The sequence below is a fragment of the Cornus florida genome, unplaced genomic scaffold, assembly GCF_030987335.1.
Source record: "Cornus florida cultivar Cherokee Brave unplaced genomic scaffold, ASM3098733v1 CherokeeBrave_3.0.0_Hap2_Chr10, whole genome shotgun sequence".
Classification (NCBI taxonomy): Eukaryota; Viridiplantae; Streptophyta; class Magnoliopsida; order Cornales; family Cornaceae; genus Cornus; species Cornus florida.
Window position 1 is genome coordinate 90,703,417 of NW_026775580.1, and position 141,254 is coordinate 90,844,670.

Consider the following 141,254-nt stretch of genomic DNA (forward strand, 5'->3'; position numbering starts at 1 on the left):
CATGTAACTTTGCATTGGACTCTATACAATGCATCAAAATGGCACAAGCTGGATTCACTCTACAGCACATAAAGGAGGAATTCGGATTCTTATTTTTAATAAAATTCAAACTCTCAGATTCTACTTTAAAATGTTTTTAGTAGATATCACTGGATTTTATATGGTTTTATTTTTTTTTATATCCCGACAATGGTTAGTATTGTCAAGTGAGTTAAAATATAAATATATATATGTATATACTAAGAGAAATTATTGCATGGTCTTATTATCAACATGCATATATATATATACACCTTCTTACAAGAACAAATTTATGGTTGCCTTGGTAGGTCATTTGTACAATTGGAATATATATTAAAATGTCATTGCACTTATCATTACAACTGTACAATATTTTATCCAGTCCTAGTGGGAGGATATCCTTACCTCCTCACTTGGGCATTATTTACCCAAATTAAATTCGGATGGTTGGTTTGCATGACCTTTGATGCAATATTTTGGATAAAAACACCTGACCCTAAATAACAGGAACGTTTTCGGTAGGTCCAAAATTGTGTTGTCAGTAAGTTTACAGACGTTGTGAAATGTCAATTATATTCCACAATATTTGTATATTCATATCTTTTTTAGTTTTTCAAAGAATAATTATTTTTCAAATTTGTCCAGGCATGACATCAAAGATTTATGAGAAATATATTATTTTTTAAACTATAGGCCAGATCCTTATTATTTTAGGAATTTGTAGTCCAAGGAAGTCGGTCAGGTCAACGTTAGATTAAATATGAGGTATGACCCTAAACAAAGGAAAGGAGGGGAGAATGGTCCACCTCAAGGAAAGTGAGTGAGGGTAGGGAAAAATCAAACTCGGAATTTATATCATTTTTTTATTTAGTATGTAATTTAAAATGGAAATGATCATTCCGTTGGAATGGCAATCCATTCCTAGGAATGAAAATCCATTCCGCCACCTCCTCTACCTTCCACCACCACCATCACCTCCTTCCAACACCGCCACCTCTACTATCTTCCATCACCACCACTGTCACCTCAATTGCTTCCACCACCGTCACCTACACTATAATCTCCTTCCACCACCACCACCACATTACTGCCACCGCTTTCCGCCAACACCACTGCCGCTTTCCACTACCACCACCGACTCCACTTTCCACCATTGCTACCACCACCACCTACACCACTACCACTTTCCACCTCCACCACTGCTACTGCCACCATTTATTTTAAAAAAAATTATAAAAAAAATGTCATTTTGTTAATTTAATTTATTTATTAGTAAGAGAGATATTTTAAAAACTCAATTTGAAATTTATTCAATTCTAAATTTTAAATTGATCCAACTAAACACTAAAAATGATTATTATTATTCTATTTCTACACATTTCATAGTTATAACTAAATAATAGAATAAGAATGGTCATTCTCATTTTATTTCCATTATCAGTTTATTCCCACTTACATCCTATTTTATTCGTACAGACCAAATGTATCATTAGTACAGAGACCAATTTATGAAAAAAAAAAACTTCCAAGTCCTGCTTTCAATGCTTCCCTCCATCCACGTTTTAAAGCCTCTCGTATCAGATTTGTTATCCAATGGTTGAAGACTTAAATGGGTGGTTGGGTAAAAGTTCGTACCTATTCGTAGGGATGACTTATCCTCAGCCTTTGCACACTTTTATGAGGTCATCATAATTTCTTTCACTAGTGTGTCAAGTTTGCCACAGCCAAGTGTGGGTCTCATAAAATGACGTTAAACTTAATTAACAGTGATTGTAAGGGTCTCTATTTTTGTCTTGTATTTTTTCTTACAATCTCCCCTAATTGGATTGGATCGATGTTAGATCAATGTCCTGGTATAGGAGTTGGATCCAGAGTCTGGGTCCATCAATAGACAAAGTGGCCTTGATATGATCGAGGCTCTGGGTCCAAGTATAAAAATCGAATCGAGGCTAGAGGTCCTCCGATTGATTGAGTGATTTTGGAATGATCGAGGTTCTTGGTCGATCAACGTCAAAGTGTGAGAGTTGGATTGAGGCACTAGATCCTTTGATTGACTAAGTGGCCTTGGGACGATCGAGGTTCTAACGTGGGAGTCGGATCAATGCTAAAGGTCCTTCAATCGACTATGCGACCTTAGTACCATCTAGGCTCTGGGTCGCTCGATGTCCAGGTGTGGGGTTGGATTCGGGATTTAGATCCTTCGACCGACTTAGTGGTCTTGGTACGACCGAGGCTTTGGGTCGCTCAATGTCTAGGTGTGGAGTCGGACCGACGTTCTAGGTCCTTCCATCCAATGGATGTCCTTTGATGTGATCAAGGTACTTGGTCTTCAGATCGACTAGGTGATTATTTTTAAGGTAAAGTGAGAAAACCATTCTTAATATTTAAAATTTGGGCAAATAAAACCCCTAACATTTATTTTGGATATATATAAGTTCGTTCAGTTTTAAAAAATGGACAAGGGAGGGATTAATTCATATAATATGTCAGGCAATTATATTGAAGTAGTTATGTGCGTTGCACATGCCTATATTAAGTAAAAAATTACCTAAACTGCCATTTTCATCTTCCCAAAATGCCCTTATACCATTTTGCAAATAAATACCAATACCCTCTCTTTTGGTTCCCTATTTTGGTCATTTTACATCTATTTTATTTTTCATCTCTTTTTTCTTTTCTAAAGGGCACTTTAACCTTTTAATAGCTCCACTAAAAACAAGCCCTTATTGGAGCGAAAGAGAAACCACGAAAACTCCCCGAATCTGATTTGGCAAAGCCACCCTAAAATTAAAAAAAAAAAAAAGCCAACATTTCTCTCACTAACTGGAACTAAAATCAATGCATAACCGAGTATAGATAATACAATACATGTATTTATTAAAATCAATAGCTAAGATTTGATATATTTAAACTGTATAAAATTTAGATTTTTTATGAATTTTTACTTATAAATTTAGATTCACGGAACATGGGAACAAATAATTTCCCTGGTGTGTGAAATATATATATATATATATTTTTTGGTTCTCTCTCCAATTTTGGAGAATTTTTAATTTGTTGTTTGTGGGGGAAAACAAGAAGTACCATATATATATATATTTTCTTCCTCTTTCTTTTTTAACTCTAATGTTACTTAAGCAAATCAGATTCCCTAAGTTTTTACCCTCTTTCACTTAAAGTATACAAATTGCATTCCATACGAGTGTTTATCAATCGCTATGGCACCCTTATTTTTATATGGCGATTTGTTAATTGGAGCTTTGCTAAAATCTGGGCTCTGTCGTGACTTTGACTGCAGAGGTGACGTTCAAACTGCCTTGACTTAGGGTGACGTGGCGTAACCCGATGCCCACGGCATTTCTAGAGAAATTTAATCATTTGGCTAAATAAATAACAACTTCAACGCGAAAGATGTAGCAAACTAACGCGCGAACCAAAATTTTATTTTAACAGATCCGTCTTGCAATTAATAATGAACACCTTGGGTGATTTTGCAGATTTCATGCAATAAGATTACGGCAGGTTGATATTTGGAAGAAAGCATTATAAATTTTATGCTCAAAAGAACATACAATCAGCAAGAAGTGTTTAATTTGGCCAGATTTTCTGTTCGTCGGGTGTCACGAGGAAATGCTAAGGTTTATTATTTAATCAAAGTGACATTCACATATTGACATCCAAACAGTGCTGGTTTTAGTCTATTATAATTATAATGTCCTCAATATTTCGCGAATAAAGAGACACCCGACATATAATAAAACACTACACTACACATGTTCATACATATAATATCCACAATCTCGCAATTAAAGAGATATATTCAACTATATAATAAACCGACACCCGCATTATATAAACCACCGAGATATTCCCATGACATTCATACATGTGACATCCAAACAGAGATATATTCACCTATATAATAAACCACCGAGATATACCATGTTCAAAAGTATGATAACCACATATATTAATAAACCACCTAAAGTATCAATAGTATCAGATGACATTCCATGGAACAGAATTTTCACAACCACCAAAAGTCCTTCCTGCAGCAAACAAGAGGACAAGAATTAAAATAAAACTTGACAAAATTATGATAAGCCTTCAACTACGGTTAAAATTACGATCAGTTCTGCAAAGGAAAAAGTTTAGAACCCAATTGAAAAAGAAAACCAGAAATTGAGAACATAGAAGGTGCTGGGAAGGCAATATGAACTGCCAACAAATGCACCAACAGCCTTCAACCCAAGATCTGCCAAACAAGATTTTAAAATATAAAACTGGTTCACCCCTTATAGATTATAGCTGGCATTATAGTACAATAAGTCACTAGAAGACAACAAAAGTTTATGGATATACTGCAAGGTATTGGGGCTTTTATGAAATGTTTGGACTACCTTTAAATCGACCTATTAGTTGATGCCTCACTGTAGTTGTAAGGTTTAGAGGTAGTCAATGGATTCTGCACATGGAACCGTTCCTTTGAAATGTAAAATCGCTTTAGTAAAACTTGACACACTCCCACATGGGTTATCAAACGTAGAAGCCTTACCGAGCAAACCAGAGGATGTGGGAAGCCCTGCAGTTGCACACTATTGACTTCAAAACCGGTGGCATTGCAGATTCCTTAGCCAGGTTTGGGAAGTCTCCACAAGGAACACTATTTCACTAAACTAAATGAATTATTTGCCCTGTAAATGAGTCCTCCCCATCAGGTTTGTTCCATATTTGTACAAAGAGCCCACGTTCTGCTTTCTTTCGAGGCTTTCGTGGCTACAGAGTCTTTATTATTGGCTTAAACGAAGTACTAGAAAGAAAGTTGAGATAGACGTGACTTCGTTCGTCAGGATGGGGAAACGAGAAAGCCAATTGAAAGACTTTCCTCTATCTATAGACAAAGATGTTGATAGAGATGTTTCGGTTGGTGTTGATGGCAGCAATGATGATGGAAATCAGAAAATGAGAACATTTACACCGCAAAGCTGATGATATGCCACAAGCTGCTTCAAAGGCAAAGTGAAAAAGAGAGCAAAGGCGGTTCAATGAGCTAATTAATGGAAAGCGATTCACTCACTTTATTTAACAAAAAGTATTAGAAAAAAATCTCCATTATTTTGAGTTTTCTTTCTATGACTTGGCCTAATTTGAGATGGATGTTACTGAAATAGATGGATGTCAGTTAAAGGTCAATCCAAAAGGTGCAAGTCTATGAAGCTATTGTTTCATAGAGCGATTGTTCATTAATTAATGAAATGCAATAGGAAGGAGCGAAGGGCAGGCTCGAGATGTGAATTTAAGAATGAAACTCGACAGATCCTACAGGTCTGGATACTATTTCTGGGCAAGTTTATGAAGCAATTGAAGATCTCAGCCGAAATACACTGTGCTGTGGGGAGGCAGATGGAGCAGCGTATGCTGAAACCGAAGAATATGAATTTGAAAGTGACTGACATCATCCTTTACCCACGGTGTTGTAGGGGGGGCATTCGATAGATAGCCTGTCTGTGCTCAAAGGTTTTGCCGTTTTGACGATGCAAGGGAAGGGGCAGGCTTCAACCAATATGGTCAAAACCTAGTACGACCAACTTGAGAAAATGCGCCACGAAAGAAGATTGCTGCGTAAAGGACGGCAAAGCCATAAGAGTCGAACCAAATTTTCTGATTCTTCTACTACACCCTTTCGAAGAGCAGAACACGAGGAAGTCCCATCCGTGGATGTCTACAATCAAAGCAATGCCCTCGAAGCTCACTCAAATCTATCTAATTTGTTAGAGATCAATTTGACAAGTTCAAATGCAGGGTGCTTAAGCTTGACTAACTGCAGCTTTGCAGGGAAGCCAGAGAGATGGCTAAATAAAGTTTATACGATGTCCCCCATTTGATTGAGAAAATAATATATCTATGTCTATATCATTTATGTAGTTTAATAGCTGGTGAAGAACATAATTTCTTTTCCAATCAATTTAGATAAAAAGGAAAAGAGAAGTATATATTAACTAATAGAATCACCTAATTCTAAATTATCTTGGTATGTGTAGTAGCAGCATAACAACAGAATCCCCAAAGAGTAACAACTCTTGCCCAGAGGAATAAAGGTTATCAAGCTCTTTATTGAGTTTATCTCAATCATTCGAGTTCCTAGTAATTTATTTAGTAGAATTTATTTTACTTTATTTTTATATCAAAGATGCTTTTGGTGAGATTCGTGCTAATACTTTTTGTAGTCAAATGTAAGTAAAAAATAGTACCTAAGCCATAGCCCACGGTCAGGTGAAAGGAATAATTAGTACTTTAATGACTTGGCACTTAGGATTGACAAAGGTGACAGATAAGCAAGAAACCAGTAACTACGCTCTTAAGTTCTTAGGATACTCTTATATATGCTCTTTCTACAGGAGTTTTCAATAAAAAATGACAAGTTGGCCACAAGTTCTTAAGAAAACATAGCATGCTTTCTCATTATATATCCTAATAACTTTGGGTCTTGAATCCTTAAGGTTACAAAATGAGGGTACCGCTTTTTTTTAAGTGGAGAACAGTTCTCAGTATGTTCTCCAAAAACTCCAAAAACAACATTGAGTTGTTCTCTAAAAATAGCAGCAACTCCTCAACTCTAGTTTTAAAAAAATTGTTCTCCCAAAAAAAACCAAGCAGAAAACACCCAGAACAGAAAACTGTTTTGGGAGATACAAGACAAGAAAGGCCTAAAATTCACAGAGTTACCTTGTGGGAATCTGGAAGGTCAAGAAACAACCACTCCACCTGCGGTGACCACTTTCTTCCGCCAACCTCTTCTATAGCAAGAACTTTCCGATAAAACCTGAAATTTTTCACAGTGTGATCTTTCAGGACAAGAGTCTCTACATAATCTTTGGGACACCGGAGCTCCCTTAAAGCCGCGTTAGCGCAAAAATCGGCAGCGGTTTTCCTCTCTCGGAATACAAATGATATTCGGAAACACGTGATTTTAGACGCCTCAGCATGCAAATTTCTGATCAAATAAAAAATCAGTATATTAAAAACAAATTATAAAAATAAATAAATAAATAAAATGGACTAAAGAATGATGGAACAAAATGTACTCACGCATAGATATTAGGAAATTTCAGTTGTGCTTCGTAGAATTTATCGCTGGCCGGGTTCAACTTCATCCCTTTAACCATGTCCGAGGAATCAGAATAGACAATGAAGTCACTATAATTTGAATCGTTGGCAATTTTAATGGCTTCCTTTAGTGCGCTTAGTTCAGCTTCTTCGGGATCACTCAAACGACCCACGCGCTTGCTAACATAACTAATATATTTTCCAAATACATTCACAAATACTACACCTATACCCGCTTCGCCGGTGATGGGGTATTTGCATTTTCTCAAAAGGCTTTTTGCATCTTTAATTTTCATGCCCTTTTTTATATTGTTTTTGTACTAATATAATATTGTTACAGCTGGTCAATATTTTTGGGTTGACGGGCAGCCAAGCATTCCTTTTGCGCTCAGGCAGACTGATCTCCGCTTCTGATTTTGTTTCCAAGCTTGAGGCATCTCCTGGTGGAATATACCTTTCCAAAGACGAATATTGCCAATGGTTGGCTGCTGCTCCAAAAAAGGATTTTATGGTAGAGCTTTTAATGGAAGGCTGGTTATGCGTTGTTGGAACAAATGTGAAATTATTAGATTCTATAAAGACTGTTGTTGGAGAAAGACCTAGTTCTATTTGTGCATACGTTGATGGGTCTTAATGGCTTCCTTTAGTGCGCTTAAAGGAAGCCATTAAGACCCATCAACGTATGCACAAATAGAACTAGGTCTTTCTCCAACAACAGTCTTTATAGAATCTAATAATTTCACATTTGTTCCAACAACGCATAACCAGCCTTCCATTAAAAGCTCTACCATAAAATCCTTTTTTGGAGCAGCAGCCAACCATTGGCAATATTCGTCTTTGGAAAGGTATATTCCACCAGGAGATGCCTCAAGCTTGGAAACAAAATCAGAAGCGGAGATCAGTCTGCCTGAGCGCAAAAGGAATGCTTGGCTGCCCGTCAACCCAAAAATATTGACCAGCTGTAACAATATTATATTAGTACAAAAACAATATAAAAAAGGGCATGAAAATTAAAGATGCAAAAAGCCTTTTGAGAAAATGCAAATACCTGAGGAGTTTGACTAGAATAAGTTTTCAAAATCCCAAGACCAGTGCTCATAGGATAACCGCCAGATGTCTACATATTTAAAATTAGATTGATTTCAAAACGGATAATATCGCAACTATTCTACATTAAGAAGTACATACTGTAGTTAAATCACAAGAAACGCTGAAAATGAAACCAAAATAGAAAATGCAAAAAAACTTCTGCAAATTTACCTTGGATTTCGATTCCTTTTTCTCAAATTCAGATCTGGCTATGGAACAAACACAAATTTCACATAGATGCCCAAGGGGGGGTTGAGGTCCTGTGAAGGTTGCCAAATTACGTTAAAAGACTGGATAATTACAAAAATTAGAGTTACAACTGACCTTACGAATAACCTTCCTTCATCAGAAGCTCAAATAATAAAGGACACAATATAATCTATTAAAACAAAGAATTCGTAGACGTTTTCCAGTAGGACACCTTTGGCTGGTTCGAAGCCCTCCAGAAAATTTTTTGGAAATTAATTTGCAAAAATCTCAGAACATTTCAACTCTCTCTCCGTGTGTACTGAAACACCTTGGGAACTGTGGCTGTCCAGAAATTTTTTTGCAAAAAACTCGGAACATTTCAACTCTCTCCCTCCCTCAATATTGAAACACCTTGTAAATGCCCTAGGAACCGTGGTTGTCCAGAAAAATTTTTGCAAAAAATCAGAACATTTCAACTCTCCCTCTCCCTCTGTACAGAAACGCCTTGTAAATGCCCTAGGAACTGTGGTTGTCCAGAAAAAAATTTCACAGTATCCAAGACCATAAATATAAAATTACAGGGGGCCTAAAAACCAAATTCACATAAAACCCAGGATTCAAGGTCAATTAATTAAATTAAAAGACTAGATAGTTAAAAGAACCAGAGTCACAAGTGATCTTGATCTTCCTTCAGCAGAAGCTCAAACAATAAAGAACACACTATAATTGATTAAAATACACAATTCATAGAACATACAAAAAAGCAGAAGAATTTACCAGTGTCTGCCCACAGAAAATATCTGATAACGTCATGTTTTCCAGTAGATCATTGGCTGGTTCAAAGCCCTCCAGAAATCAATTTACAAAAAGCTCACAAATGGGAAGGTCCAAACCCTAGAAATCTATAGGTGCAATATTCTCTCACAAATAGTTCCTGCAGTTTCTTTCACTTTCTCGCGCTTTCCCTCATTTTTCTTTCCAGTTTTCTCTTGAATCCTTCCCGTGTAACTGAATCTGACCGTTTATTGTTAACCATTCAGTCCCATCAATCTGGAGGAGATACCAAACTCAAATTCTTTAGTCTTAATTTATAGCGTTTTGGGATTAGTCGAGTTAGGGTCTTTTAGATAACAGGTTAGGAAGATTGGTGTTCAATCAGGGGTTTATTTTTTCAGGGAGATTTTTGCTAGGGTAGTGTTTGGATTGATTTAAGGTTTTCTGTGATTGTGAATTTTGGTTTTTTATATTTTTGGGAGATATTTGGATTATATAGGGAAGTGTTGGTGAGGCAGCGGAGGGGGAATCGGAGCTGCCCAATGCAATTTGTTTGGTTTTCAGAGGACTTTTCGGTCATTTTTCAGATACCGAAAGAGTTTTGAGTTCAATGTCCTGGGCAGGACCAGAAGAGATCTATCTAGCTACTTCTCTTGCAAGTTATCTTGACAGTAAGCTCTCTCTAATTAGCTTATCTTCTTCGTCTTACATTTATATTTCTGACATTCAGTGAGCTCTATCTGAAAGTTACTATAAGAAGTTCTGGTTTTCCTTTGCTTTAAATATACAGTTTCAATCCTGTTCTGGTTTAAAAGTTAAATATGAAGTTCGGGTTTTCCTTTGTTAGTATGTCAAAAGTTATTATTTCTTAGACAACCTTTTTTTTTTTTTTTTTTGATAAGTAAAAATACAAGTAAAAGTTATTGTTTGTTATACAATCTTATTAACTGAAACAGATTCTTCAATTTAGCCATCATGGGAAGGTCCAAACCCAAGAAATCTGTAAGTGCAAAATTCTCTCGCAAATAGTTCCTGCAGTTTATCTCACTTTCTCGCGCTTTCCCTCATTTTTCTTTCCAATTTTCTCTTGAATCATTCCTGTGTGACTGAATCTGACCGTTTATCGTAAACCATTCAGTCCCATCAATCTGGAGGAGCTACCAAACTCAAAATTCTTTAGTCTTAATTTAGAGGGTTTTGGGATTAGTCAAGTTAGGGTTTTTTAGATAACAGGTTTGGAAGAGTGGTGTTCAATCAGGGGTTTATTTTTTCAGGGAGGTTTTTGCTAGTGTAGTGTTTGGATTGATTTGAGGTTTTCTGTGATTGTGAATTTAGGTTTTTTATATTTTTGGGAGATATTTGGATTATATAGGGAAGTGTTGGTGAGGCAGCGGAGGGGGAATCGGAGCTGCCAAAGCAATTTGTTCGGTTTTCGGAGGATTTTTCAGTGATTTATCAGATACCAAAAGAGTTTGAGTTCAATGTCTTGGGCAGGACCAGAAGATATCTGTCTACTTCTCTTGCAAGTTATCTTGACAGTAAGCTCTCTCTAATTAGCTTATCTTCTTCGTCTAACGATTATATTTCTGATATTAAGTGAGCTCTTTCTGAAAGTTACTATAAGAAGTTATGGTTTTCTTTTGTTTTAAATATACAGTTTCAATCCTGTTCTGGTTTAAAAGTTAAATATGAAGTTCTGGTTTTCCTTTGTTAGTATGTCAAAAGTTATTGTTTGTTATACAATCTGAAACACATCAGATTCTTCAATTTAGCCATTATCACCCAATCTGCTTCGAAAGGCAATTTTTTTTTTTCTCTCTTTTTTAGAGAAGAGGAGGGGGTAGAACCTTTCACTTTTGTATGGAGAAGAGATACAGCAAGGCTACAATCCTTGATTGCTTCTAAAGGCTATAATTAGGCTCATATTTGTGTTATGGGTGCAATTGTATGATAGTTTTTGTCTACTACTGATATACCCTAATTTCCTTTCTAGTTAAACTTTTGTTCAGGTTGCTTTTGGAAATTTCTCAGAGCTGTTTACCTAAATGGGTAGACTACATATTAGATTTTGTAGTGAATTAGAGTATGAGGTTACATTTTCTAAGGGACTAAAATATAGTTTAATCATTTTTGTTTCTGTATATGAAGTGAATCAGGGCATTTTTCTGTTACCTTTATATAGATTGACAATTTGGAGATCATTAGCATGGTTAATATGTTGGAAGTCAACAATTCCTAGGTATACCAAATAACTTCAAGAAGAAGAAAAAAAAAAATCTTTCTGGATACTGGAATTGGATCGCAGCATTGAAATTTTGCTTATTCCGTAAATTCTAATTGGGAAAAGTACGGAAAAAGTCCTACTTTTCTACATCAAAGACAACGGAGTCGAATGAATTTCCGTTAAGACAATAAAGCCTTAGTGTCTTGCTTTTAGAAGCTATTTCCAAAGAAGTTCTATACTTAATTGTGTTCCTTTCTTGCCTTTCTCCAATTTTATTCACAAAAACTATCATTTATATTATTCAAAGCATATTTTATGCAAAAGATATTCTTAACACTGATTTATATTGTTTTAGATTTAAAATTTAAAGTAACTGGTAATGGTTAAAATTAATTTTTCTAGAAATTCAAGGTTTCAGCAAATAATAATAATAATGTGTAAAAGATAAAATGTGATTGTAAGAAAAATGAATAACAAAGGTTTTTTTTCTATAAAAATGAAATTATAAAGCAGAAGCCTAGACTATATTTTATGCATTCACATGTCTTCGTTATGTCCATGTCTAGCTTTTTAAGGACTTTAAACTCTGAACATTCCACTGCCATATGGATTTTTAATCAAAATTCTGCATGCCTTAAAGCATGTTGGTGCTTATGTGATTATTTCATGCATGCTGCAAATCATACATGCCATCTGAAGAGATTTACTGTCAAATGCACTTTTAAGTTTCAGATAGTTCAGGTGGAATGTATTTTAGTGGTGCTACAATTTTATCTCCGGTCTCTATTTTGGGCTCATGCTTATTTATATATTTCAAACCCTTTTTCCACAGAGAAGCTTCTTGTATTGCTTCGAGATGGTCAAAGACTGTTGGAGATACATCGTTCTTTTGATCAATTTGGTACCCTTTTTCTCTTTCGTTGTTTACTTAAGTTTGATCTGCTAATTTTCAATACTCTGTCAGCTCACTGAAATTCTAATTCTCATATGCAGCCAATGCTGCTCTTGAAGGTGCCATTTTAATTGGTGAATTGGTATGCAGTCTTACTTCTTATCTTCTATTTCAGCTAAGATTTGCTATAATACCTGCTTCCTTGTTAAAATTTGCATCTGATTGTTTAGGACTTGGAGAAGGAGGAACTTCCCTCGCATATGACATGTATTTCAGCAGAAGAGATAAAAAGGGTAAGTGGTACTGTTGTGATGCTTCTGTAAATGTACATAGTGGTTAAGATAGTACAGGATACACTAACATGATCTTTCATTGAGGGGCCTACGTTGCTATCCATGGTTACATAATTTCCATGAATACATAATCTCTTGACTAATAGTTAGATTATTCTCAATGACATTTTTATATCCTTGGGTCCTGTACGTCTTTAGTATCTGAGTGTTGAGTTGTGGCAAAATATACTTCTGTTGTGATGTGAGAGAGAGAGAGAGTCATATTTGATATTTTAGTTTTTCTATCAGAAATTTTGTACTGCCACACTCCGAAGGGGAAAAGAATACAATGATGAACTAACAAAACACAGGTCTGGTAGGGTTCTTTGCCAAATGAATCTAACTGGTAGAATTCAATATTGTTCGACTCTTCTTTGGGTGTTTTAGTGGCTTATGATTCAGCTTTTAATTTTTTTTAGTTAAGATGGGGCTTAGAGGCCTTCAATTTTTTCAGTTCGCGTTGATGTTAATGAAATTCATAAAATTATGCGACTGTATAGAACACTCTTTTTTTGCAGGAGATCTTTGGCTGGTTCGAAGCCCTCCAGAATCTTTTTTGCTAAAAACTCTGAACATTTCAACTCTCTCCCTCCCTCTGTACTGAAACTGTGGTTGTGGCAAACCCATATATATAAATTTACTGGGGCCTAAAAAACCAATTTTACTTAAAACCCAGGGTTGCAGGTCAAATTAAGTTAAAAATACTGAATCGTTAAAAGAACCAGAGTCACAAGTGATCTTCCTTTAGCAGAAGATCAAACAGTAAAGTACACAAAATAATTGATTCAAAAAAACAATTCATAGAATATACAAAAGCAGCAGAGGCCTAAAAAACCAATTTCACTTAAAACCCAGGATAGCAGATCAATAAATTAAGTTAACTGGATAGTTACAAGAACCAGAGTCACAGGTGATCTTCCTTTAGCAGAAGATCAAACAGTAAAGTACACAACATAATGGATTAAAATATAGAATTCATAGAAGATACAAAGAAGCGGAAGAATTTACCAGTGTTTCCCCAGGGAAAATATCTGATTACATCATGTAATTATAATTATGTATATATAATTACAGGGTTTCTAAAATTGGGAATTGAAACTGGGTTATTTAAACAACTGGACTATAAAAAAATGTACTAAGTGTTACTGGGCCTGCCCAAAAATTTTATTGGGCCTTCCCAAAAATTTTAACCCCAATTGGACTGCAGATATAAAAATTCAAATTCTCTATGATTATAAAGTATAGAGTAAATCATCCGAGGCCAATTATATGTTGGTGTAAAAAATATTAATAAATCATAATGACAAAGCAGTCTTTAATGTTTACCTGTTCGATATAATATTTGGTGTGTGCATTACAACCGTCACTGAATAGGTGATCAGTCCACAAAAATAAAGGTACAAGCACCGGCAATTTCCTCTCCAATACCAAACCCGGTTCTATGCGGAATCTGAGAGGAAGGAAAAGAAGGTGTTGAATACCACTGGAAATAGAAAGCTGAAAAACAAGATTTAAGTGTTTAAGATAAACCTTTTCTGATTTCAACCTAGAAGATATTGTATTAATCTTTTCATTTCTTTCGAACACGAGATCAAGATTTCGGGTCTGCCTTCCATAACTCAACCCACCATGATAATGAAGCATACAGAACGTAATCATCCCATCCCAAAAAGGAAGGAAAATTTAACATTTTTTTTTTTTTTTTAGGAAATCAAAGGAATTTTAAGAGCATAAGTGAAAAGAAAGAAAAATTTAGGATATAATTTTAAAAATTAAAAATTAAAAATTTTAGGGGGCATTAAATAGGAATTTTAGGCGAGCCAGGCCAAGGGCACACACTGGCTCCGCCCCTGAATACAGTAGTTTTTACCATATTAAGTTTATACTTTTAAATTTTAAAGACAAATTAGTCCTAAAATTTTTTTAAGGGAGATCAAGAAGTTGTATGTTTCAAAAATATTTACAAATAAGTCTATACTTTATAAATAATGATTTTTTCCAATATTACCCATTATTTATAAAAAATCTGTATGGAAAAAGCTCACCCGGACCTGACCTGATATGGGTTTTCACTTTGGATCTGTAAGTTTGGACCGGTAACACACTGAAACTCGCCTGAGCAGTTGGGAGTGATTGAAGCTCGCCGAAACAGCCTGGTCACCGTAACAGAGGTGCTACGAACTGAAGCTACGCCTGAAGTTCGCACCGGCAACTCACTGAAACTCGCCGGAGTGGATTGAGCCTCGCCGGAGTTAGAGAACTCTAGGTGCCGGACTTAAACTTGTCTCTGAAGTTTGGTCGACGTTGTTTGTTGTAGCTCGCGTCGGTCATCGCTGAAACACGCCGGAAAACATTACTGCAGTTGGGTCGAGAAGGTTGAGGCTTCGCTGGAGCTCACCGGAACTTCTCGTCTCGCCGGATTGACTCACCGAAACTGAAGTTTGCCTAAACAGGAGCACGCGCACTTCTGGATTTGTTAATGGGCTCGCCGGAACTGTTCACGGCGATTGGTTTATCTCTGTACTGAACTGAATCGCCGGAGTTCATGGTGTTTAAACTTCTGGGTCTCGCCGGTCTTCACTTCTTCACCGTTCAGTTTGGTAACGCTGGTTCTGCTAGCTTCAGTTGGTTCGGCGCGGTGGTAGTGTTCGATTTGCTTCCTGGTCTGGTAGAGAGAGTAAGAGAGCTCGCCGGAGATCTCTGTACTGGTGTTTAAACTTCTGGGTCTCGCCGATCTGCACGTTGATGGAGTTATTCACCAGTTTGGTTGTTGTTTGCTCACAGAGCTTCACGCCGGTTCTGCTAGCTTCAGTTGGTTCGGCGCGTCGGTAGTGTTCGATTTGCTTCCTGGTCTGGTAGAGGGAGTAAGAGAGCTCGCCGGAGATCTCTGTACTGAACTGAAGCTCGCCGGAGTTCACGGTGTTTAAACTTCTGGGTCTCGCCGATCTGCACGTTGATGGAGTTATTCACCAGTTTGGTTGTTGTTTGTTCACAGAGCTTCGCTCCGGTTCTGCTACCCTCAGTTGGGTCCTGTTTTCTCAAAAGCTTCAGCTGATCTGGAAGAGAGAGTAAGAGAGGAGATGGATCATTAAATTCAACTAAATGATAATATGAAAAGGGTAAATTTACCTCGTGAGTCAGGTACACAGTTTCATAAATAATACTGTAGACAAAAAATAGTTACTACTTCCGTCCCACATTAATTAGGGACAATTAGAGGTATGTTTCACCGCCCAAAAAGTATCCATCTCTCTACATAAAAAGTATCCGTCTATCTATCGAATAATTACAACAACATACAGCTGTAACCCACCCAAAAAGTTTCCGTCTTTTCACATCAATGATGTGACCCTATTACATTATCAATTAATCGCTACCAATCGAAATTTTTTTGTTTAAAAAATTATTTTAATTTACCTTACCAAAAAATAAATCAAAGGAATTTTTCTTCTAAGCAATAGGTAAAAAAAAAAAAAAAAAACCCTAAAAATAATGGGCTCTTCAATTTTGGAAAAAAAAAACCTAATTTTCCTTCTAATAAGAAGAATAAAGGGTTTTTCAATTGCTAGTAAGGATCTAAGGTGAAAGCCGTCAAATCCATACACATGAAACTATAAGACCAATATCATACAAATCAAATATCAGAAATCAGATCTTGAAAAAGATCAATTTTAGGACAAGAAAGAGAATTAGAGAAATAATAAGAAATTGGATTTTCAAAAGCATGCATAAAATTGAGAAGAATACCTTCGTTCGGGGGGAGAGACATGAAAAGAAAGAAACAAGAGAGTGAAAGAGCGTAGATCGCCGATCTGCACGTTCAAACTGGTTGGGGGGAGAGAGAGAAAGAAAGTAGATCGGGCGAGAGAGATAGACAAATGTAAGAAAGTACGTCAACATAAAAAAAGTGTATTGTCAGATGCGTCTGGGTAAGGGTGCATAACGGGCCGGCCGGTCCGGACCAAACGTATTTTGAGAATTCTAAGCCCGGCTTTCGGCCTACAAGATTTGAACAGGCTATATTTTTTACATAAATTATTATAAAATAGTGCCAATAGGTTTTTGTTATTTCCCAACAAATTTATATTTTTCAAATAAAAATAAACAAGTTTTATATATTCATTTCTTCAAACGGTTTTTTTTTTTTTTTTTTTCTTTATGTTTTTTAACCAGTTTAATAAGGTATGGATCCAAGAAATTGAGTAAGAGTGGGCGACAGGAGACAATATAAAAACTTTATAGGTATACATCTCAAATACGAAAAATCACTAAATAAAATATTATAAACTAAAAAATAAAAAAGATTAGGGTAAAGTACACTGACACCCCCTGAGGTTTGGGATAAGGACAACCAGATGAAACTTAACCTATTTTGGGACAAAGACACCCCCTCAAGTTTGATATAATAACCAAAGACACCCCAATGGTAATGAGTTGACATTTCTGTCCTTTGACTTTTATATTGACCATGAAATGACAATTCTATCCTCAGATACCCGTTCCAATTTCTCTCTCTCTCCTCTGTTCTCTCTTCCGTCGCCCCAACACCAACGCACACACATACATATATACACAGACACATACACATATATATATGTATATACAAATACATATATATATATATACACACACATATATGTATGTATAGACAGGTGGCGATGGTGAATGGATGCGGGCCTTTATCCTTCGATTCCATCGGTGAGCTTACCCAACGCCGGAGTACGCAAGTCATGAGTTGGGCTTAATGGCAGCGGTGGCAATAGTTGTTCGACGAGGGCGACGGTGAGTGCTCTCGCTTGGTTGATTCTTTCTGTCAGGTCTTGATATATCCCACGGCAGCGCACAAAATTGGAGCCATCAGTCTGACGAAGCTTCAAACTACAAGACCTGATTCTGTCCAGCGAGCCCCAAATCCGGTGAAGCCTAGTTCAGATCGACGAACCCCAAGCACGAACAGTTCCCGCGACCCAGACGAAGAGAGTGAGGTTTCAACAGATTGAGAGGGATCGCAGAGCACTGGGTGGTTGCGCCGCCTTGCGTAATCGGAGGGTATGCTGAGAAGGGTACGTAGATCTGACTCTGCTTTCTGGATGATTGAGAGGAACTCTTTCCCTCTGTGGCTCATTTCCATCACGCTCATTCTGGTTCCACGCCAATTTTAGAGCTCAGATTTGGCCATCTTGGGCACGTTTTCAGGTAGAGTGGCTGGACTGGCGGCGAAATTGAAAACCCGATCTTGGGATTGGGAGGTGGAGGTTGGGTGATCTTGGACTTGGGTTGTTGAATAGGTGATCGATATGGGTTTGTTGAGGCACGAAGATAGGTTGAGGGGGAAGCCATTGAAGTGGGTGGTGGTGATTGTGTTGGGGCTTTTGAGAAGGTGAAGGTTAGGGTTTTTCAGGAAGAGAGGATGAGGTGAAGTTGTTGACGTTGCCATGGTGTTTTTGAAGTTGTTCACATTGCCATGGTGATAGACCAAAAGCTTGATCCTTCCCTTCCATTGGAGAGCTTGAAGGCACGGTGGTTTGGGGGTGGGTGTTGGTGGTTGTGGAGTTTTGGTGTGGTTGCTGCAGAATCCGGTTGTAGGATTGATGGGGTGTTGAGGGTAATTTGGTCATTTAATTATTTTAATATTTTATAATTAAAATTAATAAAATAGTAAAGGGTAATGCTGACTTTTCATATGTTTTAAGGCTCTGTTTGGCTTATAAATATTATGAGGGGGTGTCATTGTCCCAAAACAGAGCAAGTTTCATCTGGCTGTCCTTTTGACAAACCTCAGGGGGTGTTAGTGTACTTTACCCAAAAGATTAATTACAGTAAGAGGTTTGCCTTATTGATAGGTAGAAGAAATTTTACCCATTTTTTAATAATGACACCTACTGTCACTCTAAAACGTCGTGAAATGTTTAAATTATTCCTTATTATTTAATTAATTTTTAATATAAAATATCATACTTACTAAATTACTTAAATGCCCATAACAAACACCCTCCTCTTTTTTTCCCGGAAAATACCCTCCTCTTGCATAACAAACACCCTCCTCTTGCATCTTCCAACCCATTCTCCCTGCAAATTCCCCTTTCTGATCTTTCATGGCCTGTGATAAAATTATTTTTTCAGGTGGGAGGCCTAATAAGCCGCTGAGGGCGAGGAGCATGTGGGGGTGCAGAAGGGTAGTACGAGGAGGCGATCGGTGGTGGAGAGTGAGAATGTCGACTCCTGCGGCCTCCTCTAGATCGAGGTGGCTGGTAGGTTGACGAGCGCATATATATATTTTATGTATATACCTTCTCCAACTTTTCAAAATTGCTGACTGAAAGTGGCACCCTGCCGTGAATGGCTTCACCGGGCGCTGAGCAAAACGGGCCAACCGACCCAAACCCACCTGACTCTGAATCACTTTCCCAATCTTAAACCCCGAGAACAACCGTGAATGCCACCAGAAACTCACCGCCTCCTCCGTCATCCGCAGCAGCGATGACCACTTCCTCCGCACAAGAGCTAGATGGCGATGGCAGCAGTGGGTGGAGAAGATGAGGTGGAGAGGAGAGAGAGAGAGAGGAAGAAGAGAGAGGAGATAGATGGTGGATGTGACTGCGACAGTGGGGTGGCAGCGACGTTGGGTGGAGAGGAGAGAGAACGGAGAGAGGAAGAAGGGAGATGAGAGGGATGGTGGTTGAGCTGCGATGGTCGGTGCAGAGAGAGAGGCGGCCATAGTTGTCTGTGATTTAGGTTTTTATTAAACTGAGACAATATGGGTCTTGTGGGTCTCCATGATCGGCGGGGAGAGAGAGCATGGAATAATTTGGTTTTTTTTTTTTTTTTTTCAGATTTATACATGTGTGTGTGTGTATATATATGTATGTATAAATGATATTTTGGTTGATTAAAATAAGTGAATGTTAAAATGATAATTTTATAATTTAAATATTAAATCAATTCAAAAGTTAGAGGGTATTATAATTAATTTACATCGTGTGAGAACATTAAAGAATGTTATTGTTAACTTTAGTAATATGAGAATGTTAATGTTAAAGAACGAATTAAGTTTCATCCTACTAGACAAATCATAAGGAATGCAACTCAAATAAAAAAAATCAGAGGGAACAATTGCCCCCCACACAAATACATTAACCCTGCTTGAGTTTAATAGCACATTAATGGTATAATGAAAAAATAAATAAAATAAAATAAAAAATAAAAAAATAAAATATTGACTCCCAAAATAACCACTAATAGTTTAAAGAATAATTTCTCATGGACATAAAATCTCTGAATTTAGGGTATTTTTCTCCAAATTGGCAATTTTTATTCTCTATTGGTTAATTTTGAAGGTATTCACATTAGAAAAGGAGATGCAAGATGTGAGCATTATAGTAACGCAATGAGATTTTTAACTGGACATTGATACAAGGAAACGAATGTAATGTACATTATATAAATATAGATCATTTAGAGCCAGCAGAATAAATCATGAATCTAAAATCCAACTTTATGAGCTTTTCTACTGTATTTGAGTTTTAAGTTGTATAAACCTTGAAAGAGAAAGAGCAACAAATGAGTGGAGAGAAGGTGGGTAGTGGCGGCGGAAGCGGCTATTCAGACCGGAGATGCTCAATGACCTATATTTATGTCGACAGACTGGATTTTTCAAGAATTCACCCGGATTAAAACAGGTTGGATCCACCCCTAGACTTTTTTAATAATATTTTTAATTTGGAACAGAAGTTGGTGTTTTAGTGGTCCGCGTCAATTGCAGGACAAATTTTGTCCTAACAGGGCAGGACCCGAGTATTGCTCCAAACAATAATTCAAAAAATATAAACTTTTAGGAATTACTTGAAATATAATCTGAAGCAAACATACATCATGAATCATGTTTTAAATTATTAAAATCATTCCTCTGCAAACAACCTCAAATAAAAACAAATAATAATATAAAAAAAGCTCAGTTTCAAATTTGTAACTGAATTAATGGGGCTTTTAATAATTATTAACCATCATTTATTAATGGTGATTTTATTAAAAAGCTCAGTTATTAATGGTGATTTTAATAATTTTTTTATACCATTAAAATAAGTTCTTAAAGGGAGGTCAATGATTCAAGCAATGTGTGTGTGTGAGAGTACTAATTAAGGAAAATTAATAATAATAATAATAATAATTGATGAGGAAAATAAGGTGATAGAGTAAGCCAAATGGTATTTATAAGGTAATTAAGATAATGTGACAATCTCGTGAGGTAATTAAGGAAAAATATTTGATTAGTTCAAAGGTTGAACTGAAGATGCGGAAACAATAACTTTAACTCTTCTGCTAGTCAACATAAAAAGGTTTTAAAAAATACTTACAAAAATTTCATGTATACAATCTCAGAAGGTAATTAAGGAAAAATATTTGATTAGTTCAAAGGTTGAACCGAAGATGCGGACGGAAACGATAACTTTAACTCTTCTACAAAAATTAAACCAGTCAACATAAAAAGATTTAAAAAAATACTTACAAAAATTTCATGTATTTGATATATAAATATTCAAGCATTGACTTATCGTTGGAAGGACCCGGTGGGGTGCCCACCGTTGTTATCCCGTTACTATTTAATGGCACCGACTTATGCTTTAATAATAATAAATTTTTTAATGGCGATTTTAATAAATTATATACACCATTATTTTAATGGTGATCTGCAACACAAGGATTGGAAAATAGGCCAGTGGATTATAGTTTATTTTTTTATTTTTTTCATAGAAAAAATGTCAGGGTTTATGATAAGAGGAGAGAGGAGGAGGTGCAACACAAATGTATTTGGACTCCATGTAACTTTGCATTGGACTCTATACAATGCATCAAAATGGCACAAGCTGGATTCACTCTGCAGCACATAAAGGAGGAATTCGGATTCTTATTTTTAATAAAATTCAAACTCTCAGATTCCACTTTAAAATGTTTTTAGTAGATATCACTGGATTTTATATTGTTTTTTTTTTTTTTATATCCCGACAATGGTTAGTATTGTCAAGTGAGTTAAAATATAAATATATATATGTATATACTAAGAGAAATTATTGCATGGTCTTATTATCAACATGCATATATATATATACACATTCTTACAAGAACAAATTTATGGTTGCCTTGGTAGGTCATTTGTACAATTGGAATATATATTAAAATGTCATTGCACTTATCATTACAACTGTACAATATTTTATCTAGTCCTAGTGGGAGGATATCCTTACCTCCTCACTTGGGCATTATTTACCCAAATTAAATTCGGATGGTTGGTTTGCATGACCTTTGATGCAATATTTTGGATAAAAACACCTGACCCTAAATAACAGGAACGTTTTCGGTAGGTCCAAAATTGTGTTGTTAGTAAGTTTACTGACGTTGTGAAATGTCAATTATATTCCACAATATTTGTACATTCATATCTTTTTTAGTTTTTCAAAGAATAATTATTTTTCAAATTTGTCCAGGCATGACATCAAAGATTTATGAGAAATATATTATTTTTTAAACTATAGGCCAGATCCTTATTATTTTAGGAATTTGTAGTCCAAGGAAGTCGGTCAGGTCAACGTTAGATTAAATATGAGGTATGACCCTAAACAAAGGAAAGGAGGGGAGAATGGTCCACCTCAAGGAAAGTGAGTGAGGGTAGGGAAAAATCAAACTCGGAATTTATATTATTTTTGGTGTGTAAGAATGAAATAAAATGAAATAGAATGCTTATTTCAATCATTTTTTTATTTAGTATGTAATTTAAAATAGAAATGATCATTCCGTTGGAATGGCAATCCATTCCTAGGAATGAAAATCCTTTCCGCCACCTCCTCTACCTTCCATCACCACCATCACCTCCTTCTAACACCGCCACCTCTACTATCTTCCATCACCACCACTATCACCTCAATTGCTTCCATTACCGTCACCTACACTACAATCTCCTTCCACCACCACCACCACATTACTGCCACCGCTTTCCGCCAACACCACTGCCGCTTTCCACTACCACCACCGACTCCACTTTCCACCATTGCTACCACCACCACCTACACCACTACCACTTTCCACCTCCACCACTGCTACTGCCACCATTTATTTTAAAAAAAATTATAAAAAAAATGTCATTTTGTTAATTTAATTTATTTATTAGTAAGAGAGATATTTTAAAAACTCAATTTGAAATTTATTCAATTCAAAATTTTAAATTGATCCAACTAAACACTAAAAATGATTATTATCATTCTGTTTCTACACATTTCATAGTTATAACTAAATAATAAAATAAGAATGGTCATTCTCATTTTATTTCCATTATCATTTTATTCCCACTTACATCCTATTTTATTCGTACAGACCAAATGTATCATTAGTATAGAGACCAATTTATGAAAAAAAAAAAAACTTCCAAGTCCTGCTTTCAATGCTTCCCTCCATCCACGTTTTAAAGCCTCTCGTATCAGATTTGTTATCCAATGGTTGAAGACTTAAATGGGTGGTTGGGTAAAAGTTCGTACCTATTCGTAGGGATGACTTATCCTCAGCCTTTGCACACTTTTATGAGGTCATCATAATTTCTTTCACTAGTGTGTCAAGTTTGCCACAGCCAAGTGTGGGTCTCATAAAATGACGTTAAACTTAATTAACAGTGATTGTAAGGGTCTCTATTTTTGTCTTGTATTTTTTCTTACAATCTCCCCTAATTGGATTGGATCGATGTTAGATCAATGTCCTGGTATAGGAGTTGGATCCAGAGTCTGGGTCCATCAATAGACAAAGTGGCCTTGATATGATCGAGGCTCTGGGTCCAAGTATAAAAATCGAATCGAGGCTAGAGGTCCTCCGATTGATTGAGTGATTTTGGAATGATCGAGGTTCTTGGTCGATCAACGTCAAAGTGTGAGAGTTGGATTGAGGCACTAGATCCTTTGATTGACTAAGTGGCCTTGGGACGATCGAGGTTCTAACGTGGGAGTCGGATCAATGCTAAAGGTCCTTCAATCGACTATGCGACCTTAGTACCATCTAGGCTCTGGGTCGCTCGATGTCCAGGTGTGGGGTTGGATTCGGGATTTAGATCCTTCGACCGACTTAGTGGTCTTGGTACGACCGAGGCTTTGGGTCGCTCAATGTCTAGGTGTGGAGTCGGACCGACGTTCTAGGTCCTTCCATCCAATGGATGTCCTTTGATGTGATCAAGGTACTTGGTCTTCAGATCGACTAGGTGATTATTTTTAAGGTAAAGTGAGAAAACCATTCTTAATATTTAAAATTTGGGCAAATAAAACCCCTAACATTTATTTTGGATATATATAAGTTCGTTCAGTTTTAAAAAATGGACAAGGGAGGGATTAATTCATATAATATGTCAGGCAATTATATTGAAGTAGTTATGTGCGTTGCACATGCCTATATTAAGTAAAAAATTACCTAAACTGCCATTTTCATCTTCCCAAAATGCCCTTATACCATTTTGCAAATAAATACCAATACCCTCTCTTTTGGTTCCCTATTTTGGTCATTTTACATCTATTTTATTTTTCATCTCTTTTTTCTTTTCTAAAGGGCACTTTAACCTTTTAATAGCTCCACTAAAAACAAGCCCTTATTGGAGCGAAAGAGAAACCACGAAAACTCCCCGAATCTGATTTGGCAAAGCCACCCTAAAATTAAAAAAAAAAAAAAAAAGCCAACATTTCTCTCACTAACTGGAACTAAAATCAATGCATAACCGAGTATAGATAATACAATACATGTATTTATTAAAATCAATAGCTAAGATTTGATATATTTAAATTGTATAAAATTTAGATTTTTTATGAATTTTTACTTATAAATTTAGATTCACGGAACATGGGAACAAATAATTTCCCTGGTGTGTGAAATATATATATATATATATATTTTTTGGTTCTCTCTCCAATTTTGGAGAATTTTTAATTTGTTGTTTGTGGGGGAAAACAAGAAGTACCATATATATATATATTTTCTTCCTCTTTCTTTTTTAACTCTAATGTTACTTAAGCAAATCAGATTCCCTAAGTTTTTACCCTCTTTCACTTAAAGTATACAAATTGCATTCCATACGAGTGTTTATCAATCGCTATGGCACCCTTATTTTTATATGGCGATTTGTTAATTGGAGCTTTGCTAAAATCTGGGCTCTGTCGTGACTTTGACTGCAGAGGTGACGTTCAAACTGCCTTGACTTAGGGTGACGTGGCGTAACCCGATGCCCACGGCATTTCTAGAGAAATTTAATCATTTGGCTAAATAAATAACAACTTCAACGCGAAAGATGTAGCAAACTAACGCGCGAACCAAAATTTTATTTTAACAGATCCGTCTTGCAATTAATAATGAACACCTTGGGTGATTTTGCAGATTTCATGCAATAAGATTACGGTAGGTTGATATTTGGAAGAAAGCATTATAAATTTTATGCTCAAAAGAACATACAATCAGCAAGAAGTGTTTAATTTGGCCAGATTTTCTGTTCGTCGGGTGTCACGAGGAAATGCTAAGGTTTATTATTTAATCAAAGTGACATTCACATATTGACATCCAAACAGTGCTGGTTTTAGTCTATTATAATTATAATGTCCTCAATATTTCGCGAATAAAGAGACACCCGACATATAATAAAACACTACACTACACATGTTCATACATATAATATCCACAATCTCGCAATTAAAGAGATATATTCAACTATATAATAAACCGACACCCGCATTATATAAACCACCGAGATATTCCCATGACATTCATACATGTGACATCCAAACAGAGATATATTCACCTATATAATAAACCACCGAGATATACCATGTTCAAAAGTATGATAACCACATATATTAATAAACCACCTAAAGTATCAATAGTATCAGATGACATTCCATGGAACAGAATTTTCACAACCACCAAAAGTCCTTCCTGCAGCAAACAAGAGGACAAGAATTAAAATAAAACTTGACAAAATTATGATAAGCCTTCAACTACGGTTAAAATTACGATCAGTTCTGCAAAGGAAAAAGTTTAGAACCCAATTGAAAAAGAAAACCAGAAATTGAGAACATAGAAGGTGCTGGGAAGGCAATATGAACTGCCAACAAATGCACCAACAGCCTTCAACCCAAGATCTGCCAAACAAGATTTTAAAATATAAAACTGGTTCACCCCTTATAGATTATAGCTGGCATTATAGTACAATAAGTCACTAGAAGACAACAAAAGTTTATGGATATACTGCAAGGTATTGGGGCTTTTATGAAATGTTTGGACTACCTTTAAATCGACCTATTAGTTGATGCCTCACTGTAGTTGTAAGGTTTAGAGGTAGTCAATGGATTCTGCACATGGAACCGTTCCTTTGAAATGTAAAATCGCTTTAGTAAAACTTGACACACTCCCACATGGGTTATCAAACGCAGAAGCCTTACCGAGCAAACCAGAGGATGTGGGAAGCCCTGCAGTTGCACACTATTGACTTCAAAACCGGTGGCATTGCAGATTCCTTAGCCAGGTTTGGGAAGTCTCCACAAGGAACACTATTTCACTAAACTAAATGAATTATTTGCCCTGTAAATGAGTCCTCCCCATCAGGTTTGTTCCATATTTGTACAAAGAGCCCACGTTCTGCTTTCTTTCGAGGCTTTCGTGGCTACAGAGTCTTTATTATTGGCTTAAACGAAGTACTAGAAAGAAAGTTGAGATAGACGGGACTTCGTTCGTCAGGATGGGGAAACGAGAAAGCCAATTGAAAGACTTTCCTCTATCTATAGACAAAGATGTTGATAGAGATGTTTCGGTTGGTGTTGATGGCAGCAATGATGATGGAAATCAGAAAATGAGAACATTTACACCGCAAAGCTGATGATATGCCACAAGCTGCTTCAAAGGCAAAGTGAAAAAGAGAGCAAAGGCGGTTCAATGAGCTAATTAATGGAAAGCGATTCACTCACTTTATTTAACAAAAAGTATTAGAAAAAAATCTCCATTATTTTGAGTTTTCTTTCTATGACTTGGCCTAATTTGAGATGGATGTTACTGAAATAGATGGATGTCAGTTAAAGGTCAATCCAAAAGGTGCAAGTCTATGAAGCTATTGTTTCATAGAGCGATTGTTCATTAATTAATGAAATGCAATAGGAAGGAGCGAAGGGCAGGCTCGAGATGTGAATTTAAGAATGAAACTCGACAGATCCTACAGGTCTGGATACTATTTCTGGGCAAGTTTATGAAGCAATTGAAGATCTCAGCCGAAATACACTGTGCTGTGGGGAGGCAGATGGAGCAGCGTATGCTGAAACCGAAGAATATGAATTTGAAAGTGACTGACATCATCCTTTACCCACGGTGTTGTAGGGGGGGCATTCGATAGATAGCCTGTCTGTGCTCAAAGGTTTTGCCGTTTTGACGATGCAAGGGAAGGGGCAGGCTTCAACCAATATGGTCAAAACCTAGTACGACCAACTTGAGAAAATGCGCCACGAAAGAAGATTGCTGCGTAAAGGACGGCAAAGCCATAAGAGTCGAACCAAATTTTCTGATTCTTCTACTACACCCTTTCGAAGAGCAGAACACGAGGAAGTCCCATCCGTGGATGTCTACAATCAAAGCAATGCCCTCGAAGCTCACTCAAATCTATCTAATTTGTTAGAGATCAATTTGACAAGTTCAAATGCAGGGTGCTTAAGCTTGACTAACTGCAGCTTTGCAGGGAAGCCAGAGAGATGGCTAAATAAAGTTTATACGATGTCCCCCATTTGATTGAGAAAATAATATATCTATGTCTATATCATTTATGTAGTTTAATAGCTGGTGAAGAACATAATTTCTTTTCCAATCAATTTAGATAAAAAGGAAAAGAGAAGTATATATTAACTAATAGAATCACCTAATTCTAAATTATCTTGGTATGTGTAGTAGCAGCATAACAACAGAATCCCCAAAGAGTAACAACTCTTGCCCAGAGGAATAAAGGTTATCAAGCTAGTTCTATTTGTGCATACGTTGATGGGTCTTAATGGCTTCCTTTAGTGCGCTTAAAGGAAGCCATTAAGACCCATCAACGTATGCACAAATAGAACTAGGTCTTTCTCCAACAACAGTCTTTATAGAATCTAATAATTTCACATTTGTTCCAACAACGCATAACCAGCCTTCCATTAAAAGCTCTACCATAAAATCCTTTTTTGGAGCAGCAGCCAACCATTGGCAATATTCGTCTTTGGAAAGGTATATTCCACCAGGAGATGCCTCAAGCTTGGAAACAAAATCAGAAGCGGAGATCAGTCTGCCTGAGCGCAAAAGGAATACTTGGCTGCCCGTCAACCCAAAAATATTGACCAGCTGTAACAATATTATATTAGTACAAAAACAATATAAAAAAGGGCATGAAAATTAAAGATGCAAAAAGCCTTTTGAGAAAATGCAAATACCTGAGGAGTTTGACTAGAATAAGTTTTCAAAATCCCAAGACCAGTGCTCATAGGATAACCGCCAGATGTCTACATATTTAAAATTAGATTGATTTCAAAACGGATAATATCGCAACTGTTCTACATTAAGAAGTACATACTGTAGTTAAATCACAAGAAACGCTGAAAATGAAACCAAAATAGAAAATGCAAAAAAACTTCTGCAAATTTACCTTGGATTTCGATTCCTTTTTCTCAAATTCAGATCTGGCTATGGAACAAACACAAATTTCACATAGATGCCCAAGGGGGGGTTGAGGTCCTGTGAAGGTTGCCAAATTACGTTAAAAGACTGGATAATTACAAAAATTAGAGTTACAACTGACCTTACGAATAACCTTCCTTCATCAGAAGCTCAAATAATAAAGGACACAATATAATCTATTAAAACAAAGAATTCGTAGACGTTTTCCAGTAGGACACCTTTGGCTGGTTCGAAGCCCTCCAGAAAATTTTTTGGAAATTAATTTGCAAAAATCTCAGAACATTTCAACTCTCTCTCCGTGTGTACTGAAACACCTTGGGAACTGTGGCTGTCCAGAAATTTTTTTGCAAAAAACTCGGAACATTTCAACTCTCTCCCTCCCTCAATATTGAAACACCTTGTAAATGCCCTAGGAACCGTGGTTGTCCAGAAAAATTTTTGCAAAAAATCAGAACATTTCAACTCTCCCTCTCCCTCTGTACAGAAACGCCTTGTAAATGCCCTAGGAACTGTGGTTGTCCAGAAAAAAATTTCACAGTATCCAAGACCATAAATATAAAATTACAGGGGGCCTAAAAACCAAATTCACATAAAACCCAGGATTCAAGGTCAATTAATTAAATTAAAAGACTAGATAGTTAAAAGAACCAGAGTCACAAGTGATCTTGATCTTCCTTCAGCAGAAGCTCAAACAATAAAGAACACACTATAATTGATTAAAATACACAATTCATAGAACATACAAAAAAGCAGAAGAATTTACCAGTGTCTGCCCACAGAAAATATCTGATAACGTCATGTTTTCCAGTAGATCATTGGCTGGTTCAAAGCCCTCCAGAAATCAATTTACAAAAAGCTCACAAATGGGAAGGTCCAAACCCTAGAAATCTATAGGTGCAATATTCTCTCACAAATAGTTCCTGCAGTTTCTTTCACTTTCTCGCGCTTTCCCTCATTTTTCTTTCCAGTTTTCTCTTGAATCCTTCCCGTGTAACTGAATCTGACCGTTTATTGTTAACCATTCAGTCCCATCAATCTGGAGGAGATACCAAACTCAAATTCTTTAGTCTTAATTTATAGCGTTTTGGGATTAGTCGAGTTAGGGTCTTTTAGATAACAGGTTAGGAAGATTGGTGTTCAATCAGGAGTTTATTTTTTCAGGGAGATTTTTGCTAGGGTAGTGTTTGCATTGATTTAAGGTTTTCTGTGATTGTGAATTTTGGTTTTTTATATTTTTGGGAGATATTTGGATTATATAGGGAAGTGTTGGTGAGGCAGCGGAGGGGGAATCGGAGCTGCCCAATGCAATTTGTTTGGTTTTCAGAGGACTTTTCGGTCATTTTTCAGATACCGAAAGAGTTTTGAGTTCAATGTCCTGGGCAGGACCAGAAGAGATCTATCTAGCTACTTCTCTTGCAAGTTATCTTGACAGTAAGCTCTCTCTAATTAGCTTATCTTCTTCGTCTTACATTTATATTTCTGACATTCAGTGAGCTCTATCTGAAAGTTACTATAAGAAGTTCTGGTTTTCCTTTGCTTTAAATATACAGTTTCAATCCTGTTCTGGTTTAAAAGTTAAATATGAAGTTCGGGTTTTCCTTTGTTAGTATGTCAAAAGTTATTATTTCTTAGACAACCTTTTTTTTTTTTTTTTTTGATAAGTAAAAATACAAGTAAAAGTTATTGTTTGTTATACAATCTTATTAACTGAAACAGATTCTTCAATTTAGCCATCATGGGAAGGTCCAAACCCAAGAAATCTGTAAGTGCAAAATTCTCTCGCAAATAGTTCCTGCAGTTTATCTCACTTTCTCGCGCTTTCCCTCATTTTTCTTTCCAATTTTCTCTTGAATCATTCCTGTGTGACTGAATCTGACCGTTTATCGTAAACCATTCAGTCCCATCAATCTGGAGGAGCTACCAAACTCAAAATTCTTTAGTCTTAATTTAGAGGGTTTTGGGATTAGTCAAGTTAGGGTTTTTTAGATAACAGGTTTGGAAGAGTGGTGTTCAATCAGGGGTTTATTTTTTCAGGGAGGTTTTTGCTAGTGTAGTGTTTGGATTGATTTGAGGTTTTCTGTGATTGTGAATTTAGGTTTTTTATATTTTTGGGAGATATTTGGATTATATAGGGAAGTGTTGGTGAGGCAGCGGAGGGGGAATCGGAGCTGCCAAAGCAATTTGTTCGGTTTTCGGAGGATTTTTCAGTGATTTATCAGATACCAAAAGAGTTTGAGTTCAATGTCTTGGGCAGGACCAGAAGATATCTGTCTACTTCTCTTGCAAGTTATCTTGACAGTAAGCTCTCTCTAATTAGCTTATCTTCTTCGTCTAACGATTATATTTCTGATATTAAGTGAGCTCTTTCTGAAAGTTACTATAAGAAGTTATGGTTTTCTTTTGTTTTAAATATACAGTTTCAATCCTGTTCTGGTTTAAAAGTTAAATATGAAGTTCTGGTTTTCCTTTGTTAGTATGTCAAAAGTTATTGTTTGTTATACAATCTGAAACACATCAGATTCTTCAATTTAGCCATTATCACCCAATCTGCTTCGAAAGGCAATTTTTTTTTTTCTCTCTTTTTTAGAGAAGAGGAGGGGGTAGAACCTTTCACTTTTGTATGGAGAAGAGATACAGCAAGGCTACAATCCTTGATTGCTTCTAAAGGCTATAATTAGGCTCATATTTGTGTTATGGGTGCAATTGTATGATAGTTTTTGTCTACTACTGATATACCCTAATTTCCTTTCTAGTTAAACTTTTGTTCAGGTTGCTTTTGGAAATTTCTCAGAGCTGTTTACCTAAATGGGTAGACTACATATTAGATTTTGTAGTGAATTAGAGTATGAGGTTACATTTTCTAAGGGACTAAAATATAGTTTAATCATTTTTGTTTCTGTATATGAAGTGAATCAGGGCATTTTTCTGTTACCTTTATATAGATTGACAATTTGGAGATCATTAGCATGGTTAATATGTTGGAAGTCAACAATTCCTAGGTATACCAAATAACTTCAAGAAGAAGAAAAAAAAAAATCTTTCTGGATACTGGAATTGGATCGCAGCATTGAAATTTTGCTTATTCCGTAAATTCTAATTGGGAAAAGTACGGAAAAAGTCCTACTTTTCTACATCAAAGACAACGGAGTCGAATGAATTTCCGTTAAGACAATAAAGCCTTAGTGTCTTGCTTTTAGAAGCTATTTCCAAAGAAGTTCTATACTTAATTGTGTTCCTTTCTTGCCTTTCTCCAATTTTATTCACAAAAACTATCATTTATATTATTCAAAGCATATTTTATGCAAAAGATATTCTTAACACTGATTTATATTGTTTTAGATTTAAAATTTAAAGTAACTGGTAATGGTTAAAATTAATTTTTCTAGAAATTCAAGGTTTCAGCAAATAATAATAATAATGTGTAAAAGATAAAATGTGATTGTAAGAAAAATGAATAACAAAGGTTTTTTTTCTATAAAAATGAAATTATAAAGCAGAAGCCTAGACTATATTTTATGCATTCACATGTCTTCGTTATGTCCATGTCTAGCTTTTTAAGGACTTTAAACTCTGAACATTCCACTGCCATATGGATTTTTAATCAAAATTCTGCATGCCTTAAAGCATGTTGGTGCTTATGTGATTATTTCATGCATGCTGCAAATCATACATGCCATCTGAAGAGATTTACTGTCAAATGCACTTTTAAGTTTCAGATAGTTCAGGTGGAATGTATTTTAGTGGTGCTACAATTTTATCTCCGGTCTCTATTTTGGGCTCATGCTTATTTATATATTTCAAACCCTTTTTCCACAGAGAAGCTTCTTGTATTGCTTCGAGATGGTCAAAGACTGTTGGAGATACATCGTTCTTTTGATCAATTTGGTACCCTTTTTCTCTTTCGTTGTTTACTTAAGTTTGATCTGCTAATTTTCAATACTCTGTCAGCTCACTGAAATTCTAATTCTCATATGCAGCCAATGCTGCTCTTGAAGGTGCCATTTTAATTGGTGAATTGGTATGCAGTCTTACTTCTTATCTTCTATTTCAGCTAAGATTTGCTATAATACCTGCTTCCTTGTTAAAATTTGCATCTGATTGTTTAGGACTTGGAGAAGGAGGAACTTCCCTCGCATATGACATGTATTTCAGCAGAAGAGATAAAAAGGGTAAGTGGTACTGTTGTGATGCTTCTGTAAATGTACATAGTGGTTAAGATAGTACAGGATACACTAACATGATCTTTCATTGAGGGGCCTACGTTGCTATCCATGGTTACATAATTTCCATGAATACATAATCTCTTGACTAATAGTTAGATTATTCTCAATGACATTTTTATATCCTTGGGTCCTGTACGTCTTTAGTATCTGAGTGTTGAGTTGTGGCAAAATATACTTCTGTTGTGATGTGAGAGAGAGAGAGAGTCATATTTGATATTTTAGTTTTTCTATCAGAAATTTTGTACTGCCACACTCCGAAGGGGAAAAGAATACAATGATGAACTAACAAAACACAGGTCTGGTAGGGTTCTTTGCCAAATGAATCTAACTGGTAGAATTCAATATTGTTCGACTCTTCTTTGGGTGTTTTAGTGGCTTATGATTCAGCTTTTAATTTTTTTTAGTTAAGATGGGGCTTAGAGGCCTTCAATTTTTTCAGTTCGCGTTGATGTTAATGAAATTCATAAAATTATGCGACTGTATAGAACACTCTTTTTTTGCAGGAGATCTTTGGCTGGTTCGAAGCCCTCCAGAATCTTTTTTGCTAAAAACTCTGAACATTTCAACTCTCTCCCTCCCTCTGTACTGAAACTGTGGTTGTGGCAAACCCATATATATAAATTTACTGGGGCCTAAAAAACCAATTTTACTTAAAACCCAGGGTTGCAGGTCAAATTAAGTTAAAAATACTGAATCGTTAAAAGAACCAGAGTCACAAGTGATCTTCCTTTAGCAGAAGATCAAACAGTAAAGTACACAAAATAATTGATTCAAAAAAACAATTCATAGAATATACAAAAGCAGCAGAGGCCTAAAAAACCAATTTCACTTAAAACCCAGGATAGCAGATCAATAAATTAAGTTAACTGGATAGTTACAAGAACCAGAGTCACAGGTGATCTTCCTTTAGCAGAAGATCAAACAGTAAAGTACACAACATAATGGATTAAAATATAGAATTCATAGAAGATACAAAGAAGCGGAAGAATTTACCAGTGTTTCCCCAGGGAAAATATCTGATTACATCATGTAATTATAATTATGTATATATAATTACAGGGTTTCTAAAATTGGGAATTGAAACTGGGTTATTTAAACAACTGGACTATAAAAAAATGTACTAAGTGTTACTGGGCCTGCCCAAAAATTTTATTGGGCCTTCCCAAAAATTTTAACCCCAATTGGACTGCAGATATAAAAATTCAAATTCTCTATGATTATAAAGTATAGAGTAAATCATCCGAGGCCAATTATATGTTGGTGTAAAAAATATTAATAAATCATAATGACAAAGCAGTCTTTAATGTTTACCTGTTCGATATAATATTTGGTGTGTGCATTACAACCGTCACTGAATAGGTGATCAGTCCACAAAAATAAAGGTACAAGCACCGGCAATTTCCTCTCCAATACCAAACCCGGTTCTATGCGGAATCTGAGAGGAAGGAAAAGAAGGTGTTGAATACCACTGGAAATAGAAAGCTGAAAAACAAGATTTAAGTGTTTAAGATAAACCTTTTCTGATTTCAACCTAGAAGATATTGTATTAATCTTTTCATTTCTTTCGAACACGAGATCAAGATTTCGGGTCTGCCTTCCATAACTCAACCCACCATGATAATGAAGCATACAGAACGTAATCATCCCATCCCAAAAAGGAAGGAAAATTTAACATTTTTTTTTTTTTTTTAGGAAATCAAAGGAATTTTAAGAGCATAAGTGAAAAGAAAGAAAAATTTAGGATATAATTTTAAAAATTAAAAATTAAAAATTTTAGGGGGCATTAAATAGGAATTTTAGGCGAGCCAGGCCAAGGGCACACACTGGCTCCGCCCCTGAATACAGTAGTTTTTACCATATTAAGTTTATACTTTTAAATTTTAAAGACAAATTAGTCCTAAAATTTTTTTAAGGGAGATCAAGAAGTTGTATGTTTCAAAAATATTTACAAATAAGTCTATACTTTATAAATAATGATTTTTTCCAATATTACCCATTATTTATAAAAAATCTGTATGGAAAAAGCTCACCCGGACCTGACCTGATATGGGTTTTCACTTTGGATCTGTAAGTTTGGACCGGTAACACACTGAAACTCGCCTGAGCAGTTGGGAGTGATTGAAGCTCGCCGAAACAGCCTGGTCACCGTAACAGAGGTGCTACGAACTGAAGCTACGCCTGAAGTTCGCACCGGCAACTCACTGAAACTCGCCGGAGTGGATTGAGCCTCGCCGGAGTTAGAGAACTCTAGGTGCCGGACTTAAACTTGTCTCTGAAGTTTGGTCGACGTTGTTTGTTGTAGCTCGCGTCGGTCATCGCTGAAACACGCCGGAAAACATTACTGCAGTTGGGTCGAGAAGGTTGAGGCTTCGCTGGAGCTCACCGGAACTTCTCGTCTCGCCGGATTGACTCACCGAAACTGAAGTTTGCCTAAACAGGAGCACGCGCACTTCTGGATTTGTTAATGGGCTCGCCGGAACTGTTCACGGCGATTGGTTTATCTCTGTACTGAACTGAATCGCCGGAGTTCATGGTGTTTAAACTTCTGGGTCTCGCCGGTCTTCACTTCTTCACCGTTCAGTTTGGTAACGCTGGTTCTGCTAGCTTCAGTTGGTTCGGCGCGGTGGTAGTGTTCGATTTGCTTCCTGGTCTGGTAGAGAGAGTAAGAGAGCTCGCCGGAGATCTCTGTACTGAACTGAAGCTCGCCGGAGTTCATGGTGTTTAAACTTCTGGGTCTCGCCGATCTGCACGTTGATGGAGTTATTCACCAGTTTGGTTGTTGTTTGCTCACAGAGCTTCACGCCGGTTCTGCTAGCTTCAGTTGGTTCGGCGCGTCGGTAGTGTTCGATTTGCTTCCTGGTCTGGTAGAGGGAGTAAGAGAGCTCGCCGGAGATCTCTGTACTGAACTGAAGCTCGCCGGAGTTCACGGTGTTTAAACTTCCGGGTCTCGCCGATCTGCACGTTGATGGAGTTATTCACCAGTTTGGTTGTTGTTTGTTCACAGAGCTTCGCTCCGGTTCTGCTACCCTCAGTTGGGTCCTGTTTTCTCAAAAGCTTCAGCTGATCTGGAAGAGAGAGTAAGAGAGGAGATGGATCATTAAATTCAACTAAATGATAATATGAAAAGGGTAAATTTACCTCGTGAGTCAGGTACACAGTTTCATAAATAATACTGTAGACAAAAAATAGTTACTACTTCCGTCCCACATTAATTAGGGACAATTAGAGGTATGTTTCACCGCCCAAAAAGTATCCATCTCTCTACATAAAAAGTATCCGTCTATCTATCGAATAATTACAACAACATACAGCTGTAACCCACCCAAAAAGTTTCCGTCTTTTCACATCAATAATGTGACCCTATTACATTATCAATTAATCGCTACCAATCGAAATTTTTTTGTTTAAAAAATTATTTTAATTTACCTTACCAAAAAATAAATCAAAGGAATTTTTCTTCTAAGCAATAGGTAAAAAAAAAAAAAAAAAAACCCTAAAAATAATGGGCTCTTCAATTTTGGAAAAAAAAAACCTAATTTTCCTTCTAATAAGAAAAATAAAGGGTTTTTCAATTGCTAGTAAGGATCTAAGGTGAAAGCCGTCAAATCCATACACATGAAACTATAAGACCAATATCATACAAATCAAATATCAGAAATCAGATCTTGAAAAAGATCAATTTTAGGACAAGAAAGAGAATTAGAGAAATAATAAGAAATTGGATTTTCAAAAGCATGCATAAAATTGAGAAGAATACCTTCGTTCGGGGGGAGAGACATGAAAAGAAAGAAACAAGAGAGTGAAAGAGCGTAGATCGCCGATCTGCACGTTCAAACTGGTTGGGGGGAGAGAGAGAAAGAAAGTAGATCGGGCGAGAGAGATAGACAAATGTAAGAAAGTACGTCAACATAAAAAAAGTGTATTGTCAGATGCGTCTGGGTAAGGGTGCATAACGGGCCGGCCGGTCCGGACCAAACGTATTTTGAGAATTCTAAGCCCGGCTTTCGGCCTACAAGATTTGAACAGGCTATATTTTTTACATAAATTATTATAAAATAGTGCCAATAGGTTTTTGTTATTTCCCAACAAATTTATATTTTTCAAATAAAAATAAACAAGTTTTATATATTCATTTCTTCAAACGGTTTTTTTTTTTTTTTCTTTATGTTTTTTAACCAGTTTAATAAGGTATGGATCCAAGAAATTGAGTAAGAGTGGGCGACAGGAGACAATATAAAAACTTTATAGGTATACATCTCAAATACGAAAAATCACTAAATAAAATATTATAAACTAAAAAATAAAAAAGATTAGGGTAAAGTACACTGACACCCCCTGAGGTTTGGGATAAGGACAGCCAGATGAAACTTAACCTATTTTGGGACAAAGACACCCCCTCAAGTTTGATATAATAACCAAAGACACCCCAATGGTAATGAGTTGACATTTCTGTCCTTTGACTTTTATATTGACCATGAAATGACAATTCTATCCTCAGATACCCGTTCCAATTTCTCTCTCTCTCCTCTGTTCTCTCTTCCGTCGCCCCAACACCAACGCACACACATACATATATACACAGACACATACACATATATATATGTATATACAAATACATATATATATATACACACACATATATGTATGTATAGACAGGTGGCGATGGTGAATGGATGCGGGCCTTTATCCTTCGATTCCATCGGTGAGCTTACCCAACGCCGGAGTACGCAAGTCATGAGTTGGGCTTAATGGCAGCGGTGGCAATAGTTGTTCGACGAGGGCGACGGTGAGTGCTCTCGCTTGGTTGATTCTTTCTGTCAGGTCTTGATATATCCCACGGCAGCGCACAAAATTGGAGCCATCAGTCTGACGAAGCTTCAAACTACAAGACCTGATTCTGTCCAGCGAGCCCCAAATCCGGTGAAGCCTAGTTCAGATCGACGAACCCCAAGCACGAACAGTTCCCGCGACCCAGACGAAGAGAATGAGGTTTCAACAGATTGAGAGGGATCGCAGAGCACTGGGTGGTTGCGCCGCCTTGCGTAATCGGAGGGTATGCTGAGAAGGGTACGCAGATCTGACTCTGCTTTCTGGATGATTGAGAGGAACTCTTTCCCTCTGTGGCTCATTTCCATCACGCTCATTCTGGTTCCACGCCAATTTTAGAGCTCAGATTTGGCCATCTTGGGCACGTTTTCAGGTAGAGTGGCTGGACTGGCGGCGAAATTGAAGACCCGATCTTGGGATTGGGAGGTGGAGGTTGGGTGATCTTGGACTTGGGTTGTTGAATAGGTGATCGATATGGGTTTGTTGAGGCACGAAGATAGGTTGAGGGGGAAGCCATTGAAGTGGGTGGTGGTGATTGTGTTGGGGCTTTTGAGAAGGTGAAGGTTAGGGTTTTTCAGGAAGAGAGGATGAGGTGAAGTTGTTGACGTTGCCATGGTGTTTTTGAAGTTGTTCACATTGCCATGGTGATAGACCAAAAGCTTGATCCTTCCCTTCCATTGGAGAGCTTGAAGGCACGGTGGTTTGGGGGTGGGTGTTGGTGGTTGTGGAGTTTTGGTGTGGTTGCTGCAGAATCCGGTTGTAGGATTGATGGGGTGTTGAGGGTAATTTGGTCATTTAATTATTTTAATATTTTATAATTAAAATTAATAAAATAGTAAAGGGTAATGCTGACTTTTCATATGTTTTAAGGCTCTGTTTGGCTTATAAATATTATGAGGGGGTGTCATTGTCCCAAAACAGAGCAAGTTTCATCTGGCTGTCCTTTTGACAAACCTCAGGGGGTGTTAGTGTACTTTACCCAAAAGATTAATTACAGTAAGAGGTTTGCCTTATTGATAGGTAGAAGAAATTTTACCCATTTTTTAATAATGACACCTACTGTCACTCTAAAACGTCGTGAAATGTTTAAATTATTCCTTATTATTTAATTAATTTTTAATATAAAATATCATACTTACTAAATTACTTAAATGCCCATAACAAACACCCTCCTCTTTTTTTCCCGGAAAATACCCTCCTCTTGCATAACAAACACCCTCCTCTTGCATCTTCCAACCCATTCTCCCTGCAAATTCCCCTTTCTGATCTTTCATGGCCTGTGATAAAATTATTTTTTCAGGTGGGAGGCCTAATAAGCCGCTGAGGGCGAGGAGCATGTGGGGGTGCAGAAGGGTAGTACGAGGAGGCGATCGGTGGTGGAGAGTGAGAATGTCGACTCCTGCGGCCTCCTCTAGATCGAGGTGGCTGGTAGGTTGACGAGCGCATATATATATTTTATGTATATACCTTCTCCAACTTTTCAAAATTGCTGACTGAAAGTGGCACCCTGCCGTGAATGGCTTCACCGGGCGCTGAGCAAAACGGGCCAACCGACCCAAACCCACCTGACTCTGAATCACTTTCCCAATCTTAAACCCCGAGAACAACCGTGAATGCCACCAGAAACTCACCGCCTCCTCCGTCATCCGCAGCAGCGATGACCACTTCCTCCGCACAAGAGCTAGATGGCGATGGCAGCAGTGGGTGGAGAAGATGAGGTGGAGAGGAGAGAGAGAGAGAGGAAGAAGAGAGAGGAGATAGATGGTGGATGTGACTGCGACAGTGGGGTGGCAGCGACGTTGGGTGGAGAGGAGAGAGAACGGAGAGAGGTAGAAGGGAGATGAGAGGGATGGTGGTTGAGCTGCGATGGTCGGTGCAGAGAGAGGGGCGGCCATAGTTGTCTGTGATTTAGGTTTTTATTAAACTGAGACAATATGGGTCTTGTGGGTCTCCATGATCGGCGGGGAGAGAGAGCATGGAATAATTTGGTTTTTTTTTTTTTTTTCAGATTTATACATGTGTGTGTGTATATATATGTATGTATAAATGATATTTTGGTTGATTAAAATAAGTGAATGTTAAAATGATAATTTTATAATTTAAATATTAAATCAATTCAAAAGTTAGAGGGTATTATAATTAATTTACATCATGTGAGAACATTAAAGAATGTTATTGTTAACTTTAGTAATATGAGAATGTTAATGTTAAAGAACGAATTAAGTTTCATCCTACTAGACAAATCATAAGGAATGCAACTCAAATAAAAAAAATCAGAGGGAACAATTGCCCCCCACACAAATACATTAACCCTGCTTGAGTTTAATAGCACATTAATGGTATAATGAAAAAATAAATAAAATAAAATAAAAAATAAAAAAATAAAATATTGACTCCCAAAATAACCACTAATAGTTTAAAGAATAATTTCTCATGGACATAAAATCTCTGAATTTAGGGTATTTTTCTCCAAATTGGCAATTTTTATTCTCTATTTGTTAATTTTGAAGGTATTCACATTAGAAAAGGAGATGCAAGATGTGAGCATTATAATAACGCAATGAGATTTTTAACTGGACATTGATACAAGGAAACGAATGTAATGTACATTATATAAATATAGATCATTTAGAGCCAGCAGAATAAATCATGAATCTAAAATCCAACTTTATGAGCTTTTCTACTGTATTTGAGTTTTAAGTTGTATAAACCTTGAAAGAGAAAGAGCAACAAATGAGTGGAGAGAAGGTGGGTAGTGGCGGCGGAAGCGGCTATTCAGACCGGAGATGCTCAATGACCTATATTTATGTCGACAGACTGGATTTTTCAAGAATTCACCCGGATTAAAACAGGTTGGATCCACCCCTAGACTTTTTTAATAATATTTTTAATTTGGAACAGAAGTTGGTGTTTTGGTGGTCCGCGTCAATTGCAGGACAAATTTTGTCCTAACAGGGCAGGACCCGAGTATTGCTCCAAACAATAATTCAAAAAATATAAACTTTTAGGAATTACTTGAAATATAATCTGAAGCAAACATACATCATGAATCATGTTTTAAATTATTAAAATCATTCCTCTGCAAACAACCTCAAATAAAAACAAATAATAATATAAAAAAAGCTCAGTTTCAAATTTGTAACTGAATTAATGGGGCTTTTAATAATTATTAACCATCATTTATTAATGGTGATTTTATTAAAAAGCTCAGTTATTAATGGTGATTTTAATAATTTTTTTATACCATTAAAATAAGTTCTTAAAGGGAGGTCAATGATTCAAGCAATGTGCGTGTGTGAGAGTACTAATTAAGGAAAATTAATAATAATAATAATAATAATTGATGAGGAAAATAAGGTGATAGAGTAAGCCAAATGGTATTTATAAGGTAATTAAGATAATGTGACAATCTCGTGAGGTAATTAAGGAAAAATATTTGATTAGTTCAAAGGTTGAACTGAAGATGCGGAAACAATAACTTTAACTCTTCTGCTAGTCAACATAAAAAGGTTTTAAAAAATACTTACAAAAATTTCATGTATACAATCTCAGAAGGTAATTAAGGAAAAATATTTGATTAGTTCAAAGGTTGAACCGAAGATGCGGACGGAAACGATAACTTTAACTCTTCTACAAAAATTAAACCAGTCAACATAAAAAGATTTAAAAAAATACTTACAAAAATTTCATGTATTTGATATATAAATATTCAAGCATTGACTTATCGTTGGAAGGACCCGGTGGGGTGCCCACCGTTGTTATCCCGTTACTATTTAATGGCACCGACTTATGCTTTAATAATAATAAATTTTTTAATGGCGATTTTAATAAATTATATACACCATTATTTTAATGGTGATCTGCAACACAAGGATTGGAAAATAGGCCAGTGGATTATAGTTTATTTTTTTATTTTTTTCATAGAAAAAATGTCAGGGTTTATGATAAGAGGAGAGAGGAGGAGGTGCAACACAAATGTATTTGGACTCCATGTAACTTTGCATTGGACTCTATACAATGCATCAAAATGGCACAAGCTGGATTCACTCTGCAGCACATAAAGGAGGAATTCGGATTCTTATTTTTAATAAAATTCAAACTCTCAGATTCCACTTTAAAATGTTTTTAGTAGATATCACTGGATTTTATATTGTTTTTTTTTTTTTTTATATCCCGACAATGGTTAGTATTGTCAAGTGAGTTAAAATATAAATATATATATATGTATATACTAAGAGAAATTATTGCATGGTCTTATTATCAACATGCATATATATATATACACATTCTTACAAGAACAAATTTATGGTTGCCTTGGTAGGTCATTTGTACAATTGGAATATATATTAAAATGTCATTGCACTTATCATTACAACTGTACAATATTTTATCTAGTCCTAGTGGGAGGATATCCTTACCTCCTCACTTGGGCATTATTTACCCAAATTAAATTCGGATGGTTGGTTTGCATGACCTTTGATGCAATATTTTGGATAAAAACACCTGACCCTAAATAACAGGAACGTTTTCGGTAGGTCCAAAATTGTGTTGTCAGTAAGTTTACTGACGTTGTGAAATGTCAATTATATTCCACAATATTTGTACATTCATATCTTTTTTAGTTTTTCAAAGAATAATTATTTTTCAAATTTGTCCAGGCATGACATCAAAGATTTATGAGAAATATATTATTTTTTAAACTATAGGCCAGATCCTTATTATTTTAGGAATTTGTAGTCCAAGGAAGTCGGTCAGGTCAACGTTAGATTAAATATGAGGTATGACCCTAAACAAAGGAAAGGAGGGGAGAATGGTCCACCTCAAGGAAAGTGAGTGAGGGTAGGGAAAAATCAAACTCGGAATTTATATTATTTTTGGTGTGTAAGAATGAAATAAAATGAAATAGAATGCTTATTTCAATCATTTTTTTATTTAGTATGTAATTTAAAATAGAAATGATCATTCCGTTGGAATGGCAATCCATTCCTAGGAATGAAAATCCTTTCCGCCACCTCCTCTACCTTCCATCACCACCATCACCTCCTTCCAACACCGCCACCTCTACTATCTTCCATCACCACCACTATCACCTCAATTGCTTCCACCACCGTCACCTACACTACAATCTCCTTCCACCACCACCACCACATTACTGCCACCGCTTTCCGCCAACACCACTGCCGCTTTCCACTACCACCACCGACTCCACTTTCCACCATTGCTACCACCACCACCTACACCACTACCACTTTCCACCTCCACCACTGCTACTGCAACCATTTATTTTAAAAAAAATTATAAAAAAAATGTCATTTTGTTAATTTAATTTATTTATTAGTAAGAGAGATATTTTAAAAACTCAATTTGAAATTTATTCAATTCTAAATTTTAAATTGATCCAACTAAACACTAAAAATGATTATTATCATTCTGTTTCTACACATTTCATAGTTATAACTAAATAATAAAATAAGAATGGTCATTCTCATTTTATTTCCATTATCATTTTATTCCCACTTACATCCTATTTTATTCGTATAGACCAAATGTATCATTAGTATAGAGACCAATTTATGAAAAAAAAAAACTTCCAAGTCCTGCTTTCAATGCTTCCCTCCATCCACGTTTTAAAGCCTCTCGTATCAGATTTGTTATCCAATGGTTGAAGACTTAAATGGGTGGTTGGGTAAAAGTTCGTACCTATTCGTAGGGATGACTTATCCTCAGCCTTTGCACACTTTTATGAGGTCATCATAATTTCTTTCACTAGTGTGTCAAGTTTGCCACAGCCAAGTGTGGGTCTCATAAAATGACGTTAAACTTAATTAACAGTGATTGTAAGGGTCTCTATTTTTGTCTTGTATTTTTTCTTACAATCTCCCCTAATTGGATTGGATCGATGTTAGATCAATGTCCTGGTATAGGAGTTGGATCCAGAGTCTGGGTCCATCAATAGACAAAGTGGCCTTGATATGATCGAGGCTCTGGGTCCAAGTATAAAAATCGAATCGAGGCTAGAGGTCCTCCGATTGATTGAGTGATTTTGGAATGATCGAGGTTCTTGGTCGATCAACGTCAAAGTGTGAGAGTCGGATTGAGGCACTAGATCCTTTGATTGACTAAGTGGCCTTGGGACGATCGAGGTTCTAACGTGGGAGTCGGATCAATGCTAAAGGTCCTTCAATCGACTATGCGACCTTAGTACCATCTAGGCTCTGGGTCGCTCGATGTCCAGGTGTGGGGTTGGATTCGGGATTTAGATCCTTCGACCGACTTAGTGGTCTTGGTACGACCGAGGCTTTGGGTCGCTCAATGTCTAGGTGTGGAGTCGGACCGACGTTCTAGGTCCTTCCATCCAATGGATGTCCTTTGATGTGATCAAGGTACTTGGTCTTCAGATCGACTAGGTGATTATTTTTAAGGTAAAGTGAGAAAACCATTCTTAATATTTAAAATTTGGGCAAATAAAACCCCTAACATTTATTTTGGATATATATAAGTTCGTTCAGTTTTAAAAAATGGACAAGGGAGGGATTAATTCATATAATATGTCAGGCAATTATATTGAAGTAGTTATGTGCGTTGCACATGCCTATATTAAGTAAAAAATTACCTAAACTGCCATTTTCATCTTCCCAAAATGCCCTTATACCATTTTGCAAATAAATACCAATACCCTCTCTTTTGGTTCCCTATTTTGGTCATTTTACATCTATTTTATTTTTCATCTCTTTTTTCTTTTCTAAAGGGCACTTTAACCTTTTAATAGCTCCACTAAAAACAAGCCCTTATTGGAGCGAAAGAGAAACCACGAAAACTCCCCGAATCTGATTTGGCAAAGCCACCCTAAAATTAAAAAAAAAAAAAAAAGCCAACATTTCTCTCACTAACTGGAACTAAAATCAATGCATAACCGAGTATAGATAATACAGTACATGTATTTATTAAAATCAATAGCTAAGATTTGATATATTTAAACTGTATAAAATTTAGATTTTTTATGAATTTTTACTTATAAATTTAGATTCACGGAACATGGGAACAAATAATTTCCCTGGTGTGTGAAATATATATATATATATATATTTTTTGGTTCTCTCTCCAATTTTGGAGAATTTTTAATTTGTTGTTTGTGGGGGAAAACAAGAAGTACCATATATATATATATTTTCTTCCTCTTTCTTTTTTAACTCTAATGTTACTTAAGCAAATCAGATTCCCTAAGTTTTTACCCTCTTTCACTTAAAGTATACAAATTGCATTCCATACGAGTGTTTATCAATCGCTATGGCACCCTTATTTTTATATGGCGATTTGTTAATTGGAGCTTTGCTAAAATCTGGGCTCTGTCGTGACTTTGACTGCAGAGGTGACGTTCAAACTGCCTTGACTTAGGGTGACGTGGCGTAACCCGATGCCCACGGCATTTCTAGAGAAATTTAATCATTTGGCTAAATAAATAACAACTTCAACGCGAAAGATGTAGCAAACTAACGCGCGAACCAAAATTTTATTTTAACAGATCCGTCTTGCAATTAATAATGAACACCTTGGGTGATTTTGCAGATTTCATGCAATAAGATTACGGCAGGTTGATATTTGGAAGAAAGCATTATAAATTTTATGCTCAAAAGAACATACAATCAGCAAGAAGTGTTTAATTTGGCCAGATTTTCTGTTCGTCGGGTGTCACGAGGAAATGCTAAGGTTTATTATTTAATCAAAGTGACATTCACATATTGACATCCAAACAGTGCTGGTTTTAGTCTATTATAATTATAATGTCCTCAATATTTCGCGAATAAAGAGACACCCGACATATAATAAAACACTACACTACACATGTTCATACATATAATATCCACAATCTCGCAATTAAAGAGATATATTCAACTATATAATAAACCGACACCCGCAATATATAAACCACCGAGATATTCCCATGACATTCATACATGTGACATCCAAACAGAGATATATTCACCTATATAATAAACCACCGAGATATACCATGTTCAAAAGTATGATAACCACATATATTAATAAACCACCTAAAGTATCAATAGTATCAGATGACATTCCATGGAACAGAATTTTCACAACCACCAAAAGTCCTTCCTGCAGCAAACAAGAGGACAAGAATTAAAATAAAACTTGACAAAATTATGATAAGCCTTCAACTACGGTTAAAATTACGATCAGTTCTGCAAAGGAAAAAGTTTAGAACCCAATTGAAAAAGAAAACCAGAAATTGAGAACATAGAAGGTGCTGGGAAGGCAATATGAACTGCCAACAAATGCACCAACAGCCTTCAACCCAAGATCTGCCAAACAAGATTTTAAAATATAAAACTGGTTCACCCCTTATAGATTATAGCTGGCATTATAGTACAATAAGTCACTAGAAGACAACAAAAGTTTATGGATATACTGCAAGGTATTGGGGCTTTTATGAAATGTTTGGACTACCTTTAAATCGACCTATTAGTTGATGCCTCACTGTAGTTGTAAGGTTTAGAGGTAGTCAATGGATTCTGCACATGGAACCGTTCCTTTGAAATGTAAAATCGCTTTAGTAAAACTTGACACACTCCCACATGGGTTATCAAACGCAGAAGCCTTACCGAGCAAACCAGAGGATGTGGGAAGCCCTGCAGTTGCACACTATTGACTTCAAAACCGGTGGCATTGCAGATTCCTTAGCCAGGTTTGGGAAGTCTCCACAAGGAACACTATTTCACTAAACTAAATGAATTATTTGCCCTGTAAATGAGTCCTCCCCATCAGGTTTGTTCCATATTTGTACAAAGAGCCCACGTTCTGCTTTCTTTCGAGGCTTTCGTGGCTACAGAGTCTTTATTATTGGCTTAAACGAAGTACTAGAAAGAAAGTTGAGATAGACGGGACTTCGTTCGTCAGGATGGGGAAACGAGAAAGCCAATTGAAAGACTTTCCTCTATCTATAGACAAAGATGTTGATAGAGATGTTTCGGTTGGTGTTGATGGCAGCAATGATGATGGAAATCAGAAAATGAGAACATTTACACCGCAAAGCTGATGATATGCCACAAGCTGCTTCAAAGGCAAAGTGAAAAAGAGAGCAAAGGCGGTTCAATGAGCTAATTAATGGAAAGCGATTCACTCACTTTATTTAACAAAAAGTATTAGAAAAAAATCTCCATTATTTTGAGTTTTCTTTCTATGACTTGGCCTAATTTGAGATGGATGTTACTGAAATAGATGGATGTCAGTTAAAGGTCAATCCAAAAGGTGCAAGTCTATGAAGCTATTGTTTCATAGAGCGATTGTTCATTAATTAATGAAATGCAATAGGAAGGAGCGAAGGGCAGGCTCGAGATGTGAATTTAAGAATGAAACTCGACAGATCCTACAGGTCTGGATACTATTTCTGGGCAAGTTTATGAAGCAATTGAAGATCTCAGCCGAAATACACTGTGCTGTGGGGAGGCAGATGGAGCAGCGTATGCTGAAACCGAAGAATATGAATTTGAAAGTGACTGACATCATCCTTTACCCACGGTGTCGTAGGGGGGGCATTCGATAGATAGCCTGTCTGTGCTCAAAGGTTTTGCCGTTTTGACGATGCAAGGGAAGGGGCAGGCTTCAACCAATATGGTCAAAACCTAGTACGACCAACTTGAGAAAATGCGCCACGAAAGAAGATTGCTGCGTAAAGGACGGCAAAGCCATAAGAGTCGAACCAAATTTTCTGATTCTTCTACTACACCCTTTCGAAGAGCAGAACACGAGGAAGTCCCATCCGTGGATGTCTACAATCAAAGCAATGCCCTCGAAGCTCACTCAAATCTATCTAATTTGTTAGAGATCAATTTGACAAGTTCAAATGCAGGGTGCTTAAGCTTGACTAACTGCAGCTTTGCAGGGAAGCCAGAGAGATGGCTAAATAAAGTTTATACGATGTCCCCCATTTGATTGAGAAAATAATATATCTATGTCTATATCATTTATGTAGTTTAATAGCTGGTGAAGAACATAATTTCTTTTCCAATCAATTTAGATAAAAAGGAAAAGAGAAGTATATATTAACTAATAGAATCACCTAATTCTAAATTATCTTGGTATGTGTAGTAGCAGCATAACAACAGAATCCCCAAAGAGTAACAACTCTTGCCCAGAGGAATAAAGGTTATCAAGCTCTTTATTGAGTTTATCTCAATCATTCGAGTTCCTAGTAATTTATTTAGTAGAATTTATTTTACTTTATTTTTATATCAAAGATGCTTTTGGTGAGATTCGTGCTAATACTTTTTGTAGTCAAATGTAAGTAAAAAATAGTACCTAAGCCATAGCCCACGGTCAGGTGAAAGGAATAATTAGTACTTTAATGACTTGGCACTTAGGATTGACAAAGGTGACAGATAAGCAAGAAACCAGTAACTACGCTCTTAAGTTCTTAGGATACTCTTATATATGCTCTTTCTACAGGAGTTTTCAATAAAAAATGACAAGTTGGCCACAAGTTCTTAAGAAAACATAGCATGCTTTCTCATTATATATCCTAATAACTTTGGGTCTTGAATCCTTAAAGGTTACAAAATGAGGGTACCGCTTTTTTTTAAGTGGAGAACAGTTCTCAGTATGTTCTCCAAAAACTCCAAAAACAACATTGAGTTGTTCTCTAAAAATAGCAGCAACTCCTCAACTCTAGTTTTAAAAAAATTGTTCTCCCAAAAAAAACCAAGCAGAAAACACCCAGAACAGAAAACTGTTTTGGGAGATACAAGACAAGAAAGGCCTAAAATTCACAGAGTTACCTTGTGGGAATCTGGAAGGTCAAGAAACAACCACTCCACCTGCGGTGACCACTTTCTTCCGCCAACCTCTTCTATAGCAAGAACTTTCCGATAAAACCTGAAATTTTTCACAGTGTGATCTTTCAGGACAAGAGTCTCTACATAATCTTTGGGACACCGGAGCTCCCTTAAAGCCGCGTTAGCGCAAAAATCGGCAGCGGTTTTCCTCTCTCGGAATACAAATGATATTCGGAAACACGTGATTTTAGACGCCTCAGCATGCAAATTTCTGATCAAATAAAAAATCAGTATATTAAAAACAAATTATAAAAATAAATAAATAAATAAAATGGACTAAAGAATGATGGAACAAAATGTACTCACGCATAGATATTAGGAAATTTCAGTTGTGCTTCGTAGAATTTATCGCTGGCCGGGTTCAACTTCATCCCTTTAACCATGTCCGAGGAATCAGAATAGACAATGAAGTCACTATAATTTGAATCGTTGGCAATTTTAATGGCTTCCTTTAGTGCGCTTAGTTCAGCTTCTTCGGGATCACTCAAACGACCCACGCGCTTGCTAACATAACTAATATATTTTCCAAATACATTCACAAATACTACACCTATACCCGCTTCGCCGGTGATGGGGTATTTGCATTTTCTCAAAAGGCTTTTTGCATCTTTAATTTTCATGCCCTTTTTTATATTGTTTTTGTACTAATATAATATTGTTACAGCTGGTCAATATTTTTGGGTTGACGGGCAGCCAAGCATTCCTTTTGCGCTCAGGCAGACTGATCTCCGCTTCTGATTTTGTTTCCAAGCTTGAGGCATCTCCTGGTGGAATATACCTTTCCAAAGACGAATATTGCCAATGGTTGGCTGCTGCTCCAAAAAAGGATTTTATGGTAGAGCTTTTAATGGAAGGCTGGTTATGCGTTGTTGGAACAAATGTGAAATTATTAGATTCTATAAAGACTGTTGTTGGAGAAAGACCTAGTTCTATTTGTGCATACGTTGATGGGTCTTAATGGCTTCCTTTAAGCGCACTTAAAGGAAGCCATTAAGACCCATCAACGTATGCACAAATAGCCATTAAGACCCATCAACGTATGCACAAATAGAACTAGGTCTTTCTCCAACAACAGTCTTTATAGAATCTAATAATTTCACATTTGTTCCAACAACGCATAACCAGCCTTCCATTAAAAGCTCTACCATAAAATCCTTTTTTGGAGCAGCAGCCAACCATTGGCAATATTCGTCTTTGGAAAGGTATATTCCACCAGGAGATGCCTCAAGCTTGGAAACAAAATCAGAAGCGGAGATCAGTCTGCCTGAGCGCAAAAGGAATGCTTGGCTGCCCGTCAACCCAAAAATATTGACCAGCTGTAACAATATTATATTAGTACAAAAACAATATAAAAAAGGGCATGAAAATTAAAGATGCAAAAAGCCTTTTGAGAAAATGCAAATACCTGAGGAGTTTGACTAGAATAAGTTTTCAAAATCCCAAGACCAGTGCTCATAGGATAACCGCCAGATGTCTACATATTTAAAATTAGATTGATTTCAAAACGGATAATATCGCAACTGTTCTACATTAAGAAGTACATACTGTAGTTAAATCACAAGAAACGCTGAAAATGAAACCAAAATAGAAAATGCAAAAAAACTTCTGCAAATTTACCTTGGATTTCGATTCCTTTTTCTCAAATTCAGATCTGGCTATGGAACAAACACAAATTTCACATAGATGCCCAAGGGGGGGTTGAGGTCCTGTGAAGGTTGCCAAATTACGTTAAAAGACTGGATAATTACAAAAATTAGAGTTACAACTGACCTTACGAATAACCTTCCTTCATCAGAAGCTCAAATAATAAAGGACACAATATAATCTATTAAAACAAAGAATTCGTAGACGTTTTCCAGTAGGACACCTTTGGCTGGTTCGAAGCCCTCCAGAAAATTTTTTGGAAATTAATTTGCAAAAATCTCAGAACATTTCAACTCTCTCTCCGTGTGTACTGAAACACCTCGGGAACTGTGGCTGTCCAGAAATTTTTTTGCAAAAAACTCGGAACATTTCAACTCTCTCCCTCCCTCAATATTGAAACACCTTGTAAATGCCCTAGGAACCGTGGTTGTCCAGAAAAATTTTTGCAAAAAATCAGAACATTTCAACTCTCCCTCTCCCTCTGTACAGAAACGCCTTGTAAATGCCCTAGGAACTGTGGTTGTCCAGAAAAAAATTTCACAGTATCCAAGACCATAAATATAAAATTACAGGGGGCCTAAAAACCAAATTCACATAAAACCCAGGATTCAAGGTCAATTAATTAAATTAAAAGACTAGATAGTTAAAAGAACCAGAGTCACAAGTGATCTTGATCTTCCTTCAGCAGAAGCTCAAACAATAAAGAACACACTATAATTGATTAAAATACACAATTCATAGAACATATAAAAAAGCAGAAGAATTTACCAGTGTCTGCCCACAGAAAATATCTGATAACGTCATGTTTTCCAGTAGATCATTGGCTGGTTCAAAGCCCTCCAGAAATCAATTTACAAAAAGCTCACAAATGGGAAGGTCCAAACCCTAGAAATCTATAGGTGCAATATTCTCTCACAAATAGTTCCTGCAGTTTCTTTCACTTTCTCGCGCTTTCCCTCATTTTTCTTTCCAGTTTTCTCTTGAATCCTTCCCGTGTAGCTGAATCTGACCGTTTATTGTTAACCATTCAGTCCCATCAATCTGGAGGAGATACCAAACTCAAATTCTTTAGTCTTAATTTATAGCGTTTTGGGATTAGTCAAGTTAGGGTCTTTTAGATAACAGGTTAGGAAGATTGGTGTTCAATCAGGGGTTTATTTTTTCAGGGAGATTTTTGCTAGGGTAGTGTTTGGATTGATTTAAGGTTTTCTGTGATTGTGAATTTTGGTTTTTTATATTTTTGGGAGATATTTGGATTATATAGGGAAGTGTTGGTGAGGCAGCGGAGGGGGAATCGGAGCTGCCCAATGCAATTTGTTTGGTTTTCAGAGGACTTTTCGGTCATTTTTCAGATACCGAAAGAGTTTTGAGTTCAATGTCCTGGGCAGGACCAGAAGAGATCTATCTAGCTACTTCTCTTGCAAGTTATCTTGACAGTAAGCTCTCTCTAATTAGCTTATCTTCTTCGTCTTACATTTATATTTCTGACATTCAGTGAGCTCTATCTGAAAGTTACTATAAGAAGTTCTGGTTTTCCTTTGCTTTAAATATACAGTTTCAATCCTGTTCTGGTTTAAAAGTTAAATATGAAGTTCGGGTTTTCCTTTGTTAGTATGTCAAAAGTTATTATTTCTTAGACAACCTTTTTTTTTTTTTTTTTTGATAAGTAAAAATACAAGTAAAAGTTATTGTTTGTTATACAATCTTATTAACTGAAACAGATTCTTCAATTTAGCCATCATGGGAAGGTCCAAACCCAAGAAATCTGTAAGTGCAAAATTCTCTCGCAAATAGTTCCTGCAGTTTATCTCACTTTCTCGCGCTTTCCCTCATTTTTCTTTCCAATTTTCTCTTGAATCATTCCTGTGTGACTGAATCTGACCGTTTATCGTAAACCATTCAGTCCCATCAATCTGGAGGAGCTACCAAACTCAAAATTCTTTAGTCTTAATTTAGAGGGTTTTGGGATTAGTCAAGTTAGGGTTTTTTAGATAACAGGTTTGGAAGAGTGGTGTTCAATCAGGGGTTTATTTTTTCAGGGAGGTTTTTGCTAGTGTAGTGTTTGGATTGATTTGAGGTTTTCTGTGATTGTGAATTTAGGTTTTTTATATTTTTGGGAGATATTTGGATTATATAGGGAAGTGTTGGTGAGGCAGCGGAGGGGGAATCGGAGCTGCCAAAGCAATTTGTTCGGTTTTCGGAGGATTTTTCAGTGATTTATCAGATACCAAAAGAGTTTGAGTTCAATGTCTTGGGCAGGACCAGAAGATATCTGTCTACTTCTCTTGCAAGTTATCTTGACAGTAAGCTCTCTCTAATTAGCTTATCTTCTTCGTCTAACGATTATATTTCTGATATTAAGTGAGCTCTTTCTGAAAGTTACTATAAGAAGTTATGGTTTTCTTTTGTTTTAAATATACAGTTTCAATCCTGTTCTGGTTTAAAAGTTAAATATGAAGTTCTGGTTTTCCTTTGTTAGTATGTCAAAAGTTATTGTTTGTTATACAATCTGAAACACATCAGATTCTTCAATTTAGCCATTATTACCCAATCTGCTTCGAAAGGCAATTTTTTTTTTTTCTCTCTTTTTTAGAGAAGAGGAGGGGGTAGAACCTTTCACTTTTGTATGGAGAAGAGATACAGCAAGGCTACAATCCTTGATTGCTTCTAAAGGCTATAATTAGGCTCATATTTGTGTTATGGGTGCAATTGTATGATAGTTTTTGTCTACTACTGATATACCCTAATTTCCTTTCTAGTTAAACTTTTGTTCAGGTTGCTTTTGGAAATTTCTCAGAGCTGTTTACCTAAATGGGTAGACTACATATTAGATTTTGTAGTGAATTAGAGTATGAGGTTACATTTTCTAAGGGACTAAAATATAGTTTAATCATTTTTGTTTCTGTATATGAAGTGAATCAGGGCATTTTTCTGTTACCTTTATATAGATTGACAATTTGGAGATCATTAGCATGGTTAATATGTTGGAAGTCAACAATTCCTAGGTATACCAAATAACTTCAAGAAGAAGAAAAAAAAAAATCTTTCTGGATACTGGAATTGGATCGCAGCATTGAAATTTTGCTTATTCCGTAAATTCTAATTGGGAAAAGTACGGAAAAAGTCCTACTTTTCTACATCAAAGACAACGGAGTCGAATGAATTTCCGTTAAGACAATAAAGCCTTAGTGTCTTGCTTTTAGAAGCTATTTCCAAAGAAGTTCTATACTTAATTGTGTTCCTTTCTTGCCTTTCTCCAATTTTATTCACAAAAACTATCATTTATATTATTCAAAGCATATTTTATGCAAAAGATATTCTTAACACTGATTTATATTGTTTTAGATTTAAAATTTAAAGTAACTGGTAATGGTTAAAATTAATTTTTCTAGAAATTCAAGGTTTCAGCAAATAATAATAATAATGTGTAAAAGATAAAATGTGATTGTAAGAAAAATGAATAACAAAGGTTTTTTTTCTATAAAAATGAAATTATAAAGCAGAAGCCTAGACTATATTTTATGCATTCACATGTCTTCGTTATGTCCATGTCTAGCTTTTTAAGGACTTTAAACTCTGAACATTCCACTGCCATATGGATTTTTAATCAAAATTCTGCATGCCTTAAAGCATGTTGGTGCTTATGTGATTATTTCATGCATGCTGCAAATCATACATGCCATCTGAAGAGATTTACTGTCAAATGCACTTTTAAGTTTCAGATAGTTCAGGTGGAATGTATTTTAGTGGTGCTACAATTTTATCTCCGGTCTCTATTTTGGGCTCATGCTTATTTATATATTTCAAACCCTTTTTCCACAGAGAAGCTTCTTGTATTGCTTCGAGATGGTCAAAGACTGTTGGAGATACATCGTTCTTTTGATCAATTTGGTACCCTTTTTCTCTTTCGTTGTTTACTTAAGTTTGATCTGCTAATTTTCAATACTCTGTCAGCTCACTGAAATTCTAATTCTCATATGCAGCCAATGCTGCTCTTGAAGGTGCCATTTTAATTGGTGAATTGGTATGCAGTCTTACTTCTTATCTTCTATTTCAGCTAAGATTTGCTATAATACCTGCTTCCTTGTTAAAATTTGCATCTGATTGTTTAGGACTTGGAGAAGGAGGAACTTCCCTCGCATATGACATGTATTTCAGCAGAAGAGATAAAAAGGGTAAGTGGTACTGTTGTGATGCTTCTGTAAATGTACATAGTGGTTAAGATAGTACAGGATACACTAACATGATCTTTCATTGAGGGGCCTACGTTGCTATCCATGGTTACATAATTTCCATGAATACATAATCTCTTGACTAATAGTTAGATTATTCTCAATGACATTTTTATATCCTTGGGTCCTGTACGTCTTTAGTATCTGAGTGTTGAGTTGTGGCAAACTATACTTCTGTTGTGATGTGAGAGAGAGAGAGAGTCATATTTGATATTTTAGTTTTTCTATCAGAAATTTTGTACTGCCACACTCCGAAGGGGAAAAGAATACAATGATGAACTAACAAAACACAGGTCTGGTAGGGTTCTTTGCCAAATGAATCTAACTGGTAGAATTCAATATTGTTCGACTCTTCTTTGGGTGTTTTAGTGGCTTATGATTCAGCTTTTAATTTTTTTTAGTTAAGATGGGGCTTAGAGGCCTTCAATTTTTTCAGTTCGCGTTGATGTTAATGAAATTCATAAAATTATGCGACTGTATAGAACACTCTTTTTTTGCAGGAGATCTTTGGCTGGTTCGAAGCCCTCCAGAATCTTTTTTGCTAAAAACTCTGAACATTTCAACTCTCTCCCTCCCTCTGTACTGAAACTGTGGTTGTGGCAAACCCATATATATAAATTCACTGGGGCCTAAAAAACCAATTTTACTTAAAACCCAGGGTTGCAGGTCAAATTAAGTTAAAAATACTGAATCGTTAAAAGAACCAGAGTCACAAGTGATCTTCCTTTAGCAGAAGATCAAACAGTAAAGTACACACAATAATTGATTCAAAAAAACAATTCATAGAATATACAAAAGCAGCAGAGGCCTAAAAAACCAATTTCACTTAAAGATCAATAAATTAAGTTAACTGGATAGTTACAAGAACCAGAGTCACAGGTGATCTTCCTTTAGCAGAAGATCAAACAGTAAAGTACACAACATAATGGATTAAAATATAGAATTCATAGAAGATACAAAGAAGCGGAAGAATTTACCAGTGTTTCCCCAGGGAAAATATCTGATTACATCATGATTACATCATGTAATTATAATTATGCATATATAATTACAGGGTTTCTAAAATTGGGAATTGAAACTGGGTTATTTAAACAACTGGACTATAAAAAAATGTACTAAGTGTTACTGGGCCTGCCCAAAAATTTTATTGGGCCTTCCCAAAAATTTTAACCCCAATTGGACTGCAGATATAAAAATTCAAATTCTCTATGATTATAAAGTATAGAGTAAATCATCCGAGGCCAATTATATGTTGGTGTAAAAAATATTAATAAATCATAATGACAGAGCAGTCTTTAATGTTTACCTGTTCGATATAATATTTGGTGTGTGCATTACAACCGTCACTGAATAGGTGATCAGTCCACAAAAACAAAGGTACAAGCACCGGCAATTTCCTCTCCAATACCAAACCCGGTTCTATGCGGAATCTGAGAGGAAGGAAAAGAAGGTGTTGAATACCACTGGAAATAGAAAGCTGAAAAACAAGATTTAAGTGTTTAAGATAAACCTTTTCTGGTTTCAACCTAGAAGATATTGTATTAATCTTTTCATTTCTTTCGAACACAAGATCAAGATTTCGGGTCTGCCTTCCATAACTCAACCCACCATGATAATGAAGCATACAGAACGTAATCATCCCATCCCAAAAAGGAAGGAAAATTTAACATTTTTTTTTTTTTTTAGGAAATCAAAGGAATTTTAAGAGCATAAGTGAAAAGAAAGAAAAATTTAGGATATAATTTTAAAAATTAAAAATTAAAAATTTTAGGGGGCATTAAATAGGAATTTTAGGCGAACCAGGCCAAGGGCACACACTGGCTCCGCCCCTGAATACAGTAGTTTTTACCATATTAAGTTTATACTTTTAAATTTTAAAGACAAATTAGTCCTAAATTTTTTTTAAGGGAGATCAAGAAGTTGTATGTTTCAAAAATATTTACAAATAAGTCTATACTTTATAAATAATGATTTTTTCCAATATTACCCATTATTTATAAAAAATCTGTATGGAAAAAGCTCACCCGGACCTGACCTGATATGGGTTTTCACTTTGGATCTGTAAGTTTGGACCGGTAACACACTGAAACTCGCCTGAGCAGTTGGGAGTGATTGAAGCTCGCCGAAACAGCCTGGTCACCGTAACAGAGGTGCTACGAACTGAAGCTACGCCTGAAGTTCGCACCGGCAACTCACTGAAACTCGCCGGAGTGGATTGAGCCTCGCCGGAGTTAGAGAACTCTAGGTGCCGGACTTAAACTTGTCTCTGAAGTTTGGTCGACGTTGTTTGTTGTAGCTCGCGTCGGTCATCGCTGAAACACGCCGGAAAACATTGCTGCAGTTGGGTCGAGAAGGTTGAGGCTTCGCTGGAGCTCACCGGAACTTCTCGTCTCGCCGGATTGACTCACCGAAACTGAAGTTTGCCTAAACAGGAGCGCGCGCACTTCTGGATTTGTTAATGGGCTCGCCGGAACTGTTCACGGCGATTGGTTTATCTCTGTACTGAACTGAATCGCCGGAGTTCATGGTGTTTAAACTTCTGGGTCTCGCCGGTCTTCACTTCTTCACCGTTCAGTTTGGTAACGCTGGTTCTGCTAGCTTCAGTTGGTTCGGCGCGGTGGTAGTGTTCGATTTGCTTCCTGGTCTGGTAGAGAGAGTAAGAGAGCTCGCCGGAGATCTCTGTACTGAACTGAAGCTCGCCGGAGTTCATGGTGTTTAAACTTCTGGGTCTCGCCGATCTGCACGTTGATGGAGTTATTCACCAGTTTGGTTGTTGTTTGCTCACAGAGCTTCACGCCGGTTCTGCTAGCTTCAGTTGGTTCGGCGCGTCGGTAGTGTTCGATTTGCTTCCTGGTCTGGTAGAGGGAGTAAGAGAGCTCGCCGGAGATCTCTGTACTGAACTGAAGCTCGCCGGAGTTCACGGTGTTTAAACTTCCGGGTCTTGCCGATCTGCACGTTGATGGAGTTATTCACCAGTTTGGTTGTTGTTTGTTCACAGAGCTTCGCTCCGGTTCTGCTACCCTCAGTTGGGTCCTGTTTTCTCAAAAGCTTCAGCTGATCTGGAAGAGAGAGTAAGAGAGGAGATGGATCATTAAATTCAACTAAATGATAATATGAAAAGGGTAAATTTACCTCGTGAGTCAGGTACACAGTTTCATAAATAATACTGTAGACAAAAAATAGTTACTACTTCCGTCCCACATTAATTAGGGACAATTAGAGGTATGTTTCACCGCCCAAAAAGTATCCATCTCTCTACATAAAAAGTATCCGTCTATCTATCGAATAATTACAACAACATACAGCTGTAACCCACCCAAAAAGTTTCCGTCTTTTCACATCAATAATGTGACCCTATTACATTATCAATTAATCGCTACCAATCGAAATTTTTTTGTTTAAAAAATTATTTTAATTTACCTTACCAAAAAATAAATCAAAGGAATTTTTCTTCTAAGCAATAGGTAAAAAAAAAAAAAAAAAACCCTAAAAATAATGGGCTCTTCAATTTTGGAAAAAAAAAACCTAATTTTCCTTCTAATAAGAAAAATAAAGGGTTTTTCAATTGCTAGTAAGGATCTAAGGTGAAAGCCGTCAAATCCATACACATGAAACTATAAGACCAATATCATACAAATCAAATATCAGAAATCAGATCTTGAAAAAGATCAATTTTAGGACAAGAAAGAGAATTAGAGAAATAATAAGAAATTGGATTTTCAAAAGCATGCATAAAATTGAGAATAATACCTTCGTTCGGGGGGAGAGACATGAAAAGAAAGAAACAAGAGAGTGAAAGAGCGTAGATCGCCGATCTGCACGTTCAAACTGGTTGGGGGGAGAGAGAGAAAGAGAGTAGATCGGGCGAGAGAGATAGACAAATGTAAGAAAGTACGTCAACATAAAAAAAGTGTATTGTCAGATGCGTCTGGGTAAGGGTGCATAACGGGCCGGCCGGTCCGGACCAAACGTATTTTGAGAATTCTAAGCCCGGCTTTCGGCCTACAAGATTTGAACAGGCTATATTTTTTACATAAATTATTATAAAATAGTGCCAATAGGTTTTTGTTATTTCCCAACAAATTTATATTTTTCAAATAAAAATAAACAAGTTTTATATATTCATTTCTTCAAACGGTTTTTTTTTTTTTTTTCTTTATGTTTTTTAACCAGTTTAATAAGGTATGGATCCAAGAAATTGAGAAAGAGTGGGCAACAGGAGACAATATAAAAACTTTATAGGTATACATCTCAAATACGAAAAAATCACTAAATAAAATATTATAAGCTAAAAAATAAAAAAGATTAATTACAGTAAGAGGTTTGCCTTATTGATAGGTAGAAGAAACTTTACCCATTTTTTAATAATGACACATACTGTCACTCTAAAACGTCCTGAAATGTTTAAATTATCCCTTATTATTTAATTAATTTTTAATATAAAATATCATATTTACTAAATTACTTAAATGCCCATAACAAACACCCTCCTCTTTTTTTCCCGGAAAATACCCTCCTCTTGCATAACAAACACCCTCCTCTTGCATCTTCCAACCCATTCTCCCTGCAAATTCCCCTTTCTGATCTTTCATGGCCTGTGATAAAATTATTTTTTCAGGTGGGAGGCCTAATAAGCGGCTGAGGGCGAGGAGCATGTGGGGGTGCAGAAGGGTAGTACGAGGAGGCGATCGGTGGTGGAGAGTGAGAATGTCGACTCCTGCGGCCTCCTCTAGATCGAGGTGGCTGGTAGGTTGACGAGCGCATATATATATTTTATGTATATACCTTCTCCAACTTTTCAAAATTGTTGACTGAAAGTGGCACCCTGCCGTGAATGGCTTCACCGGGTGCTAAGCAAAACGGGCCAACCGACCCAAACCCACCTGACTCTGAATCACTTTCCCAATCTTAAACCCCGAGAACAACCGTGAATGCCACCAGAAACTCACCGCCTCCTCCGTCATCCGCAGCAGCGATGACCACTTCCTCCGCACAAGAGCTAGATGGCGATGGCAGCAGTGGGTGGAGAAGATGAGGTGGAGAGGAGAGAGAGAGAGAGGAAGAAGAGAGAGGAGATAGATGGTGGATGTGACTGCGACAGTGGGGTGGCAGCGACGTTGGGTGGAGAGGAGAGAGAACGGAGAGAGGAAGAAGGGAGATGAGAGGGATGGTGGTTGCGGCTGCGATGGTCGGTGCAGAGAGAGGGGCGGCCATAGTTGTCTGTGATTTAGGTTTTTATTAAACTGAGACAATATGGGTCTTGTGGGTCTCCATGATCGGCGGGGAGAGAGAGCATGGAATAATTTGGTTTTTTTTTTTCAGATTTATACATGTGTGTGTGTATATATATGTATGTATAAATGATATTTTGGTTGATTAAAATAAGTGAATGTTAAAATGATAATTTTATAATTTAAATATTAAATCAATTCAAAAGTTAGAGGGTATTATAATTAATTTACATCATGTGAGAACATTAAAGAATGTTATTGTTAACTTTAGTAATATGAGAATGTTAATGTTAAAGAACGAATTAAGTTTCATCCTACTAGACAAATCATAAGGAATGCAACTCAAATAAAAAAAATCAGAGGGAACAATTGCCCCCCACACAAATACATTAACCCTGCTTGAGTTTAATAGCACATTAATGGTATAATGAAAAAAAAAAAAAAAAAAAAAAAGTCAAATATTGACTCCCAAAATAACCACTAATAGTTTAAAGAATAATTTCTCATGGACATAAAATCTCTGAATTTAGGGTATTTTTCTCCAAATTGGCAATTTTTATTCTCTATTTGTTAATTTTGAAGGTATTCACATTAGAAAAGGAGATGCAAGATGTGAGCATTATAGTAACGCAATGAGATTTTTAACTGGACATTGATACAAGGAAACGAATGTAATGTACATTATATAAATATAGATCATTTAGAGCCAGCAGAATAAATCATGAATCTAAAATCCAACTTTATGAGCTTTTCTACTGTATTTGAGTTTTAAGTTGTATAAACCTTGAAAGAGAAAGAGCAACAAATGAGTGGAGAGAAGGTGGGTAGTGGCGGCGGAAGCGGCTATTCAGACCGGAGATGCTCAATGACCTATATTTATGTCGACAGACTGGATTTTTCCAGAATTCACCCGGATTAAAACAGGTTGGATCCACCCCTAGACTTTTTTAATAATATTTTTAATTTGGAACAGAAGTTGGTGTTTTAGTGGTCCGCGTCAATTGCAGGACAAATTTTGTCCTAACAGGGCAGGACCCGAGTATTGCTCTAAACAATAATTCAAAAAATATAAACTTTTAGGAATTACTTGAAATATAATCTGAAGCAAACATACATCATGAATCATGTTTCAAATTATTAAAATCATTCCTCTGCAAACAACCTCAAATAAAAACAAATAATAATATAAAAAAAGCTCAGTTTCAAATTTGTAACTGAATTAATGGGGCTTTTAATAATTATTAACCATCATTTATTAATGGTGATTTTATTAAAAAGCTCAGTTATTAATGGTGATTTTAATAATTTTTTTATACCATTAAAATAAGTTCTTAAAGGAAGGTCAATGATTCAAGCAATGTGTGTGTGTGAGAGTACTAATTAAGGAAAATTAATAATAATAATAATAATAATTGATGAGGAAAATAAGGTGATAGAGTAAGCCAAATGGTATTTATAAGGTAATTAAGATAATGTGACAATCTCGTGAGGTAATTAAGGAAAAATATTTGATTAGTTCAAAGGTTAAACTGAAGATGCGGAAACAATAACTTTAACTCTTTTGCTAGTCAACATAAAAAGGTTTTAAAAAATACTTACAAAAATTTCATGTATACAATCTCATAAGGTACTTAAGGAAAAATATTTGATTAGTTCAAAGGTTGAACCGAAGATGCGGACGGAAACGATAACTTTAACTCTTCTACAAAAATTAAACCAGTCAACATAAAAAGATTTAAAAAAATACTTACAAAAATTTTATGTATTTGATATATAAATATTCAAGCATTGACTTATCGTTGGAAGGACCCGGTGGGGTGCCCACCGTTGTTATCCCGTTACTATTTAATGGCACCGACTTATGCTTTAATAATAATAAATTTTTTAATGGCAATTTTAATAAATTATATACACCATTATTTTAATGGTGATCTGCAACACAAGGATTGGAAAATAGGTCAGTGGATTATGGTTTATTTTTTATTTTTTTCATAGAAAAAATGTCAGGGTTTATGATAAGAGGAGAGAGGAGGAGGTGCAACACAAATGTATTTAGACTCCATGTAACTTTGCATTGGACTCTATACAATGCATCAAAATGGCACAAGCTGGATTCACTCTGCAACACATAAAGGAGGAATTCGGATTCTTATTTTTAATAAAATTCAAACTCTCAGATTCCATTTTAAAATGTTTTTAGTAGATATCACTGGATATTATATGGTTTTTTTTTTTTTATATCCCGACAATGGTTAGTATTGTCAAGTGAGTTAAAAAATAAATATATATATGTATATACTAAGAGAAATTATTGCATGGTCTTATTATCAACATGCATATATATATATACACCCTCTTACAAGAACAAATTTATGGTTGCCTTGGTAGGTCATTTGGACAATTGGAATATATATTAAAATGTCATTGCACTTATCATTACAACTCTACAATATTTTATCTAGTCCTAGTGGGAGGATATCCTTACCTCCTCACTTGGGCATTATTTACCCAAATTAAATTCGGATGGTTGGTTTGCATGACCTTTGATGCAATATTTTGGATAAAAACACCTGACCCTAAATAACATGAACGCTTTCGGTAGGTCCAAAATTGTGTTGTCGGTAGGTTTACTGACGATGTGAAATGTCAATTATATTCCATAATATTTGTACATTCATATCTTTTTTAGTTTTTCAAAGAATAATTATTTTTCAAATTTGTCCAGGCATGACATCAAAGATTTATAAGAAATATATTATTTTTTAAACTATAGGCCAGATCCTTATTATTTTAGGAATTTGAAGTCCAAGGAAGTCGGTCAGGTCAACGTTAGATTAAATATGAGGTACGACACTAAACAAAGGAAAGGAGGGGAGAATGGTCCACCTTGAGGAAAGGAGGGGAGAATGGTCCACCTTAAGGAAAGTGAGTGAAGGGTGGAAGCCAAGGAGCTTCCATGGCTATCGGCCAAGAGGTGGATAAGAAAAGTGAAAATCTGATTTTTCACTTTAGGGCATCCTATTTGTATTAAGTCTCAAAAACTGCCCCGAAAGGGCCCTGCTGGGTCCGAAAAAGTGAATTTTGAGCAAACGCGGTCAAACGGAAAAACTCCATGAACAAAAAAGATTCAAAATGATAAAATATGAATCATGGAAGAAACGACGTCAAAAACTGAGTCCTGAGCAAAAAGTTATGCCCCTATCAATTTTGGCGGCAATCGGGTCCAAAAATTCTGAAACTGGAGAAAAACGACCAGAACGGAATTCTAAGAGTCCACGACTCGATGAAATGTGAAAATGTATCCCATACAAGGATCCAGGCTCCAAACGAGACATTTTGCAATAACTTTTGTTAATTGTACAATGGCCCTTACAAAAAGGGTTAACTGCGAAACTGCCCCAGAATGAAAATATCTTCCAAAAGTTATTTTCTTAGATGCCCCTGAAATAAAATATCTTCAAAAGGTATTTACGAAAAACACCCCAAGAAATGAAAAAAATTCTGAAGAATTGTGCATCCATGCCCCTATGAACACCGGGAGCAACCAGAGTACTTTCTTGTAAAAGTAAAGATACGTATTTCGAGAAAACCACTCAAGATGAAGGCACGTGAAGTCAAAAACTAACTATGCGTATGAGAAGTGAGGTTGTGCCAACAATGTGACAAACGGGGAAAAAACAGAATAGGAAAAAAGACGAAACAGGGAAAAGGACGAAAGACGCATAGTGTCCGAAAAATGAAAATGCGAAAATGACTCTGTCCTTAAAGGAAGTTGTCAATTCACATGAAAGAGTCTCAGGAACTAATTTCGAGCACTCGAGATGACACTAAGTGACACGAAACAGAGCTCAGAAAAGGAAATTAAACGAAAAAAAATTCATTCATAAAATTTCAAGAAAAAGGAAAGGGAGGCAAATGACCAGGTTGTTACAACCTACCCTCCTTAAAGGAATTTCTTCCCCGAAATTAGGAACATACCAGAGAGAGCAGAAAAATGACCGAGCAAAAGGTCAAATCAAAGGACAGCTCACAACGCACTGAAGGACAAATCCTGAAGTCTTAAGATCAACTGAAGGAACGCGAAACAATGAACTAAGACAACACCCCATACGAATCGGCACGTTAACTCAACGTCAACCATCGAGAGAATCCCAAGAAAACAAAACGTCAAATGCGGTGAAAGAAGAGAGTGTCAAGGTAGTACGAACAGCAACCAGAACCCGCCCACACTTACTCGTCAGTAAGGTAGCATGACAGTATAAGGCACTAGTTCATAACATACTCCAGATGGGAACTTTTCGATACAAATGACATCAATGTCAAAAATGATCATTACCAAAGGCACTACAGAAACCAGGCATCTGCGAGAGTTGGGGTAGCTAATCCCAAAACTCTGACAAGAATGACACTAGCACCGTTACGCTTAAGGCCTTAGATCTAAAAGCCAATAAGGAAAAGGAAATGAAACGGTGCCTCCCTGGCCTACGTCTCACTCCACCAGACAAGAATTGCTATTCTACACTCACATGAGCCTTACTCGCATCAATTGACAGAACAGACAAGAAGGTTCCCGACATGGGTCCTTACAGAATGAATTTCTCCTATCCAAGGAAGAAACTCGTGAAACAAGAATGCATCCAAGGGATACGATAGATCCTTAGAGACAATGCCAAAACCAGACATAGAAGTAAACAACTATCATGCATCATAGTAATGGACTATCTACTCAAGGTGCCACATAATCAAACATGTCAAACAAATATGCTTTTAAACACATAAGCATATAAGTACAGAAAATATGTCATCACACCGAGCATGTTATCAAACGAAGCACGTAAACTTGTTATAATTCCAAAACATGTTATCATAGGCATATAAATAAATCAAGGTACACCAACAAAAGCATGATATGCACCCAAAACCTGTCGTCCTAAGGTTTTCGAACCTAGGAGCTCTGATACCACCTGTGACAACCCTGGTTTTTAGGCCAGCGTGTCCTGTGATGAATCGAATATTGACCCGATAACGGATCCGATATGCGAAAAATAAAACAGAAAACAAGACTCTAAGAAGTCAAAGGGACCTTCCATGAGGTCGTGGAACTCAATGAGAACTGATGCAGAAGCAAAAGATAAAAAATATGACAAATAAGCCCCCAGGGGCAAAATAGTTATTTTTAAAAGTATGGATTCCGGTGCCACTGAGTACACCGCTGGAAAGACAACAAAAAAAATAATCAAGATGGACTTAAGAATCGCTGGATTCGGAGTCCGGACGAAGGAAAAACGGCATGACGAAGAAAAACAAGCACTTAAGGCTAAAAGGGTAAACTGGTAATTATCCAGAAAGATCCAAGTAAAATCGAGCACACCGTTGGAATGACATCGAAAAATTAGTCAAGTTCAAAAAAAAGTTCACTCGATTTGGAGTCCGGACGAGGGAGAACGAGTGAAAACAAAGATGGACGTCACGGCATCGAGACGAGCACCCTGACAAGCCCCACGAGCATCCTGACAAGCACCATGACATGCTAGGAAGGAAAACAACTCAGCCAGAACTAAGAGCAGAGACGAGGTCCGAAACGACTTTTTCTGGAAAAACACGAAGAAGAAACCCTCCCTAAAATCGAGTTTTCTACCCGACCATATGAACGGAATCGAAAAAAAGTCACTGTGAAATCCCCAAAATGCCCCTAGATCAAAACTGGACAAGAGAGCAAAGAGCTGCTACAAGATCTGTCTACATCTGAGATCAAAAACGGGCAAGAAGATGAATTTTTCTGAAAAAACACAAAGAAGAAACCCCCCCTCAAAATTGAGTTTTCTATGTGATTTACAAGAGAATTAAAAAAAAAAATGTAATGTAGAATGCCCGAAATGTCCCTCCATGAAATTTGGTCATGGAGGTCCAAAAAGCTGCTAAATAAAAAAAAATAGAAATCTGAACTTTGCGATGGATTTCCGATACCAAGACGATGTTTTTTGTAAAAGCACGAAAAAGAAACACCCCCTAAAATCACGTTTTCTATGCGACCATATTGAAAAAATAAAATAAAACTGATGTGAAAAGTCTATAATGCCCCTAAAACAGGTTATGCAATAAAATTGAAAAATGATTCCATAGGAGGCTCAAATCACAAAGGAAATGGTTTTCCCCGGAAATGATTAGGCACGCAGACGTAAATAGTTATTTTGAGTGCGCGGGAATGGTCCGCGGCTCCTGAAAATGGCCGAGTCAAAATCCGACCCCCCAACGGCTAAAAAGGCAAAAATGAACTTAAAATGGAAAATATGGAAACCAAAATTTGGAAATGGTTTCAAATGACCGTTTGGCCCTTGGCCACACTTCATACAAGATTAATGAGACCCTACGAAAGAATAAAAATGAAATTCCCACACCCGATGCAAAAGTTATGACACAATGTCTAAGCATTTTTCAACATTTTCATATTAAGCCTTAAAAACAAAAGTGCATAGAAAGCAAGATACATGTTATTGGCTTCCGGCCTCATCTCATATATGTTAAATACATTATAAAGAGTGTACTTAGGTACACATTAAATACATGGAATCAAAAGATACAAGCTTTGTCAAAATAAACAAAAGCAAACATGATATGCTAACATGTGCATATTCAATGTCGTCAAAAATACTTCAAGACTTCTAGCATGTCTAAGAGTGTTGTGTATCCCACAACAAATCTTCTTTACCTGCAAAACACCCAGTAACTTCGGGGTGAATAAACAAGACTAACAAGTTTATTCGTAGGGGATGAGCATGTATCGACTCGATTTCTTTAGAGATTTTTAGGACTAACATGATATATTTCAAAAAGGATCATGTTACCTAACGTCTATGTCAAAGATTAGACTCAGGGATCATCCTAAGCTATCATGGAGTATAAGCAACAAGAATCATGATATATATACGTATATGAAACAAGTCAGAGTTGGGATAATCCAAGAACACGATAAGAAGGATGCTAGAATACAAGGATCACATTATCAAATGCAATTAACATGATTGGGGGTGATACATGAAATCAAGAACAAGGCATCATATCTATGCAATTAACAAGATTAGAGCATTCCAATTAACACGATAGAAGTAATACAAGAAATCAATGACAAGGCATAGTATCTATGCAACTAAACAAGGATGGAACATTCCATGAAACACTAAAAGAGTTATATCCACTGTCTTCCCTATTTGTTCCTTAAAAATCTTGCTAATAAGTCTTTGGTAAGTTGCCCCGGCGTTCTTTAGTCCGAACGGCATAACTTTGTAGCAATACGTCCCGCGTTCAGTAACGAAAGAAGTTTTTTCTTCATCAGCGGGGTCCATGGGGATCTGATTATAACCCGAATAAGCATTTAAAAAGGTCAGGCGTTCATATCCAGTTGTTGCGTCCACCATCTGATCAATCTTTGGCAGCAGGAAGCTATCATTCGGACAAGCTTTGTTTAAATTGGTAAAATCAATGCACACGCGCCATTTCCCATTTTTCTTTTGCACAACGACCACATTCGATAGCCAGTCGGGGTAGTGCACTTCTCTTACGAACCCCGCATCAAGCAGCCTATCAACTTCCTCGGCAATAATTCGGTTGCGCTCGGGGGCAAACCGTCGCTGCTTCTGTTTTACAGGTTTTGCATTGGGATTAACGTTCAAGGAATGACAAGATATCAAAGGATCGATCCCGGGCATGTCCAGGTGACTCCATGCGAACACATCTGCGTTTTGAGACAAAAAATCAACTAATTCCTGCTTTTCTTCCTCAACGAGTCGTTCCCCTACTCTGGTTGTCCGTTCTGGTCGGAACTGATCGATTTGCACATCAAGCAAGGGTTCTTCGGTCAAGCCCTCTGGTTCCTCCTCTCCGTTCTGCCTGGAGGGAGGCTCCTGTAATTGCTATCTCGGACTTACTGAACGAATGGGAGCTTTCCCCTTTCCGGCATGTTTCAGCGTTACAGAGTAACATTCTTTAGCTGCAACTTGGTCTCCATGAATGTCAATCACTTTGGTTCCATCTGGTTCCAGGCATCTCATTACCTGATGCAGAGTGGAAGGAACACCTCGAACCCTGTGGATCCAACCTCTGCTCATCAGAAGATTGTAAGAGGGATGAATTTCAACAACTACAAATGTTTCCATCAAAACCCTTTCGGCAGCATGTACCGCTACCTCCACTGTGCCGACGGGCTCCACTCGCTTTCCATCAAACCCTACTAGTGGATTCCCGGTGGATTTCAACTGATCTTGTTTGATCTCGAGCCGATCGAATGTATCTCTTGGCATGATGTTCGCACTACTTCCAGGGTCAATTAGAACTCTGCGCACCAAGCATTTAGCCACTGTCAAACTTACAACCAGCGGGTCCTCATGAGGGATCTGAACACACAACAAGTCTGCTGCGTCAAACTTTATCTGCGTTGATGCGCTCTGCTGGTGCAGAGTGTTTACACTGCTTATCATTCTCTTCATCCGTGCCTGACGAAGGCGTGTTCGAAGCAATTCATCTGATTCCTCAGCAGGTTCTGGCCGACCGTGAATTGCATTAATTACTCGAACTGGTTGCGTGTTGTGAGAATTCGATTTCTGATTCTTCTTCACAAGCTCCATTGGCCGGCTCTGCTCCACCGCTGGTCCTTGAATATAACTTGCGAACTCCCCTCTGGCTATTAGCATCTCTACCTGTCTCCTTAGGTTCCTGCATTCGTTAGTCTGGTGGCCAAAATCAGAATGAAATGCACAGTGTTTAGACTGATCCCTCTGTTCAAGAGGTTGCCTGATTGGTAAAGGAGGTCGGAACTTATCTTTATTTTCTTGGTACAGTCTTGCTAGGGTAACTTTCAATGGAGTAATCAGCTCTTCCTCTCTGGGCCTCTTCTCAGATTTCCACGAGGAGCGTTGCAGTTGGACCTGTTTTTGCCTGATCTTTGCTTTGGTCTTTTCTTCCGTAGATATAACGGATGTTTTCCGAGCGTTTGCCGCCTCTTCTTCTTCCAAGCGTACAAATCCATCGGCTCTTTCGTTAAGTTCATCCATAGTCCTCGGCGTGTTGACCACCAAGCTTGTGTGGAACGGGGTGCCACGATTCATAGCCAGAATGAATGCTTGAACTGCCGTTGATGGGTGACATTCAATAACCATGCTCTTGGTAAGGTTAAACCTGGTTAGGAAAGCCTGGAGACGCTCTTCAGCGTGTTGCTTCATTGTGAATAAGCTCGAAATATCTTTCGTTGGACGCTTGTTTCCATAGTATTGGCTTATGAACTGATCGCACAGGCTTCGGAAACTATCCACTGAACCCCTCGGCAGGTTCTTGAACCAATTCAGAGCTGGTCTGGCTAGACTCGTAGGAAAGCACTTGCACATCAAAGAATCATTCTCAGTGTTTAGAGCCATTTTCAGCTAGACGTGATACACATGATCGATCGGATCAGTCGTTCCGTCGAATAGAATGAAAACGGGCATGGAAAATTTCCTCGGACTCGGAGCATTCAGAATCTCATCGGTGAACGGTGAATCCACCGTTCGAGCTGCTGAACGGAGTGCTTCATTCTCCCTCTGGAATCCCGCGGCTGCTCTCTGGTCTACTGATCTCCTCTCTGAGCTGTGATAATCGAACGTCGTCATGGAAGGCCGGTAGGTCGGATCGAATGATCTATCCTCAACAAAGTCCTTGCGCCATGGAGGCATAGCTTTCTGACGAATCAACTCTGTTGCTTCACCTCGGCTGAGCGTTTCTTGATATGGATCAAAAGTCATCGCTTCTTTTCGCCTGATCTACTCACGCCGTGGATCCATGTGAATCGATCCTTCACGATCATCCATACGACGAAGATTTGGCGGCAAACCGTCTCGCCGGATTTCCTCGCGATGAGGATCGACTAGATTGTTTTCAACCTCTTCACCGTGATGTGCCGCGTCGGTACATGCACCTTCTTCGCCTACCGGAAGTGGTCGTGGAATTACTGGAGCTTCTTGACGTCGTATTTCATTCCTTAGATCTGCATTTTCTCTCCGGAGAGCTTCGATTATGTTCATCAACTCATCAAGTTTCACTTGCTGGACGTTCTCAACCGTATTAGAGTTGTCACCCCCTATCATGACTCCGGATCGAAGCAAAGACATGAATTACGAACTTCGAAACAGATCTAAGCGTTACCGATGCAAACTCCGCTAGATCTGGGCTTATCTTTACCGAATCGTGATCGCTGTTTGCTAGATCTGAACTTTTCTAGCTTCAAACTCATCGGATCTGACTGCAACTGAGCAAATCACAATTGCGTCCTTCCAAAGCAAATGCCTCAGAATCCACAATAAGCATGAATTCTCTCGGAACAAACTACAATCTCACTGATCTGGATTCAACTTCCAGAAGTCACACTGCATATTCACAAACTCGATTGAACTAATATGGTACTAATCGGGCTCAAATTGATCTTCGTCCTCGTTTCCCACAGACGGCGCCAATTGAAGATACAATATTCCGTTTCATCTCTCTCACTCTTACTTTCTCTCTCTCTTTCTCTTCCCTAGTTTTTCACTTTCTACTTTCCACCCGTCATGGTCTATTTATAGGCCATGACCCTCTTTTGCAGTTAACCAATTACATTGGGCTTATAGCCCAAAGTTCTCTTCCTCCTGGGCTGGGTCTTGTAATGGGCTTGACCTCCCTCGGTGGACCCCCCACGTTCAGCCCACTCCAGGGTGATTTGGCATGCATCATTCTTCAATCATTCGACCCAATCTCGTTTCCGCGATCCATATCCGGCCCACGCCACTTGCCGCATTCTCAATAATAATAGTAGATAAATAGATAATTTGTGTTAGAGTTTTCTAGAAACTCTTTTAAAACCTCTTTTTAGATCAATTAATAAATAATTTTTTATATTAACAATACTTATCTAATTAGATTTCCTTTTATTAAAATCTCTTAATAAATATATAAATAAGTAATTTGTGTTAGAATTTTATACAAACTCTTTAAATATTATATCTCTGTCTAGTGTGATACAGTTTTCTTAAAAATAAAAATTGTAATTTGTGATAGAGTTTTATAGAAATTATTTTATTTTCTTTAAATATCATTGTCTAATTAGATTTAATTTTATTAAGAAACTCATAATAAAAGTTAATTTGTGAAAGAGTTTTAGAAAAATTATTTTATTTTATATATCAATTAATAAATATTTTTTACATTAATAATTCGTGTCTAATTATATTTTCTTTTATTAAAAAATTCATAATAATAAATAGATAAATAGTTTAATTTAAATTTTATTAGATAGTTTTTAGAGTTTGATAGAGTTTATTTATTTATTTTTTATAAAAACTTTTTCATATCAATTAATAAATATTTATATATATATAAATAGATACTTAAATACTGAAACTATTTGCACATTTAATAATAGTATAGATAAAAATTCTTTTTATATCAATTAATAAATATTTTGTAATATAAATAAATAAATATTGAAACACTTTGGCAGGACTTCTGTATTTTATTAGGTAATTTGTGTTACAGTTTAATAAAAACTCTTTGAAAACCTCTTTGTATATTAATTAATAATTAATTTTGTATATTCATAATATTTATCTAATTAGATTTCTTTTTATGAAAAACTCATTATAAAAGCTACTTTGTGGTAGATTTTATAGAAATTATTTTATTTTCTTTAAATATATCCTTGTCTAATTTAATTTCATTTTATTAAGAAACTCGTAATAAAAGCTAATTTGTGGTAGAGTTTAGAAAAATTAATTTATTTTATATATCAATAAATAATTATTCTTTATATAAATAATTTTTGTCTAATTAGATTTTTTATATTAAAAAATCATAATAATAAATAGATAAATAGGATAATTTAAATTTTAATAGGTAGATTTTAGAGTTAGCTAATTTGCGATAGATTTTATAGAAAATTTTTATTTTCTTTAAATGTATTATTGTTTAATTATTTTTTTTTAATAAAAAACTCATAATAAATAAATAAATAGATAATACGTGTTAGAGTTTTATAGAAAATATTGTTACAACTCTTTTTATATGAATTAATAAATATTTTTTATTTTAATAATTATTGTCAAATTAGATTAGCTTTTATTAAAAAAAAAAAAAAAAACCATAACAAAAGGTAATTTGTGAAAGAGTTTTAAAAAAATTATTTATTTTTTATATCAATTAAAAAATATTTTTATATTAATAATTCTTGTCTAATTAGATTTTCTTTAATTAAAAAACTTATAATAAATAAATAGGTAATTTTTTTTAGAGTTTAATATAAACTCTTTTAAAAATTCTTTTTATAACATTTAATAAATATTTTGTATTTTAATAATTCTTGTCCAATTAGATTTACTTTTATTAAAAAAACTTATAATAAATAGATAAATAGGTAATTTATGTTAGAGTTTTATAGAAATTATTTTAAAACCTCTTTTTATATCAATTAATAAATAATTTTTTACATTAATAATAGTTGTCTAATTAGATTTTCTTTTATTAAAAAACTCATAATAAATAGATAAATAGGTAATTTATGTTGGAGTTTTATAGAAACTCTTTAAATATATCTTTGTCTAATGTGATAAAGTTTTATTAAGAATAAAATAGGTAATTTGTGATAGAGTTTTATAGAAATTGTTTTATTTTCTTTAAATATATCTTTGTCTAATTAGATTTAATTTTATTAAGAAATTCATAATAAAAGCTAATTTGTGGTAGATTTTTAAAAAAATTATTTTGTTTTATGTATCAATTAATAAATATTTCTTATATTAATAATTCTTGTCTAATTAGATTTTCTTTTATTAAACAATTCATAATAATAAATAGATATATAGGTTAATTTAAATTTTATTATGTAGATTTTAGTGTTTTAAATATTTTTTTATTTAAATAAATAAATACTTAAATACTGAAACTCTTTGCACATCTAATAATAGTATAGATAAAACTTTTTTTATATCAATTAATAAATATTTTTTATAAGAAACTCATAATAAAAGTTAATTTGTGGTAGTGTTTTAGAAAAATTATTTTATTTTTCGTATCAATTAATAAATATTTTCATATTAATAATTCTGGTCTAATTAGATTTTCCTTTATTAAAAAATTCGTAATAATAAATAGATAAATAGGTTAATTTAAATTTTATTATGTAGATTTTAGTGTTTTATAGAGTTTTTCTTTTATATAAATACTCTTTTAATATCAATTAATAAATATTTTTTTATATAAATAAATAAATACTTAAATACTTTATTGAAACTGGAAAAGAAGAAAACATTCAGTGAACTGTCTCAAGAGAGCTCCATGTTTGTTTTCAAGCTGGGTTTGGCTAAATGTCAGGAATCACTGGCTCTTATTCACCTTACTGATCCTAAAGACACTCTTTGTTGCATATGGTTGATGAAAGAGTATGGCGTCACCGAGTCTTGGACTAAACAGTTCAATGTTGATACTATTGGAGGATTCAATAGTGTAGTTGGCTTCATAAGGAAAGGTGAACTTCTACTGTCAACCAGTGCAAGGGACTTAGTAGTTGGATTCGTGGGTCTACACATTCAACGCATAGGCATGCATTTTATGTCGATTAATAAATATTTTTTTTATATAAATACTGAAACTCTTTGGTAGAGTTTCTGTATTTTTACTCTAAAATTTTAGATTTCTAGAATTCTCGATTTTTGTATCACTTCCTCCTTCCTTGTTGCTTCTATTTATAGGCATTTTGGATTAATAAGATATTGACATATGTTTTTATTTATTTATTATTATTATTATTTTTATTTCTGATATTGATATAATCATAACTAGTCCGGGCCTGTCATATTATAATAATTATCCATAAAAAATAACTATTCTTTTTATATTGAACTAAAAATAAGAGTTTTATATAGAATGTGATTCATTTTATTAGGTAATCTTTCAATTAATAAATATTTTTTATTTTAATAATTCTTGTCTTATTAGATTTACTTTTACTAAAAAACTCATACAAAAATAGATAAATAGGTAATTTTTGTTAGAGTTTTATAGAAACTCCTTTAAAACCTCTTTTTATATAAATTAATAAATATTTTTTTATATTAATAATACATGTCTAATTAGATTTGCTTTTATTAAAAAAACTCATAATAAATAGATAAATAGGTAATTTGTGTTAGAGTTTCATAGAAACTCTTTAAATATATCTTTATCTAGTGTGGTAGAGTTTTATTGAAAATAAAATAGGTAATTTGTGATAGAGTTTATAGAAATTATTTTATTTTCTTTAAATATATCCTTATCTAATTAGATTTAATTTTATTAAGAAACTTATAATAAAAGCTAATTTGTGGTATAATTTTAAAAAAATTATTTTGTTTTATAGATCAATTTATAAATATTTTTTATATTAATAATTCTTGTCTAATTAGATTTTATTTTATTAAAAAAATTATAATAATAAATAGATAAATAGGTTAATTTAAATTTTCTTATGTAGATTTTAGTGTTTTAAATATTTTTTTAGATAAATAGGCAATTTGTGATAGAGTTTTATAAAAACTCCTTTAAAATCTCTTTTTATATTAATTAATAAATAATTTTTTATATTAATAATACTTGTCTAATTAGATTTCTTTTTATTAAAAAACTCATAATAAATAGATAAATAGGTAATTTGTGTTAGAGTTTTATAGAAATGATTTAAATATATCTTTGTCTAGTGTGATAGAATTTTATTAAAAATAAAATAAGTAATTTGTGATAGAGTTTTATATAAATTATTTTATTTTCTTTAAATATATCATTGTCTAACTAGATTTAATTTTATTAAGAAACTCATAATAAAAGCTAATTTGTGGTAGAGTTTTAGAAAAATTATTTTGTTTTATATATCAATTAATAAATATTTTTTATATTAATAATTCTTGTTTTATTAGATTTTATTTTATTAAAAAATTCATAATAATAAATAGATAAACAGGTTAATTTAAATTTTATTATGTAGATTTTAGTGTTTTAAATATTTTTTTAGATAAATAGGTAATTTGTGTTAGAGTTTTATAGAAACTCCTTTAAAATCTCTTTTTATATCAATTAATAAATAATTTTTTATATTAATAATTCTGATCTAATTAGATTTCCTTTTATTAAAAAAACTCATAATAAATAGATAAATAGGTAATTTGTGTTAGAGTTTTATAGAAACGCTTTAAATATATCTTTGTTTAGTGTGATAGAGTTTTATTGAAAATAAAATAGGTAATTTGTGATAGAGTTTTATAGAAATTATTTTATTTTATTTAAATATATTATTGTCTAATTAGATTTGATTTTATTAAGAAACTCATAATAAAAGCTAATTTGTGGTAGAGTTTTAGAAAAATTATTTTGTTTTATATATCAATTAATAAATATTTTTTATATTAATAATTGTTGTCTAATTAGATTTTATTTTATTAAAAAATTCATAATAATAAATAGATAAATAGGTTAATTTAAATTTTATTATGTAGATTTTAGTGTTTTAAATATTTTTTTATATAAATAAATAAATACTGAAACTCTTTGCACATTAATAATACTATAGATAAAAAATCTTTTTATATTAATTAATAAATATTTTTTATATTAATAAATAATTAATTAAATACTGAAACTCTTTGGCAGAGTTTTTGTATTTTACTTTGGAATTATGAATTTCTGTGCCCCTTCCTCCTTTCTCCATGCCTCTATTTATAGGCTTCTTGGATTAATAGGATGATGACATGTGTCCTTTTCTAATAATTGGGCCGGGCCGGTTATATTGTGATAATTATTTATAAAAAATAACTATTCTTTTTATATTGAACTAAAAATAAGAGCTTAATATAGAATGTGATTGATTTTATTAGGTAATTTTTAGAATTTTATAGAAACTATTTTTACAAAAACTATTTTTATGTCAATTAATAAATATTTTTTATATAAATAAATAAATACTGAAACAGTAAAACACTTTGCATATTTAATAATAGTATAGATATATATAGAAGTATGATATTATTTTTATATCTTATCATTATAGTTATGTTTTTGTTTAATATCAAATTTTTTTTTTAAAAAGAAAGTTAATGAAATATGTTCATAATGTTATTTTTAGTACTTCCCATGTTTGGTTATATAAAAGAATAGTCCAGAATATGTTGATGGAGTGTTCCAAAGGTGTTAACCAAAATTTTAAAATAGTAAAATTTATATTTAAATTAAACATAGTCTTGAAGTTTATAAATGTCTACTAGGGTCCATAAAATGTCAATAAAGGACACAATACTTTGGTGGAAGACACTAGAAGTGTCTTTAATTTTTAGTCTATATGCTACTTAATCCGTTTCATATTAGTTGTCCATTTTTTATAATATAATTTTTACAGAGACGTACAATTAATGTATTATCCCTTTTTAAAATTAGTACAATACTTAGGTCTTCATAGGTGAGGATTTACAACATACTGACTGCTGATGTGAACCAGTAATAAATAGACACATCGCGTTTTAAAATTATAAAATTACTAAATTGAGAGATATTTGAAAATTCAAAAGGTAATTATAAAAAAATTGGGAGAAAAAAAAATTTATAAAAAAATTGTACTTTTTTTCTTTGACTTGATAAATAGGACACCATAAAATGAAATAATGAATTACTAATATGAGACGATATAATTTTATTAATGTTTATTGGTCAATTGTGTTTTTCGGTGTTTAATCAAATAGATTTTTACATTGAATTTTTTATTTTTCTTTCTTCCTTAATGCTACATATTATGATATAAGTCAATGAAACAACTCGATCTAGTCTACACCCTTTTAGTTCTATTTTTCTCTGGGGAAACTTCTATGACTTTCTTTACATGGAATGACTAATACAAAGAGAAATTTTTTCTTCTTGGACACAGGAACAATAAATATGTCATTTTGCTGGTCATATGTCTATAACCTATTATATGACTATAAATTGGAATACGACTTAATGTAGATAGAAGGAAAATGCTTGGAATTTTATATTATCTTCCTTCTGGTTCACATTTATTTTTCTTTTATGCGTCAACTTTTCGAAGTAAGTGGAGGACTGCCTTGATTGTCTTGAATAATTAGCTTACTTAGTTTGTCATTTTAAAAACGATAATTCAAAGAATAAAAAATTATTTTTAAATAATTATAAGAGACAATTTTTTAAAAACAAACCACTTTATAACTGAGTAATCAGAAAATAGTTTTTATAAAACTTAATCGAAGAAAGTTTTTTTTTTTTGGACAATTTTTTATTTTCAAAAAATTAAAAACAGAAAATTATTCTCAGAATAACAAATCAAGCTGGCCCAATAAAATTTGATTGGAATTGTAGCAGTTGAGTACTTGAAATTATTTGGAGACTATGTATTACGAAATAAGAAATGACATCATATTGTCACTTTGACTCACTAGCATCACTTTTTTGTTTTGTTTTTTTTTTTTTCTTTGGTAGCAAATATTGTTCTGAACTGTCCTTATTTGCGAAAATTAGGAGTTTCTCAAGGTTTGTTTCATTACACAATCCATCTATCGACCTTCTATAATTGAATTCTAAACATATGCATTGGGAATTTTTGGATAATCATTGTCATCCGCCATTAGCTATGGATATATATAATTTTGATTTAAGAACTTTGAAATTTAATTTAAGTTAAAGATTTTAGGGGTTCAACCTGATTTGAAATGAATATTAATTAATGATGGGTATAATTGATGGAGGAATTATAAGAAGCAAACCACGTTAACCGTCTGTGAGTGAATGGGAGTGTGTGTCAATTCTTTTCATAAAAAAAAAATTAAAAATAAAAATTTCACCATGGAAGAAGGTAACGAAGTGAAAACAACAACATTCTCACTATTGACGGTGGAGCTAATGTTTAATATTTGGTGGGCCATTTATCCAGCCCACTTCATTAGTATCACAAATTCTCTTTACGTTTAAGCATTTTTTCCATTGTAGACTTGTTGATGTAAGAAAAAATTAAGGTAAATTTCACCATAATCCTACTTTTCAACTCTAAAGACAGGTAAGTTTTACATATTATTGAGTTGAACAAAAAAAAATCCTACTTCTAAAATTTATAATCAAATTGGTTCAAACGTGTGTTTGTATATATATATATATATTTTCCTTTACTTTTGTAAAGGAAGCTTTTCTGAACATCAAACTCTATCAGTAGCGTAAATGGGTCGCCCGGACTATGCTATCCCCATTCCCCACCATAGCCACCTCCATGTTCTCTCCACCAGCACCATAGCTACCACCACTGCCACTTCCTTCACCACCTCTGACTGATCTAGGGGTGGACTTGAGTGGCCAAATTTTTTTTAAATTTTTTTTACAATACCTAAATTTAGGCCAGTAAAAAAAAAAAAAAAAAAAATTATTATTAGTATTAACCTATCAAAGAAATATTATCCCACTTCATTGGCAATTCTTGTATCCACCCTTATTCACCACCGCCTTAACCGCCGGCACAAGGCTCCACCTGCACCGTAACCAGCTCCACTACCACTTCCACCACCACCAATGTCATGCATCGCTGCTTGAACATATTTTCTTAAGTTATGCTTAGCAAACAAGGCCGACGACCAACCCACTTCAAAGCTACGAAGTTGTATGTAGCTTCCATTAGTTGCTTAAGTTATTATTTTAGTAATAATAAATTTGAACTAATTTGACAATAATAAGTGTTAAAAGTAGGATTTCTTTGTCAAACTAAAAAATACGTAGAACTTAGGATCTATTTTATTTGTAATTCTGAAAACAGTTTTCGGAAAACTCAATTATAAAAAGGTCTGTTTTCAGAAAACTATCTTTTATTATTATCTAAAAACTTTTTCTCTTATCTGAATTATTAGAAAATTGTTTTCATAGTTAAAAACCAAGCATGCCTAATTGTTTTTAGAATTAAAAAGTAGGACTAGGGTAGACTTTTTCCCAAAAAAAAAAAAATATATCTTGGCCTTACTTTAAACCATTCATATTGGATATGGACTTGAAATTTGAGTCTTTGAATATGTATTTGGTCATCAATTGACATATTGACGACGAAATACGAAGTTGAACCTTTTTCCTTTAAGGGTTGATTTTTACGTTCACCAATTCAATAAACTCTCCCGCCTGGAAATCAAAAACTCAGCAAACACACAAATACTCTGCCGAGAAACACAACCCCAACCTATCCAAATGTCGAAAATATCCCCAACATATCTGCAAATCACACTCTCTCTCCTCATTTTCACCCTACCCTTCCATGGCACTCACAAACCACCACTGATCCAGAACTAGCAATCCTACTGAAGCTCAAACAACATTGGTCCAATCCACCCTCCATCGAATATTGGAACTCAACCTCAACCTCAATCCACTGTACATGGCCGGAGATCAACTGCACAGGTGGCTCTGTGATTGGACTCTCGCTCGTTGAAAAAAACATCAACGGAACAATCCCACCATTCATTTGTGACCTCCAAAACTTGACCCTTCTTAATCTTCTAAATAATTTCATCCCCGGACCGTTTCCTACTGTCCTCTACAACTGTTCCAAGCTTCAAACACTCGACATTTCTCAAAATTACTTCGTCGGATCAATTCCCAGCGACATCCACCGGTTGTCCTCTCAGCTCCGGGAGCTCAACATCGCCTACAATAACTTCACCGGTGACATTCCCGCCTCAATTGGGCGGTTTTCGGAGCTCAGGACTCTTAATATTGAACTAAACCTGTTCAACGGAACTTTCCCGCCAGAAATTGGAAACTTGTCGAATCTTGAATTACTATGGATGGCAGTCAATCCGTTTGCCCCATCGAAGATACCTTCGAATTTTACCCAGTTGAGAAAACTCAAAAGTTTGTGGATGTCGTCGGCGAATTTGATCGGAGAAATCCCGGAAGCAATCGGGAATATGACGGCCTTGGAGCTCTTGGACGTGTCGACAAACCAGTTGACTGGTAACATTCCTAATGGCGTGTTTTTGTTGAAGAATTTGACTACTCTGCATCTTTTCAAAAACAAATTGTCCGGCGAAATTCCAACATCAGTTGAAGCTTTTAACTTGGATGTGGTTGATTTATCAGAAAACAACTTGACCGGGGCAATACCGGATGATTTTGGAAAACTGACCAAACTGACTGGTTTGGCTCTGTTTACCAACCATCTTTCCGGCGAAGTCCCCCAAAGCATTGGCCGGTTAGCAGGGCTGCAAGTTATAAAGTTGTTCGGCAACAATCTATCAGGACAATTGCCACCAGACCTGGGGCGATACTCGATGCTCAGAGAATTTCAAGTGGCCAACAATCAGTTTACAGGCCAATTGCCGGAGATAATATGCGCCAACGGAGTGTTGGTAAGTTTCATGGCAATGTACAACAATCTCACCGGTGAATTGCCAAGTTCACTAGGGAATTGCATGAGTCTGTTATATAATCAGGTTCATGGTAATCGAATTTCCGGCGAAATTCCGGCTGGTTTATGGAAATCATTGAATTTGACACAGTTGATAATAAGGGACAATCTCTTTACCGGTCATCTTCCTGATGAATTGGCGAGAAACTTAACGCGACTTGATATCAGTAACAACCAGCTTTCCGGTGAAATTCCAGCTGGGATTTCATCATTGAGGAATTTAACGGTGTTCACAGCAAGAAACAATCTCTTCACCGGCACAATTCCACAAGAGTTAACAGCTCTTCCATTCATGACAACTCTTTCACTTGATAGGAATCGGTTTTCCGGGCATTTTCCTTCAGAAATAGTCTCATGGGATTCACTGAATACTTTAAATCTCAGTGGAAACCAACTCTCTGGGAACATTCCAGCTGAGATTGGTTCTTTGCCTGTCCTTACTTCTTTGGACTTGTCGGACAACGAATTCTCCGGTCAAATTCCATCTCAAATTGGCGGTTTAAGGCTAAATTCATTCAACCTTTCTTCTAATAGTCTCACCGGGAGAATCCCAGGTGCCTTTGAAAATGCAGCTTATCATGACAGCTTTTTAAACAATCCTGGTCTATGTTCAATTAACCCATCATTGGGCATTCACGTTTGCTCTTCAGGAGCAAGAAAATTTGGCAGAATTTCCACCCAGCTTTTTGCTATGTTGATAAGTATAGCATCAGTTCTGTTCGTTTTAGCTATTATATTCACGTTCTTCTTCGTGATCAGAGTTCATCGAAAGAGAAAGGTTGGATTGGATTTGAACTGGAAACTCACTTCATTTCAGAGGTTGAATTTCACTGTGTCGAGCATTTTGTCGAGATTGACTGAACAATGCGTAATAGGAAGTGGGGGATCGGGGAAAGTGTATCGCGTTCCAGTCAACAGCTCAGAAGGCGATTTTGTTGCTGTTAAGAGGATTTGGAACAACAGAAAGTTGGACCAAAAACTGGAGAAGCAATTCCTTGCAGAAGTTGAGATACTAAGCACAATTCGCCACTCCAACATAGTGAAATTGTTGTGCTGTATGTCAAATGAGACCTCGAAACTTCTTGTTTACGAGTTTATGGAAAATGGAAGCTTGCATGACTGGCTCCATGGAAAGAATAGGCGTAGGCAGCCAAGTGTATCGGGTTCAGTCCATCATGTTGTCCTGGACTGGCCTAAGAGGTTCCAGATTGCAGTTGGAGCAGCCCGGGGGCTATGCTACATGCACAATGATTGCTCACCACCTATTGTTCATCGCGACGTGAAATCAAGCAATATCTTGTTAGATCCCGAATTCAATGCGCAAATAGCAGATTTTGGCTTAGCCAAGATGTTGATCAAGCATGGCGAGCCTAACACAGTGTCAGCTGTGGCTGGCTCCATTGGGTACATTGCTCCGGGTAAGTGATATACATGGTATATATATGTGTGTGTATATATATATATATATATATTTGGGTGAAGTGCAAAAAAAACACATTCTCGCTATATACAAAATAGGTAGGATAATGCTTAGCTATCCATCGATGATGAGTAGGATGAAGCTACTCACCCCTACGTGGTATAATCCATACCTTTTTCTTTTTTCTCGAAACGTATATAGTATAATTAAATAATTCATACCTTTTTCTTTTTTCTCGAAACGTATATAATATTTTTAGGTGTGAATTATTTAATTATTAAAGGTGATGTGTTATTTTCTTATTGGACCACATAGGGGTGAGTAGTTTCACCTTACTCACCAATGAGTAGCTAAGCATTGTCCAACAAAATATCTCACCGGTGAGTAACTAAGCATTGTCCAACAAAATATGCAAGAAACACTCCTTATTAGTTAATGTGTGCATATAAATTTTTGTATATATATATATTTTTAAATTAACCACAAAATACACTTTGATAATAATAATAATAATAAAACTTCCATTTTGTTCTGTCGGTCATATATTTGTCCACACCTTTCTTTCTCTCCTCTCTTTCCGAATAAAACTAACCATTTCTTAATTTTAGTGATTCGCCGGTGTAGGTGCAAGAATCTTTCCTTTCTATTGATGGAAATTTTTTCTTTTACTCCAAACACTCTGTCTTTTATTTCCTTTCTTACTCTATTTATACATCTTTTTTCCTATCCTAATTTCTTTGTTAGGATAAATTCACTTACCTACCATGAGGTTACGCATAATTACATGTGCTACTTTTTATGTTTCAAAAATTATAAAAACCTCCCTCAAGGTTAACTCTCTTGTAACACTTTTTCCCTAACACTTTTTCCCTTTCGATGATAATTAATCCCGATCAATAATGTTTTTTGACGATGTCAGTCATTTTTAACCTAAAATACCATATTTACCTTTACTATAGTAGCAAAAACTTTTCCACCCTTACTTTTAAGCTAAAAATTACTCATATACCCTCACACTTATTTTTCTCTAATTCACCCCAGAAACTTCTTATACAGGAATCCCTTTATATAAGGCAGGCCTAATCAGCACATTTCTCTCTCTCTATATATAATACATTATATACTGGTTTATATGGGTGTGTGTGTGTGTTATACACATCCCCAATTTTTGGACAAAAAAAACAACCTGCCACATCATTAAAACTATGGACGTGAATGTACTTTCAACACCCTGTGACCTAATTTTCTCTCTCCCTCTGTATCGTACTGCCCAACCTCGCCATTGCTGAACCTGCCGTCTTCAATAAGTCAGATTTCTTTGGCAATTATAGTTTCGAATCCCCACCGGCGGTTGGTAGAGGTTAGGTGGTTCCTCCTCCGGCCGCCGTGAAGTGGTGGATTACGTTGGTCAACAACCTGCCGTCTTCAATAAGTCAGATTTCTCTGGCAATCATAGTTTCGAATCCCCACTGGCGGTTGGTAGAGGTCAGGTGGTTCCTCCTCCGACCGCCGTGAAGTGGTGGATCACGTTGGTGTTGACCAGTGTGCCTATAGATAACAACTTTGGTATCGACATGAAGTCGGCCTTTGATTTCACACCCCCTCTCTATTTTCTTTCTCAGACAACGAATTTGAAAGAGTGGGCTTCAGAAATTATGAAACAACGGAGGTTGTAAGAGATCAAATCAGAGATGTTGACTCTGCTTCTGATGAATCTGGCTAGGATTATATAGGTGGCCAACATGTTTCTGCAACTGGGCAATAACAACAAATATAGTTGTGGTGGATTCCAGTGATGGTAAAAAAACAAGTGACAACGACGAGTCACGGTGCGACAGAGATATGGTCATGGTCACTAATACAAAGTGAGTGGTGCCGTTGGTCCGACAAATGACCAGAGGAACAGGCGTGTGGGCTAAGATGGGTGGCGCGTGAGAGCGTGTGGTGTATTATAAAATAAAAGATAAAATGAAGAAAGATGAGATAGGTCTCTATTATGGTGATGGACTCTGTTTCGTGGCAGCGGTGTCGACGTTGATGAAGCGGCGGACGGAAAGACACGGAATAGCCGTTTCAGATGTTTTCGGCAACAAATGAGACGGTCTGAGGCTTCGAAATAGCCTCTGACGGTGCCAGTGCGTGATCACTGTGTATGGTGATGGTGGTGGCGGCTGAGTTGGGACTGGTGGTAGTTGTGATGGTGGCGGAGTTGGGACTGGTGGTTGTCGTGGTGGTGTAATTGGCCGACTATGGGTTCAATAATGGTGGCTAGTTCAGTTTTTCATAGTCCCAATTTGCAGCAGTAGAATTGTTACTTTGTTAGAGAACTAATAATAGAGCGTATATACTTTTACATGAATTTCTGCCGGAATCTAAAGCCGGCCACATTGAAGGAAGATTGGTGTAATATTTGAAACGTTAGGAGTATCGCCTGTAATTAAGCCTAACTTCAGGGAAGGTAAGTGAAACTATTCCTTTCTTTGTTTGATCCCTATAAGTTCTCCTTTAATGGGCTTCACTTTCTTTATGGGCTGGCTTGTATCCGACTTGACTTTGTGCTTGTGGACTTCAGGATTGCCCAATCGGATCGAGTATGAGTCCAGTCCATTTGCCTTGGGTGACATGTAGGGATGGTAATGGGGCGGAGTTGGGATGGAGTTGGCTAAATCCTACTCCACCCCATTAAAAAATTTGTAATACCAATTCCGCTCCAACTCCGAGACGGGTTTATAATTGGTATACCATCCCCGCCCCTACTCCGATAGACAAAATACTAACTCTGCCTCGCATACTCCGTTTAATTGCGGTAAAGTTGAAACTGTTAAATTAATTCCTGAACTTGGGATAGAATACTAAGATCTTGAATCTTTGAAGATTGAATCACGTGCACAATTGTAAAATTTTAGTAAGTAGTGATTCTAGCGAATATTTAGTCAAAATATATTAATGGACACTTAAATTAAATATATACTTTATATATATATATAATCGGGGTTGGGGCGGGGGTGGGGTGGGGTGGGGGCATCACTAAATCCGCCCCCACCCCAAACCCGCTTCGGGTTTTCAATTCTTTTACCATATCCGTCCCAAACCCATTTATGGAGCTACCAAATCCGCTCCATTAGGAGCGGAGCGGGGTGGAAACCCAGCGGGTTAGAGGAAATTGCCATCCCTAGTGACATGTGGTGTGTGTGTATTTAATGCATTGGAGGACATTTATATTTATTCTCTATCTCCATTGAAGACCAAAAATCAGAGCTTTACTTTTGTATTGCCGTGAAAAAATATGACCGGGTCATTTTTGTGACTTGATTCTTGTCGCAAATGGTAGAAACCTTCAGGTCACTACATGTTGTAGAATGGAGTCTCTAGACTAGCTACAGTAGCGGCCCAGAAAGCTAAGAAGAACAACAATCATTAGGTCACCGTCCATAGGAGATACCAGGTCGTCGCCGGAGACTTGAAGGAGAACAAGGTAGAGACAGGCATGATCTAAGATAGAAGGGTCGCTGTTAAACGAGACGATTTCACCTGAGAATTTCAGAGACCCAAATCAGAAAAGGTTTAGAACAATGACCAACCGACCGGTGAATTTTAGTCCAGACCAATCACTAAAACATCATTAAAGGCCCCAATCCGATGAGTTACAGTGCATACCCAACCCCTAAATTGAAACTTGAATTTCAATTTCAAGAATTTCAACATCATTGCTCAAAATTGGCTAATTTCATAAGAGACCGAGATGAGGTGGAGAAAAAGCTGTTGAAGAATGAAGGAACGGGAGTGGACAAGCAGCGATATACACACTATAACTTGGTATAGGCTTCGCCAAAGTCAATGAAGGAATTAACCTTCTTTAATGCAACTTCGGTCAAAATGGAAGGTGAAGCACATGAACTTCGGCCTGGGCGAGTTAGTACTGAAAAGAGTGTTAGGCATATTCCCAAAGATGAAGTCCTCTTGGGAGGGCCTATACAGAATTGTAGAAGTCGTAGGCAATGCCGGTAATGGTGCATATAAGCTCGAAACACTCGGAGGAAGACAAGTGGATAATAATGAAACACAACCTATCTAAAAAGGTATTACCAGAGCATATGTAATCTCTTTTTGACTTCTATATTCTTCACTCTATAAGTCAAATGAATGTAAGGTGATCGGAAGGATAAATTCCTAAAAATACAAACGAAGAACTCCATTGGAGACCAAAAGTGTTTCATATTATCTATGCTTGCTGGATTATTATTTCAATGGCTCTTCATGCCGATAGCCAAACATTTAGAAACATTAAAAAATTAGTGGCAAGTGGCATAATATGCCGATCGCCAAGCACTTAATTGACAGAGTGTTAGTGGCTAGTGGCTGCACATGTCGATCGTCAAACACTTAGAAACATTTAAAAATTGGGTGAATTACATGGATTTCCCATATGGTTTGCCATAATTTCAGGAACCTCCTATATAGTTTGGGAAATTACTCAGACTTCTCCTAAAAATGAATTTAACCTACACAATGTCCATTACGTGACAATCAATGCAGGTCAATGACGATTTTTGCTGATGTAATGTATTTAATACACTAAAAATCCTATATTACCCTTAGTTTATATATATATATAGGGTATATTACAAGGACCTCTCCTATGGTTTCTATAATTATAGGGACCTTCCCTGTGGTTCAGGAATTTACAAAGACCTCTCTTAAAAACGAAACTAACCTATACGGACCTCCCTTCTGTTAGAGTTAACGTTAGTCAATGGCGGATTGAGCCGACGTCATATACTAAATTAAGTAAAATACCCATAATACCCTTATCCCCAGTATTATATATATATATATATAACCATTCATACCTTTTCTTTTTTTTCTTTCTTCATTATTACTGCCCAAGGTCACCGTTTCTCTCTCTTCTTTTCTTTTTCCTATTTTTTCCTTTTATTCCTCACTAAACGCAAAAAATGGTGCTCCATCAGAAGTAGTTGAGCTCAATGAAGAGATGAATATATTGTGAGCCTTGAAGATTCATGGATATATATATAGAAAATGAAAATCCCCGAGAGCTACAACGTTTAAATCGGAAAGCTTTGGCTAGCGATGAACCGACCGGAGAAGCACTGTGATTAAGCTACCTAAATAGCCAGAGAAGCTTCATTCAGGAAAAATAGGTTGGAACAGAAAGTTACAACTACCAAATCATAGAAACTCAAATCTACAGAACTGGCAAAGATACATAGCTTCAGACTAATAAGACGTTTGGGAACTCGTCCAACCATTTCTCCTTTTTATTATCCAATTTCTTTCTTATGTAATTGAAAATTATCCTGTTCGTGATTTTTGCCTGTCCATTCTAGGGATGGCAACGGGGCGGGTTTGGAGCGGGTTTCCCTAAATCCCGCCCCGCCCTTTTTAATTTTTGTCAATTCTAGGCCTGCCCCGAGACCCGCGACGGGTTGGATTTTCATGTCCAGCCCCGCCCTGTTGGGAAATACTATGCCCCTGTGCTTGCCTGGCTAACAAATTTTTTTCTCCCATTTTTTGGAACTTAGGCTCCTGCTATTTAAATGTGGAAAGCCTGGGAATGACACAACATAAATGAAATTATGTATCCCAACAAAAATAAAAAAAATAACATGCACATAACATAATTTAGAGAACATAATAAACAAAAATAAAAGTTTAATACAACCAAATCACAAGAAATTCTAAGCTCCAACTTCCACCATAACTAAAACAAAAGCAAATTTAATACTAAGTTTACATCCCAAATTAGGATTGTAAGAGATGGGTAACTAGGTAAACCGCTAAAATAAGTTATTAATATTATATATATATATATATATATACATATATATATATATAATATAATTATATGCTTAGTGGGGCGGGGCCACTAGGATATGTATACCGAACCCATCCCCACTCCGTGACCCGCGACGAGTACAAAATTTGTATCCATGCTCGCCCCAATGGTATAAAAAGTGTTCCCATATCTGTTATTAATGGGGCGGGATGGGGTGGGGCCCCGGCAGGGCGGTAAAAATTGATATCCCTAGTCCATTCCCCTGTGGGTAGCTTACGGCGGTCAACTTTTGATTGATCCCATATTCGTCGATGAGTTGTTTGACATGTCTGTTGTCCAAGTTCTTCCTATTATCCATTACTAAGGATCTCCGCACGCTGAAGCGGCATATGTTATTGTTTCATATGAATTGTCTTACCTGTGTTTGGATTACGGAGGGGTACGATTGTGCCTCCACCCTTTTGGTGAAATAATCTGTTACTAGAATGACGTATTTGTTTTGTGATCTTGCGTTTGGCAGTGGTCCAACCATAACTATCCCCCACTGCGTGAATGGCCAAGGGTTGGCCATCACGTACAGGTTCTCTCGTTGTCGATGAATCAATGTTCTGAACCTTTGGTACCTATCACATCCTCTAGAATACTATTTGGCATCCCGGGCTATATGGGGCCAACAGTAACCCTGAGTCATGGCCTTATGTGCCAATGATCTGCCCCCTGTGTGGTTACCACATACACCTTTGTGGATGGTGCACAACACCTCTTTTACCTCTGAAGGGGTGACACATCTTAAATACGGACATGAGAAGGACCTCTGATACAACTGTCCATGGAGGATTGCATACTTCGCAGTGTTTGACCTTACATTTTTTGCTTCGCCCCTTTTTTCAGGTAATACCCCCTCTTAGATATGTGACATGATCGGATCTCTCTAGCTGGATTCGTATGGAATTAAAAATATCTGATTGGCCAGTGCCATTGACGGTGCGTATAATTCGTGTATTGGCACTACTCTTGCCAGTGTTTTCTTTGATCCTGATACGTTGTAGGCAAGTTGGTCTGCTTCATAATTCTCTCTTCCTCCTCCTGCTCCATTGCTAATCGGTAGGCTTCCATAGTGGGCTCTTTCGTTTTGTTATATTCTAGTACCTATTTTACAATCAACTGGGAGTCGTTGTTGACACACAGGTTCTTTATTTTTAGCTCTTTGGCTAGTCTTGGGCCAGCTAACAGTGTTTCGTACTCGGCCTTATTATTGGTCACCTCAAATTCTAACCTGAGCGTCAGGGATAGACTTGTACCTTTGGGTGTTCGTACCTCAATTCCTATACATGTTCCCATTTGGTTAGAGGATCTGTTGACGTAAAGTTTCCATTAAAGCTTTTATGTTGCCTCTTTCTCATTCTCTGGTTCATACTCTAGCAGAAAGTCAGCGACTGCTTGACCCTTTATTACCGTTCGGGGCTCGTATGTAATATCAAATGAGCTCAGTTCAATTGCCCACTTCATGATCCTTCCTGATAGATCGGGTTTGTGCAGAATTGTCTTGATCGGGTATGTCGTCATGACAATTATTGAGTATGACTCGAAGTAGTGTCTCAACTTCCTTTTAGCGTGTAATAAGGCTTGGATGATCCTTTCTGCCTTGGCATATTTCTTCTCGGCGTCTGTCACTGTTTTGCTGGTATAGAACACTGGATGTTGTTTTCGATCGTCCTCCCTGATTAGGGCGGCGCTGGTTGATGATTGTGAGATGGCAAGGTATAAGTTTAGGCGTTCGGATGGCTTTGGGGCTAAGAAGATCGGAAGATGCTGCACGTACTCCTTTAGTCTAAATAACACTTTATGTTGTTCAGCTCCCCAATTCTGTTTTCCATCATTCCTGATCGCGTCGAAGAAAGGTTTACACTTATCTGACAACCACGATATGAATTGATTGAGGGCTGTTATCCTCCTTATGAGCATCTGCACATCCTTCAGGGTTTTTGGCTCCTCGGTCTCTATCAGTGCTAGGGTCTGCGTTGACAATATGCCCAAAGAATTGACCAAATGACACTCTGAATTAGCACTTCGCAAGGTTCATCCTTATGTTGTGCTTTCTCAGCTTGTCAAATACCTCCTGAAGGTGGGTGAGGTGGTCCTATTTCTTTGTACTTTTCACCAACATATCATTGATGTAGGCTTCCATCATTCTTTCCACATGCGCTTTGAATATCTTGTTGATTAAACGCTGATATGTCACCCTTGCGTTCTTTAAACCGAACGACATTACTTTATAACAGTACGTCCTTCGTTCTATTATGAAAGAAAAATTTTCTTCGTCGTCCGGATTAATGGGAATTTGGTTGCAGCCCAATTAGGCATCCAAAAAGGTTAAACGCTCGAACCCAGTTATGGCATCAACCATCTAGTTTATCTTTAAAAGTGGGTAGTTTTCCTTGCGGCAAACTTTATTCAAATTGGTGAAGTCGATGCATACTCTCCATTTTTTGTTCTTCTTCTGCATAATTACTACGCTCGAGAGCCATTGTGGACAATGTACCTCCCTTATGAATCTCGCTTCATGCAGACTATCAACCTCTTTAGCTATTATCTTATTTATTTTCGGTGTAAACCTCTTCAGCCTCTACCGAACGGGCATGAAGTTCGGGTCCACGTTTTGTCTATGGTAGGCCAGCGTGGGATTAACTCATGGCATATCCAGTTGGCTCCAGGCAAAGACAAAAAAGTTTTTCCTCAGGATCTTGATTAATTTCTATTTCTCTTCATCTACTAGCAACGAACCAATCTTCGTGGTCCTTTCAGGCTCCCTTGGGTCGATCTGCACTTCTTCTGGTTGTTCCTCTATAAAGACTTATTCCTTTACCTCAATTTCACTTGTCATCTCTTCGGGTGGAGGGCTATGTAATTTCTATTTGGAGTTTGCGAGGGATGTGATCACCTTGTCTTTGTCCTTGGCTTTGAACATCACTTACTTATTTTAACAGTTAAACAATTAATTGCATGCAGTAAAATAAAGTAAAGTATAAAGTTGGAGATGACACCAGGATTTTAGCGAGGAAACCCCAGTTGATAAAATACGTTAACTGTTATGGGAAAAACCTCGTGGACTTGTGCAGTCTAAAGTAAACCAATCTAATATGCTTGAAACAAAGTATACCGAACTTTGACTCTAGCTCACACCCTATTGTTTTACACCACACCAACCGCTGACGATCCTCTGACTTTGCGACTCCCCGTCCAACATCAACTTGACCTCAGGCTTACACTTGATATTTGTAGAAGAGTAGCAGGTAGATCAGACAACACTCCGTGAATGCTCCAACCTTTCCAAAGTGTAACTGCGTTTACTTCTGTTGTTCAATTATCTGAATGATGTAGAAGAAGATATGTTTTATCTGATCGATGTTAATACGACTGTATGATCACGATCAGGATACGAATACCACAACTTTAAACTCACTAGGTGAATATATGTGTATTCTAGGAAGACAACAGAAAAATCAACTTTGATTTTCTGAGAGAAATAAACTTCCTAAGGCTTTGAATAATATTAGAATTATAATGTAAAAGCTGTGTCTTAACCAATGTATATGACATGGTTTATATAGAGTATAGAATGACTTAATCCCTCTGAAAATAAGGTAAATTTCGTGCATAAGATTTGGTACAAATCTAAACCAACTGGGAAACAATTCAGAATAAGGAAACTGAAGTTGTATTGTAAACAGGACATCTTGAACCGGTTCAAGGAAGCTGAACCGGTTCAAGTTTGGCAGTGACTCAAACTTGAGTATCTTGTACCGATTTAAGGAAGCTGAACCGGTTCAAGGTTGGCAGACCTGAATTTCAAATCCTTGCTGTCTTATTTCATTTTACAGGAATTTTAGATCAACATGGTAAGTGTAGAATATCCAACCTTGTTCATATTCCTTCCTAAAGTAATGTTCTTACCTTTTTCTTCACAAACTCTTCAAGTATGATAAGTTTGAACTCTTTCCTAATTCTGTAGTCCCTGTCGAAAATGATGACTTGTAGAACAAGTAATCTAAATTACAACTCAACTAAGACTAATTATGTCTGCGATAATTGCCAAAAATAAATTAATGTCTCACAGATCCATCTCCTCCCCATTAATAGATTGTAAGATGGATGGATGTCAACAATGATAAAGTTCTCTTTCAAATTTCTTCGGGCTACACAGACAGGGAGTTCGATCACTCCAATAGACTCTGCTCGGTTCCCATCGAACCCTACTAGTGGATTTCTTATTGGCCTGACCTGCATTGGGTCGACCATTAGTTGTTCAAAAGCTAACTTTGTTATGATGTTTGCACTATTTTTGAGTCAACAAAGACCCTTTTGACGAGGCAATTTTCCACCATCAAACTTATCATTAATGGGTCCTCAAGTGAGGTCTGGACTCGACCCAGGTCAGTTCCTTCGAACTTGATCAGGTTCATACCTCATTCACTGTAGATTATATTAACACTGCATAGCCTTTTCAGTTTGTGGGCTTGCCTGAGGTGGGATCTGTGGCGCTCATTTGCCTCATCATCTCCTTTCGATCTTCCATGGATCTTGTTGATGACCCACAGAGGTTGTCCCTCGTGGAGGTGAACTCTTGGGTTTCCTCTAGAATGCTCATCCGGGCGGGGATACTATTTTGTCATCAAGTAGTTGCACAACTCTCCCTTACCAATTAGTGCTTCGACTTATTTTTTCAAGTTCTTACACTCATTTATCTGATGCCCAAAGTCATTATGAAAAACGCAAGGCTTGGATTCATCCCTTTACTAAAGCGGCTGCTTGATCGGTTGTTGCGGTTGGAACTTACTATTATTCTGTTGGGTAATTTACACAGACCTCTCCTATGGTTTGCCATAATTACAAGCGGCACCCTTCCTGTTCCGGAAATTATGTGGACCTCCCCTATTTTTTAAAATATCCTACACGGACCTCCTTTATGTGTGACGGACCGTTAAATACATTAACGGACCTGTCAAAATTACTGAAATACCTTCTCCTTGGCATCTGAAATTACTAAACTACCTATTAACTTTTAATTAAAAAAATAAATATTCTGCTCAATCTTTCCACTGCCATATCCTCCCATCGCCGGCGACTTCTTCCATCGCCATCTCCTCCCACCGTCGACAACTTCTTTCGCCACTTCCGCCACCTCTTTCCACCGCCATCGCCGTCACCACCAACACAGAGAAAATCTTGGCTAACCAAGCCCAAAGGAAAAACTTTTTTGTCGCAGCCGTTTCAACTCACTATCAGACCTTATTCGCCGCCGTACAACATCGCTATCCTGAGCACATCCATATATATATCTTCAAGAGAGATGAATGAAGATGGAAGCTTTCTGTTTTTGGTCCATGAACATCACAACTCTACATCCGGTCGGTTTGGTTTTGTTGTTTTCTTATTTGGCTCTCTGTTTGGTTTGAACGGGAACTGAAACATGCCGGACTGGTACTCACTACTAGGTCAGACCAAGCTTACCGAAAGAGGTTCGTCGTTTGTTCACCGGAGTCACATGCATGCCTTGCAACTCACTGGATGGTCTGAAATTGCAGCTTGCTGGATTTCTGTCACCGGAACTGTTGTTCGCCTTAACTAAGACATGCTGGGGTTGTTCGGTCTTTGATTGCAGCTCGCCGGACTTGTTGCTGCAGAATGAAGATCACTGGAAAAGCTAGATGTTTCTGAACTAGAGGTGCGTTGGTTCAATCACTGTCATCGGAGCTAGTAGTTGTAGTTTTGGAGCTCGCGGTTGTGTCCCCATCACCGAAATGGGTATGTCTTCAGTCTTCGTTGGAGTTTGCACCAATAGAAGTGCACCGAAGATGAAGTTTTCTCTATATTTGCACAGACGGGAGATCACCGAAATCATGGTTCGTCTGAACTGAAACTTGGGTGTGTCACCGGTTGCTATTGGGTTTTCAATCTATCCGCTGATTCATCTGAACTGAATCATGGTTTATCTGAACATCTGAAAAATCTTGTTGTCTTGAATTTGAAGAATTGCCATAATCTTTAAAAGATTCCTAGCTCTATGCATTTTCACGTTGAATTCTCTCTTTGATTTCAGTCAATCCAGCTGCTCCAAATTAGAGTGGCCAACATTTTTTGAAGGATCCCCACTTGAATTAAACTTTTTGTCGTTACAGTTATCAAGTAGCATCAAGGAATTGAATATGGAAGACTATAATATAACATATGTGCCCAGCGAAATTGGTTGTTTGGTGTCCTTGGAATTTTTGAATCTTAGAAAAAACAAAATTTCTAACCTACCAGCTACCATAAGTAGCCTTTTGTTCTTGAAGGCCCTCTCTGTAAGTAAATGTACTCGGCTCGAATCGATTCCAGCGCTTCCAGTAAATTTATTGACATTGCATGCAAACCACTGCACATCATTGCAAAGCATAAAAATAGAATCAAAATTAGCAGAAACATCATTGAGAAGTTTTTACCATTGTCCCAACAGTTCTGCATATAAATTTAGTAGAAATCTACTCTGTTAGCAGGTATGCTACACTCCGTCTTTATTACAGAGAATTATGGGTTTTTTTTTTTTTTTTTTTTTTTTTTTAACGGCGGTGAGGGTCTGGTTTTCTCAGCGAGCAAACATGAAGGATGGCCATAAATAATTAAATCATTTAAAACCAATATGCCCATAAACCACTTCTCTTCATACCTTGAAAAATCAATTTTGGGTTTGTGTTTAGCCCTAGTATGTAATCAATTATATATATATATATATATATATATATATATATATATATCAATTGGTAGGGATAAAGGTATTTTAGGCATTTCATGAAAAATAGTTGCTAACGTAATCATTTTTTGTCGTTGACTGGCATTAACCGTAACGGAAGGGAGGTCCGTGTAGGATATTTTAAAAAGTAGGGGAGGTCCGCGTAATTTTCGGAATAGGAAGGATGCCGCCTGTAATTATGGCAAACCATAGGGGAGGTATGTGTAAATTACCCTTATTCTGTTGGTATAATCATGCTAGAGTTGTCTTAAGAGGGGTGACCATTTCATCTTTTCGCTGCCTCTTTTCGGCCTTCCATGGAACTGCTCGAGGTTGAGCAGTCGGTGCTTTGAGGGCGTTCATTCTAGCCTAAGTTTTACTTTCCATAGTAACCATTATTGCTCTTTTTGTACAGATCGCTTCCTCCTCCTCTAACTGTATGTAGCCTTGCCCTTTTGAGTTGAGTATCTCCATAGTTGGTGGAATTTTATTCACCAAAGACGTATGGAACTTGGTTCTTCTGATCATCGATAGTTTGAACGCTTCTACTACTGCAGACTATGATACCCCCTAATTTCTAAGCGCGGCTTAATCAGGTCTTCACCCAAAAATCGGGAGATATCAAACGGTTAATAATAAACAAGCACATAATACAAGAGGAAATAATAACGCTTAATGGAAAACTAAATAAAATTGATAATCATTAATTCCTCTGATACCAATACTGTAAACACATCCAATAAGTAATAACCGTCCAAAATATAACTCGGGAATCTGTATATCATGGACCCTTAATAAATATCCATAAATAAATAATGTCTAAGTCTACTGAAGTAATAAATAAATATGTCTCAATAATAAATGAGAACTAGATAGTGTTATACGTCAATATATCCGAAGGAGTAAGTATGAATATCTCTGATCAGCATGAATAATTTTCTAGGACTACAATTGACGTGAACCTGAAAAGTAAATTGTGGGTTAGACCCACAAGCAAGCCCTCTCTACTATGACCTAATTAGAAAATCGATAATCAATACATCCCTAGCTAAAACTCATGCAATAGATATATAATGAATATACACATATATATACTATAGATGCTCACTGAACATATGACAGTCTTAACCAGATAGAGGGTATCACTTAAAAAATCGCACACAAGGTGATTAAGAGTCCATTTTCTACCAAGGCCAACATATATCCTATATCCAACTACTCATCTCCGGCAATATACACTTCAGTCTTAACCAATGATTCCAAGACCTCAAGCTCGTATCAGGGTATACAAATAATATATAATACTACGCAGCCATATCCCAACAATGACACTCATAAAGATAGAAGAACGTAGCCATATCTCGACAATGGTACAATATAGAGTGAGTCTAAACTTATTTGCTAGCTCACCTGCGCATCACATATCAATAGTCATATCCCAACAATGGCGAAAAAATATCAAGGAGATTAGCTTATTAACTATCTCAATGATTCCGTTACAGACATACATCAATCTCATCAATATCATATTTACCAATGATATAAAAGATACATACAACCAAATATCATGTTTTTAGACCACAATAACATCAATACATATGATTAAAAAAAAAAAAAAAAATAGATTATATTATTTGATTTCATAGTTGAAGCATTATCATAAAATCATTTGTAACTTATTAGTTTATTTAATTTATTATTAATCTTTGTTACACGTAGTGGTCTATAACACGTACATACATAATTAGCCAATATAACCTTGATTCCAATTTCTACTCATGTTTTTAGACCACAATAACATCAATACATATGATTAAAAAAAAAAAAAAAAATAGATTATATTATTTGATTTCATAGTTGAAGCATTATCATAAAATCATTTGTAACTTATTAGTTTATTTAATTTATTATTAATCTTTGTTACACGTAGTGGTCTATAACACGTACATACATAATTAGCCAATATAACCTTGATTCCAATTTCTACCAAATTGGTAAAACCGACCAGCCACTATCATATTGTCCAAAGTGGCAAAAACAAATATCCAACTAATACGTTACAGTTATATAATATTTATAATTATTCAACCAACACCTAACTAATACAACATTATCCAAATTGGTTATAACAGTATATAACTAACACGTAACCAATACAATATTGTTCAAATTGTTATAACAATTTTGGGACAAAAGATATAATTAACATGTTATGCGCCAAAATTGATTTCCACAGTATATAACTAACACGTAACTAATACAACTTTGTTCGAATTGTTATAATAATTTTGGGATAAAAGATATAATTAGCACGTCATGCGCCAAAATTGATTTTCATGTACAACAAATTTGGACATAATTAAACAAAATAGATAACAAACAATAACAGGGAGTTTCGGTTGATGTCTATGGGCTACACGTCGACAGAAACAGGGGAATCAGTTGACGTCTGCTACTTACACATCGGCCGAAATAAGGAAATCGGTTGACGTCTACCGAAACACAGGAATCGGTCGACGTCTACCGCTTACACGTCGATCGAAATAAGGGAAACGATCGACATCTACCCCTTACACGTTGATCGAAATAGGGAAACATGTCGACGTCTATCCCTTACATGTCGACTGAAACCTATTTATTTCTCCTTTGCGATTCCGACCTCCAGTTTCGCAACTCCATTGTTTTGGGTCCTAAGCATGGTTTCTATATTACAAATGATCACCAACAATTATTATGGTGAATACACATATCCCCCAACAGTTAAAATGCCGGTTCATACATTAAATCAAAAAATTAATAAAGTTTAAGCATGTATATATAAACATGATTAACAGCTTGTTCTAATTCATCTGACAATAATAATAGTCTGTTTAATTATTTGATTTAATCCCTAAAGCCTAACATGTGATGGAGAGATTATCAATTCAAATGGGAAGAGATAGAGATAAGGAACTTGCCTTATAATTTTCGGATTGAAAACCAACTACTCTTTCTCCTGTTTTCTTGTCCAAATGTCGGCAGCCTCCGGGCTGCCGTCGTACCCTCGCTCTAGTCAAATTAAGGGTATTACAATTTCTACCCCCAATTACAGCCTCTCTCTCTGGTCACGGCTTCTTTTTCTCTCTCAACCCTGACATCGCCTCTCTGTTCTCTCTGTGTGTGATGTACATTTAAAACCCTTCCTTTACTGTAACATATATATATATATATATCTCCCAAATAGTCCAAGATAAATTCTTTGGCCCAAATACTTAGTCCAATCCATTATTTCTAAATAAATAAATAGAACAATTAACTAAGCAATTAATTGATTTAATTAAATTAACTAAACAACAATTGACAAGTAAATCACATCACCTACAACCCAACAAGTAAATGCAAATAATTAAATAAACCATCAAATAACCAATTAAGTAAACATGGACAATTAAATAATTAAATAGCATAAAGAAACAAATACTTCAAATAATACAATTAATTCAAATCATGCCATAAAATTCAAATTATGCAATTAAATTAATTAAAATAAAACCTTTAAAATATAGGTGTATTACAACGGATGGATGACAATCAACCACTATGCTTATTTCTAGGTTAAACCTGGTGAAGAAAAGCCTGGAGTCGCTCTCCCTCTTGCTGCCTCATAGTGAGTAAACTAGATATGTTTTTCTCGATCCGCCAATTGTCGTAGTATTGGCCTATAAACTGGTCGCAGAGCTTCCAGAAGCTGTCCACTGATCCTCTTGGTAGGTGTTTAAACCAACTAAGTACTGGTCCGGAGAGACTTGTAGGAAACACCTTGCATATCAGGGCATCATCCTCGGTATCCAAATCCATCATCAACTAAATGTGGTACACATGTTCTATTGGGTCTTTAGTTCCGTCGAATGGCGTAAACGTTGGCTTGGTGAACTTCTTTGGCTTTGGGGGTAGAGGATTTCCTCAATGAAGGGTGATTCGACTATTCGGGCGGACGCTTGAGTGGCCTTGTCATTCATTGATGGAGTTTTCAGGTTCCACTCTTACTTCTTTATGTATCTTTGAACGTGAGTGCTTTGATTCGTTTTGTGCATTTCATCGAACGTCTCGTCTGCAGTTGACTCTCTTGGTGTCAAGAGCTGAGTATCTTTACGTTTTTCTTCCTGAGACTTCTCTTCCGATATCGCCTCTTTGCGCCGTGGATCCACGTTTACATATCCTATCTGATCTAGTTGTTGGTGGACATCGTCTTTGCTTGCTCTTACGATCTCCATTGGTAGACGCGGAAGCGGTGGTAGATCCCTCTGCACCATCCGAGATTTCAGTTCGGCATTCTCCCATCGCAGGGTTGACGAGCTGCATCAGCTCATAATGTCTGGTTTGTTCGTTCTTGTTTCATTGACGCTGAGTTATGATTCAGTGTGGAAATCGATGGGTCTTCCTTTTGCTTCCCACAGACGATGTTAGATGTAGATAAAAAAATCATTTCTTTCTATTGATGAAAACTTTTTCTCTTACACCAAACACTACGCCTCTTCTTTCCTTTCTTACTCTATTTATACATCTTTTTTCCTACCCTAATTTCTTTGTTTGATCCCCAAGTTCTCTTTCAATGGGCTTTCCTTTCTTCATGGGCTGGCTTGTATCCGACTTAACTTCGTGCTTGTGGGCTTCAAAATGGGCCGATCGGATCAAGTGTGAGTTTAGTCTATTTGCCTTGGGTGACACATGGCGTGTTTTGTGTAGTGAGTGTATTTAATTCATTGGAACACATTTTTGTAACTTCAGCGGGCACGTGGATGCCTAAACAATTTGACTACCATAGAAGGCTAATTCTGATTCCCATACTGATGCAACCCATGTCGGTTTGCAACAAATGAAATAAATTGAACAAAAAAAACATATACACAGGAATGCAAAAACAGCCATATAACCAACATGTTTTCCTTATTGGTAAATCAGGCTGGAATATCAGTCATTTGAAAACAAAAATTACAAAGGTACTACCCAAAATTGAAAATAAATAAGAGCATTCAAATCGTCACGAACATGTTCAATATGTTAGTCTGAGAGATGGAAGACATGCAAATAAAATAAGATGTCCAGGAAAAAACATACAAATACAAATAAAAGAAACAAACTACTACGAAGGTCCGGAGTACAACTATATATGCATTTATATATAGATATACTTATACATACATACACACAGACAATGTCGTCCAGAGCCCCGCTAGTTCCAAACCATTTTTCGCAAATTAGGTTTTCTTATTTCTTTTATTTTATTATAAGGGTATTTTTTACATTTCACTTGGTAAATTAACAAAATGTCCTTAATTGCAAAATTTTGAAAATGCGGAAGATAAATTGAACACGATATTTTCACATCTTGTATATAATGAGAGGGTTTGTTTGCACTGTACCCTATATAGCTTTTAATTTGTTACCAATATGCATAACCAAAACATTTTATCTTTCTAACTATGAATTCCAGAGTATGCTCGTACAACAAAAGTGAACGAGAAGATTGATGTGTATAGTTACGGAGTAATCCTTCTGGAACTAGCAACCGGAAGGAAAGCCAGTGATGGAGATGAAGAAATGGGGCTAGCAGGATGGGCATGGCATCAATTACAAGAAGGCAAGTCCATAGAAGATGCATTGGATGAGGAGATCAAGGAACCTTGTTACTTGGAGGAGATGAGTGGTGTGTTCAAACTTGGGATCAATTGTACTTGCACATTGCCTTCCACCAGACCCACCATGAAGGAGGTTTTGCAAATACTGTTACGGTGCAACAAGACGATGGCATTTCAAAAGAATAATGGGGGAAGTGAGTATAATGCCGCTCCCCTGCTCAAGAATTCTAAGCGAGAGAGGAGGTTAGAAACCGACGATGATGATTTGGCGTCAAATGTTTGATGCTGTTGAGAAATTTCACAAATAAGCAAGAAAAATTTGGTAAATTTCACTACTATAGTGGTGAACTTTTCCAATTGCATGGAACAAAAACTTAGAAAAGGTTTTCGTAATTACCCTATTTAGAGTAATTAAATGGTAAAATGAATTTTAGTGAAAACATTAAAAGTCTTTTGTTTTATGTACCAAAGTACTTTTTTAACATTAAAAGTCTTTTATTTTATGTATCAAAGTTTTTTTTTCCCTAATTTGTACTCACACATCCCTTCTAAGGAATTATTGGTATCTAACAGGAATCGATCCTAAGACCTGATACTTCATGAAACATCTGGATCCAAATATTTTTTAACTAGACCAACCCCTTGTAGTTACAACATAAATTTCAAATTATTGTTAAAATCCTTTTTCTTTTATAAGTAAAATATTCTTTTCAAAACACATATTGCTCGAAGTAATTGAACGTATAATTTGACCAAAAATCCCTGCTAAAACGAAACATAGATTTATCAACCAAACTACCTGTTACACCTATAAAATTAAATTTCTTATAATTGATAACAAAAATATTAAATGATTGCAAGTTAAGTGGTTAGATTATGTAAATTTTTCAATTTATGTTAGTTGGTTAGGGCTTTAGGGGAAGGACTAGGAGATGAAATATCCACTAAGCAAATGAGAACTTTTTAGGAAAAATTATACTCTTATCCCTTAAAATTTAGGTAAATTACACATAGACAAAGGGTTTGGTTTTAATTACTTTGGCCTCCTTTGAGATTGCGTGTCTACTCAACGACGCCTTTGCTCACAATGAAAATTCAAAAAATAACTAAATTGTCATTTTCTTGTGTTAAAAAACCTTAATAAACTTATATTTTGACATAAAATAAAAAAATACCATGAAATACCACTCAAATGCAAAGTATCAATTTTCATACCAATTTTATATTATTAATGTAATGTTTCTCATTTTTTATTATTTTTCGGGATTTATTTATTTTGCGTCTCATTTTGCGTGTCACGCACCAGTTAGCATGCCAAGAGGGTTTCAATATTTAATGATTTTTTGATTAAGTGTTTATCGGAAGAATTGATTTGTACACAATTTCACCTCAAACCGCACATTAACAAAGTCTTTTCTTCAAAAAACCGAAAGTGATATTCTATAGATCAACAATCTTCCAAATACACACTGTTGATTTGGCTTGGAAGCTAGTGTAACGGGTGGACATTTGCCCATTTACCCAAAAGCTTAAGCTATTGAGTAGTGCCCCATCCAGATCCGATGTGGGACAAATGACTCTTGTTACATTCTCCCCCACCCAAACCGCAATTCCTTCGTAGCGACTCGGGTTACCCTGCCTACCCGAGTTGGAAACTCAGACGCACTTGCCCATTTATTCAAAAGCTCAAACTATTGGGTAGTGCTGCATACTCACCCATTTATACCTAATCACTTTCCTATTTGGATCCAATGTGGGACAAATGACCCCTGTTACAACTATCCAATAAACTTTTATCCATATCAGTATTGTGTAAGTCTCGGACTAAACATCTTAAATGAATGCAATGCTCATGTTTCTTTCGAGGAATGGGCATAATTATGTACAAATCAATTCTCTCCTAATGGAGTTCTTTTTATCGGACAAAAATAATGATATCTCGAATTTTCTTTACTCGTAAATCCTCCTTCAATTATACAGAAATTAAGCAGAGTTACCAATAAGTTTTGCTAGATTTATTGAGTGAAGCTTTTATCTTATTTTAAAAGGACAATTTGATCCTTTTGAATAAGAAGTCGAAGGCATTTTAAACCTAAATAATTATTCCCAATTTATTTGTAATTATTTTGCTTAATTCAATTAAACTGAAAACTAACTTTAAAAATAAACTACTCTTAAATGTAATTTTCTCTTATTTATTTTTGCTAAGGTGGCATTTTCAATTGACTTTGTCAACGCCTACCAGGGCCACTAATAATAATAATAAATCAGCGTAAACCTAAGATTTTATAACTATTGCTGCAACTAATATCACAATTACATAATTAATAATTTCTGACTCCATTAATGAAGAAACTTCAATTTTGATTGAAATACTCGAACAAATTAAATCTAATGTAAATACACCATTTGGTTTGAAAATTCAATGATTTATCTTTGAAATTTTTACCTATTTGATTGTTGACCAACGTAAGCTCAGAAGTTTCTAGGGCAAACTACAATGACTTCCCCTGAGGTTTACACTAATTGCAATTAAACCTGAGGTTTGTCATTTTACTGCAATGTGAATCCTTGAGGTTTTTCCCATTTTGCAATCACCTCCCCTCCGTACAAAAAATAATATTTTTTCTCAAAAAAATAGTTTGCAGTGACTAAAATGTCCATCAACAACGTAAAAAGTTGCTATTACCCTTGTAATGTAAACAAATGACAATAAAAATCATGTTAAGTGGACCAAATTGCCTTTAAACCACTAACTCACCATTGTCTCTCTCTAACCCACCTTCACCACTTCACTACCACCATCCCTTATTATGCGAAATCCATCTGTAACCTCTGCCACCAATACTGCCCACCCCTTCTTTCTCTCTCTCTACCCACCACTGCAATCTTTGTCACCACAACCAAAACCCATCAGTTGAACCCGTGAAAAACCCACAAAAAATCCAACCAATTGAACCCATTAAAAACTAAAACCCAGCCAATTGAATTCAAGTAATATTCGAACAGTATATCCAATCTGTGAAATGGTTATAAAAATATAATTAATATGCTGATTATGGTAATGAAGAAGGAAATTGAAATCATCAGACTGCCTTTTGCTCGCCGGTCGATTCTCCCTCTTGCTCGCTGGCCGCCGTGCAATTTGAAGTTCTTGCAGATGCGGGAGGCGGTGGCCTCAGAGACTGAGTCCGGATGGGAGAAGGCGGTGTGGTCGGCAATGGCAACTAGCAGCGGGGGATAAAACAACGGTGAGGACTGTGAATCAGTCGCGATTCTGGCGACGAGACTATGAATCAGTCGCAATTACGACGAATTGGGTTTAATCGTGGTTTGATTGTATTATTCATGGGTTCGATTAAGATCGGGTGGAAGAAGTGGTGGGGGTGGGGGTGGGGGTGGGGGTGACATGGGTTTCAGATTGGGTGGTGGCGGCGATGGTGGTTGATGGTAAAAACGGGTCGGCGTGTTGGAGGTGGCGATGGACACACTTCTTGTTCAACAAATCAAAGAGGGCAACAAATCAAAGAAGGCTAAAGAGGACAAAAAAAAAAAAAAATTCCCAGCTGCGGTAAGAAGATGCAAGGGAATAAAATTGAACCCAATTGCTACAGGCCCTAAGGAGCTCTCTCATGTATTCTCTGTCAGCCAAATAAAAGGGGCAATATCATAGCTGTGCCATCGCCGCCGTGGGCCGAAGCTACGTCGGCCACCACAGATCACGTTGCAGATCGCCGCCACCACCGTCCTCAACCCCCCCACAACCACCACCGATATGTATTGCGAAACAATTATGCAAAGATCTCGCGCTCAGCGACAGAGAGGTTGATCTCGTGACCAGGTTCAAAGTTAGATCACGATGGTAGTGGCGTGGTTCACGGCGATAGCTTCAACATAGTTCATGGTAGCGGCGGCGGTGTTGATAAGAGAGAAAGGATGTGGGGGGGAGATAAAAAAAAAAGGGAAGAAAAGTAATTGTATGGTTGAGGGCAAAATAGTCATTTTAATTTTTAGATATTTAACAATATAATAACGAGGGTAAATAAATTCATCACAAAATCTGATATAGGGAGGTCTTTGTAAAAAAATGCCAAACCTTAAGTTTGTTTGTTATTAGGCCAAACTTCAGGGGAGGTCATTGTAATTTGTCCAAGTTTCTACAACTGGGTAGTCAAATTTTACATCCATGTACCAAGAGGCTAACATTGGAGTTTTTGTTATTTTATGTTAAAATATAAGATTATTAAGATATTTTAACATAAAAATATAACAACTTAATTAAAATTTTAATTTTTATTAATGACAGAAGTGTCATGAAACACATACGTCATATCTCATAGAATGTTAAATAATAGTTTCTATGTTGACCAAGTCAAGTCTAAAAAATAAAAATACAAATAGTCAGGTCAACTTGGGCCACAATTGTTTGGTTTTGTACGTTTATGGAGAAAAAATTAGTGCGATGTGAAGTTATTTCCTCGTCTTTGCACTATCTATGTGGGTCTACGTTCAAAAAAGGCGTTCCGCACGGAAAATTACAAGAAGTAGCATCTTCCACGTTCTTTTGTGTTCACATTACGTTTGGTGTGTTTTTCTCCAAGAATAATAGTGTGTTTGTGGTACTTAATAATTTATCTTATTTCAGTAAAAGAAACTGCATTTATATATATATATATATATATATATATATTATCAATCACGATTATAAATATCTTTTGTATGTTGAAAACTATAAATATACAAAAAGACATGATTAAATTTAGGCTCATCAATATTAGTCCAATGGAAATTAAAATTTTCATCTCAAATTCAAGCTTAATTGTAAAATTAGTTGTCCGAATTAAAAGGATGGATTGAATTGAATCTGATCCGATTTATCCAATCCAAGTCATACCCTTACTTCCCTCCCAACATTTCATGTAGGCAAGCTTAGAATTAATATATGGTTATTTTTATTTATTTATTTATTATTTATGAGCTTTCTTGAAGTCATTGGATGAAAATTCCCGACATACTTTTCTATAAACAGTAGTGTATAGTTGCGATCAATTTAATTTTTCAATCAGCAATTTTCATTGTACTACGTAGTACCATTTATGCAATGAGCCAATTTTTTGTTAATTGATAAATTTGTGTAGAATATAAGAGCTACTCCCTCGTCTTATATTAGTTGTTCAATTTAAAAAATTTGACTCATTATTATTTTTTATTTTTGAGTCATTTGAGATCATTTTTAGTCATATTCTTTTTATATACTTATATATTACCTATATCCCATATTAAATGTCTATTTTAGTAATTTTGACTCACAAAAATTGTGAATTAAACTTTTTGAAAATGACAACTAATATGGGACAGAGATAATACTAGTTTGCTTTTGGTTAATGAAAAGTCATTCGTTTTAAGCATAAGAGTTAGCAAATTAGTATTTCATTTTTTCATTGATGCCTCAATAGTTCAATGGATTAGTTCCGTCGGTGAATTTTGGAGTACCAGATTTCGACTCTCTGCATCTTAAAAAAAAAAAAGATTAATTTCTATTTTTATCAAAAAAAAAAAAAAATGTATTTCATTTTTCCTATTTTTAATTCCATAATTATGTTTTGGGACAACGTTTAGTTATGTTTCTATACTCAAATCTTTTTTTGTTAATTTTTTGAGAATTTCTATACTCAATCTCCTCTAAAAGAAGATTAAAGGAAAATGTGCTGTATAAATAAGAGAGTATTATAATCTGATGATTGTAACGTTATATTTAAACATAGGAAAAGAAAACAATAATGACTACAATGATTTAACGTAAGAGGGAAAATGCTTGGAAATGTCAAGATTTAGCGTGTGAGGGGATCCAAGGGTTGATTGGTGGAGTAGAATCTTCTTATCTTTAAACATACGCTGAGGGTGGCGTTCTCAGTTGACTGACTGTTCCAAGGCCCATCAGGGGCCCACTAATAAGAGACCCTTTGAACTTTCAAAGTGGAATTTTTATATTCTTATTATTATAATTAATTAATTAATTAATTTTTTTTAATGTCGAAATGAGTGGTTTTCACAACGCCACCCACAATCAGCAGTTGCATTGAGGTTATCTTGAGATTTCTAAGCCACTTTAATTTTTATCTATTAAATATTATTTTTATTATTATATTTAATCTTTTAAAATTATTTTTAATAATTTCATCCTTTAATATTTTTGAAGGTCATTCTCTATCTCTTACATTTCATGAATAGGCCGACTTAATAGTAGAAAATGAAATTATAATATTATTATTGTTTATTGACTAATTTTGTTCTACATTGTTTAATCTATTAGTTTTAAAATTCCAATGAAAAATTTCTTTCTTCTTTAATACTATGATAGAAATAAGTTAATGTAACAACTCCATATACTCATACATCCTTTCAGAGTTGCATGATTCTTTGATCATTTAATTATTTTACCTTTAAATGGAAGGAAAAATACATATTGAAATTTACCATGAAATTTCTGATCTTCATCATCATAATAATAATAATAATAATAATACTAATACTGTTATCAACAAAAACAGCACAATGTCTGTCATAGGGCCATGTTTTGTTCCAATCATAACATCATCAACTCCTTTTCTTGGGTGGCAAAAGCTGTTCCGAACTCTCCTTAAACATGGATGAAAATTTTGTTTTAATTTTTTTTGATTCTTTGTTATATATATATATAATGAATAAAATCTTGACAGTCTTCATTGTCCATGTCAAGATTTTATTCATTGCATAAATTGCAAGTACATGTTATTCGAGTGATTGTGCTATTTCTCGTGTCTAAAAATTTGTGTTCAATTCTTACATCCTTCTCTCCACCTAACCACGAACCATTAACCCCTAACTTTCTCACCTTAATATATATATTTATTGACTTCCTTTTCTAATAGAATTCCAGGCATACAAATGTATTAGGAATTTTTGGATAATCTAAGTCGTCCACTGTTATTATTAGCCTCGGCACATCGATTTGTGTAAGAAATTTTTTAGCTTCACTCGTGTATATCACTCAACTATGAAAGATGGATATATATAATTTTGATTTAAGAGCTCTAGAATTTAATTTAAGTGGAAGGTTTTAGGGATTGTTATATCACTTGTTCAACCTGATTTAAATTGAACATTGATTAATGACATGTACAATTCATGAAAGAGAAAATATAAGAAGCAAATCACATCAACTACCATGTTGTTCCAATGATTAAATTAGACCTCCTATTTATTAACCTGTATTTGAGGCTTACACCCACCTTCTCTTCAAAACACGAATTTATTAACCTGTATCATAGGCTTGCACCCCCTTCCCTTTAAAACACTAATCCTAACATCCTTGTCATGAGAAAACAAAAAAAAAAGGGAGGAGACTTTTAGCACCACATTTTGTATCAAAATTCTCCATAGAGACTTTTAGCATTTTCCATTGAAGACTTGTTGAAAATAAAAGTATTATTATGTTATTGGTCCATCAAATACTTATCAAACAGAGAATAGTATAATTTTGCTTTTGAAATTTCCATGTTTGAATTTCAGCCGTTGACTTTGAAGATTGCATTTCCTGTCAGACCAATTCGAATAAACTCTCCTACCTGGAAAAGTAAAACTCGGCCAAACCCAGATTGTTGCTTTGCAGAGAGACCCAAAACCCACCCCTCCAAATGTCGAAAATATCCCCAACATTTCTCCAAATCACACTCTCTCTCCTCATTTTCACCCTACCCGTCCATGGAAACTCACAAACCACCGCCGATCAAGAGCAAGCAATCCTACTGAAGCTGAAACAACACTGGTCCAATCCACCCTCCATCGAACATTGGAACTCAACCTCAACCCACTGTACATGGCCGGAGATCAACTGCACAGGTGGCTCTGTGATTGGACTCTCACTCGCTGAAAAAAACATCAACGGAACAATCCCACCATTCATTTGCGACCTCCAAAACTTGACCCTTCTTAGTCTTCTAAATAATTTCATCCACGGACCGTTCCCTACTGTCCTCTACAACTGTTCCAAACTTCAAACACTCGACATCTCTCAAAATTACTTCGTCGGATCAATTCCCAGCGACATCCACCGGTTGTCCTCTCAGCTCCGGGAGCTCAACATCGCCTACAATAACTTCACCGGTGACATTCCCGCCTCAATTGGGCGGTTTTCGGAGCTCAGGACTCTTAATATTGAACTAAACCTGTTCAACGGAACTTTCCCGCCAGAAATTGGAAACTTGTCGAATCTTGAATTACTATGGATGGCAGTCAATCCGTTTGCCCCATCGAAGATACCTTCGAATTTTACCCAGTTGAGAAAACTCAAAAGTTTGTGGATGTCGTCGGCGAATTTGATCGGAGAAATCCCGGAAGCAATCGGGAATATGACGGCCTTGGAGCTCTTGGACGTGTCGACAAACCAGTTGACTGGTAACATTCCTAATGGCGTGTTTTTGTTGAAGAATTTGACTACTCTGCATCTTCACAAAAACAAATTGTCCGGGGAAATTCCAACGTCAGTTGAAGCTTTTAACTTGGATGTGGTTGATTTATCAGAAAACAACTTGACCGGGACAATACCGGATGATTTTGGAAAACTGACCAAACTGACCGGTTTGGCTCTGTTTACCAACCATCTTTCCGGCGAAGTCCCCCAAAGCATTGGCCGGTTAGCGGGGCTGCAAGTTATAAAGTTGTTCGGCAACAATCTATCAGGACAATTGCCACCAGACCTGGGGCGATACTCAATGCTCAGAGAATTTCAAGTGGCCAACAATCAGTTTACAGGTCAATTGCCGGACTATATATGCGCCAACGGAGTGTTGGTAGGTTTAGCGGCAATGTACAACAATCTCACCGGTGAATTGCCAAGTTCACTAGGGAATTGTATGAGCCTGTTATATATTCAGGTTCATGGTAATCGACTTTCCGGCGAATTTCCGGCTGGTTTATGGACGTCATTGAATTTGACACAAGTGATAATAAAGGACAATCTCTTTACCGGTCATCTTCCTGATAAATTGCCCAGAAACTTAACACGACTTGAGATGAGTAACAACCAGCTTTCCGGTGAAATTCCAGCTGGGATTTCATCATCGAGGAATTTAACGGTGTTCACAGCAAGTAACAATCTCTTCACCGGCACAATTCCACAAGAGTTAACAGCTCTTCCATTCCTGACAACTCTTTCGCTTGATAGGAATCGGCTTTCCGGGCATTTTCCTTCAGAAATAGTCTCATGGGATTCACTGAATACTTTAAATCTCAGGGAAAACCAACTCTCTGGGAACATTCCAGCTGAGATTGGTTCTTTGCGTGTCCTTACTTCTTTGGACTTGTCAGAGAACGAATTCTCCGGTCAAATTCCATCTCAAATTGGCCGTTTAAAGCTAAATTCATTCAACCTTTCTTCTAATAGTCTCACTGGGAGAATCCCAGGTGCGCTTGAAATTGCAGCTTATGATGACAGTTTTTTAAACAATCCTGGTCTTTGTTCAAATAACCCATCATTGGCCATTCAAGTTTGCTCCTCAGGAGCAAAAAAATCTGGCAGAATTTCCACCCAGCTTTTTGCTATTTTGATAAGTGTAGCATCAGTTGTGTTCGTTTTAGCTATTATATTCACGTTCTTCGTGATCAAGGTTAATCCAAAGAGAGAGGTTGGATTGGATTTGACCTGGAAACTCACTTCATTTCAGAGGTTGAACTTCACTGTGTCGAGCATTTTGTCGAGATTGACTGAAAACAGCATAATAGGAAGTGGGGGATCGGGGAAAGTGTATCGCGTTCCGGTCAACAGCTCAGAAGGCGAATTTGTTGCTGTTAAGAGGATTTGGAACAACAGAAAGTTGGACCAAAAACTGGAGAATCAATTCCTTGCAGAAGTTGATATACTAAGCACAATTCGCCACTCCAACATAGTGAAATTGTTGTGCTGTATGTCAAATGAGACCTCGAAACTTCTTGTTTACGAGTTTTTGGAAAATGGTAGCTTGCATGACTGGCTCCATGGAAACAATAGGCCTAGGCAGCCAAGTGGATCGGGTTCAGTCCACCATGTTGTCCTGGACTGGCCTAAGAGGTTCCAGATTGCAGTTGGAGCAGCCCGGGGGCTATGCTACATGCACAGTGACTGCTCACCACCTATTGTTCATCGCGACGTGAAATCAAGCAATATCTTGTTAGATCCCGAATTCAATGCGAAAATAGCAGATTTTGGCTTAGCCAAGATGTTGATCAAGCATGGAGAGCCCAACACAATGTCAGCTGTGGCTGGCTCAATTGGGTATATTGCTCCAGGTATGTCATATACATGGTACATATATAAAATTTCCTAGCTTTTAATTTGTTACCAATGTGCATGACCAAAACATTCATCTCTCTAACAATGAATTCCAGAGTATGCTCTTACATCAAGAGCAAACGACAAGATTGATGTGTATAGCTTTGGGGTAGTCCTATTGGAAATAGCAACCGGAAAGAAAGCAAGTGAAGGAGATGAAGAAATGGGGCTAGCAGGATGGGCATGGCATCAATTGCAAGAAGGCAAGTCCATAGAAGATGCATTGGATGAGGAGATCAAGGAACCTTGTTACTTGGAGGAGATGTGTGGTGTGTTCAAACTTGGGATCAATTGTACCCACACACTGCCTTCCACCAGACCTACCATGAAGGAGGTTTTGCAAATACTGTTACGGTACAAACGCAGGATGGCATTTCAAGAGAATAATGGTGGAGGTGAGTATGATGCCGCTCCCCTGCTCAAGAATTCTAAGCGAGAGAGGAGGTTAGAAACTGACGATGATGATTTGGCGTCAAATGTTTGATGCTCTTGTGGAATGGGACCGAGTCATCTCTGGTAAAGATTTTCTGTTGTTTCATGTAGTTGCGGTTGTTCATAGCTCATAATTTCACAAAAACTAATACAAATCGGTGGAATTTCATTATTATAGTGGAAAAAGTTGTTAGAAATCACAATTGTAATTATGAAATTTCACAAATAAGCGATTGCAAATTGGTGAAATTTCACTATTATAATGGTGAATGTGGTGAACTTCACCAACCACACGGAACAACAAAAAATCATTAAAACGGAGGAAATTTTGATTGTGTGAAATACTTCATAAGATTGTAGAGAATTCGTGTCACTTTGCGAGCAAGAAATCACACCATTTGGGGATGCATTGAAGACTCTCTCTATACTTATAGTGAGCTTGAGATCCTCTCCGTTATTATTTTTTCTCTTTTACTCAGTATTGTTCGATCTGATAGTTCATAATACTCCACATCAGTTGATTAACATTTTCTTTAGTTTCTCAAAACAAAGCAATATTTTTTTAACAAAACATCTTCTAATGTGGAATGCTCTAAACTATTAAGCGAACATCACAGAGTAGAAAAGAGAAGATGTAGAAAGGATCATTGTCTAAATAAGTGAAAATAGTTAGAATAACATAAAACGCAAGAGAAAGAGACATGGTTTCTCTTTCTCTTTTTTAGTAGGTAAGTCGCGCAAGGGTTAAATTGCCATGTACTTTGCTATTTATGAGAATCAAATTTCCGAAGCTTCCATGATTCTACCATTGCCTTTCCTTGTGTATACGTGTGTTTTTATGCGCTTTTGATGGGCATATATAGCAATGTGAAATTCTGACGCGTTTTCATTACCTCCTCCTAATAAAGTTTTCCAAGTTTTCATTAACTCTCTTGGATTGGTTTTTCAAATGATACTGTGGAGTTTTTTGGACTTAGAAATAGGGATATTCTAAAAAATGGTAAATATTTTTGACACTATTTAAAATACTATAAATACCAAAAAAAAAGCAACTTAACAAAAAATAATTAAAAATATCTTATTGAAAAATGATTATTGTGTCAAATAGTTAATGAATTGTTAGACATACTATTTTAATTGGTTAATTATGCAACAAATGAAGAGATAGAGCCTTTCACTTAATTGTATTTGGTATTGTTCGGCTCCTAAAAACCATGGTCTTTTCTAAGTGCGGAAAGGAGGGTAAATGTCGGGCGTGCCGGGAACTGCTATCGTTCCAAAGTGGATATCCGAACAATTATCCAATACAAGATTGCAGGGATCAGACGATTATACGAAGGACTGGAATTACCACATTCGGAGGTTCTTTTTGCCTTGAAAAAGGACTTCTGGACTACTCTATGGTTAGTGGAAAGGAAAGCGGTATTGAAAGTGCAGGACTTCAGTGTAAGGTGCTGGAAAATAAGAATAATAAGTGCAGGACTTGAAATGTAAGGTGCATTGCATGAATGTAAAGATACATGAAATGTAATAATTGAAGTGCTGTTTTGCTGTGTGATTTGAACAGGGTTTGTAAACTAGTTCTAAGTGTTCTATTTATAGAACTTTCCATGCATGTAGCAGCTTGATGTGGCAACTCCAGCAATTTCCACGTGGCCAGATTTTGGACTGCCAAGTGCCCCATGTTCTCTTGGCAGTTGTAACTTCTTTCTTCCATCTTCTCCCTCATTTGTTGCATAACTCCAGCCAGCCATGTCTCTTTAGTCTTTTATGAACTTGTATCGTGGGTAGTTTTTTAAAGTGAATTCCCACTCATCCTCTTTATCAACTGACAGATGTCCCACGTCTCTGTTCTTCTTCCTCATGTTGTCGACTTCTTCCCTTAATTTCAGACATAATTTTATTAACTTTAGCCTTGTCATCCATGATCCTTGATAACTTCCCTCGGTTAGTGGTAGTTCCCCTATGAAGTTCCACCACTTTCAACTGATGTATTCTTGTTTGGCCAGGTGTCCCACGATCTTTATAATCTCTTCCATCTGCAGACTCTTTCTTTCCCTATAAAACTCCATATTTATAATGCATATATAAGGAAGTTACTTGCAGACCCACGTTACCTTCAACCTAGGTAACCTCCTTTTGTTTGGACTTTCCATTTTAATCTTAACTCTTATGGCGTCGTGGTTATTGGAACCAATATATTGAAATGGTGAATATCGAGGCTTAGAGGCGTGTAATCGCTTCTTGAAGATAGTTGAAGCCTCTCCCACGTGCAATGGAAGACAAATGGTAGCACTATCTCCGGGATTTAACTAAGCCCAGATATCAAATCTGTATGTTCATGAAGGTTACACTTCTTTTTCATGAACCTGTGTATTTATCTCCGTCCGATCAACCGGAAATATGAAACTCACACACTCAAACTCAATAGTTTGAAAACATTTTTTCAAATCTCTTTCTCTCTCTTACATGTATTGAGAGTGTGTAATATAGGCTACGTAGGTTTTCTATTTATACTAGTATATTTAGAAGACATTAATTAAGTATTTAATGTAACTTTAAACTTAACTCATAAATAACATATCAATATAGTAGATTAAATGCATCGGGTGAAAACTTAAGTTTAAAGTTTGTAAAACCAATACTTTGTCTTCATAAATATAGAGTTACTATATAAATTTGAAATATAACTCCAACAATCGCTCACTTGTTTCAAATTCCTTTTGTTGATCAGTACAGTCATGTGCATCAATAATGGTGTCTTTTGGACTTGAACCATTACCTAGTGTAAGCACCCTTGATTTCATCTAAGAACTTGGTGAACGATGTCTTGAACCAAGAACCACGTTAATGAATAAGAAATACTACACACACATTTTTGTTCAGAGATGAAGTACTAAAGCTTGACACGTTTCGGCCATGTGTCCGGAATCCATACTTCTGAGTGTCATTAAGGATCAAGCATGTCTAGATCCTATAGAAAAGGCCCTACTTCCACACTCAGATTGGTGTGTCCATCAAGAGTGACCTTGCACACTCCAACCAAATACTGGTTATGGACTTATTAAGAGAATTTAATCTCGTCCTCCTCATTGCAAGATAAATCAGTAAATTTATCAAGAGTGATTGTATACACCCCAATCGAAAATCTGATCTATAGAATTCATTAAGAGACTCATGTCTTAGCCTTCTCATTGATTATACGGTGAATCTATCAAGAGTGATTCTGTACACTCTAATCGAAAATCGATCTATAGATTCATTAATAGATCTAAAATCTCAATCTCCTCGGTTATAGGATTGAGCACCCACATCACATTATAGGGAAAGAAACATTGATGTGCTCACACAAGTTGTTATGTTACTTGTTTTTCCCATTGAACCCAGGAGAGATATCATTGGGTTGGGTTCCATAACAATACAACTTATTCAATTGCAGGCTTTAGTTCCATCCCTTTCGATGTCTTGGACACAAGGTCCCTTCACATGTCTTTCGCTAGTGGATATGCCAAATGAGATATGGCCTTGGACATTAGGTCCCTTAACATGTCTTTCGACAGTGGATATGCCACATTAGATTTGGCTTTCACTCAGTAAATTGTGATAATCCATTAGTCAGGATCTCTTCCAAATAATTGTGCTTCAACTGCATATGTATGGACTTTTCATTGTAACATTTATTGTGAGCTTGAAGCATCACAACCTTATTGTTACAAAAATATTTTAAGGCAGTATAGGCTAACTTTGTATTGGAATATCCTCCAGTAAGATCCTTGCCCGGTGTGATACTCCTCGGATCCGAGACACGGGTTGATCAGGCCCAGGCCCAAACCCGAGGGAACATCTAACAATTAATATTTTATAATGAACACGAAATACAAAAATAAATTAAGAAATGAAATTAAAGCTGAAAGGAACTAAAAATAGAATCCGCAAAATGTTATAATTATTAAAATCCATCAAACCCAAACTCCAAAACTCCATCAGTTTACAGCTCGAGAATCCATCTCTAGTGGACCCCTATTAAACATCCAAACAAATATAAAACAATTGTAATAACATCCAATAATAAACTATGGAGAGAATCCTACATCGTCGGAAGAGTGAATAGAGACCTCTGCTCAGCACGAACACATCTAAGCCTGGAACTGTCGTGTACCTGAAAAACAGAAGTGGGTCAGGCCTACGCGCAAGTTTTATACTTCTACAATCCAAACAGAGGCCCAATACGCATGTGCATCCTAAACAATTCAACAATAGCTAATAGTCCGTAGGTATATATATATAGTCACACTAAAGGACTCTCACTGGACTACAGGCCGGTCTCAACCTGAATAGAGGTAACATGCCTAAATGCACACGAAGTGAGCATGTGTACCTAAACCTAAACAGGGTACACCTCTAACCATCGTATCCAGCTATGCATCCTAATGCATATACGCTCCATAACCGTCAATTCTGAGACTCAAGCTCATATCGAGGTACCATAACAATATATTTAAAGTCCATCCCGAATCCTAGTAGTGCCCCTCAACTAGTTGTTGCCATGACACTACAATCAATAGGACTTAACTTTTAGTTAATCGAATTCTTAATCCAGAGTAGGTAGGTTTTGGTATTTTGAATCCAAACCGCCCTTAGTATACCACCGTCCTATATCGGTGTATACTATCCAATCATCCAATAGTTGATAATATCAACAATTAAAGTAAACATCAACTAAATCCATACATCCCTCACTTGATACCAACAGTAGTAATGTAAGCATCGATAAGTAGAGAACAAGTATATACATAAACATGCTCAGTACATACAGTTCCATAAAATCCGGTGTACTATTAAGTTTAAATCTTAATAACATTCAACAGCCAGTAGTTGACATTACAGATCTCAAAGTAACTATCAACTAAATTCATAACTCCAATAATTGACACAATTGAAATCTTGAAAACATCAAGAACAGAAATACTGTAAGCATATAGACATATTTAATCTATAGTATTTCCCCAAAATCCAGTAATACTAAGTTGGTTTAATTCTTAATATTATTCCAAGGTGGTTTAATTCTTAGTATTATTCCACACCAACTCATTCAGAACAGTTATCATTCAGATACCTGATCATGATATACAGTTAAGCATGTTACAATTATTTCGTTCGTCTCAGAAGACTACTTATTCAGAGAGTTAAACATTACTAACTTTCCAATTTCTAAACATAGTGAAACTGTCTGATTAATTCCTCATGGTCCAAACTGTTCTAAGCCCTTAGACTTAATTAATACCACATTTGGAGCCTTAATCTAACCATATACATCCATTAGACCTTTCATATTAAATTCTGAACTCAACTGGAAACTTCAGAAGCAACCATCGCATGCAAAACTGACTGGAACAAAGAAAAATAAATAAAAATGCACCAAAGGAGACGTCTCCAAAAAGTGGAGCCGCCTCCTTTAGACCTTGGAGCAGGCTCCACTTTTTGGAGCCGCCTCCACATAAAAAGGGAGCCGGCTCTCTCCAAGGGAGAGCCGGCTCTCTCCCTCTCTGTCTCGTTTCTTCGCCCTCCGTCTCCGTTTTACGCCTCTGTTACTTCACTGTCACAATTTCTAGAGGCTGTAACCCAATCTCATCATATTCCCAGTCCTGTTTATGTCTTTATTACATTACATATATATGTTTAAACAGAGAGATATGCAAGCAACTATCACGTTTTAACAGAATTGTAAGCATACAAGACATACAGATCAGTTTCTAGTGTAAGCACGAACAGAGCATGTGTTTAATTGATTTAGTTAATCCTAGAACTGTTTAAGAATGCAAAGAACATTAAACCTAAGAGAGAGAGTAAGGATAGAACTTGCCTTACACCGACATTCGTCTAAATCGTCCGGCAAATCCCCTATTTACTCTCTGTTTTCCTCCCAGTCATCTCTAAACTCTTTGTGTCTTACTGTGGCATAATATGCTTTTAAAAACCCTAGGCAGACACCCTAGAGCAGTATTTATAGGCCACATTAATCCTAGACTCTCTTAAACCCTAAGTGGATTTGCTCGGCCCATAGAGAAAACTAGATTAAATGCACTGTCGGCTGTGAACTATGATTCTAATGTATAACCATCCATGTGCAACCTTCCCTACAGCTACGTTAAAATAGAAACTAATTTAAATTTAATAAACCGAATTCATTTAACAAGATGCTACCTAATATAATTTAAACCAAAAAAAAATTAAAACTATCAATTAATTCAAATAAAATAAATAATAACAATTAAAGCTTAAAACTATCAATTAATTCAAATAAAATAAATAATAACAATTAAAGCAAATAATCATAATTAAGTCAAATAATTCAAGCAACTAAACAATTAACCATTAAAAATTTAACTAAATAATTAATGAAATTCCAAGACTATCCTTTTATAAAAATTAGGGGTATTACACCCGGTAAACTTCATCTTCAGCAGATAAAGTGCAATAACACTCAAATTCCATCGAGGAATGAGTTATACAAGTCCACCCTTTTGATTTCCAATAAATTATAACTCCACCCAAGGTGAAGATCCAAGCTGGTACGAACATTGAACATCCATAGCAAAGAACAACTGGGTATTTGAATAATGCGACCCATGATCTATAGTACTCTGCAAGTACCTCTATATTCTCATTAGAGAAATTCAATTATCTCTTCCCAGATTATTTCAGTACTTGATTACAAGTTGTGTTTGCCCTGGTGCAGTTCATCGCGTCATAAAGACCACCAATAATTTGAGAATTCAAGTTGATTCTCTGCACTGCCTTGATTGCAAACTGATTCTGATCTAGGATCAATAAGAACAAAGACTGCAGCATCTGATAAGATTTTGAACTTTTCAAGATTAATTGATAAAATTGAATTGCGTGAGAGTAAATCCATATTGAGGCCCCACACTTTGATTTACACAATCAAACCTGACCGGTCCTTTATAAGGGTCGCGATACCAAGTCAAGCTTGAAGAGTTGTGAATTTAGGAGGTGGCCAAGTTTTACAATTATAGAAAGCCACTACTACCTTTCTCTATATAAAATATAGATAGGGCGAGTAGGGATCGTCCCAAGGGATTTGATGGTGTATCGAATTGTGAAACTATGGTAATTAGGGTTAGTAGGTCGAGTGATCACATAATTGATTTGTTGGTTGATTAAGCTAAATTGAATTCAACTAAATAAAATAATATGAAGTAAACAAGAGAGAGAGAGAGGTCTTAGGGTGTAGAGATCACCACCAAGCAATACTTTTCTATACCACTAACAAGTGATCAATTGAGGGTAATGGATGTGTTGCAATATGATAAGGGTGTGTGTGCATTAGGTTGATTCAATTGGCAAGGATGACAAATCAAGCAAGTATTGTCTAAACATCATGTGAAGAGCACAATATATCTAAACAATAGAGCATATATTGTCTAGACAACATGGGGATAGCACAATAGATCAAAACAAGTCATTAATCCTTCATTAAGCTCACAATCCACATACAACACAATATTAGAGGAATATGCCATTTGGACTCACAAGCATGGAACATCAAACATCAAGAGTAGATTGTCCTCTCATCTAACATTACACTACCACTACACTAAATCTACACTACTAGCATGAAAATAAAGCTATCTAGACTAAGGGAGAGGCACAAACCATCAAGAATAGGCATAAACCATCAAATGAACCAAAATAGCATTCATTAAGCATATCATCTTGACAATCTCTAGATCTATAGCTCAATACACATAGACATGCATCAAAAACACTAAATCTAGAGATAAGCACATGAATATCCTACTCTAGCATACATAGACAAATGGATAGAATAGAATAGTCAATTGGAAGCATTAAACCATACAATCCATGAAATAATCAAGATTTATATATACATGAATATCAAGATGTATCATACAACACTAATCCCTCAATAATACACAAGATTAGAGTATAGAAAGCATGCTTGGGGCTAACTCTAGCCCCAAGAGGATGTCTAGCCACTCATGGTAGTGATGATCTAACCCTCAAGGGCTAACTCCATGGCTGCTCCTTGTTGGTGAAGATCTCCTCCAATGGTGCTCTAGCTTCCCTCCTTCCTTCTCTCCAAGAATAGCCTCTAAGATTAATTTTCAATGTGTGACAAGAGACTCTCTCAAAAAGTGTATCATATTCCTTATATAGGTAGGTCAAATACACCCCATGATGAGCTGTGGTCGTGCAAGGCATATTCTCCAATGATTGGATGAAGGACGAAATAAATGAGCTGGACTTTAACTTTTTCTCGCTAGAGGAAGTTCGATCGATCGAACCTTAACTTGGATCGATCGAAAATGGGTTCGATCGATCAAACTGCATCTTGGATCGATCGAAGTGGTCTGACTCCCCCGGATAATGACAAGGCTGGGATATTTTCAAGATATTTATGGCAAAAAGACAAAAGTGGTTGGTTGGCGTACAGCTGTGGATAAGATCAATCATTTGAATAGGACAAAATAGGGTTCGATCAATCGAACTTGGAATTTCAGCAAAGGCCAAGGTTGGATCTATCGAGAAGTACTGTGATCGATCATAGATGTTCGATCGATCGAACTCTAAGTTGGATCGATCGAACTTTTCAGCTGCACAAACTTGATTCCTTTTTGCTCCTTTCTTTCTCCATTTTGCTCCCTCCTTTGGTTTATCTCAGGATTGCTTCAATTAAGCTCTTATTTGGCTGAGTTAGCTCAATTTTGGGATTAGTGCCTAAAAATATAAATAACACGTAATAAGTCTAAAACGGCAAAGTAAGATAGATAAAGGTACTAGAATGCTTAAGCTTAACGGGTTTAAATGCGCACTTTTCAGTGCTCATCAACACCAGCTTCCCTAAGATCCATCATATCAAAAGTTCAAATTAATAACTTTATAGGCAAATAATAATTGCCAGAATTTCCTTAGAATCTCCTTTTATCAATTTGAAATTCAGCTACAATCATTGCTTTCCTAAACTTTCATTCCTCTATTTAGGAGCTTTCAAAAAATAAGCTTTATAGGATAAAAATTAGTATCATCAATAAAATGATAACATAACACTTTCCTTCATGACTATAATTAGTTTATTTCAAACATGTCAATATGTATCAAATTTCCAATATTAGTGTGTTTTCAACATATTAATAAAAGTTTACATACTACATATAATGCTTTGATCCACATAAACCTTACCATTGGTTATCCTTTCGATTAATGAATTTAAACTCATGTAATCAAGTATATGACATGCCATAAATTAAGAAATTTATCCATATCCAAAAATCAGTTTTATAACTGGAAAGCATACCGTTAGTAGAATAGCTCATTTCGACTATTATACCAGTTTTAGATAAAAAATTGATGAATTTAGAACTCACCTCGAAGCCATTATTTGCTAATCTAAAGACCTCCTTCAGATCTATCACTTAGCAGAAATTATGCTTGTGCATGCCACTTTAGAAGTTTAAGAGTTTTCCTCTTATATTGTCATCTGATCCCCCCCACTAGTCATAGATCTTGCATGATTTTGACTAATTATAATGTGGTGAGATGCTCTAGTTTCAATCCACCGATGGCACACATCCAGAAAGACAAGAAACTTTTTTTGTGATCTTCTTGTTCATCACAAAATATGATCTAATCAGTTAGAAACTGACATACTAGAGCTTTCAGCTTTCAAGTAATAAACATAAGTATATTCAAAATGAGCATCAACCTTTCGACCAATCCCTGGAAAATCCTTTGATAAAAGAATTCAGTTCATTGATCAAGTTTATAACACGTTATTAATCAATGACTTTGGCAATATAAATATAAATTATTGCATAAATTTAGACATACCTTTAATGAAAAGATTATTTTAAGGAACATACCAGATTTAAAGATAACATTGAAGCCACACTTGAAAGAAAATGAATTATAAACCATATTCATATGAATATTAGGAATATGGTGTTCATCCTTTAGAATGACCAGCTTACCAGAATTGCAATTTCATCCAATTGCCCTTGTGCCCACCAACATAGGATATTGGTTTACATGATTCCCCCACTAGGCATGGAAGAATTTTGGTCACCTTTAGTAGTATGAGATGCCAATTCAGCCCACCTTATGATCTTCTCATTGATCAAATTAAACTTGATCAGATGATGTTTTGTCACCCAGAGCAGCTGGACATGGCTTAGTTATAACAAAAGCAATTTTCAATTGTTGAAGGAAAAATAAAATTTTTCTTTCCACCGTTGGAAAGCCTCGATATTCAGTTGAGAAACCGAATAATAAGTGTTGGACAACAACGAAAATGAATCCATTGAGAGAAAACTATCTTCAAATTGTTCGAACCAATATATTGAAATGGTGAGTATCGAGGCTTGGAGGCGCATAATCGCTTCTTGAAGATAGTTGAAGCCTCTCCCACGTACAACAGAAGATAAATGGTAACACTATCTCCGGAATTCAACTACGCCCAAATATCAAATTTGTATGTTCATGAAGGTTGCACCTGTGTATTTATCTCCGTCCGATCAACAAAAAATATGAAACTCACACGCTCAAACTCAATAGTTTGAAAACACTTTTTCAAATCTCTTTTTCTCTCTTACATGTATTGAGAGTGTGTAATGTAGGCTACGTAGGTTTTCTATATATACTAGTATATTTAGAAGATATTAATTAAGTATTTAATGTAACTTTAAACTTAACTCATAAATGACATATCAATATAGTAGATTAAATGCATCAGGTGAAAACTTAAGTTTAAAGTTTGTAAAATCAATACTTTGTCTTCATAAATATAGAGTTACTATATTAATTTGAAACATAACTCCAACAGTGGTTACTTCATATTCTTCCACATCGTGGGCTATGGTTGTGGCACACTTCCTTGATTTTAGCTTCTGTCATGGTTGTTTCTTACATAAACAGATATATCATCCTCCACATTTTCCAATCACGTCCCCTTAAATTTAGCAACTTCCCTTCAGCCTTGCCTTATCTGGATTTAGAACTCATGGCGCCATGAACTCCTTTTTTACAGCGGTTACTTCATCGTGGTTGAGTCTAATATATATTTTGCATATATATATATATATATATATATATATATATTTACAAAAACAAATTAAAACTCCTATGTCTCCTTCCTTCTGGCAATATTATTTGACTTGGCTAAACAATCGTTGAAGTCTCCTAAAAATAAGGAGAAAATCAATCCCACGTTCTCCTTCTTCTAGCTAAATCAACTTTACCACATTTGGTAAGTCTCCACTTTATTGAAATCATGATAACAATCCCTTAAAAGAACTAATCCACCGTAGTTAGAGCCATAGTAAGCTCAGTAGAACTCGCCATGTGTGGTAAAACTCATTCCATATAGGAAGATGTAGGCCCTTGATTTTAAAGATGGAAAATCCTAATAGGACTCACCTCTTTCCTCTTAACAAAAATAGAAAACCCCATATAATAGGATTGTACTGGCCCACTTATCTAATTAATACGTAATATTGCATAGCTTCTACTAATAATTCATAATAATTGCGATCCAATGTGATAAGTTCCAATGGAACTCGCCACATACTTCCTCTTTATTGGTAGGTAACACAAACTCAATCTTCAACAATTCCATACAATGCTTCCTGTAATACCCCTAATTTTAAGAGGATAATCCTACTATTTTAATTAAGTATTTACTTATATTTTTAATTATTTAAATGGTTTTGTTGCTTGTTTATTTGAAATTATTTGAATTATTTGAATTTATTTGAATTATTTGTAAATTGTTGATTTTGAATAAGTTAATTATGTAATGAAGATAAATAAGGATTTAAATACGTTTTTTTTTTTAATTAGGGTTTTCTTAGAGACGGCATACCGGTATTTATTATGTATTAAAACCTAGGTTTTCTATAGGCCAATTAAATTACAGTCTAGGGTTTTAATTAGAATTAAGGTTTGGAATTGCCTATAAATATACAAGTCATATGGTTGCCTAAGGTTTTAAGAACCCTATTCACAACACAGTGAAACGGAGCGACATAACAAAGACGTGAGATACAGAGTGAGGTTTTAAGAGAACAGAGCAAGTTTGTGAGTTCACGACTGAGGTTTCAAGGCCAAACCTAGGAGAAGGAAAGGGCAGAAGGATTAGGAGGTTAGACAATATTGCAGTGGTTGCCGGGAAGCTTAGAATGGCGACAAGGTTTTGTTTATAAAACTGTACAGGCAAGTTCTTCTCTTCCTCCTTCCCTCTGGCTTGTGTTCTGTGCACCTAGATAATCTCTAGGGTTTAATTAATTATTAAATCAGAACTTACATGCTTACTATATAATATATTGATGATCTTTACGTGTTAAATTTGATTCTGGTATAATGCGTGCAAGTTTGTTTCAAGTCTTGATCAGTTTTCTGTTTTAAGTATGTTATGTTTGTTAAGCAATTTTAGTCTCTGTAATTGCCTTTAACCTCTGTAAATAAATCATGGGGATGTTACTATGATGGGTGAAGAGGAACAGAGGAGTTGGAATGGAATGGATGTTGCAAGTTAGTTTAAATTTCGTACTGTAAACATGTTAGTTTAATGGCTAAATCTAACCTATGTAATTGGTCCCAGTTATTGTAAACAACCTTGGGGATGATCCTAGACTCAATTAAGACTCCTAAGATTAGTTATAGAACCCAACAGAGTGGTAGGAATTGATCAGAGAGGGAGCAGACGGACTGAAATAGAGCAGAACGAGGACAAAGGCTCTCAAAGGAGGTGAGAGCCGGCTCCAAGGACTCTTAGAGCCAGCTCTAGGCTGAAAGAGCCTGCTCCCAAAATTTGGAGCAGGCTCCCTCTTCAATTTATGTTTAATTTTATTTTTTATTTTAGTTTTTCTACGTACTGTGTGTTACTGTTTGAAGCATGGAGATTTTTGATTGTTCTGGGACTGTACAGAATGATTTAAAGGGTGGTTTTGGGTATCATTAAGACTCTAAATTAATTAAAAGTCAGTTCTAAGCACTGGGTACAAACAGTAGAAAATTAGTGGAACTAGTGTCCAACTTGGTACGCTGTTACCGAATAAAAAAGAACTAAGTTGCTTAAATTAATTTAACAATTTATTGGACTATAATATGATTATAGAATTCATTTTAAATGCATGATAGAGTCATTGATATATTAGATTTGATCTATGCCTGCTCTAGATGCTAGTTATGGATTATTTAACCGTTTCAAGCAAGTACGTGGTTTAATTATTGGATTTAAATTGCTGAAACTTTAAACACTTTTCTGCAATGATTTGGATATTGGTTTTAGACTGTAAATTACTAACTTTTTATTTATGTTTTGTAATTTACATGGATATGGAGGATTGTATGCACCGGTATGGGACGGTGACATACTGGGGACGGTTTAGCTCAAAACGCATAAACCTAACCTAATGGATTAATGGAATGGATTGAAAGATATTGAATCCTAATTGTGACTAAGTCAGATCAATTGCAACTAAGTTGGATGACTTCCTAGATTAATGGATGGTAGTTAAGTCATATCAACTGAATAAGTTGAGTGACTAACTAGTTGGTTTATTGTATGTCAGTTTAATAAATAGTTGAACTATACACCCTGGATTTGGACGGACTTTATATATATATTTATGGTACCACGAGTTGAGCTTGAGTCTCAGACTCGTTGGTTAGGGTGCGTATATGCAGTGGATGCGTAGCTGGTTATAATAGGTTGAAGTGTACCCTGTTAGGTCTAGGTACTCATGCCCACCTTTGGGTTAAGTACCATTCAAAGGTCTGATTAATATCCACTAGCATCCTAAAGGTCTAATTAATATCCACAACTAACAAAGGTCTAATTGATTTAAATGGTTAAAATCAAACCTTTAGGATGCTAGTGGATATTAATCTGGTTATATGACTTAACTACCATCCATTAATCCATTAGAAAACCCTAATTAAACTATATATATATATATAGGCCTTTAGAAAACCCTAATTAAACTAGAGTTAAGGCAGAACCCTAATTAAACTAGAGTCGGCCCATAAACTTAAGTCACATACACGTTAAATACTTGTATGACGGCTCCAAGAAACCCTAACTGAAAACTGTTAATTCAACTTCTACTTAAGCACTTATTAAAGACAATTAAATGATTAACCAAATAAGGCGTTTAAAATACAATTTAAAATAAAACAAACAATACAATAACTCAGATAACTAAACAAACCATAATTCAAATAAAGAAAATAATTAACCAAATAAGGAAATACAAATACACAAGTAACAATTTACAAATAATTAATTAAAACAAACAAAATACAACACTTACAAAATCAATAAACAAAAATGCACATAGAATGAAATTTAAATCCCAATTTTATCCTTTTTAATTTTTAGGAGTATTACATTCTTCCCCCCTAACAAACGGAATTCTGTCATCAGAATTCACGAAACCCTGAATTATTCTCATTAACATTCATTATCGTTCCATTGTGGACGCTGCTGTTGCATAGGAGCTCCACTGATTTCCAAAACTTCCCAGAACCATTTACGTGTCCGATATAAAGGAAACACAAAAAATTATTCAACATATAAGTTGGATTTAGCAACTACTCATTCGTACCTATATTTGTTTATACAGGATAAAGATCCACATTCCTCCAAATTCCATAGCATAGACTGGCAAAACGTCTATGTATCCATCCTAGCGTTTTAGTAACACCATCCATGAAAAAGAAATTTAATACCTAACAACTGACCTTCCCCGACAACACACCTTGCTTCCCCCGTAAACCTCCTGGTGTCATCAAGATGAGAAATGAAGTAAACACTTCCAACTTCCCATAAAAACCTAGGATATCTATCCCAAGTATCTCCTCCATTATCAAATATACATTTTCGATCCAATCCCCCGTTGAGAGATATGAAGCACAGCTATACCTCTGTTATCAGTACAATGTAGAACTAATACGAAATCCAAAAGTGAACATTATGAGAATTAGTCTTACTCCAATTGTAATTTAAGCAGTGACAAAAATCGCCAATGATCTCCGATTATCTTTCTAACTGGGGCGACTCATTTAGACAGTCATATACATGTCTCTTTCTAAACCTAGTCACTAGAACGGACATTTGATGTCCTGATGTTCCGTATAACCGTCCGAGTGCATTAAGAAAATTTTTACAAATTTTATATCTCAGTCACTCCGATAGTATTCACAGATGCGACAAATCCTCCTCTAGTACCTTATACTCTGTCTGAGTAAGGTAACACTGCCTCCAGGGTCAGCTCCGATATTTGAATTTGACCCCCTTAATTACCTTGGTAAAAGCAAGTGTCATTAGTGTATAAACTAAGACCCCAACTCCGAATGTAATAACTAACCGAAAACTCCTATCAGTTGTTTCGAGCGTCCTCATCCATGTTCCCTTCCTCCAAACAGAACGTAACGCAAAGTGCGAATCACCACTTTGATGCATCTAAGTCGTCTTGTAATCCCCTCTATTTATATGAACTGATATTTCACTAGTTCGAAATAAACAAGATGTAAGCTGATTTAATTTAGAAATCATATTATCCGCCAGAATGAAGAAAGAACTAAGTGTTGTGAACCTCAGTCCCGGCATCCTTCTCCCAATCTGTTTACCAAAAGTACCATTAGTTTGGTACCACCAAATTCCATCTGCACCCAATACTTAATTTGGAGCATCGTCAAAAGCAAACCATGCAGTATAACCTTTTCACGCACACCGTGCACCGCTTCCTTATGACAGCTAACCAGTCTCACAATCCTATCTTTGACACACCCTACCTTTGTAATATAAATAGTGTTAATTTGATTCCTTGTCTTGCTTCAAAAGCTTATGAAACTTTTCCCATCCTCCATATAGTCATCAATGTCAAAGCAACAACTAATTGTTGCAAATTATGACATTAAAACAATTTCCACATTTATATAGTGTAGAAACTTTGGTTCCTCCTCCAAATACATACCAGCAACTACTTCAAATGACACCCTCGAAAAATCATGTCTAGATTTTGAATAGACTGATATAACTTTAATCAGCCCATTACACTTTCTCGGCGTCATTCTAACAAATACCTACCAGCCCGAAATCCTCCGTCCGAACCATAATGGCATTACAGTGATCTTTACCTACCACAACCCCACGAATGCCCCGAAACATTCACAACCACCATTCTTATGGCGTTGTAAAAACAAATCCCTACCTAGCATAAAGCATATCCAACTACTCATTGTAGATTATTCGACTCTTATTGGTAGTCAAACTATCCCATCCCAAGTAACGTACCCTATTGATGCACATCCAAGTCCAATAGATTGGCTAGGAGTTTGTGTTTCTACCCAATCATATGACCATTTATTTACAAATCCTAGCGTACATAGCACTATTATCCACGTCAAAATAATAGTTGGTTGATCACATACTTGTGTCCCCAACCACTTCATACTCCCAATCCGGAGAAATTAACAAAGATGAAACACGTAACAACAAAACGAAACACATAATATCAAAATGTAACACAGAATAACAAAATCAAACACATAGATACACACAATGCAATAAAACAACCAAAATATAATTCCCAATTAAAACATCCTCCATTCCAGAGAAGAAAACCTCATTTGAACTCAAGTTTACAAATTATGTCACAAAAGTTCATTTCGTAGTTTCGTTGGTAATCATCCAACTTTAAAGCTTGTCTATAACCATAGCTTAGAAGCAACATTCTTTTGCCTAAGCAAATACCAAAGGCTTACCCCTTATCCTCCTTATACGCGGAATGTAAACCGTCTATCGTGGTTTTACAACGTACCATAGAACGTCACAACCTAATCTCTATTCGCTCCAGAATGTGATATAAAATCATGTCTTCGTTCCAATGAGAACTCTATTCGATTCCCAACCGCCTAAAGAGTACTGTTTCAATTGACTTTCTGAGAGACGACAAAAATTTATCCACATATAGATTGATTTACACTAATTCTACTAGTATCATTCACCATACTGCTAATGAATGAGATCACCTCCGTGCGATCCTTCATCTTCAAGCTTTAATATCCCCTTTCTTGGAGATACTGAAATTCCCTCCCGTAGGACCCTTTTTAGAATCCTACTCTTTGTCTGTCTCCTTTCTGAGAATATCTGAAATTTGTGTTAGCCCCGATATACAGACCTAACACCGACATCTTAATCCAGTCTTGGCGTATACTGTCTAAGTAATGCCAACCTTAGGACTAAATCTTTGATCCCCAAGTTCTGTTTCTGACAAAGAACTTGACACCATCCTCCTTTACTCCGTTGGGTCCATATCGCTTTCGCCGTGAACCCGATCCTCCTACTAGTGTCAACCATTCCATAACTATGGAATATAATTGACATCAGCTTCTCCTATCGAACCGTAACAAGAGTACAACGAATCCTAATATGGCTCTAAGTTTTTAAGAGACGCAACGCAGAAGTCTTATAACGAAAACACTCCTAAGGACACTAAAACCTGGAGTGCTCTGATACCAACTGTGATACCCCCGGATTTCCGGATGTGGGTTGGCCAGGCCCACGCCCGATTACCCGAGGATATCAAACTAATTAGCAATAATCGAACACAGAATACAAATAAGAAAACAGGAATAAATAAATTGCTGAAAAGAAACTAGAATAACAATCCAAAAACCTCAGAATAAAATTTCATTAACAAAGAATAATTCTGATACATCCTACTTCTCCATTTCTATTACAACTCGAGAATCCATCTAGTAGACCCCTAAAATATCTCACTGAACTCAAAAGATTGGAAATGAAACCCCAGTCTAAAATATGAAATAAAATCCTGGTCATCGGTGGAGTGAAGACTGTATCTGATCAGCATAATCCAACTCTAAGTCTGGAACTAACGAGCACCTGTAAAAATAAGAGTGGGTCAGGCCCACATGCAAATTCTTCTCTAACTACAATCCAAACAGTGACTCGATACGCAGATACACCCTAGATATCTCAACAATAGCTATCTAGTCCATACATATAGATATATCCATACTAAGGGACATTCACTGGTCTACAGTAGGGGTCTCAACCTAAATAGAAGGCAACATGCGAAAACGCACCCAAAGGTGGGCATGAGTACCTAGACCTAACAGGGTACACCTCAACCTACTATAGCCAGCTACGCATCCACTACATATACGCACCCTAACCAACGAGTCTGAGACTCAAGCTCATCTCGTGGTACCATAAACATATATTTAAAATCCATTCATATCCATCCATAGGAAATCCAATAAGTCGTTCAGCTTATTCAGCTGCACAGATTTAAATATAAGGAGAATTATGTTTTTATAATTCGAACCCTTAATCCAAAATAGGTAGGACTGAGTTATTTTGAATCAGTCTGTCCCCAGTATGTCACCGTCCCATACCGGTGCATACAATCCACAAAATTCATATAATTGATTGAACAGGTAAAACTGTTCACCAATTAAAATCCATAAGGTAGGAATGAGCGTTTTAAGCTAAACCATACCTAGTATGTCACCGTCCCATACCGGTGCATACAATCCTCCATATCCATGTAAATTACAACATATAAATAATAAGCAAGTAATTTACAGTCCAAAACCAATTATCCATATCATTGCAGAATAGTTTATACAATGCCACAACAATTACAGTTCAAAACCATAATCCAATTAACTGTAGAATAATATATAAGATTCCACAATTAACATCCAACCCATGTAAATTACAACACATAATTAACAGTTTAGCAATTTACAATCCAGAACCATCCCAAATACTTGCAGGAGACTATTTATAGTTTCAGTAATTTAAATCCAAGAGTTAAACCATATATTTGCAGGAAACGGTTTAAAGGTTCAACAACTAGCATCCAAAGCATGCGTAGATCACATCTAATATATCAATGACTCTATCATGCATTATAATTAAGTTTTATAATCATATTATAGTCCAATCAATTCCTAAACTAATCTAGGCAATTTAGTTCATTTCGTCCGATAACAGCGTACTAAGTTGTATACTCGTATTCTGTTTCATTTTTTAGCACAGAACCATACATTATGCCACAAGTCCAATTGGTTAGTTAAAATACTTCATCGTGCATATAAAATAAGTTTTAATAACTTACTAAATCCCATAACAATTGCTAAAATTTAATTAAGCAATTTATTTCTCTTCCATCCGTTAGCAGCGTAGAAAATTCCTTAATTTTATATTGTTTGTCCCATTAACTTAGAGGCCAACATTAATAAATTTAAGGTCTTAATTACACCCAAAATAAATTTCTTAATACCTCCGTGTAGACCTAGACCCATCCAAACAGTTCCCATGCTCCAACAGTTGCAAACAGATCGTAAAAAAAAAAATTTTAAAAACCACTATTTGAAAGAGCCTGCTCTAAATTCCAAGAGCAGGCTCTTTTTGAGCCTGGAGCCGGGTCTATAGAATTTAGAGCCGGCTCAATGAGTATAGGAGCCGGCTCCCACATCCATGGAGCCGGCTCTCACCTCCTTTGAGAGCCTCTGTCCCCGTTCTGCTCCGTTCTTACTTTCTGCTTCTTCTCCGGCATGTTTCTGCCCTTCAGTTGGTTTCAAAAACTGATCCTAAGGGTTTGATTAATATCCACTAGCATCCCAAAGGTTTGATTTTAACCATTTAAATCAATTACATAGATCAAATTTGCTACCGAACTAGACATGCTTTAGGGACAACACTGAAACTATTTTGCAATCACAGCTCTATTCCAACCCCTCTCTTCCTCAATAATACTGAACCTAAGGTCTTCTATCACCCCATTAACATCCCCATGGTTCGTTTATAGAAGATGGAAGCAAGTACAGTAACAAACATTACAACAGAACTTAATATGCTTTTAAGAACAAAACTGGGAGCAACCATACATGAACTGTAAACAGATTTGAATTTACGGCAAACAGATCATTCATATAACATATATTAAACATATAACTTCTAGTTATTGATTGATTAAACCCTAGAGATCATCTAGGTGCACAGAACACGAGCCAAAGAGAAGGAGAAAGAGAAGAACTTGTCTGTGATTTCAGTTATGAAATCCCGGCGTAGTCTCTAAGTTTCAGGCAACTACTAACTTCCTTCAAGCCTCCTATGGGTGTGATCTAATCCACCACAACCCTCCTTTGACCCTCTCTGCTCTTGTCCTTGGTAGCTCTTACAATTGCCTCTGTTCTCTCAACTCTCTCTCTGTTACGTTCTATTTTTACTGTGCCGTGAATAGGGTTTTTCCAAAACCCTTAGTAAAACTCATACACGTATATATATAGGCCTTTAGAAAACCCTAATTAAACTATATATATATATATATATAGGCCTTTAGAAAACCCTAATTAAACTAGAGCTAAGGCAGAACCCTAATTAAACTAGAGTCGGCCCATAAACTTAAGTCACATACACGTTAAATACTTGTATGACGGCTTCAAGAAACCCTAACTGAAAACTGTTAATTCAACTTCTACTTAAGCACTTATTAAAGACAATTAAATAATTAATCAAATAAGGCATTTAAAATACAGTTTAAAATAAAACAAACAATACAATAACTCAGATAACTAAACAAATCATAATTCAAATAAAGAAAATAATTAACCAAATAAGGAAATACAAATACACAAGTAACAATTTACAAATAATTAAATAAAACAAACAAAATACAACAATTACAAAATCAATAGACAAAAATGCATATAAAATGAAATTTAAATCCCAATTTTATCCTTTTTAATTTTAGGGGTATTATAGTAAACATGCTAGTTTAATGGCTAAATCTAACCTCTGTAATTGGTCCCAGTTATTGTAAATAACCTTAGGGATGCTTCTAGACTCAATTAAGACTCCTAAGATTAGTTTTAGAACCCAACAGAGTGGTAGAAATTGATTAGAGAGGGAACAGACGGACTGAAACGGAGTAGAACGGGGACGAAGGCTCTCAAATGAGGTGAGAGCCGGCTTCATGGATGTGGGAGCTGGCTCCCACATAAGTAGATCCAGCTCCAAGGACTCCTAGAGCCGGCTCTAGGTTGAAAGAGCCTGCTCCCAAAATTTGGAGCAGGCTCCCTCTTCAATTTACGTTTAATTTTAAATTTTTTTTAGTTTTTCTACGTACTGTGTGTTACTGTTTGAAGCATGGAGATTTTTTATTATAGAATTCATTTTAAATGCATGATAAAGTCATTGATATATTAGATTTGATCTATGCCTGCTCTGGATGCTAGTTGTGGATTATTTAACCGTTTCAAGCAAGTACGTGGTTTAATTCTTGGATTTAAATTGCTAAAACTTTAAACACTTTTCTGCAATGATTTGGATATTGGTTTTAAACTGTAAATTACTAGCTTTTTATTTATGTTTTGTAATTTACATGGATATAGAGGATTGTATGCACCGGTATGGGACGGTGACATACTGGCGACGGTTTAGCTCAAAACGCATAAACCTAACCTAATGGATTAATGGAATGGATTGAAAGATATTGAATCCTAATTGTGACTAAGTCAGATCAATTGCAACTAAGTTGGATGACTTCCTGGATTAATGGATGGTAATTAAGTCATATCAACTGAATAAGTTGAGTGACTAACTAGTTGGTTCATTGTATGTCAGTTTAATAAATAGTTAAACTACATACCCTGGATTTAGACGGACTTTATATATATATTTATGGTACCACAAGTTGAGCTTGAGTCTCAGACTCGTTGTTTAGGGTGCGTATATGCAGTGGATACATAGCTGGTTATAATAAGTTGAAGTGTACCCTGTTAGGTCTAGGTACTCATACCCACCTTTGGGTGCGTATTCACGTATTGCCTTCTATTCAGGTTGAAACCCCTATTATAGACCAGTGAATGTCCCTTAGTGTGGATATATTTATATGTATGGACTAGATAGATATTGTGAGGTGTCTACGGTGTATCTGCGTATCGGGTCACTGTATGGATTGCAGTTAGATTAGAACTTGCTTGTGGGCCTGACCCACTCTTCTATTATTCTTTTCAGGTACAGGACGGTTCCAGCCTTAAAGCTTGATCATGCTTGTCAAGGACAGTCTCACATTCATCTGATTACGTAGGACTTCTTTCGATGTTTCTAACATTATCTATTTTTTGTTTCAGTTTCAGTTGAACTTTTGGTTAAGGGTCCACCAGTGGATTCCCAAGTTGTAACCTTGAAGTTTTGAAGGATTGGAGTTTTATTTTTTAGTTATACATGAAGGGTTTTATAATTAATATTTCTTTCAGCTTTATTCTATCTTTATTATTTCATTTTGTCATCTGTGTTCGCTTTAAAATACTTAAATTGTTTGATATTCCCTTGAGTATGGGTCTGGGCCTGATCAACTCGTGTCTCAGATCCGAGGGTATCACACTTCCTCTTTTATATATTCAAAGTAACAATGTAGTGTGGCAAGCCCATTGGAAATCACCACATGTCGCGTTTTCATTGGACCAAAAATAATGGAGTAAACAGGTATAAATAGTCAATTAAAAATCTACATTAATTTATACACCGTACTTTAATATTTGATAATTACAATTGAGATAAAATTACTTCTATTCTTGTAAGAATTTCCCATTACATCTTTCTTTGTATACACACCTATATATATACACCACTACCACCACCACCACCATCATCATCGGACCACCACCACCACCATAACCACAACTACAACCACCACCACTGACCACCACTCTCTCTTTCAACACCATCCCTAAGTTGTTAACCAAATCTTCCATTTTTCAGCACCTTCCCACCTGAAAATTGTAATACCCCTAATTTTAAAAAGGATAGTCCTGGTATTTTAATAAATTATTTGAGTGTATTTGTCTTTGTTAATTGTTTATTTGTGTTTATTATTTGCTTTTAATTGCTTTAATTGATTTATTTGAAACTATTTGCATTTTGTGACTTATTTGATTTAATTGCAGTTAACTTTGTCATTTAATTAATTATTGTTGTTACATTGAACTACTTGATAAATTGTTTGTTTTAAAATTTAATTATTTGGTAATTGTTAAATTTGAATAGGTTAATTATGTAAATACGTTAACTAATATTTTAAATATGTTTTCAGTTAGGGTTTTTCTTGGAGCCGTCATACAAGTATCTAACGTGTATGTGACTTAAGTTTATGGGCCGATTCTAGTTTAATTAGGGTTTCTGCCTTGGCTCTAGTTTAATTAGGGTTTTCTAAGGGCTTATACGTGTATGAGTTTCACTAAGGGTTTGGAGAACCCTATTCATGGCACAGTGAAAATAGAACGTAACAGAAAGAGAGTTGAGAGAACAGAGGTAATCGTAAGAGCTACAAAGGATAAGAACATAGAGGATCAAAGGAGGGTTGTGATGGATTAAATCACACCAATAGGAGGCTTGAAGGAAGTTAGTAGTTGTCGGAAACTTAGAGACGACGCCGGGATTTCAAAACTGAAATCACAGGCAAGTTATTCTGTTTCTCCTTCTCTTTGGCTTGTATTCTGTGCACCTAGATAATCTCTAGGGTTTAATAAATCAGTAACTGGAATTTACATGTTTAATATATATTATATTAATGATCTATTTGTGTTGAAATCAAAACTGTTACAATTTCAACATGTCTCATTCCAGTTGTTTTTTTGTAAGCATGTGAACTCTGTTGTAACTTTAGACTTTGTAATTGATTTCAACTACTGGAAGCAAACCATGGGGATGTTACTGGGATGAGATAAGATTCTTAGGTTCAGTGGTGAAGAGGAACAGAGGGGTTGGAATAGAACTGAAATTTCTTAAATTAGTTTCAGTGTTGTTCTTCAAGCATGCTAGTTTAATGGCTTTGTTTAATCTTTGTAATTGATTTCAAATTATTGTAAAAAAATCTTGGGGATGATACTAGGCTGAAATAAGACTCTTAAATTAGTTTTAAAACCAAACAGAAAGGTTGCAACTGGCCGGAGTTGGAACAGAGGTCAGAAATGAGGCTGAAACGGAGAGATGGCTCACAGGAGGGAAGAGAGCAGGCTCTGGAATGCTAAGAGCCGGTTCCCACCTGTTTAGAGCCAGCTCCAAGGTGGTTTAGAGTCGGCTCTATGCTGATTTTGGAGCCTGCTCTATTTTTCAAGAGCCTCTTTCATTTTTGATGCGTACATGACCTTTTCAGCTACTGTTTTGAACACTTGGGGTTCCTGAACAGTTTTAAAACTTTAATGGTATTTTCAATAATTAACTTAGGATGTAATCAAGGTCTTAGATTGCATAAAATACCCTCTTTTTATTAATGGAATTAACAGTGCGCTAATTAACAACTTGCGCGCGGTTAACTGCTGGAAGGAAGTTAAATTGCCTAATTTCAATTTGACAATTTAAGGTGCTACAGTATGATTCTAAATTAAAGTTTAGGTGTATGATGTAGTCTTTTAATTAACAAATTAGACTTGTAGCATATTGTGGCTCTGTGCTAAAAGATTAAACAGAATACTAGTATACAACTTAGCACGCTGTTACCGGATGGAAAGAATTAAATTGCTTAAATTAATTTAGCAATTTATTAGACTATAATATGATTGAAAAACTTATTTTAATGCATGATAGAGTCATTGATATATTACATGGATGCTAGTTGTTGAACCTTTAAACCGTTTCCTGCAAATACATGGTTTAACTCTTAGATTTAAATTGCTGAAACTTTAAATACTTTTCTGCAATTATTTGGATTTTGGTTTTGGATTGTAAATTGCTAAACTGTTATGTACCTGTTGTAATTTACATGGATACGGAAGATTGTATGCACCGGTATGGGACGATGGCATATTAGGGATGGTTTAGTTGAAAACACATAAACCTAACCTAATGGATTAATGGAATAGATTGAAAGATATTGAATCCTAATTGTGACTAAGTCAGATCAACTACAACTAAGTTATATGACTTCCTGGATTAATGGATTGTAGTTCAGTCATATCAACTGAATAAGTTGAGTGACTAACTAGTTTGTTTATTGTATGTCAGTTCAATAAATATTTGAACTACATACCCTGGTTTTGGACAGACTTTATATATATGTTTATGGTACCACGAGATGAGCTTGAGTCTCAGACTCATTGGTTAGGGTGCGTATATGCAGTGGATGCGTAGCTGGTTATAATAGGTTGAGATGTATCCTGTTAGGTCTAGGTACTCATGCCCACCCTTGGGTGCGTTTTCGCATGTTGCCTTCTATTCAGGTTGAGACCCCTATTATAGGTCAATGAATGTCCATTAGTGTGGATATATTTATATGTATGGACTAGATAGATATTGTGAGGTGTCTACGGTGTATCTACGTATCGGGTCATTGTATGGATTGCAGTTAGATTAGAACTTGCTCGTGGGTCTGACCCACTCCTTTATTATTCTTTTCAGGTATTGGATGGTTACAGTCTCAAGCTTGATCGTGCTAAGCAGAGACTCTCATTCATTCCACCAACAACGTAGGATTTCACTTCACGCTTTAGTCTTGGATTATTTTTACTTTTGGTTTTTCAGTTTCAGTTGGAGTTTTATTTTGGGGTCCACTAGTTGGATTCCCAAGTTGTAACCTTGAAAATTTTTGGAGGATTAATTTTTTATTTATCATTGGAGGATTTTATATTTAAATTCTTTATCTTTCTATTCTGTGTTCGAATTAAAATACTTTAATTGTTTGATATTTCCCTCGGGTTTGGGCCTGGGCCTGATCAACCCGTGTCTCGGATCCGAAGGGTATCACAAAAATTAAAACCCAAAAGCTATACGTCCATACCCAGTTATCAATAGTTCTAAGTAAATTGATTAATAAGAGAAATTATATATAGATATGTATATATGTATATATATATTTATAGAGAGAGAGTGGTTCATCAGTTCTGCAATCGTTCAATCACCAAAAATCGTCGGGGCTCCGCCACACCGCCTCCCACTCTATCCTTCCTTCCGATGGATTCAACCGCCTAAACCGTTGCTCCACCTCCTCCCTCGCTGTGATACCCCTCAATTCTAGAGCCACGGGTGATCAAATCCGAGCACAGATCCGAGGGATATCAGACAATCAATATGTAATCAAGTAAGAATAAAAACTAAATTAAGAATAAAAATAATTCTGCACTGAACGAAATCTAAAATAAAAATCCTCAAACTTTAAATAAGAAATTAATATCATTTAAATCCTTCAAATCCGTACAACTCGGGAATCCATTTAGTGGACCCCTAATAACTCTAAATGAACAATAAATACAAAACCAAAATCCAAAACTAAAATAAGAAAGGAAATCATATGTAATCGGAAGAGTGAGTGTCTGTATCTGCATCCACACGATTAAACCCTAAGCTTGGTACTGACGAACGCCTAAAAAAAAATAAGAGTGGATCAAGCCCACATGCAAGTTCCATCCTACTATAATCCATACATAAACCCGATACGCAGATACATCTTAGATAGCTCGACAATATCTAAAATAGTCCATATATATATATATATACACACACACACTATAGGATGCTCACTAACCTATAACATAGTTCAGCCTAAATAGAAGGTGACATATAAAATACGCTTTCCAGCGGCCAAGTACCTAGACCTACCAGGGAATATCAGCTATATTTAGCTACTCAACCTTTGCGATATACGCACCCTAACCGAGATCAGGAGACTCAAGCTCGTATCATGGTTCCATAAGTATATATATAAATTCCTTCCTAATGCAGAAAGATAGAATAAATATCGATTATGTCGTTCAACTGTTATAGTTAACAAGACATGCATCCATGTAGGATTTAACCGTTTTAGTTAATCTATTCCGTATGTATGAAGAGGTAGGACTTAACTTTTTGATCTAATCCATCTCTGATATGCCACCGTCCCATACTAGTGCATATAATGCATATGATCCAATAATGATGCACACTCAAATGAAGATCAAGTAAATCCAGAAACCAACATAATAAAAATCAGATATTAATAAGATCATATCATGCACCAAGTATATGATTATAATCATAAAAACTCCTTTTAAACTGTTAGAGTACTGATAAACAATTTAAATTATCCATATCCATTCAATTGACAAAACAGAAATTAAAACAATTCATCAATTAATATCCATGCATGGTATAATGATTATCAGAATTATGAACTGAGGACATTCTACTAGAAATCCCAAACCATACTCTCATACTAGTTCATTTAAATCACTGAAACAAAGACTAGTAATGAAACCCTCCACAATCCTTGACGGCACGTAAATTGATATCTAAATTTCATGACGTTCCTTTCCAGATCACACACCCACATTCCTGAGTCTTAATTATGCGTTATATATCTTTGATATAACATTCCTAAAACATCTTTCATTTCAGTCCATTCAATTGGCTAAATAAACTGGAAATTTAAGTCTTTTTCCTTCCTGGACAGCATGCACATTAATCATTAATAATTCATGATGTCTATTAATATTAACACACTAGCATATACTAACTAATTTAAGGTTTTAATAGGTTAATTTTAAACATTTAAAACCCCACATCACTTTCTAGAAATTTCATTTAAGCCCCTGAAATAAAAAAATAAAAAATAAAAAATCAGCAAAACGCATTTACTGTGCATTTACAAAAGAGGAGCCGGCTCCACAAAAGTGTGGAGCCTGCTCTACCCTCTTGGAGCCACCTCCACAAGAGTGTGGAGCCTGCTCCACTTCAATGGAGCCGACTCCATTGAAGGGTGGAGCCGACTCCATTGAAGGGTGGAGCCTTCTCCACTCTCTCAGCCTTCGTTTTTCTTTCTCCGTTTCCTCTGTTTGTCTTCTTCACTTCCGGCGAAATTTCAGTCCTCTGTCCCACTTTTGTTAAAGATTTTTAAGGTTCAAATTAAGTCCTAACAATCCTAGAAACTTCTCCAATTCCAGTATGAATTACTTGACAAAAGCTTAAACCATGATCGAAACAGTTTGTGCTTCATCTGTTTGTCTTCTTCGCTTCAGGCGAAGTTCAATCCTTTGTTCCAAATTTTCTTAAAGTTCTTAAGGTTCAATATAAGTCCCAACAGTCCTAGAAACTCCTCAAATTCTATTATGAATTTATTGACAGAAGTATGAATAAAAAACAACACAGTTTATGCAAAAAACCGATTTCAGTTAATTAAACGTAAACAAGTTACAGTCCGATATAACATGCATCAACCATCAGTTTTAAAAGTTGAATTAATCCCTGGAGACTATATAGAATGCATAGAATACAAGTTTATAGGAAGGAGATAGAATGAAACTTGCCTTTAGGTTTCGGTTTGAAACTTTAAAACGTCGTCTTTATAATCCGGCAACTCCAAGACCATTCATTCCTCCTCTGTCCACTGCTCTCTACCTAGGTTGCTCCTTGGCTCAACCCACGAGCAATTCCCTTTATTAATCTCCAAGACCCTCTCTGTTTATTCTCAAAACCATTCCAGAGCCTCTGTTTTCCCCTCTCCAGATAATACGTGAATAGGGTTTCTCAAACTCATGCAGACACATATACTGGTATATATATAGATTTTTATTAACCTTACGTATAATTCCAAAACACATTTAAAAGTCGGCTAACCTACTTCGTACAAGAAACCCTAATCCTAAACCCAGCCTACTTATCTGTCGGATACCCTAATTACATAAAATAAAACCCCAAACTCAAAACATACGCAAACACAGCATTACATAATTACATCCATTACAATTTAATAAATAATTAATTAATGACATTTAAAACCAATAAACAAAGAAAAACAACTAAATAAATATAATTAACTAAATCATCCAAAACACATAAACAATTAAATTAAAACAATAACAATTTAAATTAAAACAATTTCTAATTAACAATTAATTTAAATACACACAAATAATCAATTAAGCCACTACACATAAAACAAATTCACCATTAATCAAGTCACCTAATTTAAATACAAATACACATAAAATCATAATTAAATTCCCATTTTATCCTTTTGAAAACTAGGGGTATTACACTTGCCACCTCATCTTTAACCCCTTTCACTGTAAGTGGGACTTCAAACCACCACTCCCCAATCAAACCAAACAACTCAACATTACAATTTTATAACTTTTGCTTCTTCGATTCGATCTCGAAATGGCACTTCTTCCCTATCACTGCCTGAGTCGTTGCTCCACCTCTACCCTTGCCCCCTCACCTTAAACCCCATTTCTGACAAATGGGTCTTAGGGATATATAGGGAGAGAGTTATGGTTTTAACTGTGTGATTTACAGATCCGATGATAGTAATAATATATAGGGTAACTGAACTCTACTCTTTTTCCCTAGAAACAAACTTCTATTTTTAAAGTAAACCCCTTAGACTATTTTTTTTTTTTTTTTTTAATTTTTTTTTATGAACTCTACTACTCTATTTCCTTAGAAATCCCTCTAAACTTCTATTTTTAAAGTAAATCCCTGAACTATACTTTTTTTTTCTTTTTTTTTTTTCTGCTCTCTTTCCCTAGAAATAAACTTCTATTTTTAAAGTAAACCCCCTTGACTATTTTTTTTTTTTTTTTGAACTCTACTCTCTTTCTCTAGAAATCCCCCTCAACTTCTATTTTTAAAGTAAATTCCTGAACTATTCTTTTTTTTTTTTTGGAAAAAAAAAAAACTAGGCGACACTGTTCCATCCTGTGATTATCACATGACATAAGGAATATTTTCAAAATGACAGAGTTGCCCTTATAAATGTTAGGAAAATAAATTAATAAAAGCTCCAAATTGTTAACCCTAATTTTTGTTCGCAAATAGCCATCGTAACCCTCTCATTCTCTGTAACCCATTCAAAATTGAGAACTCTAGCAACACCCAAAACGATCAAGCTCAAGCTCAAGTCTGTCGGCATCAATGTTGCCTTCCTTAACACCGACCAAGTCCATCGCTCCGCCACACCCACATTCACTACCACTTCCAAACCGTTTCTGATGGATTCCTGAAAGACCCTCCAGCGATCGATTCATACTTTGATCCTTTGGAAGCCGTAACAAGGCACTTCTCCGAGGTTGATCGCTTTAGTTCTGACATTTGAAAGCTGGTCATGTGCATCACAAAGGATGGGTTCTTTGATTTCTATTTTGACTCTGCAAAAAAAAAAAAAAAAAAAAAAAAAAAAAAAAAAAAAAAAATCCCTTGATTTATTTCGATACGATCAGTGTTTGCTGCGTCTGGTTATCTCTATATTCCCAAACTCAAACTTTTATTCAAAGGTAGGTTAATTTGCTCCGTCATCTTCGTCTTTCTAGTTCAAATCCTCGCCATTGCCGTGACTTTTCATCGAGGATATAAGTGGTGGCTCAGCCATGGACGATTGGGGAGAAAGAAATAAAAGAAAGGAGAAAGGAGGTGGCTTCCATAGACGATGGTGGTGGGTTTATAGAGGCTTTGAGTGGGTTTTTTTTCCCCACTTTGAGTGGGTTTACAGAGGTGCTGCCATGGACGATGGAGACTTTGAATGGGTCCCCCTAGTGGGTTTACAAAGTTGTTGCTTATTCGGGTAGGAGGTAAGGTTGTGTTTAGCATAAAAATTAGGTGAGATTGTTGATAGGGTGATGTGTTATCGCAATTCTATTGGTTGTGGATTTTATACTTGACATATCATTAACTAAAACAATGAAACTACGTAGTTTTACTAAAGGGCAATTTGGTGATTTAACATTTTCGATGACTTTCGGTGACTGTATTTTTTTATTTTGTCCTTAAATTGCACTTTTAAAATAGTTCAGGGCATTACTTAGTTCAAGAGGTTTTGTGTTTTTTGCTGATAGTTATTCATCGGTTCAATTTGGGTGTGGCGGCCGCAAATCGATCGATCAATAATCACCTAACAGTTCTTCAGCTTCTATACACGAGCGATTTCTTGAACGCGATCAATAGTGCACCTAAGGCTCTCTCGATACTTCCCGTGGCTCTAGAACTTTTGCTCGAGGACTATTTATTGTGATGGGTAAGGGTTTCTAA

At 35.9% G+C, this 141,254-nt stretch overlaps 4 protein-coding genes and 1 long non-coding RNA gene across 12 annotated transcripts; 2 read left to right on the forward strand and 3 right to left on the reverse strand.

Moving 5' to 3' along the window:
* Positions 1-3,773: 3,773 nt before the first annotated feature.
* Positions 3,774-16,553, reverse strand: LOC132280125 (uncharacterized). 3 transcript variants are annotated; one of them, XR_009471462.1, is made up of 7 exons: positions 16,376-16,553; positions 14,685-15,684; positions 13,955-14,078; positions 8,389-8,477; positions 8,177-8,245; positions 6,748-8,087; positions 3,774-4,070 (listed from the first exon to the last, which is right to left on the reverse strand). XR_009471462.1 is itself a non-coding variant. In XM_059782248.1 (3 exons), the coding sequence occupies exons 1-3, from the start codon at positions 7,422-7,424 to the stop codon at positions 3,933-3,935; spliced, it is 720 nt and encodes a 239-aa protein (XP_059638231.1). In that variant the 5' UTR covers positions 7,425-7,754; the 3' UTR covers positions 3,774-3,932. The 3 variants fall into 3 exon arrangements, 1 of the variants encoding a protein (XP_059638231.1); XR_009471463.1 differs by lacking the exon at positions 8,177-8,245 and having other exon boundaries at positions 6,748-7,015; positions 7,111-7,177; positions 16,376-16,540; XM_059782248.1 differs by lacking the exons at positions 8,177-8,245; positions 8,389-8,477; positions 13,955-14,078; positions 14,685-15,684; positions 16,376-16,553 and having other exon boundaries at positions 6,748-7,015; positions 7,111-7,754.
* An 8,591-nt stretch (positions 16,554-25,144) lies between these two features.
* On the reverse strand, positions 25,145-36,474 carry LOC132280126 (uncharacterized). Its single transcript, XR_009471464.1, has 6 exons — positions 36,305-36,474; positions 34,589-35,612; positions 33,859-33,982; positions 28,293-28,381; positions 28,081-28,149; positions 25,145-27,991 (listed from the first exon to the last, which is right to left on the reverse strand). It is a non-coding gene; the product is annotated as an uncharacterized LOC132280126 (long non-coding RNA).
* An 8,858-nt stretch (positions 36,475-45,332) lies between these two features.
* Positions 45,333-57,983, reverse strand: LOC132280131 (uncharacterized). Of its 6 annotated transcripts, none has more exons than XR_009471466.1 (7): positions 57,854-57,982; positions 56,134-57,162; positions 55,410-55,533; positions 49,845-49,933; positions 48,534-48,600; positions 48,171-48,438; positions 45,333-45,492 (listed from the first exon to the last, which is right to left on the reverse strand). XR_009471466.1 is itself a non-coding variant. In XM_059782253.1 (3 exons), exons 1-3 carry the CDS (start codon positions 48,845-48,847, stop codon positions 45,355-45,357), a joined length of 720 nt encoding a protein of 239 aa, XP_059638236.1. In that variant the 5' UTR covers positions 48,848-49,172; the 3' UTR covers positions 45,333-45,354. The 6 variants fall into 6 exon arrangements, 1 of the variants encoding a protein (XP_059638236.1); XR_009471465.1 differs by having other exon boundaries at positions 56,139-57,162; positions 57,854-57,981; XR_009471468.1 differs by lacking the exon at positions 48,534-48,600 and having other exon boundaries at positions 56,139-57,162; positions 57,854-57,981.
* Positions 57,984-72,663: 14,680 nt separating this feature from the next.
* On the forward strand, positions 72,664-102,643 carry LOC132278118 (receptor-like protein kinase 5). The gene is made up of 5 exons (XM_059779938.1): positions 72,664-72,853; positions 78,673-78,786; positions 79,468-81,217; positions 99,301-99,676; positions 102,470-102,643. The coding sequence occupies exons 1-5, from the start codon at positions 72,664-72,666 to the stop codon at positions 102,641-102,643; spliced, it is 2,604 nt and encodes an 867-aa protein (XP_059635921.1).
* A 4,151-nt stretch (positions 102,644-106,794) lies between these two features.
* On the forward strand, positions 106,795-110,979 carry LOC132280132 (receptor-like protein kinase HSL1). The gene is made up of 2 exons (XM_059782254.1): positions 106,795-109,704; positions 109,804-110,979. The coding sequence occupies exons 1-2, from the start codon at positions 107,076-107,078 to the stop codon at positions 110,229-110,231; spliced, it is 3,057 nt and encodes a 1,018-aa protein (XP_059638237.1). The 5' UTR covers positions 106,795-107,075; the 3' UTR covers positions 110,232-110,979.
* The last annotated feature ends 30,275 nt before the right edge of the window (positions 110,980-141,254 follow it).

What these genes read in the sequence shown, in the direction of transcription:
- LOC132280131 (XM_059782253.1), bottom strand. Translation starts at nt 48,847, where the DNA reads ATGAAAATTAAAGATGCAAAAAGCCTTTTGAGAAAATGCAAATACCCC. An exon ending in AAATTTCCTAATATCTATGC is followed by an intron (nt 48,439 to 48,533) that starts GTGAGTACATTT and finishes TTATTTGATCAG; the next exon opens with AAATTTGCATGCTGAGGCGT. An exon ending in ACCTTCCAGATTCCCACAAG is followed by an intron (nt 45,493 to 48,170) that starts GTAACTCTGTGA and finishes TGTTTGCTGCAG; the next exon opens with GAAGGACTTTTGGTGGTTGT.
- LOC132278118 (XM_059779938.1), top strand. Translation starts at nt 72,664, where the DNA reads ATGTTTGTTTTCAAGCTGGGTTTGGCTAAATGTCAGGAATCACTGGCT. An exon ending in AGTTGGCTTCATAAGGAAAG is followed by an intron (nt 72,854 to 78,672) that starts GTGAACTTCTAC and finishes CCACTGATCCAG; the next exon opens with AACTAGCAATCCTACTGAAG. An exon ending in GGGTACATTGCTCCGGGTAA is followed by an intron (nt 81,218 to 99,300) that starts GTGATATACATG and finishes TGATGTGTATAG; the next exon opens with TTACGGAGTAATCCTTCTGG.
- LOC132280132 (XM_059782254.1), top strand. Translation starts at nt 107,076, where the DNA reads ATGTCGAAAATATCCCCAACATTTCTCCAAATCACACTCTCTCTCCTC. An exon ending in AATTGGGTATATTGCTCCAG is followed by an intron (nt 109,705 to 109,803) that starts GTATGTCATATA and finishes AATGAATTCCAG; the next exon opens with AGTATGCTCTTACATCAAGA.
- LOC132280125 (XM_059782248.1), bottom strand. Translation starts at nt 7,424, where the DNA reads ATGAAAATTAAAGATGCAAAAAGCCTTTTGAGAAAATGCAAATACCCC. An exon ending in AAATTTCCTAATATCTATGC is followed by an intron (nt 7,016 to 7,110) that starts GTGAGTACATTT and finishes TTATTTGATCAG; the next exon opens with AAATTTGCATGCTGAGGCGT. An exon ending in ACCTTCCAGATTCCCACAAG is followed by an intron (nt 4,071 to 6,747) that starts GTAACTCTGTGA and finishes TGTTTGCTGCAG; the next exon opens with GAAGGACTTTTGGTGGTTGT.